Here is a 141,368-nt window from a genome sequence, read left to right on the forward strand (position 1 = left end):
CGATTTTACGGCGAGTTTTCAATTCTGGTGTGTTGCGCGCGCACGACTTTAGATAGAAAAAACCTGCACGGCCCTTAACTTAAAAGATCGTGTCAACTGAATGAATCAAATCTCTATCATTTCGCATATATTCTTGGGAACAGCAAAAGTAGCCTAGAACAAACATTCTTAGTATAGTGTTCATTCCGTGCAATGGGGCATACATAAAAGGTTCTTGTAGAAAAGATATCTTATTTTATGCCACTGATGACAAGCAAAAAGGTCATATGGGTACCCCGGTTAAAAATATATTGATAACTCTATTAATTAATACCATTTCTAATTTAAAGGAAAATATTATGAAAAAAAAAAATAAAAGTTGTCTGTACCACGGAGCATGCCTTCACTGTTTAGATTGGGAGTCCTAAAGCTTTTTAAGCATGTATTCGAATATCTTATGACGATAAGCCCTCCACTCACCCTCACTCAGCGGCTGGTCAGCGGTTACATTTATGAGGTAAACATGGCGATCGCTTCCTGATCACCGTTCTTGTCGATCCGAAAATCAAAATACCAGCGTGATATTGCCTCGAAGATGAAGCAGTTATGTTATTTAATTCGTACTTGACATTGGAGTCGAAGCCTGGGTGGTACAGATAATTTCTTATGGTGGAATCGACGAGGGGAATTCGAACACTAGTTGTAGTGTTTGAATTGTTGGAAGAAATGGTCGCATGGGGATGTAGGAATGGTAAGTTTAACGAACAATTTCAAATTTTGCCGCTTGAATTGAAAGTAAATGTAATTTGAATTGCTTTCGTATGTATTTCTGATGGTTTTAGATTTTCCTGCTTGATTTATATCTGCTACGTTTCATGTTGACAAGCCCCTTAAAATGGCGGCCAAACTTAGAGATTGCCGAAAATTAAGTAAGTTCACGTAGTTATAAAGTTTTCGTAAAGATCGGGCGGCAAAGTTTTTCTCTGTAGTTACCTTTTCTATGGCACCTACTTCCTAGCTATGTTCAGTTAAGAACGCCTCACTTTTTCAAAACTTTACTTTGCATTTGATCGGTTTTCGCGTGTGTGACTTAAGTGAATCGATAAGGTGTCATTCAAGTCTTCCTGTTTCTTTAATTGAAACGTGATGTTCACGAAAGTCACCTCGATGGATAAGATAGAGTTAGTCTACATGGCTGTGGTATTTTTTTCCCTGAGTTTCCTAGGTACATGAATGTCTTACAACACACAAGAAATAAGCGAAATCCGTGTCTCAAGGAAAATCGACCGGACCGCTCTTACAGAGACACTCTCTTAAGATAGAAAAAAAATATTAACTCCTTCAAGTAGGTTAGTCGCCTACATTGTGTGGTAATATGTGGGACAAAGACGACGCGTCTACGGCTTGGCTTGGCATATTTCATCTCATTGAGGATTTAACATACATTTAATAAAGAACTCAGTTCATATATCCTTGTGTGAACTGCTTCTGAAAGTATACACTATGTGAAAATCATCCTCTAGAGAAGGGCAGCTCAGAGAGATCATGTTTAGAAATTTAGGCTTGATTGATTATGTAGTGTTTATTTGACTGTGGATTTAATTGGGTCATTAACAGCATATGGGGAATCCTTAGCTCTGATTAAAGCAACAGATGTCCTATACCCGTATCTTTTTTCCTTTAAAAACCAGAAAACTGATCCAAGGGCAAGCATTCATCTTTGACCGTGCAGTGATCTTCCCTCGTACAGTGAAATATGTGCCGTAGGGTCTTCTGAACGACTTTCCGAAAGTTCTTCGCCAAATTAACTCTGCTGAGCCAGATCTTCCTTCCTAGACAATGAAAACTCTATTGTAGAATGTTCTCTTAATCGCCAACAACAAGGTGAGGTAGAAGTCTCTATAAAAATCTATGTTTGTTTTATTTTCATTTGAAATGATCCACTCTCCTTCCAGAAGTGCGCCGAGCCTCTGTCACCAAATTGATCGAACTTGATCTTTCCGGTTAGTCCGTCAAGCCTGACTCTCTGAAGAAGCCTCTGCATGCCAAAACTATTTACTATAGGCGATTTGTCCCGATTACTTGTATTGCTTGAGATAAAATTTCCAGTTGATAGATCTGTTGCGTGGGCCAGTGCATATACGGCATCGAGAGTGTATGGAATAAAGGAACTATAGATTTCTTTAATCAAGTCGTTAGAGCAACGCTCGATTTGGTCATGAACGCACTTCTTGCTCTTCAAAATCTTCCATATTTAGCTTTTACTGTAGCTCTATTCATGGAAACTGCTATTGTCTCTCTCCCTGACCAATATATTTTTTAAATATTCCTTGAAGCCAGAGTCGTTGAGTTCATGGTGTACAAATCCTAAAGAGCTCTCGAGAGTATCTTTTACCGGCGGTGTGGAAATTAAATGAGCCTGGCTCAAAATCCACACACGTCCAGTTAGGTTTTGCCTCTGAACTTCAGCCAAAAAAAAATTCGTTCGTTAATTGTTGTATTACCGCAAGATCACAACTTTGACATTGTTCATCTGTTTAAGCTTTCTAACTAAGTTTGGAATACTCAGATGCTGACTTTCGAGGCGTACTAACTCCGTTAAAGCAGTACAGAACGAGTTTCTTTTTTGATGTACTTTCGCTAACTACTGCTTATGCTCCATACGAATCATATAAACGACAGCAACATAACTCCAATTGAAGTGTGTAACCAAGTCAACCATTACTTTTCCAAGAAACTCGTCCGAGGGCACTGTTCGATATAAATGTTTATAGGTAAGGGAGCTAAGTTCAGCACTAGTAGCTGATCCACTTATGCTCGAAACATTGAGCATCCGAAGAAATCCACCGATGAATAGAGCTGTGCTAGATTCGTCTGGGCCTATTAAAGAAATGATAACTTTCTTTCTTAGGGCATTTTAGCCTAAATTGACACAGGAATTAACGGTCAGAAGTTTGTAAACAAGTTTTACAGCTTTTGAGAGGTTTCCATTGTAATCCCTTATGTCATATCCAAGGGAAATGTTAGAAAGAAGACTTGTGTTATTAATTATTCGTTCGATTGCGAAGATCATGGCCTGCATGCGACCAAGTCCTCTCAAATGTATCTCTCCACATCGGCTCCCTAAGTGGCCCGGCTCCTGGCGCACGCCGAAAAGTCCTCGCAATACGATATCGCCATCTCTGTATGAAGCCTGAACAGCAACATAGAAGCACAAGAAAATAAACAACTGGTAGTGCAACGAGCTCATAGCAATACTCGTCTTTTCTCCGCTTACTTGTTGGTGAATCCAGCGGATAGACATTAATTATTTGTACGTAGGTGTATTTTGCGGATATAGTGGTGATCAGTAACTTTTTATGTTAATTTCAATTCAAAATCAAATTTTACGCTATAAACAGCAGCCAATTGTTATCATTTGTGAGCTTCTAGCTCGCTGCACTAATTCATAAACTTTAAATTCATGGTGACCATATGTTGGGAGTGTTTGAATTTAAAACGATCTCGGACTTTGTAACTTCACAAATTAAAACCATCGCTCTTAATTTTTCATTTTCTTTAGTTTTTTTTTCTCTCTCTCTCAATTTTTTTAAAAAGTCACCATATTGGAAAGAGCGAAAGAAAAACAGAATCATGGCTTTATTTGCTTTTCTAGCCTTACAGTTTGACGCAGTTGTTAAATGGAGCTGTTGCGTGGCGAATAAAGAGAAAAAAGATAATGTATCTCTATAGAACGTACTTCTTCAATAGCCTAGTTTCGAACTGTTTGTGCGAGAAAGTCTGCTAACTAGCTTTTAGCATCAAGTCGAGACTGACGGGAATAGGAGTCGTCTCAACATGGCAGCAAATGGTGCCTTCACAAATATGAAAGTTCCAGAGCTACGGAAATTTTTAAAGGAAAGGGAAATTCATATTTCCGTAAACGGTAAAAGTAGGCAAGGGGTAGAACTGCTTGAGCTTTGCAAGAACGCGGCTGAAATAATAGGCCCAAAACTTGAAAAGGAAACAGTGCAACGCGACGAGTTGATAAATTCCAAGATAACATTGGCAGGAGGAAAATTACTTCCCCATCCACTTTCGCTTAAGTTTTGGACTCATGACTTCACCGGTATTCCAGACCTCAAGTTTCTCGATATTAACCATTGTCTGGTTGGAAAAGATGGCTTCGATGAAGACTTTGTACGGTCGTATAAAAGTCTTGAGGGTTCTCGCTTGTTTATTGACGGGCATGTGGATGACCTGAAGTACCACGGCATAACTCATGATGGCATTAGACTGGCCAAAGTTGGAAATGCCGTGAAGAATTTCATCGATTCGTCATTTTTCAGTACATCATCCATGAAAAGTTTCCGTTTCAATACTGGCTTGTTATTGAATTCGTTTTGAATTGCTTTGTTAGCAGCACTTTTTTCATATTATCCACTTTTTGAAGGTCAATGTCTGTTTGACAAGAAACAGTCACTTTGAACTTTGTTTTCCTTAAGGAAGCAGTCATGGTCTTTCAGAGAAATATCAGTAGAAACGCGGAAATTTTGGTGGCAAGTTCGTCTATGCTGTTATCGCTTGCGTCTTGTTTTCTCCCCTCATTCGACCTTTTTCGCGTTGATTTGGACTTCTTCGGACTGTTTGCTGATTAAATATTGTTGGAACCGTGCCACGTGCCGGCCTTTTAATTCCAGAAAGTGTCTTCAGGATTTGTTTAGTCTCATAGTGTTTGGAGCATACATCCAAGTTCTTGATGGACGTGAACTCCTTATCAGCGCGACAACCGAAGGCACTCCATTTCTTACTTAGTCTCTCTTCGCCTGGAAAGTAGAAAAAGTTGAGGTCCAGCCTTGGTTAAAGTTATTTTTGCGCACAAGGATGACACAAAACTTCATATTCGACTTACAGTTACTCCGATCTTGCTCTAATTTCAAAATAAGCGCATATTTCCCTCTGCCTCGGCTTAGTGCTGATAATTAGTTACCAGACTATCTCGCACAGACAATTCGAAACTAGCCTATTACAACGCAATTTTTTACAGATAATCACGCTTTATAAATTTCTAAATGCAAATACCACTCCAACTAAGTAGAACTTCGCTTTCTGAACTTGACAATAATTTGCATATTAATTCAAACGTACCTTCCTACCAAGAGGGTCTCAATTGGGTACCCGTTAGCCGTAAAACGGCCAAACAATTTAGCCGTCAGGCGTAAAAACTGGCAAATTCTTATTGTTAGTTGAAAAAAGGTTTACTGTAAAAAATATGTCTGGTGGAAACAATGAAAAAGTGTTAACTGTTAGCCATAAATTTGCCAAAATTTTAACCGTCAGCCGTAAAGCATCACCCCATTAAGACCCTATACCAACAGGGTAAAAGTAACTTCCGTTAAAATAAATAAATATTTCACTTACTTATAAGACAGGAAGTTAATCAGAAATCATTCTGCCCAGATGTGACTTTCTGTTTTTCGAAAAAATGTTTTCATATTTTGCCATCGGAGAGGCTAGCTAGACCTCTACTGAACAAGGTGATAGTTACTTCTTAGCTTGTATGAGGGAAGTGAAATTGTCTAACGCAGTTTCTGAAGACTTCCTGGTATGTTGTCATAGAGGAAGATTAAAAATACAAAGAGTCACTGATTCGCTCCTTTGATTGAATTGGCTACTTTAATTTGAAGTAAACTTTTATTTTCAGTTGAACTGATTTTCGCGCAAATGGAATTTATTTTGCACTCGTAATAGAAGTAGTCAACTGAAAAATAAACTAATATTACAAAGAAGGTTATTACACATGTCAATTTCAGTTGAAGCGACGGGCAATTACCCAACGGGTACAAATCAATGTACGATCGGTGGTGACACTTTTGAAATGAAAGTTGCGTAACGGACTTCTCGGTTTTTAAATAACTAGTCGCCCGATCTATTTTTGGCAAGTTGCGCTAAAATAATTAAATATTCACAAAAAAAAATGACAAACGGCTTGATAAATGCAAATTAGTCACTCCATTACTCAGCGCACACTGGTCATTTGTCTTCCGCAACCGCAATGCTTCTAAGCCATTGGGGAAGCAAAACCTCCTACCAAATGAGCCATCCTGCCAACATAACAAGGAACGATCCATACTAGTATTTCCTGGTGATTTTTATCAAAAGTCAAGTAACAAATGTATTTGCAAGATAGTGTCAGTTAATAAAATGAATTTTCCTCCACCATAGATTCCACTTTTTATTTACGTGCATGTAAAAGTCTTTCATACACTCAAAATAACAAAATTATTTTAAAAAAGCTCATTGTAAGATTCAGCTTCCTGATTAGAACTATCAAAAGCAGGGTTTACGCGTGCACAAATTGAATGAACTAAACGAGAGCTGAGTGACTTCTTGTCTGATACTATTCGCATCGTTCATCTCCTTCCCAAATCATGCACATAAAGTCTTCCTTTTTTTCTTTTTTTTTTCAGACTTTACTTTCGTTTCTGCCTGTAAGTAGCCAGTGTTCATAGCAGCGAAGATCGCTCTCGTCTCATACAGTTTAATTATCTAAGCATCTGCCCAAAGGCTTTGCTAAACTTGGAAACATCATTGCAGAGATAAAGTGTTTCCTAATTAGTCATGCAAGAAGCATACGTTGCGGAAATAAGTTTTGCTGCTAAGAAAAACGACACAGCTTTTGCCTCAGGTCACAAATTCTCTTTACTTCCAGTCCCGAAATAGGAAAGGAAATGGATGGACGAGGGTATTAAAAGACTCTTTGCCTTGTGTGAGGGCAGGGCTAATATGTGGAAAGGAGTCCATGAATAGGGATAACAAAGAATAGGCTTAAAGTCCAATCCCAGCACAGATGCCTAAGAAATAGTCAATCATGAGGGAAGATTAAAGATGCAAAATGTCAGTTTATTATTCCGCGCTTTGGTTGCCCTTTGTTTTCTTAAATAGTGCTTCCTTCCTTGCCATCAAGGAAACAAATTTAAAATCCCCGATAACTAAGCCATCCTAAAACATAAAAAGAAACAATCCATGGCAACTTTGAGTGTTTTTATGTCTTGAAGCCTATATTTGTAATGCAGTGCTAATTATTGGATTCAAATTTCATTTACTTAGAGGTCTATGGTACACTTGAACAAAATTAATTACCGATCTTAAGAAAGCTCATTGTACAATTCGGCTCGCTAAATTGAACTATCAAAAGCAGGGTTTACGCGTACACAACCTGAACTAAACGAGAACTGAGTGACTTCTTGTCTTATGCCATTCACATCGTTCATCTCCTGCCTAAAGAACAGAATATACATTTTGGGCAAAAATAGACAACAAAGGAAACCGTACGCGCTCAACAGAGTTGTTACACAGTCCACAACCGTTACATACCATCCATTCAAGGACAATTCTACCGGGTGATAACAAAGCAACGAGAACAAAAATATGTACATGGAAAAGGCGATTCGTTTGGCCTCACTGAAATTTTCAGGAACTTTCCTAATCTTAAAGGCACAGACCGAGGACACCAGCATTTGGAAGAAGATATAAAAGCATGTTGCCAGGAATAGAGACTTTCCAACTGAGCTAGAGTATGCCTTGCATTCGTTAAAGGTGTAACGTTTCGGATAGATATGTTGAAAGTTGAAGGGTGGATCCAAAAGTAACCATGGCATCAGCACTGACAACAGTGGAGCTAGAAATGCTATAACAATCCCAACCTGTACTTTGTTTGGAAGAGAAGTGAGTTCCAAACTGGTCATAATGGGAACCCGAAAAGCACAGGAAATAAGCAACACCTTTACCAATAATGTGGAGAGACAGATGTTATAGGTCAAATAACGTAACGGGTACATGATCATGCAAATTGTATTTGTGGTTTTAAAGACATCAATATATACCAGAGAGAATGATGCGAGAATTGTAAATAAAAGGGAAAGGCTAAGCTCCCTATTAGATGCCTTGACGATGGGACTATTCCAGAATTTGCAGAGGGCAGCCAGACAAAACAATGTGACAACTACTCCGAGGGTGCCAAACGTTAGAATCACAATTCCGGTTATATTCGTATAGCTTATGTTGGCAGAGGGTAAGGCGACACACTCTGTATTCGCTGGGTTAGATATTGTTCCGTTGGGACATTCTCTGCAGCTTTCAGAACCAGCAGATGAGCTGATGGTTTCGCCAAGGCACGGAAGGCACCGCCAACAACAAGGTGAGGTAGAAGATTTCCTTGTTCCAGCGGGACACTGTTCTGAACATTCCGATTTCGGAGGGCGACCAGATTTAGTCGTCCAATTCAGGGCTTCATGAAAAATCAAGCGAGTTTCGTTCCTCTTTGAATTTTTCCATTCTCCTATCAGCACCATTTTTACGCTCTCGACATCTCCATTGGGTACATTTTTAAAGCTGAAAATGTCGTAATACGCCAAGCTCCTGTCGCCAAATCGATCAAACTTGATTTTTCCAGTTAGTCCGTCAAAACTGACGCGGCCAAGAAGCTTCTGCACGTCAAAACTTTTGGCTATCTGCAATTTCGCCCGATCTTTGGTCTCGTCATAGCTAAAATTTCGATTGAAAATATCTAGTGCGTGTGCCACTGCATATACGGCGTCAATGATGTACGGAACATAGGGGCTGTAGACTTCTTTAATCAACTCGTTAGAGCACTGCTCAATTTGGCGATGAACACACTTCATGTTCTTCAAGAACTTCCATTTTTCGCTTGTAATGTGGTTCCATTCAGAAAAACTTCTATCGTCTTTCTCCTTGACCAATATGTCTTTTAAATATTCCTTGAAGCCAGAGTCGCTGAATTTATGGAATTGAAATCCTAAAGAGCTCTCGAGAATACCTTTTACTGGCAGTTTAGAAGTTAAATGAATCTCACTCAAAATCCACACACGTCCAGTTAGGTTTTGCCTCTGAACCTCTGCCAAAAACTTCGTTTGGTAATTCTCGTATAACCATAAGATCACAACTTTGACATTATCCATCTGTTTAAGCTTTTTAACTATGTTCCGAACACTCAGATGCAGACTTTCGAGGCGTATAAACTCCGTAAAAGCAATACAGAACGAGCTCTTCCTTGACGAACTTTCGCTAACCACTGCCCATGCTCCGCTTCTTCCATACGAATCATCTTGTCCAACCACAGCAACATAGCCCCAGTTGAAGTGCGTAATTAAGTCAACCATCGCTTTTGCAAGAAACTTGTCCGGAGGCACCGTTCGATATAAATGTTTATAGGTAAAAGAGCTAAGCTCCGTACTGGTTGCTGTTCCAGTTATGCTCGAAACATTGAGCATCCGAAGAAATCCACCAATGAATAGCGCTGTTCTTGATTCGTTTGGGCCTATTAAAGAAATGATGGCTTTCTTTCTTGGGGCATTTTGGCTTAAATTGACGCAAGAATCAACGGTCAGAAGTTGATAAATGAGTCCCGCAGCTTTTGAGAGGTTTCCACCGTAATCCCTTATGTCATATCCTAGGGAAATGTTCGAAAGAAGACTTGTGTCATTGTTTATTCGTTCGATTGCGAAGATCATGGCTTGCATGCGACCAAGTCCTCTCAAATATATCTCTTCAAATCGCGACCCTGGCCGGTATGGCACCTGGTGCACGCTAAAAAGTCCGCCCAACATGATATCGCCTTCTCTGTATTGAGCCTGAACGGCAGCATAGAAGCACAGGAACAGAAACAAATGGTAGTGCAACGAACTCATAGCAATACTCTTCTTTTCTCCGTTTACTTGTGGGTGAACCAAACACGGAAACGTTAGTTATTTGTTCGTAGGTGTATTTTGCAGATATGATAGTGATAAGTTTGACAGTTTGACGCAATTGTTAAATGCAGCTGTTGCGTGGCGAATAAAAAGAAAAAACAATAATATATCTATATTAAACGTTCTTCTTCAATAAAACGCAAATTTTTACAGATTAACACGCATTAAAAACTTTCAAATGCAATTACCACTTCAACTAAGTAGTACTTGTTTTTCTGACCTTGACAATAATTTGCATATAATTTAAAACGTGTCTTCTTATCAATAGTCTACAAATAACTTCTAATAGAATTGACATTTCACTAAATTATAAGATAAGAAGTTAATAAGAGTATTGTTCTTCCCAGATGTGAACTTATGTTTTTGGAAACAATGTTTTTCGAAACAATGTCTTTCTTAATTTGCCATCGGAAAAGCTATCTAAACCTTCCGCTGATCAAACCATCCCGGAAACATAAAAAAAAAACCAATCCATAGCACGTTAGACGAATGAATTTTCCTCAATAATAGATTAAATTTTGTTTAAACACGTAGAAATTAGCAATATTAACCGACGTTTCGGAGTTTTCATGATGCCATTGCCAAGGTAAATGTTAGGATAATGAATTCTGTGGGTATTATTAACCACAATGAAGTTACATGATAAAGAATGTGAGATTACATTGTAGAAATATTTTAACACGGATCGAGGCGGATTGTAGGTTCAGAGTTAGTTTTAGTTCTCTGATGAATAATATCTCGTGCAAGGAGCAATCGAATTTATTTTCCCATTTTTATAGAACATCGAAGCTCCTCAGTAGGTCTTCATGGATCTTGTCATGTTTGTCTTTGTAGTGTTTATATAAAGAAGATGACCGTTGTTTATGTTCGTCCACACGTACGTGTAAGTGTCCGCGCGTATAGCCCACACGAAGTACTCCACTACAAAGGACTGCGATGATGCTGGGAACGAAAAATACAAAAAAAAAAATTTCTTGTTATCATAACATCTCGGAATCAATGCAATAAACATCATACGAGAGACTTTCAGATCTTGACGCAGGCAATCGTTTTTCCGGCAGAATCGACTAGACCAATCTACTCAGGGTTATTCTACTGTTATTGCGATATATGGCACTGTGGTCCAAATTGCACTGTGCCTTATATTGTACCATGTTTGCATTGTGCTACCTTTCAAAGGCACACTGTGATGCACAAACGCTTAAAATTACGAGGACCTTATTTTCTTTGCAAAATGCCATCTACTTTATCAGTATGGTTGTATTTTAAAGGCTTTTTTTTTTAATTACGTTGGGGGATAGTTAGAGAAAGAGAGATTTGTAGCCAACACCTAGGAAAAAAATCTTTTACCACGAGATCACACAACTGAAGGATAACTGAATTCGCCTTATCATATCCATTTCCCTTTTATTAAGATCGTACGTGACGACTCAATCTGTTTGATCGGATCTCTTTATTTTTCAGAGTTTTACGGAAATTAAATTTCACTCGAACAAAGGCTTGTCGTGACACTTTTTACGACTCTAATTTAAGACAACTTTGGAGGACAATTTACAAAAAACTACGGAATTGAGCAAAAAACAAATACTACAGCCATGTAGATTAACTCTATCTTATCCATCGAGGTGACTTTCGTGAACATGACATTTCAATCAAGTAAACAAGAAGACTTGAATGACAAGTTATCGGTTCACCTAAGTCAAATACGCGAAAACCGATCAAATGCAAGGTAAATTTTTGAAAAAGTGAGGCGTTCTTAACTGATCTAACTACCATAGCTGGGAAGTAGGTGCCATAGAAAAGGTAACTATGGAAGAAACTTTGCCGCCCGATCTTTACGAAAACTTTATAACTCCGTGAACTTACTTAATTTTCGGCAATCTCCAAGTTTGGCCGCCATTTTGAGGGACTTTTCAACATGAAGCGTAGCAGATAACCATCAGAAATACATACGAAAGCAATTCAAATGAACCTTTATTTCCAATTCAAGCGGCAAAATTTGAAATTGTTCGTTAAACTTACCATTCCTACATCCCCATGCGACCATTTCTTCCAACAATTCAAACACTACAACTAGTGTTCGAATTCCTCTTGTCGATTCCACCGTAAGAAATAATCTGTGCCACCCAAGCTTCGACTCCAATGTTAAGTACGAATCAAATGACATAACTGTTTCATCTTCGAGCCAATATCACACTGGTATTTTGATTTTCGGATCGATAAGAACGGTGATCAGGAAGCGATCGCCATGTTTACCTCATAAACGTAACCGCTGACCAGCCGCTGAGTGAAGACAGTCTAGCGCGGGGTGGGGTGAGTGGCAGGCTTATCGTCATAGGATATTCGAATATATGCTTAAAAAGCTTTAGGACTCCCAGTCTAAACAGTGAAGGCAGGCTTCGTGGTACAGACAACTTTTATCATTTTTTTTCATAATATTATCCTGTAAATTAGAACTGGTATTAATTAATAGAGTTATCAATATATTTTTAACCGGGGTACCCATATGACCTTTTTGCTTGTCATCAGGGGTATAAAATAAGATATCTTTTCTACAAGAACCTTTTATGCATGCCCCATTGCACGGAATGAACACCATACTAAAAGCAAGTGTTTAATTTGTTCTGGGTTATTTTTGCTGTTCCCAAGAATATATGCGAAATGATAGAGATTTGATTCATTCAGCTGACACGTTCTTTTAAGTTAAGGCCCGTGCAGGTTTTTTCTATCTAAAGTCGTGCGCGCGCAACACACCGGAATTGAAAACTCGCCGTAAGATCGCACGAACCTTAGAATGAGTGTAGGCAACTTTGACTTCTGGCGAGATGAAGTGGATGGTTCAAAGGACCCCCTAAAATTTTTTCAGGACTATAACTGAGATTTGTTTATAACCATGATAATCGTCATTATTAGCGGACTGTGCTTTTTACCCATTGTTGTCATCACTATCGTTATCACGCCGGAAGAAGTATAAATCCGGCACGTTGCCTTACCCAACTACACAGAAAATTATTCTCTCTTTGTTCCCCTTGGATCCTGGAAACTGTAACTATTAAGATAATCAACAAGAAAGCCTTAATAATTACGAAAATTTTTGATTAACAGAATATAAGAAAAAATCGGTGGGGAGAGTAATTCGCATATCTTATAATCTGAACAATAGTTTTCAATAAAACAAATACCACTGAATTCAATTTACCTTAGTTGTCTCTTGTTTAAAAGTGGTGTTTCTGGGGACCGTAGATTCTTCTCTGATCCTTCTTGTCTCAGCCAAGGCTCACTTTAACTTTTTTCTTGTGCTTCTTACGGGATGGGACACAGAGAACTGAGGTAAGCGATTGCAAATTTCTCAGTGAAAGTGAAGCCCAGTAGCATCCATCAAGAATTGAAAACCGACATGCACTGTTTACTTGTATTATTCTTAATCAAATAAGGGGTGTTTTGGTCTGCAAATTTAATCGGACTGGTTAATGAGAATCATACAAACAGAGGAAAACTGACCGTAAATAATTGTGAACCGTACGCATGAATAAGTGTATTGCGTTGTCAGGTGATTTGATCTTCTACAAAAACATCATTGATTATCAACCAAGAAACCTTGTAAATATTTCCATCTGCAATTAAAAGCACTTACACCTATGTTTTTTCAATGTGATGCGTACTAAAGTACCGTTAATCTAATATAGAGTTTCTTCTCTTTTCAAGCAGAAATGTCACGAGTTAAAAATAGATAACAGAAAATGTTATTGAAGACTACCTGATTCAACTGGAATAATAACTCCAAACAGCTTTTGAATGCCCTGAGACATATGCAACGTAATTACATCTTTGCCTTGGATACGCTTCCTGACACCATCATAATAGGATACTGACATGTTACCTTTGCACTTCTCCAAAACTTCCCTAAAGTGTGGCGATGCCCATAGCAAATTCAAATGTTTTGTTTATCCTCCTGAGCGAGGTGAAATAGGCCAGTCCTTGCCAAGATTAGCTCATTTTCACTTAAGACCTCTTTAGACAGGTGGCAGCTTATCAAATGATGTTTTACTTTATCATTGCATTCAAACAGTCGTACCAAACCACTTAAGCCATGCGATGAACCAAAGTTTTTTTCCATCTTTGTTATTTAAAAAGCAGTCCTGAGAAATAATAAACGTCTCGTTAGCGAACGACGTCTTCCTATACTTGTAATTGTTTCTAACGCGATACAAGTTCGGGAGATCTAAAGGAACTCACTCAACTTTGTATACTCGATACGATTTCATTTTCCAGGCCAAAGGAGAAGCCTACTGTAATTCGTGAGTTGTCAGTGGTTACGCTGGTGAGGTAAAGAATGAGTTTGTGACTTTTTCACCTAATTGAAAAGACTCGCGTCACTCTTATGAAATGGTTGAACGGAATATAGACTCCGAGCAGTCTCTTATTTTTCTTAAAGATAGTGGGGTCACGCGTATCCTGTGAGCATAGAGAAGCCGCTCCACGCGAGACTCGTGTCTCGCTTTTTTTGCCACTCCACGCTCTCAGAGTTGGGCAAAGACAAGACACGTTACTTCTGATGCAATACAAGAGGTTCAGTGGATATCTCGATTATCTAAACACATTTATTTACGTGGTAAAGATTTGTTCATAAATCTATGAATTGATGCCAGTCCTATTTGGAACGAAATGTACTTGAAAAAAGTTGTCTGCAGCACGAAGCATGGCTTCGCATTAAGACTGAGAGCCCTAATGCTTATACTGATAATTTAATGCATATGTTCGAATGTTCCCAAAAATCTTCTGATAATCTGCCATCTCTGTATGGAGCCTGAACAGCAACATAGAAGCACAAGAAAATAAACAACTGGTAGTGCAACGAGCTCATAGCAATACTCGTCTTTTCTCCGCTTACTTGTTGGTGAATCCAGCGGATAGACATTAATTATTTGTACGTAGGTGTATTTTGCGGATATGGTGGTGATCAGTAACTTTTTATGTTAATTTTAATTCAAAATCAAATTTTACGCTATAAACAGCAGCCAATTGTTATCACTTGTGAGCTTCTAGCTCGCTGGACTAATTCATAAACTTTAAATTCATGGTGACCATATGTTGGGAGTGTTTGAATTTAAAACGATCTCGGACTTTGTAATGCAAGCTTTATGGCAAACAAATTAAAACCATCTGTCTTAATTTTTCATTTTCTCTTGTTTTTTTTTCTCTATCTCTCTCTCAATTTCTTTAACAAGTCATCATATTGGAAAGAGCGAAAGAAAAACAGAATCATGGCTTTACATGCTTTTCTAGCCTTACAGTTTGACGCAGTTGTTAAATGGAGCTGTTGCGTGGTGAATAAAGAGTAAAAAGATAATGTATCTCTATAGAACGTACTTCTTCAATAGCGTAGTTTCGAACTGTTTGTGCGAGAAAGTCTGCTAACTAGCTTTTAGCATCAAGTCGAGACTGAGGGGAATAGGAGTCGTCTCAACATGGCAGTAAATGGTGCCTCCACAAATATGAAACTTCCAGAGCTACGGAAATTTTTAAAGGAAAGGGATATTCATATTTCCGTAAACGGTAAAAGTAGGCAAGGGGCAGAACTGCTTGAGCTTTGCAAGAACGCGGCTGAAAAAGTAGGCCTAAAACTTGAAAAGGAAACAGTGCAACGCGACGAGTTGATAAATTCCAAGATAACGTTGGCAGGAGGAAAGTTACTTCCCCATCCACTTTCGCTTAAGTTTTAAACTCATGACTTCACCGGTATTCCAGATCTCAGGTTTCCCGAGATTAACCATTGTCTGGTTGGAAAAGATGGCTACGATGAAGACTGTTTACGGTCGTATAAAAGTCTTGAGGGTTCTCGCTTGTTTACTGACGGGCATGCGGATGATCTGAAGTACCACGGCATAACTGATGATGGCATTAGACTGGCCAAAGTTGGAAATGTCGTGAAGAATTTCATCGATTCGTCATTTTTCAGTACATCATCCATGAAAAGTTTCCGTTTCAATACTGGCTTGTTATTAAATTCGTTTCGAATTGCTTTGTTAGCAGCACTTTTTTCATATTATCCACTTTTTGAAGGTCAATGTCTGTTTGACAAGAAACAGTCACTTTGAACTTTGTTTTCCTTAAGGAAGCAGTCATGGTCTTTCAGAGAAATATCAGTAGAAACGCGGAAAATTTTGGTGGCAAGTTCGTCTATGCTGTCATCGCTTGCGTCTTGTTTTCTCCCCTCATTCGACCTTTTTCGCGTTGATTTGGACTTCTTCGGACTGTTTGCTGATTAAATATTGTTGGAACCGTGCCACGTGCTGGCCTTTTAATTACAGAAAGTGTCTTCAGGATTTGTTTAGTCTCGTAGTGTTTGGATCATACATCCAAGTTCTTGATGGACGTGAACTCTTATCAGCGCGACGACCGAAGGCACTTCATTTCTTTCTTAGTCTCTCTTCGCCTGGAAACTAGAAAAAGTTGAGGTCCGGCCTTGTTTAGAGTTATTTTTGCGCACAGGGATGACACAAAACTTCATATTCGACTTACAGTTACTCCGATCTTGCTTTAATTTCAAGATAAGCGCATATTCCCCTCGGCCTCGACTTGGTGCTGATAATTAGTTACCAGACTATCTTGCACAGACAATTCGAAACTAGCCTATTACAACGCAATTTTTTACAGATAATCACGCTTTAAAAATTTTCAAATGCAAATACCACTCCAACTGAGTAGAACGTCTCTTTCTGAATTTGACAATAACTTGCGTATTAATTCAAACGTACCTTCTTACCAAGAGGGTCTCAATTGGGTTACCCGTTAGCTGTAAAACGGCCAAAAATTTAGCGGCCGGGCGTAAAAACTGGCAAATTGAATAAGGAGATAGTTACTTCTTAGCTTCTCTGAGGGAAGAGGAATTTTCTAACGCTGTGTCTGAAGACTTTCTGGTATGTTCTCATAGAGGAAGATTAAAAATACAAAGAGTCACTGATTCGCTCCTTTGATTGAATTGGCTACTTTAATTTGAAGTTAATTTTTATTTTCAGTTGAACTGATTTTCGCGCACATGGAATTTATTTTGCACTTGTAACAGAAGTAGTCAACTGAAAAATAAACTAATATTACAAAGGTTATTACACATGTCAATTTCAGTTGAAGCGACGGGCCAATATTATACTTACTATTTGTATTCCATATGCGGCTAGTAAGCTTCGATGTACGATCGGTGGTGACACTTTTGAAATGTAAGTTGCGTAACGAACTTCTCGATTATTAAATAACTAGTCGCCTGATCTATATTTGGCAAGTTGCGCTAAAATAATTAAATATTCACACAAAAAAATGACAAACGGCTTGAAAAATGCAAATCAGTCACTCTATTATTCAGCGCACACTGGCCATTTGTCTTCCGCAACTGCAATGCTTCCTTTCTTAGCCATCGGGGAAGCAGAACCTCCTATTAAATGAGCCATCCTGCAAACATAACAAGGGACGATCCATACTAGTATTTTCTGGTGATTTTTATCAAAAGTCAAGTAATAAACATATTTGCAATACAGTGTCAGTTAATAACATGAATTTTCCTCCTTCATAGGTTCCATTTTTTTTATTTACGTGCATGTAGAAGTCTCACACACTCAAAATAACACAATTATTTTAAGAAGGCTAATTGTAAGATTCAGCTTCCTGATTAGAGCTATCAAAAGCAGGGTTTACGCGTACACAAATTGAATGAACTAAACGAGAACTGAGTGACTTCTTGTCTGATGCTATTCGCATCCTTCATCTCCCTCGCAAATCATGCACAAAAAGTCTTCCTTTTTTTCCTTTTTTTTTTCAGACTTTATTTTCGTTTCTGCTTAAGTAGCCAGTGTTCATAGCAGCGAAGATCGCTCTCGTCTTATGCAGTTTAATTATCTAAGCATCTGCCCAAAGGCTTGGCTAAACTTGGAAACATCATGGCGGAGATAAAGTGTTTCCTAATTAGTCATGCAAGAAGCATACCTTGCGGAAATAAGTTTTGCTGTTAAGAAACAAGACACGGCTTTTGCCTCAGGTCACAAATTCTCTTTGCTTCCAGTCCCGAAATAGGAAAGGAAATGGATGGACGAGGGTATTAAAAGACTCTGCCTTGTGTGAGGGCAGGGCTAATATGTGGAAAGGAGTCCATGAATAGGGATAACAAAGAATAGGCTTAAAGTCCAATCCCAGCACAGATGTCAGAGAGATAGTCAATCATGAGGGAAGATTAAAAATGCAAAATATCAGTTTATTATCCTGCGCTTTCGTTGCCCTTTGTTTTCTTAAATAATATTTCCTTCCTTGCCATCAAGAAAGAAAATTTAAAATTCCCGACACCTAAGCCATCCTAAAACATAAAAAGAAACAATCCATGGCAACTTTAAGTGTTTTTATGGCTTGAAGCTTATATTTGTAATGCATTGCTAATTAAAAGTTAAAATTTTCTTCAATATTGGATTCAAATTTCATTTACTTTGAGGTCTATGGCACACTTGAATAAAATTACCGATCTTAAAAAAGCTTATTGTACAATTCAGCTCGCTAATTTGAACTATCAAAAGCAGGGTTTACGCGTACACAACCTGAACTAAAGGAGAACTGAGTGACTTCTTGTCTTATGCCATTCGCATCGTTCATCTCCTGCCTAAAGAACAGAATATACATTTTGGGCAAAAATAGACAACAAAGGAAACCGTACGCGCTCAAAAGAGTTGTTACACAGTCCACAACCGTTACATACCATCCATCCAAGGACAATTCTACCGGGTGATAACAAAGCAACGAGAACAAAAATATGTACATGGAAAAGGCGATTCGTTTGGCCTCGCTGAAATTTTCAGGAATCTTCCTAACCTTAAAGGCACAGACCGAGGACACCAGCATTTGGAAGAAGATATAAAAGCATGTTGCCAGGAATAGAGACTTTCCAACTGAGCTGGAGTATGCCTTGCATTCGTTAAAGGTGTAACGTTTCGGATAGATATGTTGGAAGTTGAAGGGTGGATCCAAAAACAACCATGACATCAGCACCGACAACAGTGGAGCTAGAAATGCTATAACAATCCCAACCTGCGCTTTGTTTGGAAGAGAAGTGAGTTCCAAACTGGTCATAATGGGAACCCGAAAAGCACAGGAAATAAGCAACACCTTTAACAATAATGTGGAGAGACAGATGTTATAGGTCAGATAACGTAACGGGTATATGATCATGCAAATTGTATTTGTGGTTTTAAAGACATTAATATATACCAGAGAGAATGATGCAAGAATTGTAAATAAAAGGGAAAGGCTAAGCTCCCTATTAGATGCCTTGACGATGGGACTATTCCAGAATTTGCAGAGGGCAGCCAGACAAAACAATGTGACAACTACTCCGAGGGTGCCAAACGTTAGAATCACAATTCCGGTTATATTCGTATAGCTTATGTTGGCAGAGGGTAAGGCGACACACTCTGTATTCGCTGGGTTAGATATTGTTCCGTTGGGACATTCTCTGCAGCTTTCAGAACCAGCAGATGAGCTGATGGTTTCGCCAAGGCACGGAAGGCACTGCCAACAACAAGGTGAGGTAGAAGATTTCCTTGTTCCAGCGGGACACTGTTCTGAACATTCCGATTTCGGAGGGCGACCAGATTTAGTGGTCCAATTCCGGGCTTCATGAAAAATCAAGCGAGTTTTGTTCCTCTTTGAATTTTTCCATTCTCCTATCAGCACCATTTTTACGCTCTCGACATCTCCATTGGGTACATTTCTAAAGCTGAAAATGTCGTAATACGCCAAGCTCCTGTCGCCAAATCGATCAAACTTGATTTTTCCAGTTAGTCCGTCAAAACTGACACGGCCAAGAAGCTTCTGCACGTCAAAACTATTGGCTATCTGCAATTTCGCCCGATCTTTGGTCTCGTCATAGCTAAAATTTCGATTGAAAATATCTAGTGCGTGTGCCACTGCATATACGGCGTCAATGATGTACGGAACATAGGGGCTATAGACTTCTTTAATCAACTCGTTAGAGCACTGCTCAATTTGGCGATGAACACACTTCATGTTCTTCAAGAACTTCCATTTTTCGCTTGTAATGTGGTTCCATTCAGAAAAACTTCTATCGTCTTTCTCCTTGACCAATATTTCTTTTAAATATTCCTTGAAGCCAGAGTCGCTGAATTTATGGAATTGAAATCCTAAAGAGCTCTCCAGAATACCTTTTACTGGCAGTTTAGAAGTTAAATGAATCTCACTCAAAATCCACACACGTTCAGTTAGGTTTTGCCTCTGAACCTCTGCCAAAAACTTCGTTTGGTAATTCTCGTATAACCATAAGATCACAACTTTGACATTATCCATCTGTTTAAGCTTTTTAACTATGTTCCGAACACTCAGATGCAGACTTTCGAGGCGTATAAACTCCGTAAAAGCAATACAGAACGAGCTCTTCCTTGACGAACTTTCGCTAACCACTGCCCATGCTCCACTTCTTCCATACGAATCATCTTGTCCAACCACAGCAACATAGCCCCAGTTGAAGTGCGTAATTAAGTCAACCATCGCTTTTGCAAGAAACTTGTCCGAAGGCACCGTTCGATATAAATGTTTATAGGTAAAAGAGCTAAGCTCCGTACTGGTTGCTGTTCCAGTTATGCTCGAAACATTGAGCATCCGAAGAAATCCACCAATGAATAGCGCTGTTCTAGATTCGTTTGGGCCTATTAAAGAAATGATGGCTTTCTTTCTTGAGGCATTTTGGCTTAAATTGACGCAAGAATCAACGGTCAGTAGTTGATAAATGAGTCCCGCAGCTTTTGAGAGGTTTCCACCGTAATCCCTTATGTCATATCCTAGGGAAATGTTCGAAAGAAGACTTGTGTCATTGTTTATTCGTTCGATTGCGAAGATCATGGCTTGCATGCGACCAAGTCCTCTCAAATATCTCTTCAAATCGCGACCCTGGCCGGTATGGCACCTGGTGCACGCTAAAAAGTCCGCCCAACATGATATCGCCTTCTCTGTATTGAGCCTGAACGGCAGCATAGAAGCACAGGAACAGAAACAAATGGTAGTGCAACGAACTCATAGCAATACTCTTCTTTTCTCCGTTTACTTGTTGGTGAACCAAACGCGGAAACGTTAGTTATTTGTTCGTAGGTGTATTTTGCAGATATGATAGTGATAAGTTTGACAGTTTGACGCAATTGTTAAATGCAGCTGTTACGTGGCGAATAAAAAGAAAAAATAATAATATATCTATATAGAACGTTCTTCTTCAAAACAACGCAAATTTTTGCAGATTAACAAGCATTAAAAACTTTCAAATGCAATTACCACTTCAACTAAGTAGTACTTATTTTTCTGACCTTGACAATAATTTGCATATAATTTAAAACGTATCTCCTTATCAATAGTCTACAAATAACTTCTAATAGAATTGACATTTCACTAAATTATGAGATAAGAAGTTAATAAGAGTATTGTTCTTCCCAGATGTGAACTTATGTTTTTCGAAACAATGTCTTTCTTAATTTGCCATCGGAAAAGCTATTTAAACCTTCCACTGATCAAGCCATCCCGGAAACATAAAAAAAAAAACCAATCCATAGCACGTTAGACGAATGAATTTTCCTCAATAATAGATTAAATTTTGTTTAAACACGTAGAAATTAGCAATATTAACTGACGCTTCGGAGCTTTCATGATGCCATTGCCAAGGTAAATGTTAGGATAATGAATTCTGTGAGTATTATTAACCACAATGAAGGTACATGATGATGAATGTGAGATTACATTGCAGAAATATTTTAACACGGATCGAGGCGGATTGTACGTTCAGAGTTAGTTTTAGTTCTCTGATAAATAACATCTCATGCAAGAAGCAATCGAATTTATTTTCCCATTTTTATAGAACATCGAAGCTCCTCAGTAGGTCTTCATGGATCTTGTCATGTTTGTCTTTGTAGTGTTTATATAAAGAAGTTGACCGTTGTTTATGTTCGTCCACACGTACGTTTAAGTGTCCGCGCGTATAGCCCACACGAAGTACTCCACTACAAAGGACTGCGATGATGCTGGGAGCGAAAAATACAAAAAAAAATTTCTTGTTATCATAACATCTCGGAATCAATGCAATAAACATCATACCAGAGACTTTCAGATCTTGACGCAGTCAATCGTTTTTCCGGCAGAATCGACTAGACCAATCTACTCAGGGTTATTCTACTGTTATTGCGATATTTGGTACTGTGGTCCATATTGCACTGTGCCTTATATTGTACCATGTTTGCATTGTGCTACCTTTCAAAGGCACACTGTGATGCACAAACGCTTAAAATTACGAGGACCTTATTTTCTTTGCAAAATGCCATCTATTTTATCAGTATGGTTGTATTTTAAAGGTTTTTTTTAATTACGTTCGGGGATAGTTAGAGAAAGAGGGATTTGTAGCCAACACCTACGAAAAAAATCTTTTACCACGAGATCACACAACTGAAGGATAACTGAATTCGCCTTATCATATCCATTTCCCTTTTATTAAGATCGTACGTGACGACTCAATCCGTTTGATCGGATCTCTTTGTTTTTCAGAGTTTTACGGAAATTAAATTTCACTCGAACAAAGGCTTGTCGTGACACTTTTTACGACTCTAATTTGAGACAACTTTGGAGGACAATTTACAAAAAACTACGGAATTGAGCAAAAACCAAATACCACAGCCATGTAGATTAACTCTATCTTATCCATCGAGGTGACTTTCGTGAACATCACATTTCAATCAAGTAAACAGGAAGACTTGAATGACACCTTATCGGTTCACCTAAGTCAAACACGCGAAAACCGATCAAATGCAAGGTAAATTTTTGAAAAAGTGAGGCGTTCTTAACAAATCTAACTAACATAGCTAGGAAGTAGGTGCCATAGAAAAGTTTAACTATGGAAAAACTTTGCCGCCCGATCTTTACGAAAACTTTATAACTCCGTGAACTTACTTAATTTTCGGCAATCTCCAAGTTTGGCCGCCATTTTGAGGGACTTTTCAACATGAAGCGTAGCAGATATAAATCAAGCAGGTAGATCTAAAACCATCAGAAATACGTACGAAAGCAATTCAAATGAACTTTACTTTCAATTCAAGCGGCAAAATTTGAAATTGCTCGTTAAACTTATCATTCCTACATCCCCATGCGACCATTTCTTCCAACAATTCAAACACTACAACTAGTGTTCGAATTCCCCTTGTCGATTCCACCGTAAGAAATAATCTGTGCCACCCAAGCTTCGACTCCAATGTTAAGTACGAATCAAATAGCATAACTGCTTCATCTTCGAGGCAATATCACACTGGTATTTTGATTTTCGGATCGATAAGAACGGTGATCAAGAAGCAATCGCCATGTTTACCTCATAAACGTGACCGCTGACCAGTTACTGTTTGAAAACAGTACGGTTCGGTAGTGAGGGGCGGGCTGTGGGATGGGTGTGGGCAGATTATCAGAAGATTTTTGGGAACATTCGAACATTACCTTTTCTATGGCACCTACTTCCTAGGTATGTTAGTTAGATTAGCTAAGAACGCCTCACTTTTTCAAAAATTTACCTTGCATTTGATCGGTTTTTGTGTGTGTGACTAAAGCGAATCGATAAGGTGTCATTCAAGTCTTCCTGTTTCTTTGATTGAAACGTGATGCTCACGAAAGTCACCTTGATGGATAAGAGAGAGTTAATCTACATGGCTGTGGTATTTGCTCTCTGATCTTCCCTCGTGCAGTGAAAGATGTGCTGCAGGGTCTTCTGAACAACTTTCCGAAAGTTCTTCGCCAAATTAACTCTGCTGAGCCAGATCTTCCTTCCTAGACAATGAAAACTCTACTGTAGAATGTTCTCTTAATTGAATCAAGTATCTTGAGGCTTGCGGCAATTCATCTCAATTTGTAATTGCAATGTCTCGAGAACACTGTTGTATAAATGCCTGGTAAATCACGACGCTGTGACGCATAGGATTTTTGAAGAACGGATTGCGCATCAGAATTCCCCAAAGGAATATTAAGAGAGGACTTAAGAAACTTGAAATTCACGGTGAAAGAGCAAGGACCTTTTGAATAATTTAGAACCTTGTTGAGAGATCAGGTAAATTTTACGGTGACACAACCAAACTACTTCAAGACGATGAAAAATAATATCCGACCTTGAGGCTAATACAGTTCAATTATCTACGCATCTACCCTGAAGCCCAATTAAAGAAAATGTCTTAATTAGCTAGGCGAGAAACATATGTTGCGGAAACAAGTTTAACTGCTAAGTAACAAGACGACGCTTTTTCCTTGCATGACGCAGATTAAGCTTTATAAGAATGTTTTTCGTGGCTTTGCCACTACGGAATAAACGTTGACTAGTTTCCATCGCTGCTCATCAGAAGTGTTTCTTAAGAACTGGGACTGTCAACAATGGCAGGCGGCAAAGTCGAAAAAGAAGAGACTTAAGAAGGTCCCAAAAAAAGAGAGGGAAAAAAAAAAAAGAGAGGCAATTTATTGGACTAGGAGATAAAGTTATTTCTTAGCTTTTTTGAGGCCAGGAAAGTTTGTTTAATGCAGTTTTTGGAGACTACCTGGTGTATTGTCATCAAGGAAGATTAAAAATGCACATGAAAAATGCAAAGAGTCACTTTATTATTCAGAGCACACGTGGCCTTTTGTCTTCTACAACCGCAATGCTTCCCTGCTTAGCCATCGGGGAAGCAAAACCTCCTACCAAATAAGCCATCCTGCAAACATAACAAGGATCGATCCATAGCAGTATTTCCTTATGATTTTAATCTTTGTGGAAAGCCTTTTAAGTTATAGATATTTTTGCAATACAGTGTCAGTTAATAACACGAATATTCCTCGAACATGGAGGAATAGCTTATGTTGACAGAGGGTAAGGCGACACACTCTGTATTCGCTGGGTTAGACATTGTTTCGATGGGATATTCACTGCAGCTTTCAATACCAACAGATGAGCTGATGGTTCCACCAAGACACGGAAGGCACCGGCAACAACAAGGTGAGAGGAGGAGGACACTGTTCCGAGCATTCAGAATTCGGTGGGCGAACAGATGGAGTCTTCCAATGAAGTCTCTATAAAGATCTATGTATTACCGCAAGATCACAACTTTGACATTGTTCATCTGTTTAAGCTTTCTAACTAAGTTTGGAATACTCAGATGCTGACTTTCGAGGCGTACAAACTCCGTCAAAGCAGTACAGAACAAGTTTCTTTTTTGACGTACTTTCGCTAACTACTGCCCATGCTCCATACGAATCATATAGTGCAACGACAGCAACATAACTCCAATTGAAGTGTGTAACCAAGTCAACCATTACTTTTCCAAGAAACTCGTCCGAGGGCACTGTTCGATATAAATGTTTATAGGTAAGGGGGGTTAAGTTCAGCACTAGTAGCTGATCCACTTATGCTCGAAACATTGAGCATCCGAAGAAATCCACCGATGAATAGAGCTGTGCTAGATTCGTCTGGGCTTATTAAAGAAATGATAACTTTCTTTCTTAGGGCATTTTGGCTTAAATTGACACAGGAATCAACGGTCAGAAGTTTGTAAACAAGTTTTGCAGCTTTTGAGAGGTTTCCACTATAATCCCTTATGTCATATCCAAGGGAAATGTTATAAAGAAGACTTGTGTTATTAATTATTCGTTCGATTGCGAACATCATGGCCTGCATGCAACCAAGTTCTCTCAAATGTATCTCTCCACATCGGCTCCCTAAGTGGTCCGGCTGCTGGTGCACGCCGAAAAGTCCTCGCAATACGATATCGCCATCTCTGTATGAAGCCTGAACAGCAACATAGAAGCACAAGAAAATAAACAACTGGTAGTGCAACGAGCTCATAGCAATACTCGTCTTTTCTCCGCTTACTTGTTGGTGAATCCAGCGGATAGACATTAATTATTTGTACGTAGGTGTATTTTGCGGATATAGTGGTGATCAGTAACTTTTTATGTTAATTTCAATTCAAAATCAAATTTTACGCTATAAACAGCAGCCAATTGTTATCATTTGTGAGCTTCTAGCTCGCTGCACTAATTCATAAACTTTAAATTCATGGTGACCATATGTTGGGAGTGTTTGAATTTAAAACGATCTCGGACTTTGTAACTTCACAAATTAAAACCATCGCTCTTAATTTTTCATTTTCTTTAGTTTTTTTTTCTCTCTCTCTCAATTTTTTTAAAAAGTCACCATATTGGAAAGAGCGAAAGAAAAACAGAATCATGGCTTTATTTGCTTTTCTAGCCTTACAGTTTGACGCAGTTGTTAAATGGAGCTGTTGCGTGGCGAATAAAGAGAAAAAAGATAATGTATCTCTATAGAACGTACTTCTTCAATAGCCTAGTTTCGAACTGTTTGTGCGAGAAAGTCTGCTAACTAGCTTTTAGCATCAAGTCGAGACTGAGGGGAATAGGAGTCGTCTCAACATGGCAGCAAATGGTGCCTTCACAAATATGAAAGTTCCAGAGCTACGGAAATTTTTAAAGGAAAGGGATATTCATATTTCCGTAAACGGTAAAAGTAGGCAAGGGGTAGAACTGCTTGAGCTTTGCAAGAACGCGGCTGAAATAGTAGGCCCAAAACTTGAAAAGGAAACAGTGCAACGCGACGAGTTGATAAATTCCAAGATAACGTTGGCAGGAGGAAAGTTACTTCCCCATCCACTTTCGCTTAAGTTTTGGACTCATGACTTCACCGGTATTCCAGACCTCAAGTTTCTCGATATTAACCATTGTCTGGTTGGAAAAGATGGCTTCGATGAAGACTTTGTACGGTCGTATAAAAGTCATGAGGGTTCTCGCTTGTTTACTGACGGGCATGTGGATGACCTGAAGTACCACGGCATAACTGATGATGGCATTAGACTGGCCAAAGTTGGAAATGCCGTGAAGAATTTCATCGATTCGTCATTTTTCAGTACATCATCCATGCCGGAAAAGTTTCCGTTTCAATACTGGCTTGTTATTGAATTCGTTTCGAATTGCTTTGTTAGCAGCACTTTTTTCATATCATCCACTTTTTGAAGGTCAATGTCTGTTTGACAAGAAACAGTCACTTTGAACTTTGTTTTCCTTAAGGAAGCAGTCGTGGTCTTTCAGAGAAATATCAGTAGAAACGCGGAAATTTTGGTGGCAAGTTCGTCTATGCTGTCATCGCTAGAGTCTTGTTTTCTCCCCTCATTCGACCTTTTTCGCGTTGATTTGGACTTCTTCGGACTGTTTGCTGATTAAATATTGTTGGAACCGTGCCACGTGCCGGCCTTTTAATTCCAGAAAGTGTCTTTAGGATTTGTTTAGTCTCGTAGTGTTTGGATCATACATCCAAGTTCTTGATGGACGTGAACTCTTATCGGCGCGACGACCGAAGGCACTTCATTTCTTTCTTAGTCTCTCTTCGCCTGGAAACTAGAAAAAGTTGAGGTCCGGCCTTGTTTAGAGTTATTTTTGCGCACAAGGATGACACAAAACTTCATATTCGACTTACAGTTACTCCGATCTTGCTTTAATTTCAAGATAAGCGCATATTTCCCTCGGCCTCGACTTGGTGCTGATAATTAGTTACCAGACTATCTTGCACAGACAATTCAAAACTAGCCTATTACAACGCAATTTTTTACAGATAATCACGCTTTAAAAATTTTCAAATGCAAATACCACTCCAACTGAGTAGAACGTCTCTTTCTGAACTTGACAATAACTTGCGTATTAATTCAAACGTACCTTCTTACCAAGAGGGTCTCAATTGGGTTACCCGTTAGCTGTAAAACGGCCAAAAATTTAGCGGCCGGGCGTAAAAACTGGCAAATTGAATAAGGAGATAGTTACTTCTTAGCTTCTATGAGGGAAGAGGAATTTTCTAACGCTGTGTCTGAAGACTTCCTGGTATGTTCTCATAGAGGAAGATTAAAAATACAAAGAGTCACTGATTCGCTCCTTTAATTGAATTGGCTACTTTAATTTGAAGTTAATTTTTATTTTCAGTTGAACTGATTTTCGCGCACATGGAATTTATTTTGCACTTGTAACAGAAGTAGTCAACTGAAAAATAAACTAATATTACAAAGAAGGTTATTACACATGTCAATTTCAGTTGAAGCGACGGGCCAATATTATACTTACTATTTGTATTCCATATGCGGCTATTAAGCTTCGATGTACGATCGGTGGTGACACTTTTGAAATGTAAGTTGCGTAACGAACTTCTCGATTATTAAATAACTAGTCGCCTGATCTATATTTGGCAAGTTGCGCTAAAATAATTAGATATTCACACAAAAAAATGACAAACGGCTTGAAAAATGCAAATCAGTCACTCTATTATTCAGCGCACACTGGCCATTTGTCTTCCGCAACTGCAATGCTTCCTTTCTTAGCCATCGGGGAAGCAAAACCTCCTATTAAATGAGCCATCCTGCAAACATAACAAGGGACGATCCATACTAGTATTTTCTGGTGATTTTTATCAAAAGTCAAGTAATAAACATATTTGCAATACAGTGTCAGTTAATAACATGAATTTTCCTCCTTCATAGGTTCCATTTTTTTTTATTTACGTGCATGTAGAAGTCTCACACACTCAAAATAACACAATTATTTTAAGAAGGCTAATTGTAAGATTCAGCTTCCTGATTAGAGCTATCAAAAGCAGGGTTTACGCGTACACAAATTGAATGAACTAAACGAGAACTGAGTGACTTCTTGTCTGATGCTATTCGCATCCTTCATCTCCCTCGCAAATCATGCACAAAAAGTCTTCCTTTTTTTCCTTTTTTTTTTTCAGACTTTATTTTCGTTTCTGCTTAAGTAGCCAGTGTTCATAGCAGCGAAGATCGCTCTCGTCTTATGCAGTTTAATTATCTAAGCATCTGCCCAAAGGCTGGCTACACTTGGAAACATCATGGCGGAGATAAAGTGTTTCCTAATTAGTCATGCAAGAAGCATACCTTGCGGAAATAAGTTTTGCTGCTAAGAAACAAGACACGGCTTTTGCCTCAGGTCACAAATTCTCTTTGCTTCCAGTCCCGAAATAGGAAAGGAAATGGATGGACGAAGGTATTAAAAGACTCTTTGCCTTGTGTGAGGGCAGGGTTAATATGTGGAAAGGAGTCCATGAATAGGGATAACAAAGAATAGGCTTAAAGTCCAATCCCAGCACAGATGCCAGAGAGATAGTCAATCATGAGGGAAGATTAAAAATGCAAAATGTCAGTTTATTATTCCGCGCTTTCGTTGCCCTTTGCTTTCTTAAATAATGTTTCCTTCCTTGCCATCAAGAAAGAAAATTTAAAATTCCCGATACCTAAGCCATCCTAAAACATAAAAAGAAGCAATCCATGGCAACTTTAAGTGTTTCTATGGCTTGAAGCCTATATTTGTAATGCAGTGCTAATTAAAAGTTAAAATTTTCTTCAATATTGGATTCAAATTTCATTTACTTAGAGGTCTATGGCACACTTGAACAAAATTACCGATCTTAAGAAAGCTTATTGAACAATTCAGCTCGCTAATTTGAACTATCAAAAGCAGGGTTTACGCGTACACAACCTGAACTAAACGAGAACTGAGTGACTTCTTGTCTTATGCCATTCGCATCGTTCATCTCCTGCCTGAAGAACAGAATATACATTTTGGGCAAAAATAGACAACAAAGGAAACCGTACGCGCTCAAAAGAGTTGTTACACAGTCCACAACCGTTACATACCATCCATCCAAGGACAATTCTACCGGGTGATAACAAAGCAACGAGAACAAAAATATGTACATGGAAAAGGCGATTCGTTTGGCCTCGCTGAAATTTTCAGGAATCTTCCTAACCTTAAAGGCACAGACCGAGGACACCAGCATTTGGAAGAAGATATAAAAGCATGTTGCCAGGAAAAGAGACTTTCCAACTGAGCTAGAGTATGCCTTGCATTCGTTAAAGGTGTAACGTTTCGGATAGATATGTTGGAAGTTGAAGGGTGGATCCAAAAACAACCATGACATCAGCACCGACAACAGTGGAGCTAGAAATACTATGACAATCCCAACCTGCGCTTTGTTTGGAAGAGAAGTGAGTTCCAAACTGGTCATAATGGGAACCCGAAAAGCACAGGAAATAAGCAACACCTTTACCAATAATGTGGAGAGACAGATGTTATAGGTCAGATAACGTAACGGGTATATGATCATGCAAATTGTATTTGTGGTTTTAAAGACATTAATATATACCAGAGAGAATGATGCAAGAATTGTAAATAAAAGGGAAAGGCTAAGCTCCCTATTAGATGCCTTGACGATAGGACTATTCCAGAATTTGCAGAGGGCAGCCAGACAAAACAATGTGACAACTACTCCGAGGGTGCCAAACGTTAGAATCACAATTCCGGTTATATTCGTATAGCTTATGTTGGCAGAGGGTAAGGCGACACACTCTGTATTCGCTGGGTTAGATATTGTTCCGTTGGGACATTCTCTGCAGCTTTCAGAACCAGCAGATGAGCTGATGGTTTCGCCAAGGCACGGAAGGCACCGCCAACAACAAGGTGAGGTAGAAGATTTCCTTGTTCCAGCGGGACACTGTTCTGAACATTCCGATTTCGGAGGGCGACCAGATTTAGTGGTCCAATTCAGGGCTTCATGAAAAATCAAGCGAGTTTCGTTCCTCTTTGAATTTTTCCATTCTCCTATCAGCACCATTTTTACGCTCTCGACATCTCCATTGGGTACATTTTTAAAGGTGAAAATGTCATAAAACGCCGAGCTCCTGTCGCCAAATCGATCAAACTTGATTTTTCCAGTTAGTCCGTCAAAACTGACGCGGCCAAGAAGCTTCTGCACGTCAAAACTATTGGCTATCTGCAATTTCGCCCGATCTTTGGTCACGTCATAGCTAAAATTTCGATTGAAAATATCTAGTGCGTGTGCCACTGCATATACGGCGTCAATGATGTACGGAACATAGGGGCTGTAGACTTCTTTAATCAACTCGCTAGAGCACTGCTCAATTTGGGGATCAACACACTTCATGTTCTTCAAAAACTTCCATTTTTCGCTTGTAATGTGGTTCCATTCAGAAAAACTTCTATCGTCTTTCTCCTTGACCAATATTTCTTTTAAATATTCCTTGAAGCCAGAGTCGCTGAATTTATGGAATTGAAATCCTAAAGAGCTCTCGAGAATACCTTTTACTGGCAGTGTAGAAGTTAAATGAATCTCGCTCAAAATCCACACACGTTCAGTTAGGTTTTGCCTCTGAACCTCTGCCAAAAACTTCGTTTGGTAATTCTCGTATAACCATAAGATCACAACTTTGACATTGTCCATCTGTTTAAGCTTTTTAACTATGTTCCGAACACTCAGATGCGGACTTTCGAGGCGTATAAACTCCGCCAAAGCAATACAGAACGAGCTCTTCTTTGACGAACTTTCGCTAACCACTGCCCATGCTCCACTTCTTCCATACGAATCATCTTGTCCTACCACAGCAACATAGCCCCAGTTAAAGTGCGTAATTAAGTCAACCATCGCTTTTGCAAGAAACTTGTCCGAAGGCACCGTTCGATATAAATGTTTATAGGTAAAAGAGCTAAGCTCCGTACTGGTTGCTGTTCCAGTTATGCTCGAAACATTGAGCATCTGAAGAAATCCACCAATGAATAGCGCTGTCCTAGATTCGTTTGGGCCGATTAAAGAAATGATGGCTTTCTTTCTTGAGGCATTTTGGCTTAAATTGACGCAAGAATCAACGGTCAGTAGTTGATAAATGAGTCCCGCAGCTTTTGAGAGGTTTCCACCGTAATCCCTTATGTCATATCCTAGGGAAATGTTCGAAAGAAGACTCGTGTCATTGTTTACTCGTTCGATTGCGAAGATCATGGCCTGCATGCGACCAAGTCCTCTCAAATATATCTCTTCAAATGGCGACCTTGGCCAGTCTGGCGCCTGGTGCACGCTAAAAAGTCCGCCCAACATAATATCGCCTTCTCTGTATGGAGCCTGAACAGCAGCATAGAAGCAGAAGAAAAGAAACAACTGGTAGTGCAACGAACTCATAGCAATACTCTTCTTTTCTCCGTTTACTTGTTGGTGAACCAAACGCGGAAACATTAGTTATTTGTACGTACGTGTATTTCGCAGATATGATAGTGATAAGTTTGACAGTTTGACGCAATTGTTAAATGCAGCTGTTGCGTGGCGAATAAAAAGAAAAAACAATAATATATCTATATAAAACGTTCTTCTTCAATACAACGCAAATTTTTACAGATTAACACGCATTAAAAACTTTCAAATGCAATTACCACTTCAACTAAGTAGTACTTAGAAAAGAAACAATTGGTAGTGCAACGAACTCATAGCAGTACACGTCTTTTCCTTTTTTACTTGTTAGTGAACCCAACGCATGAACATTTGTACGTTGATGTATTTTGCACATATGATAGTGAACAGTAACTTTTTATGTTGATTTCAATTCAGAAACCAAATTTTACTCCACAATGGTGACCATATGTAGGAAGTGTTTAAATTTAAAACATCTCGGACATTGTAATGCTAGCTTTGACAGTTTGACGCAGTTGTTCAATGAAGCTTTTGCGTAGGGAATAAAAGGAGAAAATTCTAATATATCTATAGAACTTACTTCTTCAATTACAACGCGATTTTTTACAGATTAACACGCATTGAAAACTTTCAAATGTAAATACTACTCCAACTAGTTAGAACGTATTTTTATGTACTTGAGAATAATTGCATATTAATTCAAATGTACCTTCTTACCAACAGTGTTCAAATAACTTCCAGTAGAATATACATTTCTCTAAATTATACCACAGGAAGTTAATTGGAGTATTACTCTGCCCAGATGAGACCATATGTTTTTCGAAACAATGTTTTCTAATTTTATCGGAGAAGCTAGCTAGACCTTCCGCTGATCAAACCATTCCGTCCCGTTGGACGAATGAATTTTCCTCGATAACAGATTAAATTTTATTTAAACACAACAGCGACAGCGGCAATCCTCTTGATTGACAGCTACTGATATTCCTAAATGTGAATAAAAGATCTAGAAAAATATGTAAATTATCCATGAAACAAAAAGAGAGTCAGTGTCAGTATCCATCAGACTTCTCCCCTTGACATATCCATTTACCTTTTTACTAAGATCGCACATTACGAATTGGCATTTGCTAACTTATATAATGATCGCAATCTTCAAGCGTTTAACGAAGTCGACACCATTTCTTTGTGCAACGCAACGCAATCCCAAAAAAGGCCGTGACCTACACAAGGTAAAATCAGATACTAAGAGGAAAAGAAAAACTGACTCCTTCAAGTTGGTTAGTCGCCTTCATTTTAAGGTAATATGTGGGACACAGATGACGCCTCTACGGCTTGGCTTGGCACATTTCAAGTCATTGAGAATTTAACATACATTTAATAAAAAAACTCAATTCATATCCTTGTGTCAACTGCTGCTGACAGTTAACTGCTAACTGTCACGGACTGGATGAGCAGTGCGTTGTTCGGCTTCTTCCTGAACAGTGACTGTGTACGAATAAAGTACTCCACTACAAAGGACTGCGATGATGCTGGGAACGAAAAATACCATAAAAAATTTCTTGTTATTATAATATCTCAGAATCAATGCGATAAACATCATGCGGGGGACTTTCAGATCTTGACGCAGTCAATCATCTTTCCGGCAGAATTGACTGACCAGACCGATCTACTCGGGGTTATTCTACTGTTATTGCGATATATGGCACTGTGGTCCATATTGCACTGTGCCTCACATTGTACCGTGCTTGCATTGTGCTACCTTTCAAGGGCATACTGTGGTGCACAAACGCTTAAAATTACGAGGACCTTAATTTTTTTTGCAGGATGCTATCTATTTTATCAGTATGGTTGTAATTTTAAAAGTTCTGTTTTTGAAAAAATTACGTCTAGGCGAAAAAATTAGAGAAAGAGGCATTCGTTGCCTACAAGCACTTAAAAAAAACGTTTTAACTCGAGATCACTGAGGCCAGCATTTTTTTGCCGAATGTCGTTCGGCTTTGTTATGAAAAAAAGTGTTCCTTTTGAAATTAAATTACAATACTCTCGTTTGGTTCCTGTGGCAAAAACGTCAAAGCGTACTTCCTGTTCCTGCAAAACGTGGCGTGAACCGAAGCCATGAACATGTCACTCACAGGTACCGTTGTAAGGATTTAATACATAACTTCAACCAGCCGCGTCTCAAAGACGAGCTTTAAAACCTGTTTACACTAGTCCTAATCTCAAAACACTTCCTTAGCTACACGGCTTTACTAATTAATGATAAATACTAGATCAGAAAAAATACATAAACAAAAATGAAAAGGAATCATCCATTTTACCTCACAGCCATGTTACTGTCAAGGGTGACATCGAAAATAAACAGTGACAGAAACGATATGGCAACCTGCGGAGTAGTAGAGTTATCCAAGTCCTAACTATCATCGATCAATTGTTTCAACGAAACAATCGTGCACCGATCAATTCTGAAGGTTCAACATCCACCCCCCGGGCGATCTACGGGCATTTGACTATTGTCTTTACCCGTGGGGTGGGGAATTTAAACCTTGCCCGGCTGGGGTGGAGAATTTGAACCGGAAGTGTTAAGTCTTCCCAGCGGGATACAAGTGTTTTATCTTTAAATAAGGAGGTGATTAAAGGTATAAATTCACCTTCGTGAGCGAATGGCTCGGCAGAAGAAAAGGTCTACAGGGTCTAGGTTTTAAGGATTGGTCCGTGCGTAGAAAGCCATGATTTCTGAGTTTGCCTATTTCAAAAAAAAATGAACATCACATCCAGCTCCTGGAGAGGTTGGGGCAAGAATTGCACAGACCAGCCTTCAAAAGTTCAAATGCCCATGCAGGTTGTCTGGGAGGAGGGGCGGGGGATGGGGGTTGAAGTTTCAAATTTTATTGACAAATTTCTTTTAACAAATTATTCATAGGCGTTTTCTAGAGGGAAGGGGTGAGGAGCAGAATTAATCGTATTGGGGGAGGGGGAGGGATGTATCCGCTTAACTTGGATCAGTATACTTAGTTCCAAGTCCACAGAGAAGAGTGGCAAGTGGCGAAACCCAAAAGATTCTGAAAATACTTTCAGTTATTCCTCAAACGATAACCAACCCTTGTACCGAAGTAATACGAAATTCGTAACGCTGCTTGGATTTTCCTGTTGGTGCATGAAAAGCAAAGAGGTCACGAACAAAAACTTCAAGCCACTTCTGCTCTGAAGTCAAAATATTTGCACTCACGCGAACAAAATGAAGACTTTTTTCCCTCTACCTCCCTAGATCGTTATTTGAAGTTTATCCGAAAAATCATTAAAAACAGTTTATCTTCCTGTTTTCTGTTTACCTCTATCATCACGCTCACAATAATTTTTTTGGCTCAAACGCTAAACCAGGACTAGGTAAAGAATGCCTAGGTATTGGAATCTAAATTGTACTACTGACCTTATTAAGGCTATCAATTATTCCCAATGAATAGGAAACTTCTGTATCTAACAGAGACACTCTTATCAGCCCAAGTGCTGCTCCAAATATACCACTGAAATAAAATAGACGAAGAGGAGAGCTGCAACAGTTATTTTGTTTCAAAAGTGACACTTTAACCCTCTAACTCTCATGAGTGACCAAAACAGAATATCTCCTTACAATATCAATACAATATCAAGCAGACAAGTGATGAGAATGAAAAAATATATATTAAGTTAAGGATTATTAGTTAATCCAATACCAAATTCTCCAAACTAAAATCGCAAGAACTATAATAGCAGACAGTAAAGAGAAAATGGTCTTTCAGAGAAATATCAGTAGAAACGCGGAAAATTTTGGTGGCAAGTTCGTCTATGCTGTCATCGCTTGCGTCTTGTTTTCTCCCCTCATTCGACCTTTTTCGCGTTGATTTGGACTTCTTCGGACTGTTCGCTGATTAAATATTGTTGGAACCGTGCCACGTGCTGGCCTTTTAATTACAGAAAGTGTCTTCAGGATTTGTTTAGTCTCGTAGTGTTTGGATCATACATCCAAGTTCTTGATGGACGTGAACTCCTTATCAGCGCGACAACCGAAGGCACTCCATTTCTTTATTAGTCTCTCTTCGCCTGGAAACAAGAAAAAGTTGAGGTCCGGCCTTGTTTAGAGTTATTTTTGCGCACATGGATGACACAAAACTTCATATTCGACCTACAGTTACTCCGATCTTGCTTTAATTTCAAAATAAGCGCATATTCCCCTCTGCCTCGGCTTGGTGGTGATAATTAGTTACCAGACTATCTCGCACAGACAATTCGAAACTAGCCTATTACGACGCAATTTTTTACAGATAATCACGCTTTAAATATTTTCAAATGCAAATACCACTCCAACTGAGTGGAACGTCTCTTTCTGAACTTGACAATAATTTGCATATTAATTCAAACGTACCTTCCTACCAAGAGGGTCTCAATTGGGTACCCGTTATTCGTAAAACGGCCAAAAAATTTAGCCGTCAGGCGTAAAAACTGGCAAATTCTTACTGTTAGTCGAAAAAAAGTTTACTGTAAAAAATATGTCTAGTGGAAACAATGAAAAAGTGTTAACTGTTAGCCATAAATTTGCCAAAACTATAACCGTCAGCCGTAAAGCATCACCCCATTGAGACCCTATACCAACAGGGTAAAAGTAACTTCCGATAAAATAAATAAAATATTTCACTTACTTATATGACAGGAAGTTAATCAGAAATCATTCTGCCCAGATGTGACTTTATGTTTTTCGAAACAATGTTTTCATATTTTGTCATCGGAGAAGCTAGCTAGACTTCTATTGAACAAGGAGATAGTTACTTCTTAGCTTGTATGAGAGAAGTGAAATTGTTTAACGCAGTTTCTGAAGACTTCCTGGTATGTTGTCATAGAGGAAGATTAAAAATACAAAGAGTCACTGATTCGCTCCTTTGATTGAATTGGCATTTATTTTGCACTCGTAACAGAAGTAGTCAACTGAAAAATAAACTAATATTACAAAGGTTATTACACATGTCAATTTCAGTTGAAGCGACGGGCAAATATTATACTTACAATTTGTGTTCCATATGCGGCTAATAAGCTTCAATGTGCGATCGGTGGTGACACTTTTGAAATGTAAGTTGCGTAACGGACTTCTCGGTTTTTAAATAACTAGTCGCCTGATCTATTTTTGGCAAGTTGCGCTAAAATAATTAAATATTCACAAAAAAAAATGACAAACGGCTTGAAAAATGCAAATTAGTCACTCCATTACTCAGCGCACACTGGCCCTTTGTCTTCCGCAACTGCAATGCTTCCTTTCTTAGCCATCGGGGAAGCAAAACCTCCTACCAAATGAGCCATCCTGCCAATATAACAAGGAACGATCCATACTAGTATTTCCTGGTGATTTTTATCAAAAGTCAAGTAATAAACATATTTGCAATACAGTGTCAGTTAATAACATGAATTTTCCTCCTTCATAGGTTCCATTTTTTTTATCTACGTGCATGTAGAAGTCTTTCACACACTCAAAATAACACAATTATTTTAAGAAAGCTAATTGTAAGATTCAGCTTCCTGATTCGAACTACCAAAAGCAGGGTTTATGCGTACACAAATTGAATGAACTAAACGAGAGCTGATTGACTTCTTGTCTGATGCTATTCGCATCGTTCATCTCCTTCTCAAATCATGCACAAAATGTCTTCCTTTTTAACTCATGAATTGCGCGCATGCGCAAGAGCGAGTTATAGATACGATGTGAGGAATGGCATTCGCTCGCTCGCTCGCTCGATTGGTCGATTCCTGTAAACTTTTTTTAGATTTTAGGCTTTTGAGTGCATTTGATAGTTTTTGGCGAGCAATAAACATACGAAATGGCGACCTTTGTTGCTAAGAATAGTGGTGGGGTGAAAAAGAAGCCAATAATAATCTTAAGAGTTTTTTTTTTTCGTTTTAGTTTCAACAAGCGGCGCCAGCGACTGGCAGGCATGCAAGGATTCACACTGAAATAACAGAACAACCTTCGTTTTTTCATAAAATTGTAATTTACAATCCTTGAGCTTGAAAACAATTCGAAGATTTATTGAAAATATCACTTTCTACGAAGCGCTCGGAGTTTACAGATGTTCAAAAGCTTTCTCTGTTATGGCGTGAGATTGAGGACAAAATTGATCATTACGTTTCGTCGCGTGAGTTTTTCCTGTGTGAAGCAACAGAAGATGCCGGCGACTGACGAAATAACAAGTTAACACGAAAATCAAATAACACCTAAACAAACAATTTTAGCTGCCGATTTTCAGTGAATTTTTAAAGAACAATTTTCTTTTAAGTTTCAAGACAATTTGAAGATTCAACATACATAAAACGTACTAAAGTGCGAAAGTTACACACCACAAAATTGATAAATAGGCCTGAAATGAAATTCTATCTTGTTATTGATTATACGTTGCCTAGCACGTGACTTAAATCTACCCAGGCGGAGATCCAAAATGACGGTGGCAGGCTTGGCTTAGTTATATCACTTAAAACTCGTTCCCGTTTGTCTCATTTGATAAAGAGGGAATCGTTAATGTTTTCATTAAGACAGTATTGCCTTGATTTTCTAATATTTACCACGAAAGACAGTAAATTTCGCTTTTCACCCACATTTACTTCCAACCTTTTCTTTTGCACCAGAAAAAAAAATGATAGACGTTTCAAACACATGACATCATCCACCTTGTCAAATGTAATAGCGTGATCATTTCAATTGTAATGCCTTCTTATCCCAACGTTGCTTTGTTTCTTCACTACATAAGCGAACACTGAACTACTGCTCGTACTCTAACTATGACAATCAACCACTAAATTCCCTAAACCAGATAACATTAAACATAATCTAAAAAAATCATGTGTCAATTCACGAGTTTGCTCACAGAGCACTTTAATTTTTCCCTTTTTTTTCCAGACTTTATTTTCGTTACTGCTTTAAGTAGCTAGTGTTCATAGCAGCGAAGATCACTCTCATCTCATGCCGTTTAATTATCTAAGCAACTGCCCAAAGGTTTGGCTAAACTTGGAAACGTCATTGCGGAGACAAAGTGTTTCCTAATTAGCCATGCAAGAAGCATATGTTGCGGAAATACGTTTTTGCTGCTAAGAAAAAAGACAAGGCTTTTGCCTCAGGTCATAAATGCTCTTTGCTTCCAGTTCCGAAGTAGGAAAGGAAATGGATGGACGAGGATATAAAAGAACTCTTTGCTTTGTTTGAGGGCAGGGCTAATATGTGGAAAGGAGTCCATGAATAGGGATAACAAAGAATAGGCTTAATGTCCAATCCAAGCTCAGATGGCAAAGAAATATTCAACCATGAGGGAAGATTAAAAATGCAAATGAAAAATGCAAAATGTCGGTTTAATATTCCGCGCTTTCGAAGCCATTTGTTTTCTTAAATAATGTTTTCTTCCTTGCCATCAAGGAAGTAAATATAAACTTCCCGATAACTAAGTCATCTTGAAAACATAAAAAGAAACAATCCATGGCAACTGTAGGTGCTTTTATGGCTTGAAGCCTATATTTGAAATGCAGTGCTAATTAAAAGCTTAAATTTTCTTCAATAATAGATTCACATTTCATTTTCTTAGAGGTCTATGGCAGACTCGAACAAAATTACCGATCCTAGGAAAGCTTATTGTACAATTCAGCTCGCTAATTTGAACTATCAAAAGCACGGTTTACGCGTACACAACCTGAACTAAACGAGAACTGAGCGACTTCTTGTTTGACGCCATTCGCATCGTTCATCTCCTGCCTAAAGAACAGAATATACATTTTGGGCAAAAATAGACAACAAAGGAAACCATACGAGCTCAACAGAGTTGTTACACAATCCACAACAGTTACATACCATCCATCTATGGACAATTCTACAGGGTGATAACAAAGCAACGAGAACAAAAATATGTACATGGAAAAGGCGATTCGTTTGGCCTCGCTGAAATTTTCAGGAACTTTCCTAATCTTAAAGGCACAGAATGACGACAGAAGCATTTGGAAGAAAATATAAAAGCATGTTGCCAAGAATAGAGACTTTCCAACTGAGCTGGAGTATGCCTTGCATTCGTCAAAGGTGTAACGTTTCGGATAGGTATGTTGCATGTTGAAGGGTGGATCCAGAAGCAACCATGGCATCAACACCGACAACAGTGGAACTAGAGATGCTATAACAATCCGAACTTGTGCCTTGTTAGAAAGAGAAGCGAATTCCAAACTGGTCATAATGGGAACCTGAAAAGCACTGGAAATAAGCAATACCTTAACCAATAAGATGGAGAGACAGAAGTTATAGGTCAGATAACGTAACGGGTATATGATCTTGCAAATTACATTCGTGGATAAAAAGACATTTATAAATGCCAAAGACAATAAGGACAGAATTGCGAGTAAAAGAACAACGCTAAGTTCTCGATTGGAAGCCTTGACAATGGGACTATTCCAGAATTTATAGAGGGCTGCCAGACAAAGCAATGTAACCACTACACCGAGCGTAGCAAAGGTAAGAATTAAAATTCCACTCGCACTACCATAACTTATGTTGGCGGAGGGTAAAGCGACACACTCTGTCTTAGCCTGGTTAGACTTTGTTCCGATGGGGCATTCACTGCAGCTTTCAGAACCAGCAGATGGGCTGATGGTTCCACCAAGACACGGAAGGCACTGCCAACAACAAGGTGAGGTAAAAGATTTTCTTGTTCCTGGAGGACACTGTTCCGAGCAGTCAGATTTCGGAGGGCGACCAGAACTAGTCGTCCAATTCAAGGCCTCATGAAATATCAAGCGAGTTTCGTTCCTCTTTGAAATTTTCCATTCTCCTATCGGCACCGTTTTTACGCTCTCGACATCTCCATTGGGTACTTTTTTAAAGCTGAAAATGTCGTAATACGCCCAACCCCTGTCACCAAATCGATCAAACTTGATTTTTCCAGATAGTCCGTCAAAATTTACTCTGCCAAGAAGCTTCTGCACGTCAGAACTACGGGCTATCTGCAATTTCACCCGATCTTTGGTCTCGCTAAAGCTAAAATTTCGACTGAAAATATCTAGTGCATGTGCCGTGGCATATACGGCGTCGATGATGCACGGAACATAGTAGCTGTAGCTTTCCATAATCAAGTCGTTAGAGCACTGCTCAATTTGGCGATGAACACACTTCTTGTTCTTCAAACGCTTCCATATTTCGCTTGTACTGAAGCTCCTTTCAGGAAAACTTTTATTGTCTCCCAGCTTGACAAATATATCTTTTAAATGTTCCTTAAAGCCAGAGTCGCTGAATGCATGGAATGCGAATCCTAAAGCGCTCTCGAGAATACCTTCTACTAGCTGTGTGGAAGTTGAAGGAGCATCGCTCAAAATCCACACACGTCCAGTCAGGTTTTGCCTTTGAATCTCTGCCAAAAACTTTGTTAAGTAAATTTTGGTTAACCATAAGATCACAACTTTGACATTGTCCATCTGTTTAAGCTTTCTAACTATGTTCGAAATACTTAGATTCAGACTTTCGTGGCGTACAAACTCCGTCAAAGCAATACAGAACGAGTTTTTTCTTGACCTACTTTCGCTAACTACTGCCCATGCTCCATTTCGTCCATACGAATCATCTAGTCCAACGACAGCAACATAACTCCAATTGAAGTGTGTAACCAAGTCAACCATCGCCTTTGCAAGAAAAGTATCCGAAGGCACTGTTCGAAAGAAATGGTCATAGGTAAGGGAGCTAAGTTCAGCACTAGTAGCTGATCCACTTATGCTTGAAACATTGAGCATTCGAAGAAATCCACCGATGAATAGCGCTGTGCTAGATTCGCTCGGGCCTATTAACGAAATGATGGCTTTCTTTCTTGTAGCATTTTGGCTTAAATTGACGCAAGAATCAACAGTGAAAAGTTTGTAAACAAGTTCTGCAGCTTTTGAGAGGTTTCCACAGTAATCCCTTACGTCATATCCTAGGGAAATATTAGAAAGAAGACTTGTGTCGTTGTTTATTCGTTCGATTGCGAAGATCATGGCCTGCATGAGACCAAGTCCTCTCAAATTTATCTCTCCGCATTGGCTCCCTGGCTGGTCTGCCGGCTGGTGCACGTTGAAAAGTCCACCCAACATAATATCGCCGTCTCTGTATGGAGCCTGAACAGCAGTATAGAAGCAGAAGAAAAGAAACAGCTGGTAGTGCAACGAACTCATAGTAGTACACGTCTTTTCCTTTTTTACTTGTTGGTGAACCCAACGCATAAACATTTGTACGTTGATGTATTTTGCACATATGGTAGTGATCAGTAACTTTTTATGTTGATTTCAATTCAGAAACCAAATTTTACTCCACAATGGTGACCATATGTAGGAAGTGTTTAAATTTAAAACATCTCGGACATTGTAATGTTAGCTTTATGACAGTTCGACGCAGTTGTTCAATGGAGCTGTTGCGTAAGGAATAAAAAGATAAAATTCTAATATATCTATAGAACTTACTTCTTCAATTACAACGCAATTTTTTTACAGATTAACACGCATTGAAAACTTTCAAATGTAAATACCCAGAATAATTGCATATTAATCCAAATGTACCTTCTTACCAACAGTGTTCAAATAACTTCCAGTAGAATATACATTTCTCTAAATTATACCACAGGAAGTTAATTGGAGTATTACTCTGCCCAGATGAGACCATATGTTTTTCGAAACAATGTTTTCTAATTTTATCGGAGAAGCTAGCTAGACCTTCCGCTGATCAAACCATCCCAGAAACATAACAAAAAAACAATCCGTAGCACGTTGGACGAATGAATTTTCCTCAATAACAGATTAAATTTTATTTCAACACAACAGCGACAGCGGCAATCCTCTTGATTGCCAGCTACTGATATTCCTAAATGTGAATAAAAGATCTAGAAAAATATGTAAATTATCCATGAAACAAACAGAGAGTCAGTGTCAGTATCCATCAGACTTCTCACCTTAACATATCCATTTACCTTTTTACTAAGATCACACGTTACGAATCGGCATTTGCTAACTTATATAATGATCGCTATCTTCAAGCGTTTAACGCAGTCGACACCATTTCTTTGTGCAACGCAACGCAATCCCAAAAAGGCCGTGACCTACACGCGGTGAAATCAGATACTAAGAGAAAAAGAAAAACTGACTCCTTCAAGTTGGTTAGCCGCCTACATTTTAAGGTAATATGTGGGACACAGATGACGCCTCTACGGCTTGGCTTGGCACATTTCAAGTCATTGAGAATTTAACATACATTTAATAAAAAACTCAATTCATATCCTTGTGTCAACTGCTGCTGACAGTTAACTGTTAACTGTCACGGACTGGATGAGCAGTGCGTTGTTCGGCTTCTTCCTGAACAGTGACTGTGTGCGAATAAAGTACTCTACTACAAAGGACTGCGATGATGCTGGGAACGAAAAATACCATAAAAAATTTCTTGTTATTATAATATCTCAGAATCAATGCGATAAACATCATGCGAGAGACTTTCACATCTTGACGCAGTCAATCATCTTTCCGGCAGAATTGACCGACCAGACCGATCTACTAGAGGTTATTCTACTGTTATTGCGATATATGGCACTGTGGTCCATATTGCACTGTGCCTCATATTGTACCGTGCTTGCATTGTGCTACCTTTCAAGGACATACTGTGGTGCACAAACGCTTAAAACTACGAGGACCTTAATTTTTTTTGCAGGATGCCATCTATTTTATCAGTATGGTTGTAATTTTAAAAGTTCTGTTTTTGAAAAAATTACGTCTAGGCGGAAAAATTAGAGAAAGAGGCATTCGTCGCCTACAAGCACTTAAAAAAAAAACGTTTTAACTCGAGATCACTGAGGCCAGCATTTTTTTGCCGAATGTCGTTCGGCTTTGTTATGAAAAAAAGTGTTCCTTTTGAAATTAAATTACAATACTCTCGTTTGGTTCCTGTGGCAAAAACGTCAAAGCGTGCTTCCTGTTCCTGCAAAACGTGGCGTGAACCGAAGCCATGAACATGTCACTCACAGGTACCGTTGTAAGGATTTAATACATAAGTTCAACCAGCTGCGTCTCAAAGACGAGCTTTAAAACCTGTTTACACTAGTCCTAATCTCAAAACACTTCCTTAGCTACACGGCTTTACTAATTAATGATAAATACTAGATCAGAAAAAATACATAATAAAATGAAAAGGAATCATCCATTTTACCTCACAGCCATGTTACTGTCAAGGGTGACATCGAAAATAAACAGTGACAGAAACGATATGGCAACCTGTGGAGTAGTAGAGTTATCCAAGTCCTAACTATCATCGATCAATTGTTTCAACGAAACAATCGTGCACCGATCAATTCTGAAGGTTCAACATCCACCCCCCGGGCGATCTACGGGTATTTGACTATTGTCTTTACCCGTGGGGTGGGGAATTTAAACCTTGCCCGGCTGGGGTGGAGAATTTGAACCGGAAGTGTTAAGTCTTCCCAGCGGGATACAAGTGTTTTATCTTTAAATAAGGAGGTGATTAAAGGTATAAATTCACCTTCGTGAGCAAATGGCTCGGCAGAAGAAAAGGTCTACAGGGTCTAGGTTTTAAGGATTGGTCCGTGCGTAGAAAGCCATGATTTCTGAGTTTGCCTATTACAAAAAAAATGAACATCACATCCAGCTCCTGGAGAGGTTGGGGCAAGAATTGCACAGACCAGCCTTCAAAAGTTCAAATGCCCATGCAGGTTGCCTGGGAGGAGAGGCGGGGGATGGGTGTTGAAGTTTCAAATTTTATTGACAAATTTCTTTTAACAAATTATTCATAGGCGTTTTCTAGAAGGAAGGGGTGAGGAGCAGAATTAATCGTATTGGGGGAGGGGGAGGGATGTATCCGCTTAACTTGGATCAGTATACTTAGTTCCAAGTCCACAGAGAAGAGTGAGAGTGGCAAGTGGCGAAACCCAAAAGATTCTGAAAATACTTTCAGTTATTCCTCAAACGATAACCAACCCTTGTACCGAAGTAATACGAAATTCGTGACGCTGCTTGGATTTTTCTGTTGGTGCATGAAAAGCAAAGAGGTCACGAACAAAAACTTCAAGCCACTTCTGCTCTGAAGTCAAAATATTTGCACTCACGCGAACAAAATGAAGACTTTTTTCCCTCTACCTCCCTAGATCGTTATTTGAAGTTTATCCGAAAAATCATTAAAAACAGTTTATCTTCTTGTTTTCTGTTTACCTCTATCATCACGCTCACAATAATTTTTTTGGCTCAGACGCTAAACCAGGACTAAGTAAAGAATGCCTAGGTATTGGAATCTAAATTGTACTACTGACCTTATTGAGGCTATCAATTATTCCCCATGAATAGGAAACTTCTGTATCTAACAGAGACACTCTTATCAGCCCAAGTGCTGCTCCAAATATACCACTGAAATAAAATAGACGAAGAGGAGAGCTGCAACAGTTATTTTGTTTCAAAAGTGACACTTTAACCCTCTAACTCCCATGAGTGACCAAAACAGAATATCTCCTTACAATATCAATACAATATCAAGCAGACAAGTGATGAGAATGAAAAAATATATATTAAGTTAAGGATTATTAGTTAATCCAATACCAAATTCTCCAAACTAAAATCGCAAGAACTATAATAGCAGACAGTAAAGAGAAAATGGTCTTTCAGAGAAATATCAGTAGAAACGCGGAAAATTTTGGTGGCAAGTTCGTCTATGCTGTCATCGCTAGCGTCTTGTTTTCTCCCCTCATTCGACCTTTTTCGCGTTGATTTGGACTTCTTCGGACTGTTTGCTGATTAAATTTTGTTGGAACCGTGCCACGTGCTGGCCTTTTAATTACAGAAAGTGTCTTCACGATTTGTTCAGTCTCGTAGTGTTTGGATCATACATCCAAGTTCTTGATGGACGTGAACTCCTTATCAGCGCGACAACCGAAGGCACTCCATTTCTTTCTTAGTCCCTCTTCGCCTGGAAACTAGAAAAAGTTGAGGTCCGGCCTTGTTTAGAGTTATTTTTGCGCACAGGGATGGCACAAAACTTCACATTCGACTTACAGTCACTCCGATCTTGCTTTCAAAATAAGCGCATATTACCCTCGGCCTCGGCTTGGTGCTGATAATTAGTTACCAGACTATCTCGCACAAAAAATTCGAAACTAGCCTTTTACAACGCAATTTTTTACAGATAATCACGCTTTAAAAATTTTCAAATGCAAATACCACTCCAACTAAGCAGAACTTATCTTTCTGAACTTAACAATAACTTGCATATTAATTCAAACGTACCTTCTTACCAAGAGGGTCTCAATTGGGTTAACCGTTAGCCGTAAATGGCCAAAAATGCAAAGGGTCACTGATTCGCTCCTGTCATTGAAGCGGCTACTTTAATTTGAAGTAAATTTTTATTTTCAGTTGAACTGATTTTTGCGTACATGGAATTTATTTTGCACTCGTAATAGAAGAAGTAGTCAACTGAACAAATAAACTAATATTACAAAGAAGGTTATTACACATGTCAATTTCAGTTGAAGCGACGGGCCAATATTATACTTAAAATTTGTGTTCCATATGCGGCTAGTAAGCTTCGATGTACGATCGGTGGTGACACTTTTGAAATGTAGTTGCGTAAAGAACTTCTCGGTTTTTAAATAACTAGTCGCCTGATCTATATTTGGCATGTTGCGCTAAAAAAATTAAATATTCACACAAAAAAATGACAAACGGCTTGAAAAATGCAAATCAGTCACTCTATTATTCAGCGCACACGTGACCATTTGTCTTCCTCAACCGCAATGCTTCCTTTCTTAGCCATCGGGGAAGCAAAACCTCCTACCAAATAAGGCATCCTGCCAACATAACAAGGAACGATCCATACTAGTATTTCCTGGTGATTTTTAACAAAAGTTAAGTAATAAATGTATTTGCAAAATAGTGTCAGTTAATAAAATGAATTTTCCTCCACCATAGATTCCATTTTTAATTTACGTGCACGAAAAAGTCTTTCACACACTCAAAATAACAAAATTATTTTAAGGAAGCTCATTTTAAGATTCAGCTTCTTGATTAGAATTAGCAAAAGCAGGGTTTACGCGTACACAAATTGAATGAACTAAACGAGAGCTGATTGACTTCTTGTCTGATGCTATTTGCATCCTTCATCTCCCTCGCAAATCATGCACAAAATGTCTTCCTTTTTTTTCCTTTTTTTTTTTTTTAGACCTTATTTTCGTTTCTGCTTAGGTAGCTAGTGTTCATTGCAGCGAAGATCGCTCTCATCTCATGCAGTTTAATTATCTAAGCATCTGCCCAGAGGCTTGGCTAAACTTGGAAACATCATTGCGGAGACAAAGTGTTTCCTAATTAGCCATGCAAGAAGCATACGTTGCGGAAATAAGTTTTGCTGCTACGAAAAAAGACACGGCTTTTGCCTCAGGTCACAAATTCTCTTTGCTTCCAGTCCCGAAATAAGAAATGAAATGGATGGACGAGGGTATTAAAAGACTCTTTGCCTTGTATGAGGGCAGGGCTAATATGTGGAAAGGAGTCCATGAATAGGGATAACAAAGAATAGGCTTAAAGTCCAATCCCAGCACAGATGCCAGAGAGATACTCAATCATGAGGGAAGATTAAAAATGCAAAACGTCAGTTTATTATTCCGCGCTTTCGTTGCTCTTTGTTTTCTTAAATAATGTTTCCTTCCTTGCCATTAAGGAAGGAAATTTAAAATTCCCGACACCTAAGCCATCCTAAAACATAAAAAGAAACAATCCATGGCAACTTTAAATGTTTTTATGGCTTGAAGCTTATATTTGTAATGCAGTGCTAATTAAAAGTTAAAATTTTCTTCAATATTGGATTCAAATTTCATTTACTTTGAGGTCTATGGCACACTTGAATAAAATTACCGATCTTAAAAAGGCTTATTGTACAATTCAGCTCGCTAATTTGAACTATCAAAAGTACGGTTTACACGTACACAACCTGAAGTAAACGAGAACTGAGTGACTTCTTGTCTTATGCCATTCACATCGTTCATCTCTTGCCTGAAGAACAGAATATACATTTTGGGCAAAAATAGACAACAAAGGAAGCCATAGGCGCTCAACAGAGTTGTTACACAGTCCACAACCGTTACATACCATCCATTCAAGGACAGTTCTACCGGGTGATAACAAAGCAACGAGAACAAAAATATGTACATGGAAAAGGCGATTCGTTTGGCCTCGCTGAAATTTTCAGGAATCTTCCTAATCTTAAAGGCAAAGACCGAGGACACCAGCATTTGGAAGAAGATATAAAAGCATGTTGCCAGGAATAGAGATTTTCCAACTGAGCTGGAGTATGCCTTGCATTCGTTAAAGGTGTAACGTTTCGGATAGATATGTTGAAAGTTGAAGGGTGGATCCAAAAGCAACCATGGCATCAGCACTAACAACAGTGGAGCTAGAAATGCTATAACAATCCCAACCTGTGCTTTGTTTGTAAGAGAAGTGAGTTCCAAACTGGTCATAATGGGAACCTGAAAAGCACAGGAAATAAGCAACACCTTTACCAATAATGTGGAGAGACAGATGTTATAGGTCAAATAACGTAACGGGTATATGATCATGCAAATTGTATTTGTGGTTTTAAAGACATCAATATATACCAGAGAGAATAATGCAAGAATTGTAAGTAAAAGGGAAAGGCTAAGCTCCCTATTAGATGCTTTGACGATGGGACTATTCCAGAATTTGCAGAGGGCAGCCAGACAAAACAATGTGACAACAACTCCGAGGGTGCCAAACGTTAGAATCACAATTCCGGTTATATTCGTATAGCTTATGTTGGCAGAGGGTAAGGCGACACACTCTGTGTTCGCTTGGTTAGTTATTGTACCGTTGGGACATTCTCTGCAGCTTTCAGAACCAGCAGATGAGCTGATAGTTTCACCAAGGCACGGAAGGCACTGCCAACAACAAGGTGAGGTAGAAGATTTCCTTGTTCCAGGAGGACACTGTTCCGAACATTCCGATTTCGGAGGGCGACCAGATTTAGTCGTCCAATTCAGGGCTTCATGAAAAATCAAGCGAGTTTCGTTTTTCTGTGAATTTTTCCATTCTCCTATCAGCACCATTTTAACACTCTCCACATCTCCATTGGGTACATTTTTAAAGCTGAAAATGTCATAATACGCTGAGCTCCTGTCGCCAAATCGATCGAACTTGATTTTTCCAGTTAGTCCGTCAAAACTGACGCGGCCAAGAAGTTTCTGCACGTCAAAACTATTGGTTATCTGCAGTTTCGCCCGATCTTTGGTCTCGTCATAGCTAAAATTTCGATTGAAAATATCTAGTGCGTGTGCCACGGCATATACGGCGTCAATGATGTACGGAACATAGGAGCTGTAGATTTCTTTAATCAACTCGTTAGAGCACTGCTCAATTTGGCGATGAACACACTTCATGTTCTTCAAGAACTTCCATTTTTCGCTTGTAATGTGGTTCCATTCAGAAAAACTTCTATCGTCTCTCTCCTTGACCAATATTTCTTTTAAATATTCCTTGAAGCCAGAGTCGCTGAATTTATGGAATTGAAATCCTAAAGAGCTCTCCAGAATACCTTTTACTGGCAGTGTAGAAGTTAAATGAATCTCGCTCAAAATCCACACACGTCCAGTTAGGTTTTGCCTCTGAACCTCTGCCAAAAACTTCGTTTGGTAATTCTCGTATAACCATAAGATCACAACTTTGACATTGTCCATCTGTTTAAGCTTTTTAACTATGTTCCCAACACTCAGATGCGGACTTTCGAGGCGTATAAACTCCGTCAAAGCAATACAGAACGAGCTCTTCCTTGACGAACTTTCGCTAACCACTTCCCATGCTCCACTTCTTCCATACGAATCATCTTGTCCAACCACAGCAACATAACCCCAGTTAAAGTGCGTAATTAAGTCAACCATCGCTTTTGCAAGAAACTTGTCCGAAGGCACTGTTCGATATAAATGTTTATAGGTAAAAGAGCTAAGCTCCGTACTGGTTGCTGTTCCAGTTATGCTCGAAACATTGAGCATCCGAAGAAATCCACCAACGAATAGCGCTGTTCTTGATTCGTTTGGGCCTATTAAAGAAATGATGGCTTTCTTTCTTGGGGCAATTTGGCTTAAATTGACGCAAGAATCAACGGTCAGTAGTTGATAAATGAGTCCCGCAGCTTTTGAGAGGTTTCCACCGTAATCCCTTATGTCATATCCTAGGGAAATGTTCGAAAGAAGACTTGTGTCATTGTTTATTCGTTCGATTGCGAAGATCATTGCCTGCATGCGACCAAGTCCTCTCAAATATACTTCTTCAAATCGCGACCCTGGCCAGTATGGCACCTGGTGCACGCTAAAAAGTCCGCCCAACATGATATCGCCTTCTCTGTATTGAGCCTGAACAGCAGCATAGAAGCACAGGAATAGAAACAAATGGTAGTGCAACGAACTCATAGCCATACTCTTCTTTTCTCCGTTTACTTGTTGGTGAACCAAACGCGGAAACATTAGTTATTTGTACGTAAGTGTATTTTGCAGATATGATAGTGATAAGTTTGACAGTTTGACGCAATTGTTAAATGCAGCTGTTGTGTGGCGAATAAAAAGAAAAAACAATAATATATATATATATATATATATATATATATATAGAACGTTCTTCTTCAATACAACGCAAATTTTTACAGATTAACACGCATTAAATACTTTCAAGTGCAATTACCACTTCAACTAAGTAGTACTTATTTTTCTGACCTTGACAATAATTTGCATATAATTTAAAACGTATCTTCTTATCAATAGTCTACAAAAAACTTCCAATAGAATTAACATTTCACTAAATTATAAGATAAGAAGTAAATAAGTGCATTGTTCTTCCCAGATGTGAACATATGTTTTTCGAAACAATGTTTTTCGAAACAATGTCTTTCTTAATTTGCCATCGGAAAAGCTATCTAGACCTTCCGTTGATCAAACCATCCCGGAAACATAAAAAAAATAAACCAATCCATAGCACGTTAGACGAATGAATTTTCCTCAATAATAGATTAAATTTTGTTTAAACACGTAGAAATTAGCAATATTAACCGACGTTTCGGAGTTTTCATGATGCCATTGCCAAGGTAAATGTTAGGATAATGAATTCTGTGAGTATTATTAACCACAATGAAGTTACATGATGAAGAATGTGAGATTATATTGCAGAAATATTTTAACACGGATCGAGGCGGATTGTAGGTTCAGAGTTAGTTTTAGTTCTCTGATGAATAACATCTCGTACAAGAAGCAATCGAATTTATTTTCCCATTTTTATAGAACATCGAAGCTCCTCAGTAGGTCTTCATAGACCTTGTCATGTTTGTCTTTTTAGTGTTTATATAAAGAAGATGACCGTTGTTTATGTTCGTCCACACGTACGTGTAAGTGTCCGCGCGTATAGCCCACACGAAGTACTCCACTACAAAGGACTGCGATGATGCTGGGAACGAAAAATACAAAAAAAAATTGTTGTTATTATAATATCTCGGAATCAATGCAATGAACATCATACCAGAGACTTTCAGATCTTGACGCAGCCAATCTTTTTTCCGGCAGAATCGACTAGACCAATCTACTCAGGGTTATTCTACTGTTATTGCGATATATGGCACTATGGTCCATATTGCACTGTGCCTTATATTGTACCATGTTTGCATTGTGCTACCTTTCAAAGGCACACTGTGATGCACAAACGCTTAAAATTACGAGGACCTTATTTTCTTTGCAAAATGCCATCTATTTTATCAATATGGTTGTATTTTAAAGGTTTTTTTTAATTACGTTGGGGGATAGTAAGAAAAAGAGGGATTTGTAGCCAACACCTACGAAAAAAATCTTTTACCACGAGATCACACAACTGAAGGATAACTGAATTCGCCTTATCATATCCATATCCCTTTTATTAAGATCGTACGTGACGACTCAATCCGTTTGATCGGATCTCTTTATTTTTCAGAGTTTTACGGAAATTAAATTTCACTCGAACAAAGGCTTGTCGTGACACTTTTTACGACTCTAATTTAAGACAACTTTGGAGGACAATTTACAAAAAACTACGGAATTGAGCAAAAAACAAATACCACAGCCATGTAGATTAACTCTATCTTATCCATCGAGGTGACTTTCGTGAACATCACATTTCAATCAAGTAAACAGGAAGACTTGAATGACACCTTATCGGTTCACCTAAGTCAAACACGCGAAAACCGATCAAATGCAAGGTAAAGTTTTGAAAAAGTGAGGCGTTCTTAACTGATCTAACTAACATAGCTAGGAAGTAGGTGCCATAGAAAAGTTTAACTATGAAAAAAACTTTGCCGCCCGATCTTTACGAAAACTTTATAACTCCGTGAACTTACTTAATTTTCGGCAATCTCCAAGTTTGGCCGCCATTTTGAGGGACTTTTCAACATGAAGCGTAGCAGATATAAATCAAGCAGGTAGATCTAAAACCATCAGAAATACGTACGAAAGCAATTCAAATGAACCTTACTTTCAATTCAAGCGGCAAAATTTGAAATTGTTCGTTGAACTTATCATTCCTACATCCCCATGCGACCATTTCTTCCAACAATTCAAACACTACAACTAGTGTTAGAAATTCCCCTTGTCGATTCCACCGTAAGAAATGATCTGTGCCACCCAAGCTTCGACTCCAATGTTAAGTACGAATCAAATAGCATAACTGCTTCATCTTCGAAACAATATCACACTGGTATTTTGATTTTCGGATCGATAAGAACAGTGATCAGAAAGCGATCGCCATGCTTACCTCATAAACGTAACCGCTGACCAGCCACTGTAAAACAGTACAGTCCGGTGGTGAGGGGCGGTGTGTGGAGTGGGTGTGGGCAGATTATCAGAAGATTTTTGGGAACATTCGAACATATGCATTAAATTATCATAACAAGCATTAGGGCTCTCAGTCTTAATGCGAAGTCAAGCTTCGCGTTGCAGACAACTTTTGTTTTGCTAAGTATTCTTTTTTTCTTTCAAGTATATATCGTTCCAAATAGGACTGGCATCAATTCATAGATTTATGAACAAATCTTTACTACGTAAATAAATGTGTTTAGATAATCGAGATATCCACTGAACCTCTTGTATCGCATCAGAAGTAACGTGTCTTGTCTTTGCCCAACTCTGAGAGCGTGGAGTGGCAAAGAAGCGAGACATGAGTCTCGCGTGGAGCGGCTTCTCTATGCTTACAGGATACGCGTGACCCCATTATCTTAAAGAAAAATAAGAGAATGCTCGGAGTCTGTATTCCGTTCAACCATTTCATAAGAGTTACGCGAGTCTTTTCAATTGAGTGAAAAAGTCACAAACCCATTCTTTACCTCACCAGCGTAACCACTGACAACTCACGAATTACAGTAGGCTTCTCCTTTGGCCTGGAAAATGAAATCGTATCGAGTATACGAAGTTTAGTGAGTTGCTTTAGATCTCCCGAACTTGTATCGCGTTAGAAACAATTACAAGTACGTTCATTATGTCTCAGGACTGCTTTTTAAGTAGCAAAGATGGAAAAAACTTTGGTTCATCGCAGGGCTTAAGTGGTTTGGTACGACTGTTTGAATGCAATGATAAAGTAAAACATCATTTGATAAGCTGCCACCTGTCTACAGAGGTCTTAAGTGAAAATGAGCTTATCTTGGCAAGGACTGGCCTATTTTACCTCGCTCAGGAGGATAAACAAAAAATGTGAATTTGCTATAGGCATCGCCACACCTTAGGGAAGTTTTGGAGAAGTGCAAGGATAACATGTCAGTATCCTATCATGATGGTGTCAGGAAGCGTATCCAAGGCAGAGATGTAATTACGTTGCATATGTCTCAGGGCATTCAAAAGCTGTTTGGAGTTATTATTCCAGTTGAATCAGGTAGTCTTCAGTAACATTTTCTGTTATCTATTTTTATCTCGTGACATTTCTGCTTGAAAAGAGAAGAGACTCTATATTGATTAACGGTACTTAAGTACAAATCACATTGAAAAAACATAGGTGTAAGTGCTTTTAATTACAGATGCAAATATGTACAAGGTTGCTTGGTTGATAATCAATAATGTTTTTGTAGAAGATCAAATCACCTGACAACGCAATACACTTATTCATGCGTACGGTTCACAATTATTTACGGTCAGTTTTCCTCTGTTTATGTGATTCTTATTGACCAGTATGATTAACTTTGCAGACCAAAACACCCCTTATTTGATTAAGAATAATACAAGTAAACAGTGCATGTCAGTTTTCAATTCTTGATGGATGCTACAGTGCCTCATTTTCACTGAGAAATTTGCAATCGCTTACCTCAGTTCTCTGTGTCCCATCCCGTAAGAAGCACAAGAAAAAAGTGAAAGTGAGTCTTGGCTGAGACAAGAAGGATCATAGAAGAATCTACGGTCCCCAGAAACGCCACTTTAAACAAGAGACAACTAAGGTAAATTGAATTCAGTGATATTTGTTTTATTGAAAACTGTTGTTCAGATATAAGATATGCGAATTACTCTCCCCACCGATTTTTTCTTACATTCTGTTAATCAAAAATTTTCGTAATTATTAAGACCTTCTTGTTGATCATCTTAATAGTTACAGTTTCCAGGATCCAAGGGGAGCAAGGAGAGAATAATTTACTGTGTAGTTAAGTAAGGCAAGGTGCCGGATTTATACTTCTTCCGGCGTGATAACGATAGTGATGACAACAATGGGTAAAAAGCACAGTCCGCTAATAATGACGATTATCATAGTTATAAACAAATCTCAGTTATAGTCCTGAAAAAAATCTTAGGGGGTCCTTTGAACCATCCACTTCATCTCGCCAGAAGTCAAAGTTGCCTACACTCATTCTAAGGTTCGTGCGATTTTACGGCGAGTTTTCAATTCTGGTGTGTTGCGCGCGCACGACTTTAGATAGAAAAAACCTGCACGGGCCTTAACTTAAAAGAACGTGTCAGCTGAATGAATCAAATCTCTATCATTTCGCATATATTCTTGGGAACAGCAAACATAGCTTAGAACAAACATTCTTAGTATAGTGTTCATTCCGTGCATTGGGGCATACATAAAAGGTTCTTGTAGAAAAGATATCTTATTTTATACCACTGATGACAAGCAAAAAGGTCATATGGGTACCCCGGTTAAAAATATATTGATAACTCTATTAATTAATACCATTTCTAATTTAAAGGAAAATATTATGAAAAAAAATAATAAAAGTTGTCTGTACCACGGAGCATGCCTTCACTGTTTAGACTGGGAGTCCTAAAGCTTTTTAAGCATGTATTCGAATATCTTATGACGATAAGCCCTCCACTCACCCTCACTCAGCGGCTGGTCAGCGGTTACATTTATGAGGTAAACATAGCGATCGCTTCCTGATCACCGTTCTTGTCGATCCGAAAATCAAAATACCAGCGTGATATTGCCTCGAAGATGAAGCAGATATGTTATTTGATTCGTACTTCACATTGGAGTCGAAGCCTGGGTGGCACAGATAATTTCTTACGGTGGAATCGACGAGGGGAATTCGAACACTAGTTGTAGTGTTTGAATTGTTGGAAGAAATGGTCGCATGGGGATGTAGTAATGGTAAGTTTAACGAACAATTTCAAATTTTGCCGCTTGAATTGAAAGTAAATTTAATTTGAATTGCTTTCGTATGTATTTCTGATGGTTTTAGATTTACCCGCTTGATTTATATCTGCTACGTTTCATGTTGACAAGCCCCTTAAAATGGCGGCCAAACTTAGAGATTGCCGAAAATTAAGTAAGTTCACGTAAATATATAGAGTTTTCGTAAAGATCGGGCAGCAAAGTTTTTCTCTGTAGTTACCTTTTCTATGGCACCTACTTCCTAGCTATGTTCAGTTAAGAACGCCTCACTTTTTCAAAACTTTACCTTGCATTTGATCGGTTTTCGCGTGTGTGACTTAAGTGAATCGATAAGGTGTCATTCAAGTCTTCCTGTTTCTTTAATTGAAACGTGATGTTCACGAAAGTCACCTCGATGGATAAGATAGAGTTAATCTATATGGCTGTGGTATTTTTTTTCCCTGAGTTTCCTAGGTACATGAATGTCTTACAACACACAAGAAATAAGCGAAATCCGTGTCTCAAGGAAAATCGACCGGACCGCTCTTACAGAGACACTCTCTTAAGATAGAAAAAAAAATATTAACTCCTTCAAGTAGGTTAGTCGCCTACATTGTGTGGTAATATGTGGGACAAAGACGACGCGTCTACGGCTTGGCTTGGCATGTTTCATCTCATTGAGGATTTAACATACATTTAATAAAGAACTCAGTTCATATCCTTGTGTGAACTGCTTCTGAAAGTAGTCACTATATGAAAATCATCCTCTAGAGAAGGGCAGCTCAGAGAGATTATGTTTAGAAATTTAGGCTTGATTGATTATGTAGTGTTCATTTGACTGTGGATTTAATTGGGTCATTAACAGCATATGGGGAATCCTTAGCTCTGATTAAAGCAACAGATGTCCTATACCCGTATCTTTTATCCTTTAAAAACCAGAAAACTGATCCAAGAGCAAGCGTTCATCCTTGACCATGTAGTGATCTTCCCTCGTGCAGTGAAATATGTGCCGTAGGATCTTCTGAACAACTTTCCGAAAGATCTTCGCCAAATTAACTCTGCTGAGCCAGATCGTCCTTCCTAGACAATGAAAACTATATTGTAGAATGTTCTCTTAATCGCCAACAACAAGGTGAGGTAGAAGATTTCCTTGTTCCAGGAGGACACTGTTCCGAGCATTCAGATTTCGGGGGGCAGACAGATAGAGTCTTCCAATGAAGTCTCTATAAAAATCTATGTTTGTTTTATTTTCATTTGAAATGATCCACTCTCCTCTGTCACCAAATTGATCGAACTTGATCTTTCCGGTTAGTCCGTCAAGCCTGACTCTCTGAAGGAGCCTCTGCATGCCAAAACTATTTACTATAGGCGATTTGTCCCGATTACTTGTATTGCTTGAGATAAAATTTCCAGTTGATAGATCTGTTGCATGGGCCAGTGCATATACGGCATCGAGAGTGTATGCAATAAAGGAACTATAGATTGCTTTAATCAAGTCGTTACAGCAACGCTCGATTTGGTCATGAACGCACTTCTTGCTCTTCAAAAGCTTCCATACTTAGCTTCTACTGTAGCTCCATTCATGGAAACTACCATTGTCTCTCTCCCTGACCAATATATCTTTTAAATATTCCTTGAAGCCAGAGTCGTTGAGTTCATGGTGTACAAATCCTAAAGAGCTCTCGAGAGTATCTTTTACCGGCGGTGTGGAAATTAAATGAGCCTGGCTCAAAATCCACACACGTCCAGTTAGGTTTTGCCTCTGAACTTCAGCCAAAAAAAATTCGTTCGTTAATTGTTGTATTACCGCAAGATCACAACTTTGACATTGTTCATCTGTTTAAGCTTTCTAACTAAGTTTGGAATACTCAGATGTTGACTTTCGAGGCGTACTAACTCCGTTAAAGCAGTACAGAACGAGTTTCTTTTTTGATGTACTTTCGCTAACTACTGCTTATGCTCCATACGAATCATATAGTGCAACGACAGCAACATAACTCCAATTGAAGTGTGTAACCAAGTCAACCATCACTTTTGCAAGAAACTCGTCCGAGGGCACTGTTCGATATAAATGTTTATAGGTAAGGGAGCTAAGTTCAGCACTAGTAGCTGATCCACTTATGCTCGAAACATTGAGCATCCGAAGAAATCCACCGATGAATAGAGCTGTGCTGGACTCGTCTGGGCCTATTAAAAAAATGATAACTTTCTTTCTTAGGGCATTTTAGCCTAAATTGACACAGGAATTAACGGTCAGAAGTTTGTAAACAAGTTTTGCAGCTTTTGAGAGGTTTCCATTGTAATCCCTTATGTCATATCCAAGGGAAATGTTAGAAAGAAGACTTGTGTTATTAATTATTCGTTCGATTGCGAAGATCATGGCCTGCATGCGACCAAGTCCTCTCAAATGTATCTCTCCACATCGGCTCCCTAAGTGGCCCGGCTGCTGGTGCACGCCGAAAAGTCCTCGCAATACGATATCGCCATCTCTGCATGAAGCCTGAACAGCAACATAGAAGCACAAGAAAAGAAACAACTGGTAGTGCAACGAGCTCATAGCAATACTAGTCTTTCTCCGCTTACTTGTTGGTGAATCCAGCGGATAGACATTAATTATTTGTACGTAGGTGTATTTTGCGGATATGGTGATGATCAGTAACTTGTTATGTTAATTTCAATTCAAAATCAAATTTTACGCTATAAACAGCAGCCAATTGTTATCACTTGTGAGCTTCTAGCTCGCTGGACTAATTCATAAACTTTAAATTAATGGTGACCATATGTTGGGAGTGTTTGAATTTAAAACGATCTCGGACTTTGTTATGCAAGCTTTATGGCAAACAAATTAAAACCATCGCTCTTAATTTTTCATTTTCTCTTGGTTTTTTTTCTCTCTCTCTCAATTTTTTTAAAAAGTCACCATATTGGAAAGAGCGAAAGAAAAACAGAATCATGGCTTTATTTGCTTTTCTAGCCTTACAGTTTGACGCAGTTGTTAAATGGAACTGTTGCGTGGCGAATAAAGAGAAAAAAGATAATGTATCTCTATAGAACGTACTTCTTCAATAGCGTAGTTTCGAACTGTTTATGCGAGAAAGTCTGCTAACTAGTTTTTTAGCATCAAGTCGGGACTGAGAGGAATAGGAGTCGTCTCAACATGGCAGCAAATGGTGCCTTCACAAATATGAAAGTTCCAGAGCTACGGAAATTTTTAAAAAAAAGGGATATTCATATTTCCGTACACGGTAAAAGTAGGCAAGGGGCAGAACTGCTTGAGCTTTGCAAGAACGCGGCTGAAATAGTAGGCCCAAAACTTGAAAAGGAAACAGTGCAACGCGACGGGTTGATAAATTCCAAGATAACATTGGCAGGAGGAAAATTACTTCCCCATCCACTTTCGCTTAAGTTTTAAACTCATGACTTCACCGGTATTCCAGATCTCAGGTTTCTCGATATTAACCATTGTCTGGTTGGAAAAGATGGCTACGATGAAAACTGTTTACGGTCGTATAAAAGTCTTGAGGGTTCTCGCTTATTTACTGACGGGCATGCAGATGACCTGAAGTACCACGGCACAATTGATGATGGCATTATACTGGCCAAAGTTGGAAATGCCGTGAAGAATATCATCGATTCGTCATTTTTCAGTACATCATCCATGAAAAGTTTCCGTTTCAATACTGGCTTTTTATTGAATTCGTTTCGAATTGCTTTGTTGGCAGCACTTTTTTCATATCATCCACTTGTTGAAGGTCAATGTCTGTTTGACAAGAAGCAGTCACTTTGAACTTTGTTTTCCTTAAGGAGGTAGTCGTGGTCTTTCAGAGAAATATCAGTAGAAACGCGAAAAATTTTGGTGGCAAGTTCGTCTATGCTGTCATCGCTAGCGTCTTGTTTTCTCCCCTCATTCGACCTTTTTCGCGTTGATTTGGACTTCTTCGGACTGTTTGCTGATTAAATATTTTTGGAACCGTGCCACGTGCTAGTCTTTTAATTCCAGAAAGTGTCTTCAGGATTTGTTTAGTCTCGTAGTGTTTGGAGCATACATCCAAGTTATTGATGGACGTGAACTCCTTATCAGCGCGACGACCGAAGGCACTCCATTTCTTTCTTAGTCTCTCTTCGCCTGGAAACTAGAAAAAGTTGAGGTCCGGCCTTGTTTAGAGTTATTTTTGCGCACAGGGATGACACAAAACTTCATATTCGACTTACAGTTACTCCGATCTTGCTTTAATTTCAAGATAAGCGCATATTTCCCTCTGCCTCGGCTTGGTGCTGATAATTAGTTACCAGACTATCTTGCACAGATAATTCGAAACTAGCCTCGATTTTTAAATAACTAGTCGCCTGATCTATATTTGGCAAGTTGCGCTAAAATAATTAAATATTCACACAAAAAAATGACAAACGGCTTGAAAAATGCAAATCAGTCACTCTATTATTCAGCGCACACCGGCCATTTGTCTTCCGCAACTGCAATGCTTCCTTTCTTAGCCATCGAGGAAGCAAAACTTCCTATTAAATAAGCCATCCTGCAAACATAACAAGGGACGATCCATACTAGTATTTCCTGGTGATTTTTATCAAAAGTCAAGTAATAAACATATTTGCAATACAGTGTCAGTTAATAACATGAATTTTCCTCCTTCATAGGTTCCATTTTTTTTTATTTACGTGCATGTAGAAGTCTTTCACACACTTAAAATAACACAATTATTTTAAGAAAGCTAATTGTAAGATTCGGCTTCCTGATTAGAACTATCAAAAGCAGGGTTTATGCGTACACAAATTGAATGAACTAAACGAGAACTGAGTGACTTCTTGTCTGATGCTATTCGCATCGTTCATCTGCTTCTCAAATCATGCACAAAAAGTCTTCCTTTTTTTTTCCAGACTTTATTTTCGTTACTGCTTAAGTAGCTAGTGTTCATAGCAGCGAAGATCACTCTCATCTCATGCAGTTTAATTATCTAAGCATCTGCCCAAAGGCTTGGCTAAACTTGGAAACATCATTGCGGAGACAAAGTGTTTCCTAATTAGCCATGCAAAAAGCATATGTTGCGGAAATACGTTTTTGCTGCTAAGAAAAAAGACAAGGCTTTTGCCTCAGGTCATAAAAGCTCTTTGCTTCCAGTTCCGAAATAGGAAAGGAAATGGATGGACGAGGATATAAAAGGACTCTTTGCCTTGTTTAAGGGCAGGGCTAATATGTGGAAAGGAGTCCGTGAATAGGGATAACAAAGAATAGGCTTAATGTCCAATCCAAGCTCAGATGGCAAAGAAATATTCAACCATGAGGGAAGATTAAAAATGCAAATGAAAAATGCAAAATGTCAGTTTAATATTCTGCGCTTTCGAAGCCATTTGTTTTCTTAAATAATGTTTCCTTCCTTGCCATCAAGGAAGTAAATATAAACTTCCCAATAACTAAGCCATCCTAAAACATAAAAAGAAACAATCCATGGCAACTTTAAGTGTTTTTATGGTTTGAAGCCTATATTTGAAATGCAGTGCTAATTAAAAGCTTAAATTTTCTTCAATAATAGATTCACATTTCATTTTCTTAGAGGTCTATGGCAGACTCGAACAAAATTACCGATCTTAAGAAAGCTTATTGTACAATTCAGCTCGCTAATTTGAACTATCAAAAGCAGGGTTTACGCGTACACAACCTGAACTAAACGAGAACTGAGCGACTTCTTGTTTGATGCCATTCGCATCGTTCATCTCCTGCCTAAAGAACAGAATATACATTTTGGGCAAAAATAGACAACAAAGGAAGCCATACGAGCTCAACAGAGTTGTTACACAGTCCACAACAGTTACATACCATCCATCTATGGACAATTCTACCGGGTGATAACAAAGCAACGAGAACAAAAATATGTACATGGAAAAGGCGATTCGTTTGGCCTCGCTGAAATTTTCAGGAACTTTCCTAATCTTAAAGGCACAGAATGACGACAGAAGCATTAGGAAGAAGATATAAACGCATGTTGCCAGGAATAGAGATTTTCCAACTGAGCCGGAGTATGCCTTGCATTCGTCAAAGGTGTAACGTTTCGGATAGATATGTTGAAAGTTGAAGGGTGGATCCAAAAGCAACCATGGCATCAACACCGACAACAGTGGAGCTAGAAATGCTATAACAATCCCAACCTGTGCTTTGTTCGGAAGAGAAGTGAGTTCCAAACTGGTCATAATGGGAACCCGAAAAGCACAGGAAATAAGCAACACCTTTACCAATAATGTGGAGAGACAGATGTTATAGGTCAAATAACGTAACGGGTATATGATCATGCAAATTGTATTTGTGGTTTTAAAGACATCAATATATACCAGAGAGAATAATGCAAGAATTGTAAGTAAAAAGGAAAGGCTAAGCTCCCTATTAGATGCCTTGACGATGGGACTATTCCAGAATTTGCAGAGGGCAGCCAGACAAAACAATGTGACAACTACTCCGAGGCTGCCAAACGTTAGAATCACAATTCCGGTTATATTCGTATAGCTTATGTTGGCAGAGGGTAAGGCGACACACTCTGTCTTAGCCTGGTTAGACATTGTTCCGATGGGGCATTCACTGCAGCTTTTAGAACCAGTAGATGGGCTGATGGTTCCACCAAGACACGGAAGGCACTGCCAACAACAAGGTGAGGTAAAAGATTTCCTTGTTCCTGGAGGACACTGTTCCGAGCAGTCAGATTTCGGAGGGCGACCAGAAGCAGTCGTCCAATTCAGGGCTTCATGAAAAATCAAGCGAGTTTTGTTCATCTTTGAATTTTTCCATTCTCCTATCAGCACCATTTTTACGCTCTCGACATCTCCATTGGGTACATTTTTAAAGCTGAAAATGTCGTAATACGCCGAGCTCCTGTCGCCAAATCGATCGAACTTGATTTTTCCAGTTAGTCCGTCAAAACTGACGCGGCCAAGAAGCTCCTGCACGTCAAAACTGTTGGCTATCTGCAATTTCGCCCGATCTTTGGTCTCGTCATAGCTAAAATTTCGATTGAAAATATCTAGTGCGTGTGCCACGGCATATACGGCGTCAATGATGTACGGAACATAGGAGCTGTAGATTTCTTTAATCAACTCGTTAGAGCACTGCTCAATTTGGCGATGAACACACTTCATGTTCTTCAAGAACTTCCATTTTTCGCTTGTAATGTGGTTCCATTCAGAAAAACTTCTATCGTCTTTCTCCTTGACCAATATATCTTTTAAATATTCCTTGAAGCCAGAGTCGCTGAATTTATGGAATTGAAATCCTAAAGAGCTCTCGAGAATACCTTTTACTGGCAGTGTAGAAGTTAAATGAATCTCGCTCAAAATCCACACACGTCCAGTTAGGTTTTGCCTCTGAACCTCTGCCAAAAACTTCGTTTGGTAATTCTCGTATAACCATAAGATCACAACTTTGACATTGTCCATCTGCTTAAGCTTTTTAACTATATTCCGAACACTCAGATGCGGACTTTCGAGGCGTATAAACTCCGTCAAAGCAATACAGAACGAGCTCTTCCTTGACGAACTTTCGTTAACCACTGCCCATGCTCCACTTCTCCCATACGAATCATCTTGTCCAACGACAGCAACATAGCCCCAGTTAAAGTGCGTAATTAAGTCAACCATCGCTTTTGCAAGAAACTTGTCCGAAGGCACCGTTCGATGTAAATGTTTATAGGTAAAAGAGCTAAGCTCCGTACTGGTTGCTGTTCCAGTTATGCTCGAAACATTGAGCATCCGAAGAAATCCACCAATGAATAGCGCTGTTCTAGATTCGTTTGGGCCTATTAAAGAAATGATGGCTTTCTTTCTTGGGGCAATTTGGCTTAAACTGACGCAAGAATCAACGGTCAGTAGTTGGTAAATGAGTCCCGCAGCTTTTGAGAGGTTTCCACCGTAATCCCTTATGTCATATCCTAGGGAAATGTTCGAAAGAAGACTTGTGTCATTGTTTACTCGTTCGATTGCGAAGATCATGGCCTGCATGCGACCAAGTCCTCTCAAATATATCTCTTCAAATCGCGACCCTGGCCAGTCTGGCGCCTGGTGCACGCTAAAAAGTCCGCCCAACATGATATCGCCTTCTCTGTATGGAGCCTGAACAGCAGCATAGAAGCACAGGAATAGAAACAAATGATAGTGCAACGAACTCATAGCAATACTCTTCTTTTCTCCGTTTACTTGTTGGTGAACCAAACGCAGAAACATTAGTTATTTGTATGTTGGTGTATTTTGCACATATGATTGTGATAAGTTTGACAGTTTGACGCAATTGTTAAATGCAGCTGTTGCGTGGCGAATAAAAAGAAAAAACAATAATATATATATATATATATATATATATAGAACGTTCTTCTTCAATACAACGCAAATTTTTGCAGATTAACACGCATTAAAAACTTTCAAGTGCAATTACCACTTCAACTAAGTAGTACTTATTTTTTCTGACCTTGACAATAATTTGCATATAATTTAAAACGTATCTTCTTATCAATAGTCTACAAATAACTTCCAATAGAATTAACATTTCACTAAATTATAAGATAAGAAGTAAATAAGTGCATTGTTCTTCCCAGATGTGAACTTATGTTTTTCGAAACAATGTTTTTCGAAACAATGTCTTTCTTAATTTGCCATCGGAAAAGCTATCTAAACCTTCCGCTGATCAAACCATCTCGGAAACATAAAAAAAAAACCAATCCATAGCACGTTAGAAGAATGAATTTTCCTCAATAATAGATTAAATTTTGTTTAAACACGTAGAAATTAGCAATATTAACTGACGTTTCGGAGCTTTCATGACGCCATTGCCAAGGTAAATGTTAGGATTATGAATTCTGTGAGTATTATTAACCACAATAAAGGTACATGATGAAGAATGTGAGATTACATTGCAGAAATATTTTAACACGGATCGAGGCGGATTGTACGTTCAGAGTTAGTTTTAGTTCTCTGATAAATAACATCTCATGCAAGAAGCAATCGAATTTATTCTCCCATTTTTATAGAACATCGAAGCTCCTCAGTAGGTCTTCATGGACCTTGTCATGTTTGTGTTTGTAGTGTTTATATAAAGAAGATGACCGTTGTTTATGTTCGTCCACACGTACGTGTAAGTGTCCGCGCGTATAGCCCACACGAAGTACTCCACTACAAAGGACTGCGATGATGCTGGGAACGAAAAATACAAAAAAAATTTCTTGTTATCATAGTATCTCGGAATCAATGCAATAAACATCATACGAGAGACTTTCAGATCTTGACGCAGCCAATCGTTTTTCCGGCAGAATCGACTAGACTAATCTACTCAGGGTTATTCTACTGTTATTGCGATATATGGTACTGTGGTCCATATTGCACTGTGCCTTATATTGTACCAGGTTTGCATTGTGCTTTCAAAGGCAGACTGTGATACACAAACGCTTAAAATTACGAGGACCTTATTTTCTTTGCAAAATACCATCTACTTTATCAGTATGGTTGTATTTTAAAGGTTTTTTTTTAATTACGTTCGGGGATAGTTAGAGAAAGAGGGATTTGTAGCCAACAACTACGAAAAAAATATTTCACCACGAGATCACACAACTGAAGGATAACTGAATTCGCCTTATCATATCCATTTCCCTTTTATTAAGATCGTACGTGACGACTCAATCCGTTTGATCGGATCTCTTTATTTTTCAGAGTTTTACGGAAATTAAATTTCACTCGAACAAAGGCTTGTCGTGACACTTTTTACGACTCTAATTTAAGACAACTTTGGAGGACAATTTACAAAAACTTCGGAATTGAGCAAAAAACAAATACTACAGCCATGTAGATTAACTCTATCTTATCCATCGAGGTGACTTTCGTGAACATCGCATTTCAATCAAGTAAACAGGAAGACTTGAATGACACCTTATCGGTTTAGTGGGCAGATTATCAGAAGATTTTTGGGAACATTCGAACATATGCATTAAATTAGCATAATAAGCATTAGGGCTCTCAGTCTTAATGCGAAGCCATGCTTCGTGTTGTAGACAACTTTTTTCAAGTACATTTCGTTCCAAATAGGACTGGCATCAATTCATAGATTTATGAACAAATCTTTACCACGTAAATAAATGTGTTTAGATAATCGAGATATCCACTGAACCTCTTGTATCGCATCAGAAGTAACGTGTCTTGTCTTTGCCCAACTCTGAGAGCGTGGAGTGGCAAAGAAGCGAGACACGAGTCTCGCGTGGAGCGGCTTCTCTATGCTCACAGGATACGCGTGACCCCACTATCTTTAAGAAAAATAAGAGACTGCTCGGAGTCTGTATTCCGTTCAACCATTTCATAAGAGTGACGCGACTCACGAACTACAGTAGGCTTCTTCTTTGGCCTGGAAAATGAGATCGTATCGAGTATACAAAGTTTAGTGAGTTCCTTTAGATCTCCCGAACTTGTATCGCGTTAGAAACAATTACAAGTACAGGAAGACGTCGTTCGCTAGCGAGACGTTCATTATGTCTCAGGACTGCTTTTTAAATAGCAAAGATGGAAAAAACTTTGGTTCATCGCATGGCTTAATTGTGGTTTGGTACGACTGTTTGAATGCAATGATGAAGTAAAACATCACTTGATAAGCCGCCACTTGTCTAAAGAGGTCTTAAGTGAAAATGAGCTAATCTTAGCAAGGACTGGCCTATCTCACCTCGCTCAGGAGGATAAACAAAACACGTGAATTTGCTATAGGCATCGCCACACTTTAGGGAAGTTTTGGAGAAGTGCAAAGGTAACATGTCAGTATCCTATCATGATGGTGTCAGGAAGCGTATCCAAGGCAAAGATGTAATTACGTTGCATATGTCTCAGGGCATTCAAAAGCTGTTTGGAGTTATTATTCCAGTTGAATCAGGTAGTCTTCAGTAACATTTTCTGTTATCTATTTTTATCTCGTGACATTTCTGCTTGAAAAGAGAAGAAACTCTATATTAGATTAACGGTACTTAAGTACACATCACATTGGAAAAACATAGGTGACAACTGACAACGCAATACACTTATTCATGCGTACGGTTCACAATTATTTACGGTCAGTTTTCCTCTGTTTATATGATCCTCATTAACCAGTATGATTAAATTTGCAGACCAAAACACCCCTTATTTGATTAAGAATAATACAAGTAAACAGTGCTACTGGGCTTCACTTTCACTTAGAAATTTGCAATGGCTTACCTCAGTTCTCTGTGTCCCATGCCGTAAGAAGCACAAGAAAAAGTTAAAGTGAGTCTTGGCTGAGAATAGAAGGATCAGAGAAGAATCTACGGTCCCCAGAAACGCCACTTTTAAACAAGAGACAACTAAGGTAAATTGAATTCAGTGGTATTTGTTTCATTGAAAACTATCGTTCAGATTATAAGATATGCGAATTACTCTCCCCACCGATTTTTTCTTATATTCTGTTAATCAAAAATTTTCGTAATTATTAAGGCCTTCTTGTTGATCATCTTAATAGTTACAGTTTCCAGGATCCAAGGGGAGCAAAGAGAGAATAATTTTCTGTGTAGTTAGGTTAGGCAACGTTCCGGATTTATACTTCTTCCGGCGTGATAACGGTAGTGATGATAACATTAGATAAAAAGCACAGTCCGCTAATAATGACGATTATCATAGTTATAAACAAATCTCAGTTATAGTCCTGAAAAAAATCTTAGGGGGTCCTTTGAACCATCCACTTCATCTCGCCAGAAGTCAAAGTTGCCTACACTCATTCTAAGGTTCGTGCGATTTTACGGCGAGTTTTCAATTCCGGTGTGTTGCGCGCGCACGACTTTAGATAGAAAAAACCTGCACGGGCCTTAACTTAAAAGAACGTGTCAGCTGAATGAATCAAATCTCTATCATTTCGCATATATTCTTGGGAACAGCAAAAATAACCTAAAACAAACATTCTAAGTATAGTGTTCATTCCATGCAATGGGGCATACATAAAAGGTTCTTGTAGAAAAGATATCTTATTTTATACCACTGATGACAAGCAAAAAGGTCATACGGGTACCCCGGTTAAAAATATATTGATAACTCTATTAATTAATACCAGTTCTAATTTAAAGGAGAATATTATGAAAAAAAACAATAAAAGTTTTCTGTACCACGAAGCATACCTTCACTGTTTAGACTGGGAGTCCTAAAGCTTTTTAAGTATGTATACGAATATCTTATGACGATAAGCCCGCCACTCACCCCACCCCGCGCTATACTGTTTCACTCAGCGGCTGGTCAGCGGTTACGTTTATGAGGTAAACATGGCGATCGTTTCCTGATCACCGTTCTTATCGATCCGAAAATCAAAATACAAGCGTGATAATGCGTCGAAGATGAAGCAGTTATGTTATTTGATTCGTACTTCACATTGGAGTCGAAGCTTGGGTGGCACAGATTATTTCTTACGGTGGAATCGACGAGGGGAATTCGAACACTAGTTGTAGTGTTTGAATTGTTGGAAGAAATGGTCGCATGGGGATGTAGTAATGGTAAGTTTAACGAACAATTTCAAATTTTGCCGCTTGAATTGGAAATAAAGGTTCATTTGAATTGCTTTCGTATGTATTTCTGATGGTTTTAGATTTGCCTGCTTTATTTATATCTGCTACGCTTCATGTTGACAAGTCCCTCAAAATGGCGGCCAAACTTAGAGATTGCCGAAAATTAAGTAAGTTCACGGAGTTATAAAGTTTTCGTAAAGGTCGGGCCGCAAAGTCTTTCTCTGTAGTTACCTTTTCTATGGCACCTACTTCCTAGCTATGTTAGTTAGATCAGTTAAGAATGCATCACTTTTTCAAAAATTTTCCTTGCATTTGATCGGTTTTCGCGGCGTGTGTGACTTAAATGAATCGATAAGGTGTCATTCAAGTCCTCCTGTTTCTTTGATTGAAACGAGATGTTCACGAAAGTCACCTCGATGGATAAGATAGAGTTAATCTACATGGCTGTGGTATTTTTTTTCCTGAGTTTCCTAGGTACATGAATGTCTTACAACACACAAGAAATAAGCGAAATCCGTGTCTCAAGCAAAATCGACCGGACCGCTCTTACAGAGACACTCTCTAAAGATAGAAAAAATATTAACTCCTTTAAGTTGGTTAGTCGCCTACATTGTATGATAATATGTGGGACAAAGACGACGCGTCTACGGCTTGGCTGGGCATATTTCATCTCATTGAGGATTTAAGAGCCATTTTCCGAGAAAATCGAAAATCGCATGACACTCGTGAAAAAAACGAATTTTTTTTCCTCTCGCCAAAACATCCCTTTTAGTAACCTCATTGAAGAAAAAATAATTTTGGGTTCAAGCGATTCATTATACGGGAGAAATTACAAAAAGTTTGAAAAATCGATTTTTTGCTGGTTTTTCGTACTCAAAAGAACAAAATCCGACCGCAACTTCGAGAAAACGGTGAACACATAAGAAACAATCCCTAACATCGAAACTTCAGCCGAGTATTATTTCGTACTTACTCTTTAATTTCCTGAAAGAAATTTGAAGAAAGAAGTTTTTAACATTTACAATCGACAAGTTTAAAAAGGTCAAATTTGTATCCCTGGAAATGTTAATAAATGAAGGCGAACTTTAACTGTTGTAAAAGGCCACTGGTATATGCCGCTTCCTAGTAAAACCCATATAGAATAAAACCTTGGCTATTGAAATAAATTACTGGAAAGTTTTAGCTCTGGAAATCCAATATAGTCCTCACACTAAAGTAAGCAATTTGAGTATCTGAGTAAATAAAATTTATGCAAATTAGACGGCCCGCTGAATGAATTCATATTTTTAACGCAAAGTTTTGTTGAACGAACAACTTACCATTGCTTGTTGCGATAGAAGTTAAATCCATCTCTCAATCTGTTTTTCCTGTGAAGTGGCAACTCATCCATACCTGATTTTGACCAAAATGTGTCCAGCAACTTCAGCGCTTGAGCTATCTAAACACTTCCCACGCAGCGCTTATTACGCATTATCAGACGCTTTAATAATAATGAAACCCGATTATGTTTTGGTCCGAAAATAACATACAATGATGAAAATTAACCACTGCTCAAACCACACAGTTAACAAGGTGAGTATTATTATTATTGAGCGAACAAATCAGATACTAGACGGGATAACAAGATCATGTGATGTTTAGCAAACGTGCAGAGATTGGTCACGCTAGCTTGTCGCATATGACGGTACGTGCTATACTTCGTACACAATGTAAACAGACAAAGAAGCAATTACAGCAGTCCCAATGAAAAAATGTACAACCGTACGTCTGTTTATAGATCATCAGTGTAGAAATATTCGACTCTAGGAACAATATTAATAAAACATTTCCAGGTCAAATGCTCCTGGAATAAAATTTATATATTGTCACGAACTGTTTCGCCACTTACTATTGCACGTGCCTCTACGATATTATTTTTAATTGAATTATTCCCGTCTAGTATTACGAATACCGAAACAGCGTTAGTGGAGTTTGTCAGCGATTATCCAGGCCAAGTTGAAGTTTTCGCTTTAAGAAATTGTACAAGGGACATTTCGAGGCACTGCAAGCTGTATGGATTAAAAGCAGATACAGCACTTGTCACTGAATGGAAACTGCTGTTAGCAAGAGCAGGTAAATCTTATGTACTGTCTTACCGTCTTACGTAGCGGCTAATAGTGGTGTACATTTCCATCATCTCTTTATCACAGACCTCACGATGGTCATGTTATTCTAAGAAAATCTTCAGGTGCTTTCCATTCAGCCCAAAATTCCGCAAGTTTCGGTTAGAAATCAAATGGAATGGACCATTTTGGTTCGGTCCTACCAGAATATTTGGGAACGCCTTTGAAGCTGGTCCAATTTGACCGGTCAGGTTATTTCGGTCGATCGAACCGAAATGTCCCCTTCCATTTGACAAAATTATTGTCCCCAGTACTTGCCTACCGCTCTTTTGTATCCTTCTTGCAAGAACAATAAGCAAGCGAGTTCATCTCTTTAAAAATCGCAGGCTTTTATCCGCGGCGCTAATATTTTGCAAACCAAATATTAACGCTTACGATAGCAAAAAAGATCTTTATTCACCACCCCCACCCTCCCCCCCCCCCCCCACTCCGCCACCCACGCCCACACACCTGTCACTGATACACAGACTTTAAAGACTTTTTTATGAAAAAGGGGACCTCGAGATCTCCTAGCACACGAGCCTCTCAACTCGCTCTTGATGTATGCAATGGGTAATTTTCCCTTTACCTTTGTTTAGGGGTATTTGCAGTGGAAGAGTCCCACTTGTCATTGACAATATGCCCTCACCACAGAGCGGAATTTGGTATGCGCTGGAGATCCTCAAAAGTGAAGCGAAGCATTCCACTAGAAATAGCTGCTCACAAAACAGCCTCGGTCAAAGGCGATCGGCATTTGGACAGCGTTCTATCTGCATTTATTTTAAACACTGAAGGAATACTTATTCAAGTTGGATCGCGTAAGTTTATCGTAACACATTTGTAGCTAAAGTATACGCTTTAATTTTAAACGAGCGAGGGCGTAAAGCAACATATGCGCAAGCGTTACAATACCCTTTATTCTCCTGTTCCCCTCCCCCCAAAGAAGAAAATGGCTTTGAAGAATAGTAAAGAAATCGGCGATGGCCTTTTAACAAGGTTAACATTTATTTTTGCTACAGCTCTTTGCAGAATGTGCAAGCAACATTTCGCGGAGACAAACCAACAACAGAAAGTGACACCCGCACCAATGATTGAAGTTACTCCATGCGTAGAACTAGAGACTTCAGAAGCAAATGTAAGTAAGTAAACGGTAACCTTGGATACAGACTGTTATTCCAACATAACAAATGCCAAAATTCCGAAAGGGCTGGGTAACTGTGAATAACTGTAAACTTTGAAAATGACTCTGAAAATGATTTTAAGACGAATAGGTCACTGTTCGTTTCTTTAAATTCCTTTCGGTCTGGCTGGAGCGGGAGTATTTATAATGATAGCGGTATGCATGTAAATTCATATTTTCTTTTTTTAAAATGATGTATAACTTAAGTTTCGAACTATAATAAAAAAAATAATGCCTAAAGACAAAATAAACAGAAATATTGAAGTAACATTGATGTCTAATCGTCTTTTTTGTATGTTACAGAACAGCTCAAACTCATCTCCAGGACAAAGTGATGCTGGTCAATCTGTTGAAGAGTTCGCAGAAAGCCTTGGACGTCTAACAATCGCTGATGACACCTTTCTGTCACCAGACACAATAAGCAGAGCTTCCACTAAGAGTGACGAGCCCACACCTGTGATCTTACATGAGCCGCGCGAAAAGCTGAGTGAGTTCCTGGCAGCATGCAAACTTGAACCGCTTCGAAAGCCATGGCTTTCTTGAAGTGATTCCTCTGAGCGAACAAGACAACGTCAAACAAGGACAGCCACAGAAATAGTAGCAACTGTGCTAAAGAGCGTCACCCCTGATAATGCTGGTGAACTCTGGCGACGTTTAGCCTCTTCTACGGCTATGAACAAGGCCCTAGGTGTAAGTGAGTTGTCACATTCAGAGCATTTGTATTTAGAGGCCCTAGCAGAAGTGTACCAGAATGCAACCAGCTGGGATACCCGTAGACAAGTGCTTTCGATTATGGCAGGGGTTGGAACTTTCAACGACACTTCCAGTTATATCCCGGGGTTGACAAGATACCGATACTCCATGGCTAATCTTCATCGATCACAGTTTGGCCGAGGCGCTCAAGTTCCACAACAGCCTACCACACGAATACGAGTAGACTTGAGGCAGCTTGACCACTTTCTTGGTTTCATCACGAGCCCGCATCTTGTTCAGGACCTTCCATTTGGGGAAAAACATCTGAAGCTTTCGTCTAGTGAGGTTATTCAAGTACCTAACGTAATCCGTATGATGATACCCGAGCGAGTGATACAACAGTACACTCAGTACTGTTTGGAGATCAACTTCAAACCATTCAGCGAAACTACTATGAGACGGGTACTCTTTGAGTGCAGTGCCTCTGTAAGAAAATCACTGCAGGGCTTAGATTATTTTGCAGCTGAAGGTGCTCGCGCATTTGATGATCTCGTGGCCCTCGCACGCCAAATAGGGGGATTAGGTTCCGGCAAGGAGTGGGAGACTACAGTTGTGCAAGCTCTTATGACAAGCAAGCAGTATTTGAAGGGGGACTATAAGGTAATGTGAATTCTGACTCCAGAAAGACAGCTTGAATAAAACTAAAAGTAAGTACTTATTTTACCTCGTCAACAAAATCATTCCGTAGAACAAATATATATTTTGTAACCTTTTTCTTCACTAAATGGTGCACGTGTAACTAGCTCACATAAATTCTCGAGATTAACAATGCGCGCACGAGGATAGTTTTTTTTTCTATGGTTAAGGTTAAAAGTTATTCGCCCCCTTTCGATAATAATATACGTTAGATTAAAAAATCATTTGATTAACTATTATATTGAAGTATAAGCACAGACAAACAGTAATCTCAGTTTTGTCTTATCAACAGGTTCATGTCACAAGCCCCTCTAACGTAGCAGACCATTGTGTGTTGTTTACTCTTAGCGAAAGTAGTGATGCAGATTACCAGCAACAATGCAGTCACCAACACACTGATCTTTGTGACCGTTGTCAAAGTCTTCAGGAAACTCTGGCAAAGATTGAACGGGTCCTTGGCGAGACGACCTTTCCGACTCAGGACGCGAAAGACGAAGCGCTATTTATATTCCAGACAGCCCAGCTGGCCATAATGTCCTGGAAATGCCACATCCTTAGATCAGCTAACCAAGACCAAGCGAGAATAGATGCACTGGAGAAACTTGACGACAACACTGTCTTGATAATTAACGACTGGGCCATGAAATTCCTGCCACAGAAATACAGAGAGTCCCAAACCGACTGGTTTGGTAAGCGAGGTATCTCCTGGCACGTTTCTGTCGTCTACCGTCGTGTGAGCGGGGTACTCCAGTGGCAGGGCTTTCTGCACATAGTCCAGTCGTGCAATCAAGGCAGTGCTGCAGTGGTTAAAATCATGCAGGATGTCCTGAATACCATCAAGCTGGAGCACAGTGAGATTAACAAGGCGTTCTTTCGCCAAGATAACGCAGGATGTTATCATTCGTCGTCCACCGTATTCTCATGCCCAGTGATATCCTCCTCCACCGGCATCGAAATCAAGCGCATTGACTTGTAGTCTAGTTTGGCAAGGTCTAACAAAGACCGTTTCTCTAAATACTTGGTGCATTTCTTTAAAGATAGGTGTTTTTCGAGAGAAGATAGCCTTTGAAAGACCTTAACACACCCATCCTGAGGGCAGGTAAACACGGATCCAGGTTCAAGGAGGGCACGACCAGTCAAGTTATTTCGTTTGCGTCTTTTAGGGATACAAGAGAGGCTACATCCGGCGAAGTAGAGGTAAAAGAAGGATGGGCGCTAAAGCCGAGCGAAAAAGCATATCGCTTTAACCAAAACCAGAGGGATTATCTAAATGCGAAGTTTACAATTGGTCAAACCAGCGGCAGAAAACTGGACGGTGATATCGTATTACGTTAGATGAGACGTGCACAAGGACCTGATGATGTTCGTTTGTTCAAAGTATCTACGTCTTGCAGCGAAGGTCCGACGGCAAACATCCGACGATGCTGAAATCCAAGCTGTAGTAGAAGAGGAAAACTTTACCATGGCAAGAGAAACAATCCTATCCATCACGCTACAGCACCCCATCACTTACGATCAGTACGATCTCTGTGCCATGGCCAAGGGAGGATCTCTGGAGCGACTTAAACTTGGAATGCTTCAAAACATTTGTCAGCAACTAGAATTAGAAGTACCTCCCAAGCCTGTTCGCCGCAAAGCACTCTACGTTGACCTGCTGAAAAAAGCCGTCATTAATTGCACTTGCCAGCTCCGTGGGAAAAATATGTAGAAACAGAAAGTACTACCCTGCTCACAGACGTTTTTCTGTTTTGGGAATTTGGTGCGCGCACAAGATAAGCGATTGCTCGTGACAGAGGGCGGAACGCGCTTTTTTTTATACGTGCACTCGACGATATCTAAAAATGAAGAGAGTCTGTGAACAGGCTAGTAAAGTACACAAATTGTAGAGTTTTGCCTAAACGGTGTTCTCACTTCTCCTCAGAGGCTTGCTTCCAGGAGTGAATCATTCACCATTTGTTCTCGCCGGAATAACTAAGTCAAGAAAAAATCTATTTTGTTGATTGTTTTGCTTCCTTTACTTATTTTTGAAGTTTGTTTATGTTTAAAAGAGCGTTCCTTTTCGGAAAGTGAGATCATTTCTTGTTTGTCAGGGTGAGTCCTTGTTACAAATCAGTCAGTTACCTTTCAGCTTGTGACTATTTGCACGTTATAAATGTCTCTTCCCGCTCTGACAAATCAATGACACCTTATCTTATAAGTGTGAAGAGGCATTTTAGCCTGCATAACAGCCGCTTTATGAGCCAAGCGAGGCGAACACGGTATTTGCTCGAAGCACGAAACGAGTGCGAAGCGCGAGACGAGGGATGGAGAAAAATAAAGCTTTATTTTTCTCCTCCCCTCGTCGCTTCTCGCGCTTCGTGCAAAATGCCACTTTCGCCTCGCTTGGCTCTTTAATGCAGGCTGGAGGTATTTCTGCAAGCTTTTTGAGTTAACCAAAGATAACTTTGTTTATCTTCGCTAAACAACACTTCTAGAGGTCTCTAGAGAAAGCGTTACGCGCGAGAATGTGGAATTTTATAACACTCCACATCGCGTATTCAGCCCTGCGGAGTGGTTCTCCTTTTCTCGCGCTCGCGGCGTGAATTGGTCATAGTTAACTCAAAGATTATTATTAGCCTCAATAGGCTTTTCAACAATTTTGAAGAGGTCTGGAAGGTTTTAAGGATGCGATAAGCACACGCAAGTTTGAAGTTGTGTTGTGGACAAGCTCTAAATGAAACTGAGAATTTCTAGTTACCTGGCTAGGGTTTCCTGGTTTCGAGGAAAAATTATAAAAAAAAAATCCAAAACAAAACTAAAGCAAGCTATAAAGTTGACTTTTATGCTTTTTTTTTTTTCTTTTTTTGCTGTAGGGACTATTGCAAGGTGGGAATTTCGGGAATAACGAACTTATTAAGGAAACATTTGTGTTTGAAATATTTTGGGAAATATTATACCACTCTGAATCAAAAACTGTGATGAATGTCTTTCACAGCCGGTCAGCATATGCATGTGTCCAGACCAATACAAATATATAAATCAAATAATGCAAGAAGGTCGGTTCTGTAAAAAGTTTATATATTTTTTTCTACCAAAACAAAGGCCGAAAACAGAAGCTATTGAGTATTTCGTGACAGTTTGCCAACGTGACTTTGGCATGTAACCGATTTCTGGGTGAGTAGAGGTCATAAGACCTTGTGGTGGCTTGAAATCTTAACTAAACGAATTCAAAATCGAAGTCAACGGTCTCGAATGCATTTTAATTCTGCTTTTTGCCCCTGAAGAAAACTATTTTAAAATTGTGGTAACGGAGTTTCGTCAAGCGATGACAGCTTCAGTTCGAAGTTGCGATCTCAATGATTTCGCTGGTAGCAAAGTAGCTAAACAAACGTTTTTCAGTCGTCATATAAAAAGTTATTTACGGCTCTTACCAACACAGCTGAAAGCTAGAAATAACATATTCACTGTAAAAACATATTACAAGCAACAGTAAGTAGTCCTTTTACACTAAACTTTGCATTTAGTATGAATTCATTCAGCGGGCCGTCTAATTTGCATAAAGTTTATTAACTTAAATTCTCAAATTGCTTACTCCAGTGTCAGGGCTGTATTTAATTTCCAGAGCTAAAACGTTCCTGTAATTTACTTCAATAGCCAAGGCTTTATTCTATATGGGTTTTACTAGAAAGCGGCATATACCAGAGGGCTTTTACAACGGTTAAAGTTCGCTTTCATTTTCTAACATTTCAAGAGACACAAATACGACCTTTTTAAACTTGTCGATTGTAAATGTTAAAAACTTCTTTCTTCAAATTTTCTTTTAGGATTTTAAATATTAAGAACGAAATAATACTCGGCTGAAGTCTCGATGTTAGGGATTGTTTCTTATGCGTTCACCGTTTTCTCGAAGTTGCGGTCGGATTCAATTGTTTTTAAGCGCAAAAAGACTGCAATAAAACGGTTTTTCAAACTATTTGTTATTTCTCCCGTACAATGAAACGCGTGAACCCAAAACTATTTTTTCTTGAATAAGGTCACTAAAAGGGATGTTTTGGCAAAAGAAAAAAAAATTCAATTTTTTTTACGAGTGTCTTGCGATTTTCGATTTTCTCGGAAAATGGCTCTTAACATACATTTAATAAAGAACTCAGTTCATATCCTTGTGTGAACTGCTTCTGAAAGTATGCACTATGTGAAAATCATCCTCTAGAGAAGGGCAACTAAGAGAGATCATGTTTAGAAATTTAGGCTTTTTTGATTATGTAGTGTTCATTTGACTGTGGATTTAATTGGGTCATTAACTGCATATGGGGTTTTACTTTTGAAGTTGCAGTACAAATACCTAATTTTCATGAAGCTGAAATATTTAGTACCTAACTATGGGATGGCAACCAGAATCCTTAGCTCTGATTAAAGCAACAGATGTTCCATACCCGTATCTTTTATCCTTTAAAAACCAGAAAATTGATTCAAGGGTAAGCGTTCATCCTTGACCATGTAGTGATCTTCCCTCGTGCAGTGAAATATGTGCCGTAGGGTCTTCTGAACAACTTTCCGAAAGTTCTTCGCCAAATTAACTCTGCTGAGCCAGATCGTCCTTCCTAGACAATGAAAACTCTATTGTAAAATGTTCTCTTAATTGAATCAGGTATCTTGAAACTTGCGGCAATTCATCTCAATTTGTAATTGCAATGTCTCAAGAACACCGTTGTATAAATGCCTGGTAAATCACGACGCTATGACGCAAAGGATTTTTGAAGAACGGATTGCGCATCAGAATTCCCCAACAGAATATTAAGAGAGGACTAAAGAAACTTGAAATTCACGGTGAAAGAGCAAGGACCTCTTGAATAATGTAGAACCTTGTCGAGAGATCAGGTAAATTTTACAGTGACACAACAAAACTACTTCAAGACGATGATAAATAATATTCGACCTTGAGGCTAATACAGTTCAATTATTTACGCATCTACCCAAAAGCCTGATTAAATAAATGTCTTAATTAGCCAGGCGAGAAACATGTGTTGCGGAAACAAGTTCAACTGCTAAGTAACAAGACGACGCTTTTTCCTAGCATGACGCAGATTAAGCTTTCTAAAAATGTTTTTCGTGGCTTTGCCACAACGGAATAAATGTTGACTAGTTTCCATCGCTGCTCATCAGAAATGTTTCTTAAGAACTTGGACCGTCAACAATGGCCGGTGGCAAAGTCGAAAAAGAAGAGACTTAAGAAGGTCCCAAAAAAGGAGAGGGAAAAAAAGAGAGGGAATTTATTGGACTAGGAGATAAAGTTATTTCTTAGCTTTTTTGAGGCCAGGAAAGTTTGTCTAATGCAGTTTTTGGAGACTACCTGGTGTATTGTCATCAAGGAAGATTAAAAATGCACATGAAAAATGCAAAGAGTCACTTTATTATTCAGCGCATACGTGGCCATTTGTCTTCTGCAACCGCAATGCTTCTCTGCTTAGCCATCGGGGAAGGAAAACCTCCTACCAAATAAGCCATCCTGCAAACATAACAAGGATCGATCCATAGCAGTATTTCCTTATGATTTTAATCTTTGTTGAAAGCCTTTTACGTTATAGATATTTTTGCAATATACTGTCAGTTAATAACATGAATATTCCTCGAACATGAAGGAATAGCTTATGTTGACAGAGGGTAAGGCGACACACCCTGTTTTCGCTGGGTTAGACATTGTTTCAATGGGACATTCACTGCAGCTTTCAGAACCGACAGATGAGCTGATGGTTCCACCAAACACGGAATGCGCCACCAACAACAAGGTGAGGTAGAAGATTTCCTTGTTCCAGGAGGACACTGTTCCGAGCATTCAGATTTCGGAGGGCGAACAGATAGAGTCTTCCAATGAAGTCTCTATAAAAATCTATGTTTGTTTTATTTTTATTCGAAATGATCCACTCTCCTTCCAGAACCCTTTTAACGCTCTTAATATCTCCCACAGGTCCTTCTCTAAAGCTGGCAATGTCATAGTGCGCCGAGCCTCTGTCACCAAATTGATCAAACTTGATCTTTTCGGTTAGTCCGTCAAAACTGACTCTCTGAAGGAGCCTCTGCATGCCAAAACTATTTACTATAGGCGATTTGTCCCGATTACTTGTATTGCTTGAGATAAAATTTCCAGTTGATATATCTGTTGCATGGGCCAGTGCATATACGGCGTCGAGAGTGTATGGAATAAAGGAACTATAGATTTCTTTAATCAAGTCGTTAGAGCAATGCTCGATTTGGTCATGAACGCACTTCTTGCTCTTCAAAAGCTTCCATACTTAGCTTTTACTGTAGCTCCATTCATGGAAACTACTACTGTCTCTCTCCCTGACCAATATATCTTTTAAATATTCCTTGAAGCCAGAGTCGTTGAGTTCATGGTGTACAAATCCTAAAGAGCTCTCGAGAGTATCTTTTACTGGCGGTGTGGAAATTGAATGAGCCTGGCTCAAAATCCACACACGTCCAGTTAGGTTTTGCCTCTGAACTTCAGCCAAAAAAAATTCGTTCGTTAATTGTTGTATTACCGCAAGATCACAACTTTGACATTGTTCATCTGTTTAAGCTTTCTAACTAAGTTTGGAATACTCAGATGCTGACTTTCGAGGCGTACTAACTCCGTCAAAGTAGTACAGAACGAGTTATTTTTTTTGACGACTTTCGCTAACTACTGCCCATGCTCCATACGAATCATATAATGCAACGACAGCAACATAACTCCAATTGAAGTGTGTAACCAAGTCAACCATCGCTTTTGCAAGAAACTCGTCCGAAGGCACTGTTCGATATAAATGTTTATAGGTAAGGGAGCTAAGTTCAGCACTAGTAGCTGATCCACTTATGCTCGAGCGTCCGAAGAAATCCACCGATGAATAGAGCTGAGCTAGATTCGTCTGGGCCTATTAAAGAAATGATAACTTTCTTTCTTAGGGCATTTTGACTTAAATCAACTGTCAGAAGTTTGTAAACAAGTTTTGCAGCTTTTGAGAGGTTTCCATTGTAATCCCTTATGTCATATCCAAGGGAAATGTTAGAAAGAAGACTTGTGTCATTGTTTATTCGTTCGATTGCGAAGATCATGGCCTGCATGCGACCAAGTCCTCTCAAATGTATCTCTCCACATCGGCTCCCTTAGTGGTCCGGCTGCTGGTGCACGCCGAAAAGTCCTCGCAACAGGATATCGCCATCTCTGTATGGAGCCTGAACAGCAACATAGAAGCACAAGAAAATAAACAACTGGTAGTGCAACGAACTCATAGGAATGCTTGTCTTTTCTCCGCTTACTTGTTGGTGAATCCAGCGGATAGACATTTGTTATTTGTACGTAGGTGTATTTTGCAGATATGGTAGTCATTAGTAACTTTTTATGTTAATTTCAATTCAAAATCAAATTTTACTCTATAAACAGCAGCCAATTATTATCACTTGTGAACTTCTAGCTCGCTAGATTAATTCATAAACTTTAAATTCATGGTGACCATATGTTGGGAGTGTTTGAATTTAAAACGATCTCGGACTTTGTAATGCAAGCTTTATGGCAAACAAATTAAAACCATTGCTCTTAATTTTTCATTTTCTCTTGTTTTTTTTTCTCTCTATCTCTCTCTCAATTTCTTTAACAAGTCACCATATTGGAAAGAGCGAAAGAAAAACAGAATCATGGCTTTGTTTGTTTTTCTAGCCTAAATGGAGCTGTTGCGTGGCGAATAAAGAGAAAAAAGATAATGTATCTCTATAAAACGTACTTCTTCAATTGCCTAGTTTCGAACTGTTTGTGCGAGAAAGTCTGCTAACTAGTTTTTAGCATCAAGTTGAGACTGAGGGGAATAGGAGTCGTCTCAACATGGCAGCAAATGGTGCCTTCACAAATATGAAAGTTGCAGAGCTACGGAAATTTTTAAAGGAAAGGGATATTCATATTTCCGTAAACGGTAAAAGTAGGCAAGGGCTAGAACTGCTTGAGCTTTGCAAGAACGCGGCTGAAATAGTAGGCCCAAAACTTGAAAAGGAAACAGTGCAACGCGACGAGTTGATAAATTCCGAGATAACATTGGCAGGAGGAAAATTACTTCCCCATCCACTTTCGCTTAAGTTTTGGACTCATGACTTCACCGGTATTCCAGACCTCAGGTTTCCCGATGTTAACCATTGTCTGGTTGGAAAAGATGGCTACGATGAAGACTTTTTACGGTCGTATAAAAGTCTTGAGGGTTCTCGCTTGTTTACTGACGGGCATGCGGATGACCTGAAGTACCACGGCATAATTGATGATGGTATTAGACTGGCCAAAGTTGGAAATGCTGTGAAGAATTTCATCGATTCGTCATTTTTCAGTACATCATCCATGAAAAGTTTCCATTTCAATACTGGCTTATTATTAAATTCGTTTCGAATTGCTTTGTTAGCAGCACTTTTTTCATATCATCCACTTGTTGAAGGTCAATGTCTGTTTGTATAGGTAATCACATGAGGCCAAGTACTATTAAGGATTAATTGCACGAGAGTTTTCGAAATTTTCCAAAATTGCCCGAGTCGCGAAGCGACGAGGGCAATTTGGAAAATTTTGAAAACTCAAGTGCAATTAATCCTTAATAGTACGAGGTCTCATGGGATAACTTGTTTATCAATAAAGGGCAAAATTTATACGAAGGAAAATCACGCGCGCAGTCTATTTTTATCTGGGAAGCAACGGATTAGCAATGCAACGGATTAGCCAATCATTAACAGGTAATCATGCCCTCTCTCGATTACTAAAAATGCCCTCGATTAAGAAAACAATGCCCTCTCTCTCAACCAATCAGCGCTCAGTAATTTTTCCCTTTATTGATAAGACAAGAAACAGTCACTTTAAACTTTGTTTTCCTTAAGGAAGTAGTCGTGGTCTTTCAGAGAAATATCAGTAGAAACGTGGAAAATTTTGGTGGCAAGTTCGTCTATGCTGTCATCGCTAGCGTCTTGTTTTCTCCCCTCATTCGACCTTTTTCGCGTTGATTTGGACTTCTTCGGACTGTATGTTGATTAAATATTGTTGGAACCGTGCCACGTGCTGGCCTTTTAATTCCAGAAAGTGTCTTCAGGATTTGTTTAGTCTCGTAGTGTTTGGAGCATACATCCAAGTTCTTGATGGACGTGAACTCCTTATCAGCGCGACAACCGAAGGCACTCCATTTCTTACTTAGTCTCTCTTCGCCTGGAAACTAGAAAAAGTTGAGGTCCGGCCTTGTTTAGAGTTATTTTTGCGCACAGGGATGACACAAAACTTCATATTCGACTTACAGTTACTCCGATCTTGCTTTAATTTCAAGATAAGCGCATATTCCCCTCGGCCTCGGCTTGGTGTTGATAATTAGTTACCAGACTATCTTGCACAGACAATTCGAAACTAGCCTATTACAACGCAATTTTTTACAGATAATCACGCTTTAAAAATTTTCAAATGTAAATACCACTCCAACTGAGTAGAACTTCTCTTTCTGAACTTGACAATAACTTGCATATTAATTTAAACGTACCTTCTTACCAAGAGGGTCTCCATTGGGTCACCCGTTAGTCGTAAAACGGCCAAAAATTTAGCCGTCAGGCGTAAAAACTGGCAAATTGAATGAGATAGTTACTTCTTAGCTTCTATGAGGGAAGAGGAATTTTCTAACGCAGTTTCTGAAGACTTCCTGGTCATAGAGGAAGATTAAAAATACAAAGAGTCACTGATTCGCTCCTTTGATTGAATTGGCTACTTTAATTTGAAGTTAATTTTTATTTTCAGTTGAACTGATTTTCGCGCACATGGAATTTATTTTGCACTCGTAACAGAAGTAGTCAACTGAAAAATAAACTAATATTACAAAGAAGGTTATTACACATGTCAATTTCAGTTGAAGCGACGGGCCAATATTATACTTACTATTTGTATTCCATATGCGGCTAGTAAGCTTCGATGTACGATCGGTGGTGACACTTTTGAAATGTAAGTTGCGTAACGAACTTCTCGATTATTAAATAACTAGTCGCCTGATCTATATTTGGCAAGTTGCGCTAAAATAATTAAATATTCACACAAAAAAATGACAAACGGCTTGAAAAATGCAAATCAGTCACTCTATTATTCAGCGCACACTGGCCATTTGTCTTCCGCAACTGCAATGCTTCCTTTCTTAGCCATCGGGGAAGCAAAACCTCCTATTAAATAAGCCATCCTGCAAACATAACAAGGGACGATCCATACTAGTATTTCCTGGTGATTTTTATCAAAAGTCAAGTAATAAACATATTTGCAATACAGTGTCAGTTAATAACATGAATTTTCCTCCTTCATAGGTTCCATTTTTTTTATTTACGTGCATGTAGAAGTCTTTCACACACTCAAAATAACACAATTATTTTAAGAAGGCTAATTGTAAGATTCAGCTTCCTGATTAGAGCTATCAAAAGCAGGGTTTACGCGTACACAAATTGAATGAACCAAACGAGAACTGAGTGACTTCTTGTCTGATGCTATTCGCATCCTTCATCTCCCTCGCAAATCATGCACAAAAAGTCTTCCTTTTTTTCCTTTTTTTTTTTCAGACTTTATTTTCGTTTCTGCTTAAGTAGCCAGTGTTCATAGCAGCGAAGATCGCTCTCGTCTTATGCAGTTTAATTATCTAAGCATCTGCCCAAAGGCTTGGCTAAACTTGGAAACATCATGGCGGAGATAAAGTGTTTCCTAATTAAGGGGTAAGTTTCTAAAGAAACTGTGGTGCTGCGTCGGTGGGAGAGTATAGCAGGTAATTTAGTGTTAACAACTGGGTTGAAAACGTAAATTAGCCACCGTAAAGAGTAAAAAAGCTGACGTTTCGAGCGTTAGCCCTTCGTCAGAGCGATAGACGAAGGGCTAACGCTCGAAACGTCAGCTTTTTTACTCTTTACGGTGGCTAATTTACGTTTTCAACCCAGTTGTTAACACTAAATTACCTGTTTCCTAATTAGTCATGCAAGAAGCATACGTTGCGGAAATAAGTTTTGCTCCTAAGAAAAAAGACACGGCTTTTGCCTCAGGTCACAAATTCTCTTTGCTTCCAGTCCCGAAATAGGAAAGGAAATGGATGGACGAAGGTATTAAAAGACTCTTTGCCTTGTGTGAGGGCAGGGCTAATATGTGGAAAGGAGTCCATGAATAGGGATAACAAAGAATAGGCTTAAAGTCCAATCCCAGCACAGATGCCAAAGAAATAGTCAATCATGAGGGAAGATTAAAGATGCAAAATGTCGTTTTATTATTCCGCGCTTTCGTTGCTCTTTGTTTTCTTAAATAATGTTTCCTTCCTTGCCATTATGGAAGCAAATTTAAAATTCCCGACACCTAAGCCATCCTAAAACATAAAAAGAAACAATCCATGGAAACTTTAAGTGTTTTTATGGCTTGAAGCTTATATTTGTAATGCAGTGCTAATTAAAAGTTAAAATTTTCTTCAATATTGGATTCAAATTTCATTTACTTTGAGGTCTATGGCACACTTGAATAAAATTACCGATCTTAAAAAAGCTTATTGTACAATTCAGCTCGCTAATTTGAACTATCAAAAGTACGGTTTACACGTACACAACCTGAAGTAAACGAGAACTGAGTGACTTCTTGTCTTATGCCATTCACATCGTTCATCTCCTGCCTGAAGAACAGAATATACATTTTGGGCAAAAATAGACAACAAAGGAAACCGTACGCGCTCAAAAGAGTTGTTACACAGTCCACAACCGTTACATACCATCCATCCAAGGACAATTCCACCGGGTGATAACAAAGCGACGAGAACAAAAATATGTACATGGAAAAGGCGATTCGTTTGGCCTCGCTGAAATTTTCAGGAATCTTTCTAACCTTAAAGGCACAGACAGAGGACACCAGCATTTGGAAGAAGATATAAAAGCATGTTGCCAGGAATAGAGACTTTCCAACTGAGCTGGAGTATGCCTTGCATTCGTTAAAGGTGTAACGTTTCGGATAGATATGTTGAAAGTTGAAGGGTGGATCCAAAAGCAACCATGGCATCAACGCCGACAACAGTGGAGCTAGAAATGCTATAACAATCCCAACCTGTGCTTTGTTTGGAAGAGAAGTGAATTCCAAACTGGTCATAATGGGAACCCGAAAAGCACAGGAAATAAGCAACACCTTTACCAATAATGTGGAGAGACAGATGTTATAGGTCAAATAACGTAACGGGTATATGATCATGCAAATTGTATTTGTGGTTTTTAAGACATCAATATATACCAGAGAGAATAATGCAAGAATTGTAAGTAAAAGGGAAAGGCTAAGCTCCCTATTAGATGCCTTGACGATGGGACTATTCCAGAATTTGCAGAGGGCAGCCAGACAAAAAAATGTGACAACAACTCCGAGGGTGCCAAACGTTAGAATCACAATTCCGGTTATATTCGTATAGCTTATGTTGGCAGAGGGTAAGGCGACACACTGTGTCCTAGCCTGGTTGGACATTGTTCCGATGGGGCATTCACTGCAGCTTTTAGAAACAGCAGATGGGCTGATGGTTCCACCAAGGCACGGAAGGCACTGCCAACAACAAGGTGAGGTAGAAGATTTCCTTGTTCCAGGAGGACACTGTTCCGAACATTCCGATTTCGGAGGGCGACCAGATTTAGTCGTCCAATTCAGGGCTTCATGAAAAATCAAGCGAGTTTCGTTTTTCTGCGAATTTTTCCATTCTCCTATCAGCACCATTTTTACACTCTCCACATCTCCATTGGGTACATTTTTAAAGCTGAAAATGTCATAATACGCTGAGCTCCTGTCGCCAAATCGATCGAACTTGATTTTTCCAGTTAGTCCGTCAAAACTGACGCGGCCGAGAAGTTTCTGCACGTCAAAACTATTGATTATCTGCAGTTTCGCCCGATCTTTGGTCTCGTCATAGCTAAAATTTCGATTGAAAATACCTAGTGTGTGTGCCACGGCATATACGGCGTCAATGATGTACGGAACATAGGAGCTGTAGATTTCTTTAATCAACTCGTTAGAGCACTGCTCAATTTGGCGATGAACACACTTCATGTTCTTCAAGAACTTCCATTGTTCGCTTGTAATGTGGTTCCATTCAGAAAAACTTCTATCGTCTTTCTCCTTGACCAATATATCTTTTAAATATTCCTTGAAGCCAGAGTCGCTGAATTTATGGAATTGAAATCCTAAAGAGCTCTCGAGAATACCTTTTACTGGCAGTATAGAAGTTAAATGAATCTCGCTCAAAATCCACACACGTCCAGTTAGGTTTTGCCTCTGAACCTCTGCCAAAAACTTCGTTTAGTAATTCTCGTATAACCATAAGATCACAACTTTGACATTGTCCATCTGTTTAAGCTTTCTAACTATGTTCGAAATACTTAGATTCAGACTTTCGTGGCGTATAAACTCCGTTAAAGCAATACAGAACGAGTTTTTTCTTGACCTACTTTCGCTAACTACTGCCCATGCTCCATTTCGTCCATACGAATCATCTAGTCCAACGACAGCAACATAACTCCAATTGAAGTGTGTAACCAAGTCAACCATCGCCTTTGCAAGAAAAGTATCCGAAGGCACTGTTCGAAAGAAATGGTCATAGGTAAGGGAGCTAAGTTCAGCACTACTAGCTGATCCACTTATGCTCGAAACATTGAGCATTCGAAGAAATCCACCGATGAATAGCGCTGTGCTAGATTCGGTTGGGCCTATTAACGAAATGATGGCTTTCTTTCTTGTAGCATTTTGGCTTAAATTGACGCAAGAATCAACAGTGAAAAAATTGTAAACAAGTCCTGCAGCTTTTGAGAGGTTTCCACAGTAATCCCTTATGTCATATCCTAGGGAAATGTTAGAAAGAAGACTTGTGTCGTTGTTTATTCGTTCGATTGCGAAGATCATGGCCTGCATGTGACCAAGTCCTCTCAAATTTATCTCTCCGCATTGGCTCCCTAGCTGGTCTGCCGACTGGTGCATGTAGAAAAGTCCGCCCAACATAATATCGCCTTCTCTGTATGGAGCCTGAACAGCAGCATAGAAGCAGAAGAAAAGAAACAACTGGTAGTGCAACGAACTCATAGCAATACTCTTCTTTTCTCCGTTTACTTGTTGGTGAACCAAACGCGGAAACATTAGTTATTTGTACGTAGGTGTATTTTGCAGATATGATAGTGATAAGTTTGACAGTTTGACGCAATTGTTAAATGCAGCTGTTGCGTGGCGAATAAAAAGAAAAAACAATAATATATCTATATAAAACGTTCTTCTTCAATACAACGCAAATTTTTACAGATTAACACGCATTAAAAACTTTCAAATGCAATTACCACTTCAACTAAGTAGTACTTAGAAAAGAAACAATTGGTAGTGCAACGAACTCATAGCAGTACACGTCTTTTCCTTTTTTACTTGTTAGTGAACCCAACGCATGAACATTTGTACGTTGATGTATTTTGCACATATGGTAGTGATCAGTAACTTTTTATGTTGATTTCAATTCAGAAACCAAATTTTACTCCACAATGGTGACCATATGTAGGAAGTGTTTAAATTTAAAACATCTCGGACAGGAATAAAAAGAGAAAATTCTAATATATCTATAGTACTTACTTCTTCAATTACAACGCAATTTTTTACAGATTAACACGCATTGAAAACTTTCAAATGTAAATACCCAGAATAATTGCATATTAATCCAAATGTACCTTCTTACCAACAGTGTTCAAATAACTTCCAGTAGAATATACATTTTTCTAAATTATACCACAGGAAGTTAATTGGAGTATTACTCTGCCCAGATGTGACCATATGTTTTTCGAAACAATGTTTTCTAATTTTATCGGAGAGGCTAGCTAGACCTTCTGCTGATCAAACCATCCCAGAAACATAACAAAAAAACAATCCGTAGCACGTTGGACGAACGAATTTTCCTCAATAACAGATTAAATTTTATTTAAACACAACAGCGACAGCGGCAATCCTCTTGATTGCCAGCTACTGATATTCCTAAATGTGAATAAAAGATCTAGAAAAATATGTAAATTATCCATGAAACAAACAGAGTCAGTGTCAGTATCCATCAGACTTCTCCCCTTAAAATATCCATTTACCTTTTTACTAAGATCACACGTTACGAATCGGCATTTGCTAACTTATATAATGATCGCAATCTTCAAGCGTTTAACGCAGTCGACACCATTTCTTTGTGCAACGCAACGCAATCCCAAAAAGGCCGTGACCTACACGCGGTGAAATCAGATACTAAGAGAAAAAGAAAAACTGACTCCTTCAAGTTGGTTAGCCGCCTACATTTTAAGGTAATATGTGGGACACAGATGACGCCTCTACGGCTTGGCCTGGCCATTTCAAGTCATTGAGAATTTAACATACATTTAATAAAAAACTCAATTCATATCCTTGTGTCAACTGCTGCTGACAGTTAACTGCTAACTGTCACGGACTGGATGAGCAGTGCGTTGTTCGACTTCTTCCTGAACAGTGACTGTGTACGAATAAAGTACTCCACTACAAAGGACTGCGATGATGCTGGGAACGAAAAATACCATAAAAAATTTCTTGTTATTATAATATCTCAGAATCAATGCGATAAACATCATGCGAGAGACTTTCACATCTTGACGCAGTCAATCATCTTTCCGGCAGAATTGACTGACCAGACCGATCTACTCGGGGTTATTCTACTGTTATTGCGATATATGGCATTGTGGTCCATATTGCGCTGTGCCTCATATTGTACCGTGCTTGCATTGTGCTACCTTTCAAGGGCATACTGTGGTGCACAAACGCTTAAAATTACGAGGACCTTGATTTTTTTGCAGGATGCCATCTATTTTATCAGTATGGTTGTAATTTTAAAAGTTCTGTTTTTGAAAAAATTACGTCTAGGCGGAAAAATTAGAGAAAGAGGCATTCGTTGCCTACAAGCACTTAAAAAAAACGTTTTAACTCGAGATCACTGAGGCCAGCATTTTTTTGCCGAATGTCGTTCGGCTTTGTTATGAAAAAAAGTGTTCCTTTTGAAATTAAATTACAATACTCTCGTTTGGTTCCTGTGGCAAAAACGTCAAAGCGTACTTCCTGTTCCTGCAAAACGTGGCGTGAACCGAAGCCATGAACATGTCACTCACAGGTACCGTTGTAAGGATTTAATACATAACTTCAACCAGCCGCGTCTCAAAGACGAGCTTTAAAACCTGTTTACACTAGTCCTAATCTCAAAACACTTCCTTAGCTACACGGCTTTACTAATTAATGATAAATACTAAATCAGAAAAAATACATAACAAAATAAAAAGGAATCTTCCATTTTACCTCACAGCCATGTTACTGTCAAGGGTGACATCGAAAATAAACAGTGACAGAAACGATATGGCAACCTGTGGAGTAGTAGAGTTATCCAAGTCCTAACTATCATCGATCAATTGTTTCAACGAAACAATCGTGCACCGATCAATTCTGAAGGTTCAACATCCACCCCCTGGGATGGCTCGGCAGAAGAAAAGGTCTACAAGGTCTAGGTTTTAGAGATTGGTCCGTGCGTAGAAAGCCATGATTTCTGAGTTTGCCTATTACAAAAAAAGTGAACATCACATCCAGCTCCTGGAGAGGTTGGGGCAAGGATTGCACAGACCAGCCTTCAAAAGTTCAAATGCCCATGCAGGTTGTCTGGGAGGAGGGGCGGGGGATAGGTGTTGAAGTTTCAAATTTTATTGACAAATTTCTTCTAACAAATTATTCATAGGCGTTTTCTAGAAGGAAGGGGTGAGGAGCAGAATTAATCGTACTGGGGGAGGGGGGATGTATCCGCTTAACTTGGATCAGTATACTTAGTTCCAAGTCCACAGAGAAGAGTGGCAAGTGGCGAAACCCAAAAGATTCTGAAAATACTTTCAGTTATTCCTCAAACGATAACCAACCCTTCCGAAGTAATGCGAAATTCGTGACGCTGCTTGGATTTTCCTGTTGGTGCATGAAAAGCAAAGAGGTCACGAACAAAAACTTCAAGCCACTTCTGCTCTGAAGTCAAAATATTTGCACTCACGCGAACAAAATGAAGACTTTTTTCCCTCTACCTCCCTAGATCGTTATTTGAAGTTTATCCGAAAAATCATTAAAAACAGTTTATCTTCCTGTTTTCTGTTTACCTCTATCATCACGCTCACAATAATTTTTTTGGCTCAGACGCTAAACCAGGACTAAGTAAAGAATGTCTAGGTATTGGAATCTAAATTGTACTACTGACCTTATTAAGGCTATCAATAATTCCCAATGAATAGGAAACTTCTGTATCTAACAGAGACACTCTTATCAGCCCAAGTGCTGCTCCAAATATACCACTGAAATAAAATAGACGAAGGGGAGAGCTGCAACAGTTATTTTGTTTCAAAAGTGACACTTTAACCCTCTAACTCTCATGAGTGACCAAAACAGAATATCTCCTTACAATATCAATACAATATCAAGCAGACAAGTGATGAGAATGAAAAAATATATATTAAGTTAAGGATTATTAGTTAATCCAATACCAAATTCTCCAAACTAACATCGCAAGAACTATATAGTAGACAGTAAAGAGAATTACTAATGAGATCTTGGGAGTTAAATGGTTAAAAAGTATTAGCTTTCACTTAGATTTTGATAATAATTATAGTCTGATGATCAACACTGTAGCTACAACTACCTGCATTGCATTTAGGGACTCTATACAAAAGACTGCTTACCTTCCCATGCACCCAAGGTGAAAGTGTGTGGAATATAGGAAAGGAAACTCAATTATTTTGTAAAGTTCACCTGCACAAAACAAACAAAACAAAACAAAGTCAACTAAAATTTAAAAAAACCCATAAGCTTACCTCATGTTTCTATAATATCCTTGTCATTATTGTTTTCTGGGTGTTCTGAACAATCTATTTTATTGTGTTACTTGGGAACAGCTCTATAATCAATCAATTGACAGAGGGATGCACTGGCTACATGCAGAGGGTTATGGTGAAATGTGGAGGCAGGGAGCCACAAAGGCTGCAGGACACAAGTATCATCTACAGAAATCTACAGAACTCCACTCAGAGAAGTACAAATGAAGATATCACATTTAGCATTACGTCAAACTTGTCTATAGGTTTCAAAGTGAGGCCAGACAAAAGACAATTCCACCATCCAAAAAAGTGTAGTAGGTATGTGACATGTAGCATGTATATACCTGGTAAGCCTGTGAGAATGCTCTCATTAGTGTCAGGAAATGAGCATCAAGGTCCCTAGGTTTTGAGCCAATAAAAAATGGGGAGCCAGTGTGAGAAGTCCACTCCCCCAATAATTAAGCTCCCTCTGCTTAATGCTTTGAATCTTTGGGGGTAAGTTTCTGAAGAAACTGTAATGTTGCGTCAGTGGGAAAATATAACAGGGTAATTTAGATTTGTCAAAGAGTTGATAATGTAAATTGGCCATCATAAAGAGTTTCAAAGCTGAAAATTTGAGTATTAGCCCTTTGTCGGGCTACTACCCTAACAGATTTGAATGGTTTGCTCAAAGTTATATTCAAAAAGAGTTTCTCTTCTTACCTGTTAAAACACTGATTCCCATCAAAACAATTACACTGTGAAAAAACCACAGAAGAAAAATATTAATTCAATACTATATCTCAATTGAATACCAGCCCAAGACACAACATCAACAATAACAAGAAAAGTGACAACAACACCAAACTCAAGGTGCATAATTACTGTAGAAGCTTTATTTCCTGAAAATCATCAGATACACTCTGATCTGCAGATATATAGATGCTAATGCAAGTCCATTACCAGTCACAAATGTAGAACATGACAACATAAAGAGACCATGATACACTGGAAAAGTCGCCTTAGACTGTATAGACTGTCAATCATTTTCACAGATCAAAGAAAAATTAGGAAGAACAAGACAAAAGAAACAGGAGCCAAAATAACAACAAAGAACAAAAGCATCAAAAGCATCGATGAAACTTATTAATAAGAATCAATATTTTCACTGCATAGAGAAAAACAATCAGCAAAAGACAATAATTAGACAAACCTCACAATAGCATTGTAGAATAATTTATCCAAGTCATTTAATGAATTCTTATTTTGGGATTTTCCATAATATACATAAATGGCTGGAATGAAAGACAGAGAGACATGAAATGGTCACCAAACAAGACAGTTGTAATTTTATTACTATTTATATAAATTACAAAACCATCTGGTAAGTTAATAGAATACTCTTAATATCTTACAAACTTGGAAATTGGCTATACTAAATAAATCTATGAAAACAAACTAGATATATTCACTGACTACATGAAAAAAAATACAGACCCTTGTTTCAACCAAATCAATAATTTGAAACACACATCCCAAATAAAAAAGGATTAATCTCCACAAAACTTCAATGTAAAAATGTTGGAAAACAGAAAAGCCTGCCCTAAAGTAAACCCTTTAATTCCCATGGGTGATCAATACAGAATTTCTCTTTACAATATCAATACAACATCAAGCAGACAAGCAATGAAAATATAGAAAACTATCAACTTGGGAATAATTATTTGATCCAATACCAGATTCTCCAAACTAACATTACAAGAACTGTATATAGACAGGAAGGAGAATCATTTATGAGACCTTGGGAGTTAAAGGGTCCATCTAGCCAGGGCTTATTCCAGTTTTTGTGGCATGAGGTGACTTAGAGTACTGCCACTCCCACTTGGATTATGCCAGTCCATTGCAGGTTACTCACAGCCCCATCCTCTGCCATTTCATCAGGGTTTTCCAACAGCTCTCTAGTACTCATTATAAACCTAAATTTCTCATCAATACTTGCCTGAAAGTCCACAGTGAATCATAAGCCATTTGTATCCCATCTGATCAAACTAACATGAAGTGAAATACAATGAATGAATAAACCCTTGTCTAGGATACGCAAACATTTAAGTTCCACACATGTAACTAATTAATGTTTTTATACACATATTTACAAGGGAAAGAAGAAAATACACTCAGGTATATAAAATTACCTGCACATCAGTTCCTGCAACAGATACTGTTGCAATAGCTGTAAATATCAAACTGTAAAGGAAATAAAATCCAATTTAGAAACAGCAGAATTCTTATCAAAAGTCTTATTCCCCCTGCAACCCCCCTAGCAGCATTTGAAGTAAAAAAGATTGATTTGTTCAAATTCCTGCCCCAAGGCAAAAATTACTTATAATAGTAAACTATTTACTTTTATACACCTCCAGATTTAACCATAAATCACTTGTATTCCACAGAAAATACTTGACACTCTGTGTAAATTCTTCATCCCAGCCAGACATAGGTTCAAATTCCCCAACCCTGTTCATGGACAAAGGTCAAATATGCCAGGGTTGCCCAAGAAGGGGGGAATGTTGAAGCTTTCACATTTTCAGGATAAATATTTCAAAAATGCAATAAAATATTTCAGACAGAAGCAATGTATTATTGTATGGATCTGTTTGAAAAGTGGGTCAATGAGGGCCTGAAAGACAAAATTAATTATGATCATAACCCCACCTGAATTGTGAATTTGTTGATGGCTCCTAAAGAAAAAAAAGGTTTTGATTTCTTATCAATAAATTTTCTGTTTCAAGCCTAAAATACTTAATGTATACACAAAAAGTATTTGGTTCTCTAGAGCCAAGAAGTTCATTAAAGCAGGAAAGGACTCCCTCTCCCCACTCCCCACCCTCCCCCCACCCGAATAAGATACTACTCCACTGTAGCAGGTTATCACCTCTCAGTATTTGATCGGGATTAGCAATTTTCTGGTACTTCTTTAGTCTGCTGGGTAAAAGAGACAAAGGGAGAGTCATGAGTCTTGCTCTAAAACACAACACAACGACTCTTCCAAGGCTTGGGCATCTCCCATACCAAACTGGGACTGATTACCAAATGATCAAATATACCCTACAGTGATTAATTATAGCCTGCCCAGGACTTTTGCCATGACCTCTTGATCCAAAGGAGCACAAAGAGCCACTACATCTCCAGAGTGGTTCAGGAGTTTGGATTTTGGAAGAGTTTGGATTTTATTATTTAGTACATTAAGTGATCCCTACTTTAAGTCCTCCCCCTGCCACTTTCAGGGAATTTTTTTGCAGTGTAACTCTTTCAACATATACCCCACTAGTGCTTCACCTGTCAAGAGGGAATTTCATCAACCAATTTTTTTGCATGGAAGAATATTAATTTTGTTTCCCTCTTTGTTTGTTTTCTTTTTGTTCAATGGTGTGGTATGAACATTCATGTGTGAAGTGATCATTATTTTCAATGTTAACATCCATGTGTATTTCATTTTAGGTAACTGTTGGTGAGCTATTATTAATAGTGAAAACAGCTGGCAAGTTGGTTTGGGTTGGCTTGCAACAAGTTGCTCTCCTAGTGATCACAAACAGTTACCATTACCTAATAACAAATTGATGAATAATGTTGCTTCCAACTTAAAGACAAGAGCTGCATTGTACATTTCATAGTCCAAGCACTCACCTTTTTAAATATGAATGATTCTAATAATGCCACCAACAATGTCTTTAAGTAACACATGGCACAGAAAACTGGAACTGGCTGTTTTAGGAAAAGAAAGATGAGAAAAAAGAAAGTTTCCCATGTTTGACCACAAAAACGTCTACATAGGAAAGATTTGAGATATGCATGTAACCATTAACTCTAAAGGTGTCTTCTTGCAACCCTTAGGACCCTAACATCATTATGCATATTCTCCATACTGTTCTCCAGACATTTCCTCAGATGCCAACATGGAGAATTTTTCAAAAATCAAGAGCTTCTTTAGTCAGTGATCAGCTACTTGGGGTGATATGGTAAGGAGAAATTAGATGCCACTCACTCTTAGCGGTAAAAGGGTTAAGACTCCCATTTAACACTGACAGCAGAAGAAACAAGTCTTGAGAAGGGAAGTCCCTGTGAACTGACACCTACACAGGTGACAGGTAAGAAAGAAATTGCACAAAACAAAGCCTGATACAGCATCAGCCTCATTGAAGTGCAAACTAAGCTTCCCAAATATTAGATAAATTTTAAGTTAGAGACTAGGGATAGGGTCAAGACTGGCTGAAAATAAAAAAAAGTTTTAGGGGGAAATTTTTTAAGGCTTCTAGGAGGAATCTGATCAGTTTATAATTATTTGAGAGGATCAGTTCAATATTTGTTATTGACAGATCAATATGTGATCATCTCATTTATTTCTGACAAAAACTTTGAACACTGACCAGTCTTGACAGAGCAACTGATCCTGAATAAATTATTCCACTATACAGCACTGAAGCAGGCAGCCATGATGCAAGAGTGGTGCTAAAATAATGGAAAAAAGAGTAAATTTAAGAAGGAAAGTGATAAAAATTTTTACAAGTGCATGTGCAAAAAACACAGCTTTATACCAAAATGCTAAGGGGATGTGTGAATATATAAATGTAGTAACACAAATAACACCAGTTATTATCAAAATTAACTACAACTCCTCAGATGTACCTTGTGACAGGTAAAAAGGTGATTTCAATGTATCCCAGAGCATTCAAAGAAAGTAGCACCATGGCAACAGTTCCAGTCTGCCAGCTAAAAAAAAAAAGACAAACCACATTTATTTGTAGTATGTAATATTATTGATTGTCTCTCAGTGGAATCACATATGATGTGAATTATACATCACTGGAGAGGAGGGTGAGAGGCCAGAAACAAGACTATTTCACTGTGAAAATGATTTTTTTTTTAATCAGTCTTCCTCTTCTAAATAAGATGATCATTTCAATTTCCTTAGACTATTTATACTAGGGGTAAGGAAATCATCAGCCACAGGAAGTTACTGGTTATGATTCTCATAAGTGACCAACAAAGAAATATATGTTCAGAGAGTTACTTCTCACTCCAAGATCTCATTAGTAACTCTTCTTACTGGCTGACATAAATAGGAATTATTTTGATGGCATAATTAGATCATTTAGTATTGGATCAATTACTGATCCCCTCGTTGATAATTTTCTTTATTCTTATCCCTTGCTAGCTTGATTTTGTGTTAATGTTGTAGGGAGACATTGTAACCTGGTCTCTCTTTGGAGTTAAAAGGTACAGTACGTACATGACATGTATGTGATGAGGGTTTTTAAGGCTCACCTTTGAAAAACTGTTGGATAAGTAAACCTCAGGTCCGATAAAACGTGCTGCAGATTACAAACGGACGGAAAAGTGTCAATACGGTTTAGCTGATTTTATTCTGTGATCGATCCTTTGTTGACGAATCTTTAGGGAAAAAGCGAAGACAACCAGCCCTAAGTGCATGTAGCACTGACGTTTTACTTGAAACATTGAGATAACAATCGAACATAAAATACATTCCAAACAACAAAAATCGGTAACCTTGTTCACTAAAGTGGTTATGATTGAAAAAACACAAAGTCCAACTATAAGACTTTGTTTCCGCCATATTATTGCCATCATTTTGGAGAGTATCCGCTGCTCAAAAATATCAGAGAAGATCTCGCATAATTTTCCCGGCGATGAAATCCATAGCATATACGATAATATTTCTTAAAGATTCCTTTAAAAACAAATTTATTTGGCATACGTGATAAGAGGGTAAGCATTAGATTCCATCCACCAAAACCACCTTGGTCGAGAGGGACTGAGATGGAATGATGGAAAAAAATTACGAAGCTACGACAACATGCCGACTTATCCCGATGACCCAAGTATACTATTTGTTTGGGAAATTGCGTCAAAACTTTTTACTAAAGAAATGGTAAGTATTAATTTATTGTTCGATTGTAGTATTATAAAACATTTTACGCAATTTTATGCAGATATTTCACGTATTCAAAAGGTGCTTAGATGTTACGTAGTTTTGGTGGATGTCATTAGGGAACATCCACCAAAACTTTGACCAAAACCATCAACAATATATTTTTTAAATTTTATCTATAGCCATTGTTAGATGTTCAGGGAGACAAAAGATTTATACCACTAATTAGCAGTTAGTGCTCTGGCTAATTATTTTTTATGGTGCACAATTGCTGACCGACCAAACGTTCATAATGATTATCATAACTCTTAACACATAGAATAAAGTGGTTCTGCTACTTCCTTACAGAAGACTGATGTAACCTGCTATTTGGAGTACATAACCACAATCTATTTCTTTGTATGTAGAGATATTTTGGAAAGTTCTTGAGTCAGCACCTTTCATTATTGAAACCATAATCATAACATGGTGCATAATATAGAATACAAAAGGTTCTGGTGTGGTAATCATGTAATCTTGAAACAGGAGAGTTTTTAACTGACTTAAACTGATTTAAACAAACATTTGCAACAAAATTCCAGGTCCAGAAATTTCTTCCACTATTTCCGCCAAAATCATAACCTTTAAGTACAACAAATCAGCACATTAGTAATTGTTATCAGGGGTCTGAAAATCCTATAAATCTTTCACATTTATTTCAAGTAACCTTTAATTTCACATGGATGAATAAGTATACACTCAACATGCAGAATGTCTTACAGTTTACAAACTATTTCCCTTTTTATGGATAGACAGTGAAAGGCCTCTGCCACATTGGTGAATCAAACCATTGTATACCATGCATTTTGTGATAATTGTTTGTTTTTGCTCACAATACCCAGAAAAATGGAGGGGATAAATTTAAATAGCAAATTCTATGGTTAAAATTAAATAACATTGGAAGATCAAATTAACTTTGTACTGTTTAAAATTCAGTTTTGGTTTCTTGCTTATTCCAGCCTCTTGATATTCAAAAGCATTCCTTGTCATTTTTTGTGTTCTTCTGTGTACATAACTTGAAAAATAAACACAGAGAAAGGAAACCACAAATGATTAAATTTGAAGCTAAAGCAAAGTTTAAGTTGAGCCATAGCTGATCCAAATACTGAGCACTTTGTATTGTAACCCATTTAGCTGTAAAGTTTATCTATATGTCTGCCAGCTTGTCACAAGTCTTACCCCTCTCCTTCAAAAGTCTCTATAAATAAATTTTTCTTTGTGGTCCCTAATTGATGATTAGTATATTACAGCTCCTCAATTTTCCTCTCTCAAGTCAAGGTTACTCTAAATTTAACAAAGTAATGGACTTGATAAAACTCAAACTATAACTCAGCTGGCTGCTACTTGCAACCTTAATTTCTAGATATCAGTATACAATAATCAATATGTTATAAATAAGAACCCTAATGCTTAATTTTGCAGTGATCACCTTCCTCCTTTTCATTTGCAGACCAGACTGGAACCTCTACAGGTGTGTTTGCTTGTTTTGAGTGGGGATGGAAGAAAAGGAGTCATGCCGCATATCTGATTTATTAAATCGCATTTGTTCTGTTTATACATGAGTAGAACTACCTTGTTCTCTGAAAAAAGTAAAATTTCTCGCATTTTTATCTGTGCTTCGCAGTCAAACTTCCTTGTGTCTTGGACAAGAAATCTTGTTTTCTTGAAAACAAAATCTTTGTTTCCAGCCTTCTGTAATAGGTAAATATAACAGTGTAAGATGAGTGACAGTGTATTTCTCAAGTTATTTTTTGGAATGTGACAAAACGGAAGTGTCATAGTGTGATAAGGAGCAAACATATGATTGCTTGATAGAATGCAAAAAATGCAGAATTGCATATATTTTCTCCTTTGTCAGCAGCATATGTTAGTGAAAAGTTCTTACAATTGTTAACTTCTAAACCATCTTCAATTTAGCCAAGATTGAACTGTTATCACGTTTGTCATAAAAGTATTCTGAGATCAATGTCATATGACCCATTCATGTATTTGACCTTTCAAATTAGGTTGAACAAACACAAAGGTTGAGGATAAAAAGAAATTATTATATACAGTACTTCTTCTGTATCTTTTCGTTTCCTTTTCTCTCCAGCTGTTCAGTCTATGCCGTGCTGGCAATTGAACACTTTCCTTCCCAAAATTAGGAAAGGCACACTAGTAAAAAACGAATTTTTGCTCCTTAAATATCTCATGCATCTTCCCCCAGTATTTTGTGACTTCTGTCCGAGGAAGGAGGTGTAAGCATTAAATTAACCCGAATGATTCCACGAGTGTGGTATCATCTAAGCCATGCCAGAGGACTTGAACTAGACAAACTAGTGAGAATGCACAATAGCGATAGCAAAGCTTTGTAATGCTAAAGAGCTATATCAAATATATATAAATATATGTTCCCGAAACCTTTGACAGATTTAAAGAAAGAAAACTTCGTCGTCAATCCTGTTTCAAATTCCGCAATAAGTTTAAGCGCCTCATCAACAGAATTTACGTATCCTAAATTATCTGCATGTTTACCATCAATGGTTCGCGACTTAAAATTCTCGCTATGCTGTTTCTGTTTGTTCCTCAAGAATCATGGGATTTACAGCTTCGGATGTTCGGCTACATCACTTGCGGATTTCCGAGAATCTTCGGTTATGTTTTGCAAGTTATTAAATATTCCATCTCAGTCCCTCTCGACCGAGGTGGTTTTGGTGGATGGAATCTAATGCTGACCTGATAAGAGGTGGGTAGTTGTAAACAGGAACTTGTGTGACGTATTCTAGACACCAGTACTAATCGAGCTGCTGAACAGGAAGCTAGAGGTTATTGAAGTGTTACATCGGTCGACTTTTGCTGAAGCATCAAAATGAAACACGTAACAAGAACAACTGTACGTTAACTATCAGGTAAGATGTTATGAACAATGTTGCACATTGTGCATGCTTTTTACGAAACGAATTGAGAAGCACAGTCTTGCGATATTGACGCGGCAGTGAAGAGAATCGAGCTTTGATAGACAATTGCGTCTGTCACTGACACCAGAAGTGGTATGCTAATTCACCGAGTCTTAAACCTTCTGTTCCTCTGTATACTTTCAGATGGGAGTACTTTCCTATTTCAATGTCAGTCATCAACTTTTACGTTCTCGTAACCAACTGTTGTCCGTCAAACACGTCGCAGTTGTTAAAATGTTGGCGAGTGGTTGAAATGTTTACTTATATTGCTGCTTGACAAATAGCTCAGCCGCCAATCGAAGCAATCTTTGTATATTCTGATGGTAATCAAGACTTTCTTTCACGGCGAGGTTTTCGCGATAGGATTCGAAGCTAACGTAATGCTGCGCTTTTCGAAGTGTTGATCGTTCTTCAGTTGACGAAGCGCATCATCACGAAAGTTATAAATATCGTGCTTCGGAATGTTTAAACACAATGACGGTGAAGGACTTAATTAGCTTGAATTACATTTTTTAAAAAAAGAATTAAACCGAAAGACGATCCACAAAGAGACGAATTACTTAGATTCTAAATCAAATGGAGGTCGAAATGAATTTAGTCTGTCTTCCTTCTAAAGCTACGTGTAGAATGGATATGTATGTCTGTGTTACGGTTGACTGATCATTTGCTTTTAATCCCAAATGCGGAGCTACAAAGAGATAACATTATTTTAGGATCTGTCAATGGCGCCCCCTCACATCTGCTTTTTTTCGCTCAACGAGCTTAAGTGCCATTTACCCGAGGGGGATCACATGGTTTTCAGGTGGGATGGAGGGGGCATCAGCTGTCGACAATCGAGTGTGAAATAACTCTTTAACTCCCAAGATCTGATTGTTAATTCTCCTCTCTAGCAGCCAAACATTTCCTTGTAAATTAGTTACGAGAATTCAATGTTAAATGAAGATAACAACCTCTACCTGATAAGTTAGAGTTTTCTCAATGCCTGTAGGTAGGATAATGTATGGGTATCATAAGGAGAAGTTCCATGTTGATCACTTCTTGGAGTAAAAGGGTTAAGGAAGGACTAAAGAAAATTGACTTCTAATCTGCCAAAGAGGGGGGTGGAATAATAAAAATTTTATAAAACAGGTGATTAAATGTGACACAGACAAAATCCTTCCATAATTATTTCTTATGGTGCTGTATTTGTAATTTGGAGGCAGAAAGTAGCAGGCGAGGGAGACTGCAAGAGAGATCAATCAGGAAAGGTTTTCGTGAATGTACAGCAAATATGCGGAAGGATGAATGCATATCCACTATTTTTAGGAAGACACCAGTCCTCCCCTCCCCTCCCCTCCCCTCCCCTCCCCTCCCTTCCCTCCTACTTGCTTGCATAGCTGGTGGTTTTGTGTACGCTTCACGGTTTTCCGCAAAGCGATGAGCAGCGAATCCACAAGAGGAAAAAACTATCTTCGGTGCCAAGCCTCATTGCGTACAGTGTAAGCGCACACAAAACCGCTAGCTGCACCACAGGCGGCTTGACCTCCAGCTGTGAGATGATCATCTTGCAAAGTAACAGCCATGGCGAAATTATAAGAGTTTGTGTGGGAATATTTACGACCGCTCTATGCGGGGAATAATAAAATGAGTCAATTTCTCAATAAAAATACCTCACTGTACTTCCACAGTACATCGCTTGTTATCTGACCGCTTACTACGTTGAAAGGAACCCATTTCAGCGAGTTCTCCATTTTGAGGTTTTCTACGCAATAAGAAAAGCCCGCTTATTCCTTAGAGTGGTCGTAAATATTCCCATACAAACTCTTATAATTCCGCCATGACTGTTATTTCGCAAGATGATCATCTCACAGCTGGAGCTTAGGCTTCCTGTGGCTGCACAAGTTACTCATCCCCATTGCCCCGTGTCTTTCATTATGTGTTCTGTGATTTCAACTCTTTTTCTACCGAACTTTAATTTGAAACCATTGTTAAAGATTAATTAGGAAATTAATTGTGTTTTAAACCCGCCCAGTGTTTCCTTCTCAACACAGACGTAAAGTGCAGCGCGGTAATCTTTTACAAAGATGAAGTCACGGATAGCGGGAATCGTTTGCCTGTTTCTCCTGGAGATTGGTTTCCTGACTAATGCGCAAGGTACAGTACACCGCTTCGTCAGACAAAAGCAGCAAAACAAGACAAAAACAACAAGAAAATAATATTCAAAAAGAAAAAAGCCACAAAAACTACAATCAAAACAATAGGAAAAAAACAAGCAAAACAATCACATCAACAACCATGAAACAAATGAACAAGCAGACTCCAAGCGTTTAGTTTGGGTTGCCTGTTGTCCAATGTTTAGTCATCGACAGTAGTTCTTTGATTCACAATGACTTTGGTTTTCTTGGATCACTGATCTTCGTCCATCATTTAGAAGAGTCGCGCACTCCCTTACATGGTCTATAAGTTAAATGGAGATTATTCCATGAAAAGTGCGCGCGAGCGATTTTTATCCATGAGTTCCGATGTATCGGAAAAAAAAGGAACGAGTGGATGGTACCTCTCAGTGTAAATCTCAGTGTGTTCTCCAAGCCTCGTTTGTATTAAATGTTCTTGAATCTTTGTCACTTCCTAGTTATTTTTTGTGAGGTTTCTTGTTTGTGTTTTAGATTTCAGTGTTTTTGGGAATACTCTCATTAAAATTCACTAGTCTTCATCATGTAAGCGAGGCCCGAAGTTGAAAATTTGGTATTCTGACGTAAGCATGCATGAGACCTTTCGCCACGAATCTGTGAGGATCATTTTATCAAAAACACTAAATTAACTTGATTTATTCTTTTGCAGGGGTTCCTGGTTTGACGGCCCACTTCATAAATGAAACCGCCGTTAATGTGAGTTGGAATGCTCCCTCTAGCAATGAAAAGATCGCCAGCTATAAAGTCATTATTTTAGAGGGAAATGCTGAGCTGAACAATATAACTGTGGACAATAGCACACTTTCTGTTATTATTTCTTCTCTGGATTATTGTAAATCATACACGGTGCAAGTGGTCGGAATCTTGAAGAACGGGTCAGTGATAACAACTCCAGCACCCGGGAACGTTACCACTTATCAATATAACACTCGTTGCGGTAAGAATGAGTTTACTTTTTATTCATTTCTGGGGGAGGGAAATGAGATCACATGGTTTTATTTCAGGGCGAGCGGAGAGGAAATCAGTCGTCGCTAATAGAGTATAAAGCGGGGGATTATAGAGAATTGACTGCTAATAAAGGAGGGAGGGGGTCGTTAGTATACTTCAGGGCCTTAGGGGGATCAGGTAAATTTTATTGTGATACAACCAAACCCTTCCGCTCCCCTTTCCCCGGCGGCAAATAATGACCATAATGACCAGTCCCCCACTAATTTTTGGTCTAAGTCAGTAAACTAGCGTATCAGAGTGTCTCAATAGAAACATGCATTGTGTTACGTATTTCCAAGGAAGATCTTATCCCGAGTGGAGTCCCGACTTGGTGTGTTAACTATTTGTTTTGATGAAACAACGCAATTGAAACTAAGGTCATCTATTCAATCGACGAGAAACTCTTCTCACGCAGAGTCTAAGTCTCTTCTGAGTCGGCAAAGGGGCCATCAACCTTCATTACTAACTTATGTTCTCGACCCACGTACTCACAGTTCCAAGGTACAGTGGGTAAGGTCATTGATCCATAAAGTTTGTGTAATATCCATTGATTGGTAATATTCGCTTATTTTCTCTTCGTAGCCGCACCCTCTATAGCGCCCAAGACGCAGAAGGTGTACGTGCGCCGTGGCGATCCAGTAACTTTGAAATGCAACTACTCAGGGATTCCAACACCGTCTCTATATTGGAGAGTGGATGGCCCTAGTGCGAATAAAGATGTCAGGCAGGGAAATCCAGTGTATTTAATCAACCATAATGATCTCAAGGGGTCAGAAGGTCAGACGCTGACTGTAAAAAACGGAAACTTGCAAATCTCAAACGTTGACGATCTGGACAAAGAGAGAGCTTATAAGTGCGTGGTTGAGAATCGTCTGGGAAAAGCCTCAAGCAATGTTACGTTAACTTTGGTCGGAGGTATGGGGTTTACTTCCAGCACAGTTTTATATATATATATATATATCTTAAAGGACTAACACCTTAAGTAATAAATTATCAACTTGGCTGTGGAATGTTAGCGGTCAACGTGATAATGACCCATAGTCGTTTTCAGACAATAATTGTTTGGATTGACTGTCTTCATTTTGACAACAACAACAACAAAACCAACAATTATGAAGACAAGTTCTGGATGTGGAAGGTACTTTGAAGTCCCTACATCTTCCTGAACTGAAAATACTCATCAATATGGACTGATCGGTTTTTTCGACAAAGTATTGTAAGTAAAACCATAAAAACACTGATAAAGGGGTAAGTGTCTAAGGAGACTGTGGTGCTGCGTCGGTGGAAGAGTATAACAGGGTAATGTAGTATTATGAACTGAGTTGATAACGTAGATTAGCCTCCGTGAAGAGTTTCGAAGCAGACGTTTCGAGAGTTAGCCCTTCGCCATTCGCTCAGACGAAGGGCTAACACTCGAAACGTCAGCTTCGAAACTCTTTACGGTGGCCAATTTACGTGATCAATTCGGTTGATCCTACTAAATTACCCAGGCAACAGCCAACCATAGAGCGCGTACAGTAGATTTTAATTCATTCCACACTTCCTATAAATTATGTTAACAGACTACCCTGAGCGGTACTACATTAACTATCAGTTGCTCAGTACTCGCTGAATCCTGACGTCGCTTGGTTTTCTCGCTAAAAATTAATCGGTTGCTTTCTTCGATTCATGTGAGCGTGTTATTTAAATGTTGGGCTAATATTCACGCTTTGTATTACTTTATCGGCAGTTTATGAGACGGTACAAATTGACATTAAAGTGGAATGGACCTCAGAAGTCCGAAAGCATTACCCAAACAATGATACGCTCATCAGCTTCCTTGGTCAGCAGATTAAATCAGAGGTTAGATCTTATCTAGATGGTAAACATTGCAATATGTTCTAAATTGTGAGTGATGAGATGATTCTCAGATGAGAAATATAAACACCTTATTCGATGGACATTTTGCGAGCTGCCCATTATTTTTCCGAGCCTTGTAGGGGCGAGGAAAAATATGAGCAATGAGCTCGTACTGTATGTTAAACCATCAAATAAGGGATTTATTATTCCACTATTGTTTCAGTTTTTACTGTCTTTATTTTTCTTTAGTATGCGAAATACATTGTACGGCCTTATCTCTGCATCGTATCGATTGCATAAGGAGTACGTGAGAGACGAAAACAACACGAACAAAACCATTACAGTGTTCTTAGTTACCAACGAAAAAAATCTCTCGTGCTTTTAAGTCCCTTTCTTTAAAAGTGGAGCCTAAAAAATGAATTAAAAATCAAAATTTAGATCGCTCAGTGCAGCCATTTTGTTGCTCCGGATTTTTGGTCTGTTCTACAGTGTAATACCGCCGCATATTTTGCGCGTTCTCAAGACCTTATTTGGTAAAATTATATTGAAATGAAGTGATGAATATTTATATGTGATATTCTTGTAGGTGGCAAACTTTTCCTCAAAACTACAGGATATGAGAGTGTCAGTTATTCGCACAGTTTGGGAAGTGGACGTTGAGTGAGTATTCAAGAGATTTTTGGTGAATTGAATGTACATTTACTACTTTTTTTTACATACACTCTCGCCGTTCGGGTTAGAAGATTTTCTTTTGCCCGAACCGACGCAAGGGACTGAATCAGTCAAAATAATTTGGTTTTATTAACTGAGTTGATAATGTAACTTGACCACCGTAGAGAGATTTTAAGGCTGACATTTCCAGCACTATTATAATTGTTTTTAATATTGTTATTAGTAATATCATTGTTATCATTATTATTTATTACTAAGTTAAACCCGTTGTCATAGAAAACTAGAGGACCGTGGTTCGCTCTGACGAAAGGTCAACTTTAAATTCGAAGCGTTAGCTTTAAAATCTCTCTATGGTGGCCAATTCAGTTTATGAAACCAAATCATCTTGTTCTACCCCCACTGACCTGACACGAAAATTTGTTTAGACACTTACCCCCTTAATTCATTATTATTTAGTCAGTCTGGTAAGCATAAATTTGGCTAAGGTCGTCGATACGTCATTCAATTCCATTAACAAGAAACCCTTCTACTCTCAACTGTAAGATTACAATACAAGATCCTTCAACTGTTACTTCTAAATTTAAACTATCAAATTTATCTTTGATTTGCTATTCAATAATTTCAAACTCGGCCAATGTAGTACACTTACCACGCCATCCATGGCACCTATGGAAACAACTCAATATTAATTGCGCTTTCGTTCTTTAGGGTCATTATGAATCTTTTTATCAATGCGACGACGACAGAAGGAGATCCGTCAGATGAAATAGAAAAAGGAATCCTGAGGATGGCAGACTCAAAAAAGTTTGGTGTGCTTCCTATTAAAAGCGTCACTATTTTAGGTATGCCTTTTACTTCCTCTTTTTACAGTGATATCATGAACATGGAATACAAAGTTTCTTCACGCCTCTCGCACAAATCACCTAGGGCCGGTTATTTAAACAGATTTTAGCTGTTGTTTACCAAAACCGCGTTCCAAGCCATCTTCAATTTAACCCAACCATTTATCTGAACATTGATTTTTGTGAACAGAGTCAACCCTCTAATATTGAATCTCTGAGGATTTGGGTTACGCTGGGTTACGCCTTGTGTAAATAACCGGCCCTTATAGTTTGATGATGAGGTCAAAGAAGTAAAGTCTGCACCCTGACGAAACTGCCCTTCTACCTGGAACTTATCCTGGTTTCTGTTGCGGGAAGAGACTAGATAGAATGCAAGTCCATTACAGCCCCCCCCCCCCCCCTCCCTTCCCCAGTCCACCGTCAGGACTCCTTGAAAGTTTGCTGATACCCATCTATACTCCTGGGTGGAGAGAAGCATGGTGAAGAGTAAAGTGTCTTGCCTTACAATACAAAACGATAAGACGGCCGGGACTTGAACCCGAATTTCCCAACTCAGACTTCAGCACCCAAACCGTCAATCCAGCGCGGATTGCGAAGTCTAACAGGCAGATAAAATGACAAAACTATTTCTAATTATGCCGCAGATTTACCTCCGCCACCCCCGACAAACTTGAGACTTGATGACATCCAAGCTAAAGAAGCCACCATCACGTGGCAGCCACCACACCACCCTGAAGTGTACGAAGTCAGTGGGTTCACTGTGCAGATGAAAAAGGTTCTAGGTGGAACTGGATATGTCACTGAAATGTCTGTGGGCGCTGATCTCACCAAAGCGCAACTGACTAAGCTCGAACCTGATACCGAGTACCTGGTACGAGTTACGGCACATAGGGATAAAAGTGGAAAAATCGGGTTGTCGCAGCCATTAGAAATGACTACCGAGAAAGGTGCGTAGTTAAGGGTTTGTATCGAGCTTTTAATTTAACATTGTTAATCGTTTGTTACTGTTGTTATTGTTGTGGTCGTTCTTCTACGAGTTTTTTTTTCTTACACTTAGCCATACTGCTGCCACACTTCTAATCCCCTTTCTGAAACATTCTTAGCTCAGTTACTGGGTTCCCACAGTGTCAGGAGTATTTTTCTTTCAATAAATGCAATTAATACTTCACTGTCTCTCTTTTGAGGTGCTTCTTGAAACAATTTCATAGATCAGTTAATGCCCTGTTTAATTCTTTTTTGACCCTACTGCTTTGCTCGCCTTGCAGGCACACAAGTTGTTGCCATAGTCGTTGGTATACTTGCAGCAGTTCTTGTACTAGTCGCGGTGGTGGTTGCTGTTGTGTTTTACCGTAAACGTCAATTTCCCCCTCGAGACGAAGAAAGAAGGTTTACCTTAGATGAGGTTTGTGTGCCTCTATTTTTAACGTCTGTAATCCTTGTATTCCTTGCGTCTAAATCTGCAAATCTTGTATTAAGCCTTTGACGAGAAATTTCTTTCGACGTGACGGTTGATTTTCCATCGCCGTTTGAGACATTGGTTAATTGCATGAAATTGGACAATTGTTTCCAATAAAGTAAAATCTACGGAAACTCAAAACGTTAACTCTACAGAAACATCTCAAAAAGCTTCTGGGATGTCATTTTCGTTCTTTGTTTGTGTGTGTGTGTGTGTCTTTTCTCTTTTGGTCATACTCCTTTATTTGCCTTGATTTCATGAGTCTGACATAGTCACTATAGTCCCTGCTCTGTTAATAATGTTTTTAACTTGTTTAGTTACAACTAAGGCAAGGGAGAAGAACCTACGGTCCTGCTGGTGACACAAACCCTTACGAGTTTAATGCGCAACACCTCCAGTTGGCTCAAGTTCCAGAGAACTTCCATCGAAATTGGCCTGAAATCCCGCGGGATTACCTCAAGATTGGGGACGAACTTGGCGCTGGGGCTTTTGGTGTCGTAAAGAAAGGATTCCTAATGCGAAACAATAAAGTCATTGAATGCGCTGTAAAGATGTTAAAAAGTAAGTTCTTTATATAAGGTTACGTCTACAATATAAGGCTTTTTGTAAATATGTGACTTTGACTACTGCGTGAACAAAAAAATGGCCGCGTGTAAGCTGATGTGAAATCATTTTTTACACATTTTTAATGAAAATGCTTTTCTATTTACGCAAAAACAAAAACAGTAAAGTCTGGATTGTTTCTCCTAAAACTTGCTGAAGAGAAATTCTTTTCAAAGCTATTTTGATGTCGAACTCCCCATACTAAAATAAACCCTTCTCTCCCAAGATCTCATCAGCAATTCTCCTTACTATCTGTCATACAATTCTTATGATGTTAGTTCTGAGAATTTGATATTGGATCAGCTAATTGATGTTTCTCTTTTTTTCTTACTTTTTGTCTGCTTGATATTATATTGGCACTGCGAGGAGAAATTCTGTCTTGGTCACTCGCGGTAGTTAAAGGGTTAACTTTTTTTAATTATTCCGCCAGAACACGGAACTGAACTAGAGTTACGAGATTTGTTCAACGAGCTTAACATCATGGCTTCTGTCGGAAATCATCCGAACGTGGTGAGCTTGATTGGAGCATGCTCAGACGATGGTAAGAATCATCGCTTCGCAAGATTACATCACCTACCCCTCCCCTAACTCAACAACAGTTAATTGACAACAAGTTAAGGTTAATGTTGGGTTAGGGGAGGGGTAGGTGGGCAGTTGCCCAGATACTGATATTGATCCACGCGTCCAGGGTTTAATGTGGTATGCTCCAGAAAGAATTTTACTATGAGCTGTATTATACACACATTTTGATTCGTTATTATTTAACATCTAGTGGAGGGCAGACGAATAGATGTTGTCACCATTAACAACATTTTGTTTTTTTTATCATATTAAACAAATAGATTTCACTTTACCTTGAGTCTGCGCAGTAAAAGATCACAGAAGACATTAAAATGAGGCAAGAACATCAGTGACACACACAGCTGCACCACATGTGCCCCTTTTTTTGTTCTAACCACATTTTGACACCATCTGTGATCTTTTACCTAACAACATGGAATTTGATTGTCAGGTAACGCCCCCACCGACACTTGTAGTCAAATAATATACCAAAGTGCCTGAATAGTGGTAGTAGATCCTAATATGGTGCTTATATAACGACAACATTTCGGTGTACATACCAGCGAAAAGACAATGAGATTCTATTTCAATGCTCCCTGACGCCATCATCCTGTCGTTTGGCTGTGGTTCGCTATATATGGAAGCAAAGAGAGAAAGTAGGTTTGTGATGGAAGCTTCTTTAAGACAAAAAAAAGCCGTTGGGTAGAACCTTTTTTGCGCAATCGGTCAAGGGGTAAACGTAATCCTCACGTCCCGATCTCGCATCGTTTGTTTCTTCCACAGGTCCTCTGTGGGTAATAGTTAAGTTTGCTGAAAACGGCTGCTTGTTGGATTACCTTCGGAAGCACAGAGAAGAGAACTTCAAAGACCCTAATTACGTCAACGTAAAAAACAAGGATACTGAGCAGGAGGAGTCCAAAGGAATAACCAATGCTGAAAAAACTCGCTTCGCGTACGGCATTGCGAAGGGAATGAATCACTTGGCAAAAATGAAGGTAGGGAAACCACCATGATAAGATTCGTAAGCATTCCATTTGAGTCACAAAGTTTTTATCAGTTGGTAATTTACTGGTGTATTTTTGAAGCCTTTTTTAAGAGGGAGAGGCGAATTTAAGAGCGGTCTGGCAATTTCTCTTTTCTATACCCCTCCTGTAGATTTTTTAAGGTTTTTCTCTTGCTACAATAAAATTCTGCTACAGAAACGACAACATAGATTCAAGGAAGAAAAGAATGCAAATAGATACGGGTCCACCATGGATTCCTAACGTTTTTTCAATATAGATTCAAGGAAGAAAAGAATGCAAATAGATACGGGTCCACCATGGATTCCTAACGTTTTTTCTGCAAAAAAAAAATTTTCCCCAAACAAATGTCCTCAATGTAACCTCTTCGAGTCAACCGCTCTGAGGAATTGCGGTAATAGGTTAATCACTCTTCGTAAAACAAGTGATAAAGGCGTCCTAGCTTCAAAACCAAGGCTCGTTAAAGTTGAAATTATGAAGTTGTATGTTGAACCTGTTAGTCTTTCAGGATTCCTCTTTCTACATTTTCTGGTACAAAGAGTGTCATCTTCTCGGGGCTCAATGAAAATAAAACTCGAAAATTTTCGTAGATAAAAGATATCCTTTGAATTTTCTCTTTAGTGTGTACATCGGGACCTTGCCTGCAGAAACGTGCTTTTAGGAAAGAACCGCATACCGATGGTGGCAGACTTCGGACTCGCTCGTGATATCTACGAAAGTGGGGCGTACGAAACTACAACCGGGGTAAGACCCGATGTTCATTCATCTCCAAATATGGCCTCTATACATCTTGCTTACTAAACTGATGTTGTCTAATCTTGCAGTCGTGTTTTACAATATACACTTAATATATGGTCCCGAGGGAAACGGTTAGTTTTGTTTTCCCGATACAAAATAAAAATAACATATAATAACAGAACATAAATAACTAGTTAGTTTCCCGAGAGACCATACCTTAAGTGCTTTGTTATATATTTAGACTTTCCCTCAAACAATCATATGGCAAAAACATGCTGTTGTATTCGGCGCGCGGGCAACAACTGCGCAATTTTATTGGGATACTATTATTATTAGGGATACCTTTGATCAGGGGCACGTGACCAATAATCAATCGAACGCAGTGCTCGTTTTGTTGAGTGAAAGTCTAGGCACATAACAATATGTGATAAAAGTGTATGAATTTATGAACTGGTTTGATTTGTAGACCTTGGCATGTAACTGTTGCGAGTTAACTCCGCACACAGGTATTCTGTGTCCTAAAAGAGTTGAATGTTATTTTAGAATTATCTTTTACCTGATGCAGGGTAAACTTCCGGTCCGGTGGATGGCTTTGGAATCACTGCAGGACTACTCCTATACTTCTGAGAGTGATGTGTAAGTGTTTTATGGCTAAAAGCTTTCCAGACTGCTTTCTTCCTGAGAAGTAAAATTGCGTTAATTTTTTTCACAAGCGAGGCACAGAAAAAAATATGATTCTGCTAAGAGGCATAGAATATCACACTTTCGGATTTCGCAATGCAGTATTCTACCACTGAATACTGTATTGAATACACGCAGCAATTCCATATGTAACACTGATCGACAATAATTTCGCTCAGTCGTGTTTGTGTAAATCAATAACAACGTTTGATAAACTATTTATTTGTTTTTTTTTCTTAAACCAGATGGGCATACGGTGTTGTTTTGTGGGAGATTGAAACTGGTGGTGAGTTGCATTGGCTTCTTGTCTATGGCTAACCCTTTACACCATAATATCAGTATGCATATTCTCCACACTGTTCCTTATACATTTCCTGAGATGCTGACAAGGAGAATTTGTTTGCCAATCAAAAGGTTCCTTCCTTAGTGACCATTTCCTCTGTTCTCATGACTGTAATGTGTGATTCAGAAGTGAAATTGTAGGGAGAAATTAGATGCTGGTCACTCTTAGGGTTTAAAGGGTTAATATTTGTATCCGTTTTTTCAAGCCCAAGGATGAAAAACATTTTGAGATTACAATAAAGGGAAACGAAAAAGTAATTCTTAGCGCTGTGGAATGGTTTAAAGGAACACATTTTATCTGTTTATTTTTTATTTATTTACAATCTGTACTTATTTATTTATTCTTTTCTGTTTATTGTCCATCTTTTTCTTGTCAATTGTTGCATTGGCTTTCTAAGTTTTTATGTTTTTTTGTTTTGATTTTGTTTTGTTTTTTATTTGTTGGTTTGTTTTAAATATCAGTCTCTCAAATTTACTCTCAGTCCTTATGAAGACACATCAAAACAAATTTAAAATCTTTTTTTTTTTTTTGCCTTTTGTCCGTCTCTTTTGAAGCCAATGTCCCGTATGCTGCTTTGGGAGGACAGGAGATTGTTGAAGCTTTGAGAAGAGGAGAAAGGTTGTCAAGACCTGAGAGATGCACTGATGAAATGTACGTGAAATAACATTTAAGAGGAATTCTGCTGTTTTCTTTTAACTCACTCCAATATAAACTGGAATCGCTGAAAACTTGGGCTTAATAGTTAAATAACTAAAGGACGCAAAGGTGTCATCATCTGTGGTGACCGCTGGATGGTTAGTCTGCCTCCAGCCTCTTATTAGCGCTGCGGTACGCGCGGCTAAGCCAGCCAGAATTGATTGGGTGAGCGAAACGAGTGTACGGTGAGTCTGATAGCAGTCTGGCACTAAAATTGAGTATAAGACTCTCACGCGTTCGCATCTTTTGCCAGTTCGTTCCTGCGTGCTTCACAGCTTCTGTCCCAGGCCCATTTAGAGTCTGGTTGCAGGCTCCTTGCCGGTCAGCTAGCTGGCTGACTGAGTAGACTACCAAGACTAAGAGAGATTTTTTCGTCTCGTCAGACTTCGTCAGCCTGGCTCTCCATGGCTGCTAACTGCTAACTTAATGGGCCAGTTAACACTTATTCTTAGAGGAGGCTAGCGACTTGAGAGCATGCTTTTTGCTGTAATATTCCTGGGTAGCTGACGTCACCTTTCCTGCAATCGTTAAATCTTAATAGTAGGAATATTAAAGAAAATTATATTTGCATAATAATGGGAGAGTTTTAATGGTTCATTTTCTCCCGGCTAGTCTCAAACTCTTGATGTAACTGAGTGTTATTAAGTTATTTGGCACAATTTGAGGCTGTGATTGGCATCTCTGGCGTGACTGTCACAAAATCGAATGAAGATCGATTCTGTTTTTTTCAAGCTTACATCTATGCTTTTCGTTCATTTTAAAATAAGTTGAACTTATTTCAATCGCTTTTCAGATATGAAATCATGACAAATTGCTGGCACGCTGACCCAAAGGAAAGGCCAACTTTCGAGGATATTGTTAAGCTCACCGAAAGAATGTTATTGGAGGATAGTGTAAGTCATAATTATAGAGCATGCGCACGTATGAGCGTATGAACCTGAAAAGTTACTCAATTTATGAGCAACATTTTAAGTAAACATCTTTGACCTTGATTTTGAGATTACTTCATTAATAGCTGAAGTGTGGCAGCGGTAAACTTAAGGATTAATTGTTATGAGTACTTATCCCATTTCAATATCCGCGCTATTTCATCGATTTGGTTTTTTTTGAGTAACAGTTAATTATCGTATCATAGCTTATCGTTCTACTTCTTCTCAGTGTTCCCTTGTAGATTCACGTCTTTTCCTTTTCCTCGACTCCCGTCCAAAAACCATTTTGTGTTACTGCGTTTTTTTGTTGTTGTTGGTTTTTTTTTTCGTTTGTAGTACGTTGCCTGTTAAACACCTCATTGCCTGTTGTTATTGTTTCGTAGGACTACTTGGAGCTCGAAGGCGAAATGGCAGAGGAAGGAGACGAAGAAGAAGACGATACTCCTTATGACGAAACATCCTTCCGTCGAATACCAGAAGAATTTTTGTCCGATCCTGAGACAGCAACGCAGAGCTCACAACCAGTCCTGGAGCCCGCGAGTCCCGTCCAGTTTGACGGACAACTTCCTTTAGACAATGACCAAGAAGGGAAGGATGAAGGAAAAGGAGATAAAAATACACATTTTTAATCTAATCACGCATGGCTTGATAGCACAGTGTGGGGGTTAACATCCTAACTCCCTGGACTCATTATCACATTAGTTGTCATAACAATAGAAATGTATTATCTAGCCAGAAGTTTGCGAGAATTGGCAATCTAATAAGTTCAGTAGATGGTGTTTCCTTTATAAAACACCTTATTCATTATTTATAACAAATCTCTAAGGAAGTCTGTAACAACCAGGAGAGAAAACTAAGGACTAGGTCAAGGAAGTGTAAGGCTAAGATTTATCGTCACATGACCCGCAAGGGCCCGCATACGTTCCATGTAAAAACACAATGTAAACATCCCCGTATGAGAGCCGAAGGTGATGGCGCGAGCAAGAGCAGGAAAACCTTCCCACCCTGTGTATCCAAATCTTAGGAAGGTGGACCAAGGGGAAGATATGGAAAAATGCTTATTGACTGATTCAGGTCGGGCCGGACAGGAAAATATCTGGTTCCAAGGTTCTCCTTTGCGATGATAGGACTTTCGTTTTGACAATATGGGCTTCTATGATGACCTTCTTTCACGCACTCGAAACATCGAATACCGCAACGACAACAGTCCCTTTTGAGGACTACTTTCACATGGACGATCAGCCAACACGTCCAAAGCACTGTTATCGAGAGAGAAATTACCAGATCATTTTCAACCCGATGGTTTAAATGTTGTAAAAGGGTTAATATTCCCTCTGTTACGCTTCAGCGCGTTGATAATTTTGTTTTCAGGAAACATTTCTTTCTCATCAGCTTCCTCACAACTTTCAATGTTTAGCTTAAATTGCCGCCGAAGTCTTAACCAGTTTTTAATAGTAAAATCCAATACTGAAAAATCGCGGAGAAATTTTTTTTCTCGAAGGATTTGTTTGCTGACGTCATGAACGTGCATAATAGGAATTTATATAATAAGCTCGGTTATGCACGCATTCTGATTGGTTCTCACCCATGATCTATTGGAGGACAGACGCATACATGACGTCATCATTAACACTTTTTTTAATTCTTTATTATATAAAGCAAATAGATTCCAAGTTGCCGTGCGCCTGTTCAGTAATAGATCACAGAGGACGTCAAAATGTGGTAAGAACATCAGTATATCATATACATCATCGGCAAATTGGAATCTGTTAAATGAAGCACGCTCACGCAATTGAATTTGATTAGACAAATCTACGCACTGTGTTATAAATAACAATATGATTTTAATAAAGCTTATTGTACGATTCAGCTGCCTAATTAGTACCGTCAAAAGCACGGTTTACACGTACTCAACTCAAACTAAACGTGAGCTGAGGGACTTCTTGTCTGATACTACTTGCACCGTAAAATACGCAACAAAGGAAACTATACACACCCAATAGAGTAGTTGAGTTTGTCCTCGTTCGCCCTTAATTGGTCTTTTCTCTTTCGAAACAGCGAAATTAATCAGAATCATGTCTCGTTTGCTTTTCTGATCAAAATATAAGCTTGCTGTTTGATGCAGGCTTTTTAATTTCAGCTATTGCGTAGCAAAAAAGTCATTTCGTAAAAAAATTAATAGTTCCAGTCTGCCAGCTAAAAAAAAAGAAAAAGAAGCAATATTCACTGTAGTGAAATACAAGAATATCTAATGTGTATTGATTGTCTCACAATGGAATCACATCTGCTTTGTGAATTAAACATCACTGAAGAGGTGAGTAAAAGGGTACGGACAAGACTCATTTCATGATGGAAATGATTACCTTTGGAATTAGTCTTTCTCTCGCAAGTGAGATCATTATCTCAATTTCCTTACACTGGTGATACCAAAAGTAAGGAACATATCAACTACAGTAAGTCATTGTTTATGATTCAGAACAAGCTTCTCATAACTAAACTGACAAAGAGACGTATGTTAGGAAAGTTAGCTTTAACCTTTTCACACCAAGATCTCAGTAGTAATTCTCCTTAATGGCTGACTTACAATGTAATTCTTGTGATGGTATAATTAGTTTAGAGAATTTGGTATTAGATCAACTAATAATTCCTTATTGATAATCTCTTTTTCCTTACGCCTTGCCTGCTTGTTACTGTTTAAATGTTGTAGAGAGAAATTGTGTCTTGGTCACCCTCAGGAGTTAAGGGTACAGAAGATGTACAACATGTATTTGGTGGGGATTTTAAGGCTCGCCTTTGAAAAACTGTTGGATGAGTAAACCTCCCTTCCCCCACGCAGACGTTAAATATTCATTCGTCTCTGAGACTATATGGTACTGTCTTTGTAATCTGGACACAAAAAGTAACAGGCGAGGGAGAGTGCAAGGAAGATCAATTTGGAAGGGTTTTCGTGAATGTACAGCAAATACGCGGAAGAATGAATGCATATCCACTATTTCTAGAAAGAACACCCCCGTGCATCGCTTGCTATCTGACGTTTACTACTTTGAAGAGAACCCACGTTAGCGAGTTATCCTTTACGAGGTTTTCTACGTACATAAGAGAGCCCTTTAGAAAGCTTCGAAATTGATAACTCGCTAACATGGGTTCCCTTCAACGTAGTAAGTAGTCAGATAACAAGCGATGCACTGATTTTCGTCCATTTTTTAGAAGAAACGTGCACTCGCCCATATAGTTTATAGGTTAAATGGAGATTTATGCCATGAAAAGTGGGTGCGAGCGATTTTTATCCATGATTTTATACACAATATTTATTTGGATTGACTGTCTCCATTTTGACAACGACAACAACAAAAAAAAACCAACAATTGTGAAGACAAAATTGAACTTGTAGGGTTCTGAAGTCCCTACATCTTCCCGGACTAAAAATAACCATCAGTATGGACTGATCGGTTTTTTCGACACAGTATATTAACTAAAACCATAAAAACATTTATAAAGGGGTAAGTTTCCAAGGAAACTGTGGTGCTGCGTCAATAAGAGAGAATAAGAGCGTAAGTTAGTATGATCAACCGAGTTGTTAACGTAAATTGGCCACCGTAAAGAGTTTCGAAGCAGACGTTTCGAGCGTTAGCCCTTGGCCATTCGCTCTAACGAAGGGCTAACGCTCGAAACGTCAGCCTCCAAACTCATTACGGTGGCCAATTTACGTCATCTACTCGGTTGATCATACTAAATTATACATAAAAACACTGACCTATGCGTACATTTGTTCCAGTTTACGTATTTCTCAAGTATTTTCAATGTAAGTATCAAAAACAGTTTCGCCTGCTTCTTCCAATCTGCCAATCTTGTGTTAAGCCTTAAACTTCTTTTAAAGAGACGGTTGATTTTCCATCGCCGTTTAAGACATGAAATTGACAATTATTTCCAGTGAAGTGCAATCTACGGAAATTCAAAACGTCGACTTCACAAAAACATCTGCTTTGTGTGTGTGTGAGACTTGTAAATAAACGAAAGTTAAATTATTATTGAGGAAAATTCATTTTTCTAACGGATACTACATTGCAAATATATTTAAAGCTAAACCGTTGAAACCTTTGAGTAAGAATCGAGGTCTCAAAACACTAGATAGTGCTACGGATTGTTTTTTGTTATGTTTCTGAGAAGGTTGGACCAGCGGAAGGTCTAGATAGCTTCTCCGATGGCAAAATAAGAAAACGTTGTTTTGAAAAACATATGGTGACATCCGGGCAGAGTGATGTTCTAATTAACTTCCTGTCTTCTAATTTAGTGAAATATTTATTTATTTTATTGGAAGTTATTTTAACACTGTTGGTAAGAAGGTGCGTTTGAATTAATATGCAAATTAGTGTCAAGTTCAGAAAAATTAATCTGTAAAAAAATTGCGTCGTAATTTAGAAAGTAGGTTCTAGATAGTTATATTATTATTTTTGTCTCTTTATTCGCCGCGCAACAGCTCCATTTAACAACTGCGTCAAACTGTTAGGCTAGTTTTTAATTAGAAAAGCAAACAAAGGTATGCTTCTTTCCAATGTGGTAACTTCTTAAAAAAATTGAGAGGGAGAAAGCGAAAAAAAACAAGACAAAATGAAAAGTTAGGAGCGATGGTTTTAATTTGTTTTGCATAAAGCCAGCATTACAATCTCCGAGATCGTTTTCATTTTTAACCACCCCCTACATGTGGTTACCATTGATTTATTATATATAGATAAACCAGCAAGCTAGACGCTCACAAGTGATAACAATTGGCTGTTGTTTGTAGAGTAAAACTTCAGGTTTCTGAATTGAAATTAACATAAAAAGTCACTGATCACTACCTCATGTTCAAAATACACCTACGTACAAATAATTAATGTCTATGCGTTGGGTTCACTAACAAGTAAAAAAGGAAAAGACGTGTATTGCTATGAGTTCGTTGCACTACCAGTTGTTTCTTTTCTTCTGCTTCTATGTTGCTGTTCAGGCTCCATACAGAGACGGCGATATCATGTTGGGCGGACTTTTCAACGTACACCAGCCACCAGACCAGCCAGGGAGACAATGTGGAGAGATATATTTGGCAGGACTTGGTGGCATGCAGGCTATGATCTTCGCAATCGAACGAATAAACAGCGACACAAGTCTTCTTTCGAATATTTCCCTAGGATATGACATAAGGGATTACTGTGGAAACCTCTCAAAAGCTGTGGGACTTGTTTACAAACTTTTAACTGTTAATTCTTGCGTCAATTCAAGCCAAAATGCCACAAGAAAGAAAGCCATCATTTCTTTAATAGGTCCAAAGGAATCTAGCATAGCGCTAGTCATTGCTGGATTTCTACGGATGCTCAATGTTTCGAGCATAAGTGGATCAGCTACTAGTGCTGAACTTAGCTCACTTACCTATGACCATTTATTTCGAACAGTGCCTTCGGATACTTTTCTTGCAAAGGCGATGGTTGACTTGGTTACACACTTCAATTGGAGTTATGTTGCTGTCGTTGCACTAGATGATTCGTATGGACGAAATGGAGCATGGGCAGTAGTTAGCGAAAGTACGTCAAGAAAAAGCTCGTTCTGCATTGCTTTGACACAGTTTGTACGCCACGAAAGTCTGAATCGGAGTATTTCGAATATAGTTAGACAGCTTAAACAGATGGACAATGTCAAAGTTGTGATCTTATGGCTATACGGAAATTACCAATCGAAGTTTTTGGCAGAGGTTAAGAGGCAAAATCTAACTAGACGTGTATGGATTTTGAGCGAAGCTCCTTTAACTTCCACACTGACAGTAGAAGGTATTCTCGAGAACTCTTTGGGATTTCTATTCCATGAATTCAGCGACTCTGGCTTCAAGGAATATTTAAAAGATATATTGGTCAAGGAGAGAGACAATAGAAGTTTTTCTGAATGGAACTACAGTACAAGCGAAATATGGAAGCTTTTGAAGAGCAAGAAGTGTGTTCATCGCCAAATTGAGCAATGCTCTAACAACTTGATTAAAGAAATCTACAGCCCCTTTGTTCCGTACATCATCGACGCCGTATATGCCGTGGCACATGCGGTAAATATTTTCAATCGAAACTTTAGCAATAACGAGACCAAAGATCGGGCGAAATTGCAGATAGCCAATAGTTTTGAGGTGCAGAAGCTTCTTGGCAGAGTAAATTTTGACGGACTGACTGGAAAAATCAAGTTCGATCGATTTGGTAACAGGGGTTCGGCGTATTACGACATTTTCAGCTTTAAAAAAGTACCCAATGGAGATGTCGAGAGCGTAAAAATGGTGCTGATAGGAGAATGGAAAAATTCAAAGAGGAATGAAACTCGCTTGATTTTTCATGAAGCCTTGGATTGGACGACTACATCCGGTCGCCCTCCTAAATCTGAATGCTCGGAACAGTGTCCTCCTGGAACAAGGAAATCTTTTACTTCTCCTTGTTGTTGGCAGTGCCTTCCGTGTCTTGGTGGAACCATCAGCCCATCTGCTGGTTCTGAAAGCTGCAGTGAATGCCCCATCGGAAAAATTTCTAACCAGGCTAAAACAGAGTGTGTCGCCTTACCCTCCGCTAATATAAGTTATGGTGGTGCAAGTGGAATTTTAATTCTTACCTTTGCTACGCTCGGTGTAGTTGTTACATTGCTTTGTCTGGCAGCCCTCTATAAATTCTGGAATAGTCCCATTGTCAAGGCTTCCAATCGAGAACTAAACCTTGTTCTTTTACTCACAATTCTTTCCTTATTGTCTTTAGTATTCATTAATATCTTTATATCCACGAATCCAAATTGCATGATCATATACCCGTTACGTTATCTGACCTATAACTTCTGCCTCTCAGTCTTATTGGTTAAGGTATAGCGTATTTCCAGTGCTTTTCAGGTTCCAATTATGACCAGTTTGGAATTCACTTCTCTTCCAAACAAAGCTCAAGTTGGGATTGTTATAGTATCTCTAGCTCCACTGTTGTCGGTGTTGATGCCATGGTTGCTTTTGGATCCACCCTTTAACATACAACATATCTATCCAAAACGTTACACCTTTAACGAATGCAAGGCATACTCCAGCTCACTTGGAAAATCTCTATTCTTAGTAACATGTTTTTACATTTTCTTCCAAATGCTTTTGTCCACATTCTGTGCCTTTAAGATTAGGAACATTCCTGAAAATTTCAGCGAGGCCAAACGAATCGCCTTTTCCATGTACATCTTTTTGTTCTCATTGCTTTGTTATCACCCGGTAGAATTTTCCTTGGATGGATGGTATGTAACTGTTGTGGACTGTGTAACAACTCTGTTGAGCGCCTATGGTTTCCTTTGTTGTCTATTTTTGCCCAAAATGTATATTCTGTTCTTTAGGCAGGAGATGAACGATGCGAATGGCATAAGACAAGAAGTCACTCAGTTCTCGTTTAGTTCAGGTTGTGAACGCGTAAACCGTGCTTTTGATAGTTCTAATTAGGAAGCTGAATCGTACTATAACCTTTCTTAAGATCAGTAATTTTGTTCCAGTGTGCCATAGACTTCTTAGCAAGTGAAATGTAAATCCATCCTTAAAGAAAATCTAATTAGCACTGTATTACAAATATAGGCTTCAAGGCATAAAAACACTTAATATTGCCATGGATTTTTTCTTCTTATTATCCAGGATGGCTTAATTCTCTTCAACTGACTTCGCCATCAACTATTGTTGAGCCTTCGCCGTTCAAATACGACACATTATTGATTAACAACGCTGGAAACTAGTCTACGTTGCTTTCATTTTGGCTAACCCGGGTAAAATTTTTTTACGAGACTGTAATTTGTGGCTTGGAAGCAAAAACCATTTATGACCTGAGGCAAAAGCCTTGTCTTATTTCTTAGCAGCAAAACTTATATCCACAACGTATGCTTCTTGCGTAGCTAATTAGGAAACATTTTGCCTCTGCAATGATGTTTCCAAGGTTAGCCAGGCCTTTAGGCAGATGCTTAGATCATTAAACTGTATGGGGATGAGAGCGATATTCGCTGCTATAAACACTACTTGAGCAGTAACGAAAATAAGACTTTCTGATCATGAATTGGGAAGGAGATAAACCGGCGATGCTAATGGCATTAGACAAGAAGTCAATCAGTTCCCGTTTAGTTCATTCAAGTTGTGTTCGCGTAAAGCCTGCTTTTGATAATTCCAATTAGGAAGCTGAGTCGTATAATAGGCTTTCATAAGATTATTTTGTTATCTTGAGTGTGTCAGAGACTTCTACATGTTCGTAAATAAAAAAAATTGAATCTATGATTGAGGAAGATTCATGTTATTAATTGACACTATATTGCAAAAGTATCTATAACTTGACCTTTGAGTAGGCATGTAATAATGGTTAAGCAAGGAAGAATTGCACTTCCGGAAGACAAATAGCCAGGCGTGCGTTGAATAATAGGGTGACTCTACATTTTCATTTGTATTTTTAATCTTCCTTTACGACATCATACCAGGAACTCCTCAAAAACTGCATCAGACAAACTTTTCTACCTTCACACAAGCTAAGAAGTAATTTTATCACCTCGTCCAATAAACTCCCTCTCCTATTATAGGACCTGCTTAAGTCTCTTCTATTTTGAGTTTGCCGTCGGCCATTGTTGACGGTGCCAGTTCTTAAGACACATTGATCAGGAGCGACGGAGACTAGTCAACATTTATTTCATAGTGGCAAAGCCGTAAAAAAAATTTTCAGGAGGCTTAATTTGCGTCATGCAAGGAAAAGCATTGTCAAGTTTCTTAGCAGCTAAACTTGTTTCCGCAGCATATGTTTCTGGCCTGGCTAATTAAAAGACATGGGCTTTTGGGAAGATGCGTAGATAGTTGAACTGTATAAGCCTTAGTGGAGGGGGAGTTTGAAGTAGTTTGGTTGTGTCGTTAAAAAATATACTTGATCTCTCCACAAGGTTCTTCGTTATTCGAAGCGTCCTTGCTCTTTCACCGTGAATTTATACAGCGGTGTTCTTGAGACGTGGCATTTACAAATTGTGATGAATTTGCCGCCAGCCTTAAGATACCTGATCCAATTAAGAGAACATTCTGCTCAGCAGAGTTAATTTGGCGAATAACTTTCGGAAAGTTGTCCACAAGACTATGCGGCATATATTTTACTACATGAGGGAAGATAACTACATGGTCAAGGATACACAATTGCCATAGGACCAGTTTTCTGGTTTCTTAAGGATAAAACATGTAAGTATGGAACATCTCTCGTTTACATCAGAGCGAAGTATTCTGGTTTCCATTCTATATTATTCAAAAATAAAACCTCTTATGCTGTTAATGACCCAATTAAATCCACAGTCAAATGAACACTACATAATAAATTGAGCCTAAATGTCTAAACATGAACTCTTTTGGTTGCCCTTCGAAATTCTCTAGAGGATGATTTTCACACAATGCATACTTTCAGCAGCAGTTGGCACAAGGATATGAATTGAGTTTTTTATTAACTGTATCTTAAATCCTCAATGACATGAAATGTGCCAGGCCAAGCCGTAGACGCGTCGTCTTTGTCCCACATATTACCTTACAGTGTAGGCGACCAACCAACTTGAATGGGCTACTTTATATCTTTTATCTTAATATTGTATTTTATCCTGGGTAGGTGGCGTTTTTTGGGGGGATTGCGTTACAAAAAGAAATGGTGTCGAGTGCGTGAAATGCTTGAAGATTACAATCACATTATATAAGTTAGGAGATACCAACTCGTCACGTGTGATCTTAATAAAAGGGAAATGGATATGTTAAGACGAGAAGTCTGATGGACACTAACACTGATTCTCTGTGTGTTTGGTGGATTACATATATTTTTCTCGATCTTTTTTTCACATTCAGAAATATCAGCAGTTGGCAATCTAGAGCATTTGCTCCTATTGCTGCTCTTCGTTATCAAAGAATACTACTAATTCTTATTTATTGATATGTATTATATCATGTAAATTATTTCTATGATCATTTTGCGTTACTAGCCTGAATAGCGTAGGATACAACGAAGATGGAAATGAACTGAAAATTCTCATGGGAACACGTCGTGTTTTTAAAATTTCTGCTTCCAGGTGTGCTTCACGTTTGTGGTTTAGTTCGATATTGCTTTTAAACATAAGATCAGTTGATTCCTGTAACCCTGTAGCCCTGCCTGGTGGTTTTACGTGTCTTGTTTTTGAATGTTGGTTCGCTTTTTTAGTCCATATTTGTCTCGTTTCGTTTGCGTTGTTTTGTTTATGGACGAAATGGAATATGGATTTCAGTTAACAAGACTACGTCAAGAAAAAGTTAATTCTGTATTGCTATGACGGAGCTCATACTCCGTGGAAGTCTACATCACAGCAATTCCAAAGTGGTTATAAAACTAAAGCAGATGCACAAAATCAAAGTTGTAATGTCGTGGTGCTACGCGCATTACCAAACGAAGTTTTTTGAAGAGGTGCACAGGCAAAACCTAACTGTCTGTGTGTGTTTGTGTGTCATTTTCTAACGGACACTTAATTGCAAATATATTTATAACTAAACCGTTGAAACCTTCGAATAGGAATCGAGGTCTTAAAACACTAGATAGTGCAACGGATTGTTTTTGTTATGTTTCTGGGATGGTTTGACCAGCGGAAGGTCTAGTTAGCTTGTCCGATGGCAAAATAAGAAAAAATAGTTTTGAAAAACATATGGTGACATCCGGACGGAGTGATGTTCTTATTAACTTCCTGTGTTATAATTTAGTGAAATGTTTAATTATTTTATTGAAGTTATTTTAACACTGTTGATAAGAAGTTACCAGTCAATTAACATGCAAATTATTATCAAGTTCAGAAAAATTAATCTATAAAAAAATTGCGTTGTAATTGAAGAAGTAGGTCCATTTAACAACTGCGTCAAACTGTTAAGCTATTTTTTTGTTAGAAAGGCAGACAAAGGCATGGTTTTGTTTTTCTCTCGCTATTTTCAATATATATGGTAACTTGTTAAAAAAATCGAGAGGGAGAGAGAGAAAAAAATAACAAGAGAAATAAGAAATTAAGAGAGATGTTTTTAATTTGTCTTGTCATAGAGCTGGCGTTACAAAGTCCGAGATCGTTTTAAATTTAAACTCTCCCAGCGTATGGTCACCATTAATTTATAACATATAGATAAAACCAGAGAGCTAGAGGCTCACAAGTGATAACAAATGGCTGTTGTTTGTAGAGTAAAACTTCAGGTTTCTGAATTGAAATTAACATAAAAAGTCACTGATCACTAACATATGTGCGAAATACACGTAAAAACAAAAAACTACTGTCTATGCGTTGGGTTCACCAACAAGGAAAAAGAAGAAAGAAGAGTATTGCTATGAGTTCGTTGCACTACAAGTTGTTTCTTTTCTTCTACTTCTATGCTGCTGTTCAGGCTCCATACAGAGAAGGCGATATTATGCTGGGTGGACTTTTCAGCGTGCACCAGCCGGGGAGCAGATTTGAAGAGGTACATTTGAGAGGAATTGGTCGCATGCAGGCCATGATCTTCGCAATCGAACGAATAAACAACGACACAAGTATTCTTTCGAATATTTCCCTCGGATACGACATAAGGGATTACTGTGGAAACCTATCAAAAGCTGCAGGACTTGTTTACAAACTTTTAACTGTTGATTCTTGCGTCAATTTAAGCCAAAATACCACAAGAAAGAAAGCCATCGTTTCTTTAATAGGCCCGTACGAATCTAGTACAGCGCTATTCATTGGTGGATTTCTCCGGATGCTCAATGTTTCGATCATAAGTGGATCAGCTACTAGTGCTGAACTTAGCTCACTTACCTATGACCATTTATTTCGAACAGTGCCTTCGCATACTTTTCTTGCAGAGGCGATGGTTGACTTGGTTACACACTTCAATTGGAGTTATGTTGCTGTCGTTGGACTAGATGATTCGTATGGAAAAAATGGAGCATGGGCAGTAGTTAGCGAAAGTACGTGGAGAAAAAGCTCGTTCTGTATTGCTTTGACGGAGTTTATACGCCTTGAAAGTCTGAATCTGAGTATTCGGAACATAGTTAAAAAGCTTAAACAGATGGACAATGTCAAAGTTGTGATCCTATGGTTATACGAGTATTACCAAACGAAGTTTTTCGCAGAGGTTCAGAGGCAAAACCTAACTGGACGTGTGTGGATTTTGAGCGAGGCCCATTTAACTTCCACACTGCCAATAAAAGGTATTCTCGAGAGCTCTTTGGGATTTCAGTTGCATGAATTCAGCGACTCTGGCTTCAAGGAATATTTAAAAGATATATTGATCCAGGAAAGAGACAATAGAAGTTTTCTTGAATGGAACGACAGTACAAGCGAGATATGGAAACTTTTGAGGAGCAAGAAGTGTGTTCATCGTCAAATTGAGCAGTGCTCTAAAGACTTGATTAAAGAAATCTATAGTTCCGTTATTCCATACACCATCGACGCCGTATATGCCCTGGCCCATGCAATAGATATATCATCTCGAGATTTTACCTCAAGCAATACAGGTACTCTAGACAAATCGCCCATCGCAAATAGTTTGGGCATGCAGAAGCTACTTCAGAGAGTCAGTTTTGACGGACTAACAGGAAAGATCAAGTTCGATCAATTTGGTGACAGAGGCTCGGCACATTATGACATTTTCAGCTTTAAAGAAGGACCTGTGGGAGATATTGAGAGCATTGAAAAGGTGCTGGTAGGAGAGTGGATAATTTCAAATGAAAATAAAACAAAGTTAGATTTTCATGGAGACTTTCATTGGAAGACTCCGTTTGGTCGCCCTCCAAAATCTGAATGCTCGGAACAGTGTCCTCCTGGAACAAGGAAATCTTCTACCTCACCTTGTTGTTGGCAGTGCCTTCCGTGTCTTGGTGGGACTATCAGCTCATCTGTTGGTTCTAAAAGCTGCAGTGAATGTCCCATCGAAACAATGTCTAACCCAGCGAATACAGAGTGTGTCGCCTTACCCTCTGCCAACATAAGCTATGCAAATGTAACCGGAATTGTGATTCTAACGTTTAGCACGTTCGGAGTAGTTATTACATTGTTTTGTCTGACTGCCCTCTGCAAATTCTGGAATAGTCCCCTTATCAAGGCATCTAACAGGGTGCTTAGCCTTTCTCTTTTACTTACAATTCTTGCATCATTCTCTCTAGTATATATTGATGTCCTTAAAACCACAGATGCAATTTGCATGATCATATACCCGTTACGTTATCTGACCTATAACTTCTGTCTCTCCATCTTATTGGTTAAGGTGTTGCTTATTTCCAGCGCTTTTCAGGTTCCCATTGTGACCAGTTTGGAATTCACTTCTTTTCCAAACAAAGCTCAAGTTGGGATTGTTACAGTATCTCTAGCTCCACTGTTGTCGGTGTTGATGCCATGGTTGCTTTTGGATCCACCCTTTAACATGCAACATATCTATCCAAAACAATACACCTTTGACGAATGCAAGGCATACTCCAGCTCAGTTGGAAAATCTCTATTCTTGACAACATGCTTTTATATCTTCTTCCAAATGCTGGTGTCCTCGGTCTGTGCCTTTAAGATTAGGAAGATTCCTGAAAATTTCAGCGAGGCCAAACGAATCGCTTTTTCCATGTACATATTTTTTTTCTCATTGCTTTGTTATCACCCGGTAGAATTGTCTTTGGATGGATGGTATGTAACTGTTGTGGACTGTGTAACAACTCTGTTGAGCGCCTATGGCTTCCTTTGTTGTCTATTTTTGCCCAAAATGTATATTCTGTTCTTTAGGCAGGAGATAAACGATATGAATGGCATTAGACAAGAAGTAACTCAGTTCTCGTTTAGTTCAGGTTGTGTACACGTAAACCGTGCTTTTGATAGTTCTAATTAGGAAGCTGAATCGTACTTTAAGCTTTCTTAAGATCAGTAATTTTGTTCAAGTGTACCGTAGACCACTAAGTAGGCTTTTAATTAGCACTTCATTAGAAATAAAGGCTTCAAGGCATAAAAACACTTAATATTGCCATGGATTGTTTCTTCTTATGTTTCAGGATGGCTTTATTCTTTTCAACTGATTACGCCATCAACCATTGTTGAGCCTTTGCCGTTGGAATACGACACTGAAGAGCTTGAACCACTTTTCCGGTTTTTAAAGGATAAAAAATTCGAGTATGGAAGATCTTTCGCTTACATTAGAGCTACTGATTCTGGTTTCCATCCCATATTTATGTACCAAATGTTTCAGTTTCATGAAAATTAGGTATTTGTATTGCAACTTCAAAAGTATAAACCCCTTATGCTGTTAATGACCCAATTAAATCCACAGTCAAATGAATATTACATAATCAATGACGCCTAATTGTCTAAACATGAACTCTCTTAGTTGCCCTTCTCTAGAGGATGATTTTCACATAGTGCAAACTTTCAGCAGCAGTTCACACAAGGATATGAATTGAGTTAGTTATTAATGTTTGTTAAATTCTCAATGACATTAAATGTGCCAAGCCAAGCCGTAGGCGCGTCGTCTATGTCCCACATATTTCTTACAATATAGGCGACCAACCAACTTGAAGGAGTTATTTTTTTTCTATCTTAATATCTTATTTTAGGGGTAGGTGTCAGCTTTTTCTGGGATTGCGTTGCAGAAAGAAATGGTGTCGAATGCGTGAAATGCTTGTAGATTACAATCACATTATACAAGTTAGAAGATGCCGAGTCGTCATGTGTGATCTTCGTAAAAGGGAAATGGCTATGTTAAGGCGAGAAGTATGATGGATACTGACACTGACTCTCAGTTTGTTTGATGGATAATTTATTGCTTTTTCTCGATCTTTTATTCACATCTAGGAATATCAGCAACAAGCAATCTCGAGGATTGCCACTGTTTCTGCACTTTGTTATCAATGAATACTACTAATTCTTATTTATTGATATCCATGTAAAATATTTCTATGATCATTTTTTGTTACTAGCCTAAATAGCGTAGGATACAACGAAGATGGAAATGTACTGAAATATTCTCATCGGAGCACGTCTTGTTTTTAAAATTCCTGTTTCCAGGTGTGCTTCATGTTTGTGGTTCAGTTCGATATTGCTTTTTGAGCATAAGAACGGTTGATTCCTGTAACCCTACATCCTGCTTGGTGGTTTTGTGTGTCTTGTTTTTGAATGGTGGTTCGCTTTTTAGTCCATTTTTGTCTTGTTTCGTTTTGTGTTGTTTTCTTTAGAGACGAAATGAGATATGGGCGATACTTAACCAGACTACGTCAAGAAAAGATTTATACTGTATTGCTATGACGGAGCTCATACTCCGTGGAAGTTTGCATCGCAGCATTTCTAAAGTGGTTATAAAACTAAAGCAACGTGCATGGCCAAACGAAGGTTTTTTTGAAGAGGTACACAAGCAAAACCTAACTGCTTATGTGTGTGTGCGTGTGTGCGTATGTGTGTTTGTCAGAGACTTGTGAATAAACTAAAGTTAATCTATTATTGAGGAAGATTCATTCTTCTAACGGACACTAAATATATTTATAGCTAAACCGTTGAAACCTTTGAGTAGGAAAAGAGGTCTTAAAACACTGTCGTGATAATCTTGTAAGCGTATCGAGTGACACTTTATTTTCTAATTCAGTAATTAAGTTAAGGGTTTGATGACAGTTGGATTATTGAAGATTTAGGTGTATAATTGAGCGTAGCACGGTAATGGCAGACTTGTAGTAAGAATGCTGGTGCTATAGAAAATCAATGATGGTCTGAAATAATTAGATAAGGAATTGCTTAGGATAATTGTGCGTGCACGTTTGCGTTAAAACATCCTGTGACGTTGCGTGATGTGTCATTCGTGCAGCAAACAGTGCGTGCGTGCGTTTGTAAATTACAGAAGTATTGATCGGCGTATAATGGAAACAGCTTTTAAAATCAAATTGACAGGAAATAGCTTGGGATTTTAGTAAATCACGAGTAAATAATGTCAGTCCTGGTTTTACGAAGTTTAGGCATGTATTTCCGTTGTAATAGCAGATTAATAGAAGTGCTATCTTGTAACAGAAGACTTGAGAATTGAGATCGTTTGAATGTAGAAAATTCGGATATCTCGGGGTTGGAAGCTGAATGATGGGACCTCGATTATTCGTTACTCATTATTCTTCGGATTTTTTTCGAATTATTCATTATTGTTTTTTAAATTTTGTTTGGTATTCATTCTTCCCTATTCCTTGAACGTAAGCAAGATTTCTCCATGTTAGACTCGAAATACATACATTTGATTAGAAGTATCCCTCTGTCGCACCATAGTACACGGTACTGCCACACGGTGCTACACATGGTGACCTTTTTGTCAAACTAAGCTGGTGTTGTATTTTTCGATGCTATGGTTGTTATTATTATCACGATGTATTTTTCGCTTTAACGGCAACTAGTCTTTTCCGCAGGCAACTCCATCGTCGCGCATACCTTTCTTGCTCCAGTTATTGGTGACAAACCTATACAAACATAACCTGAATAATGTTTGGAAAAACCACAATATAGGCAAAAGCTAAAAACCATCTGTATGGAGCTTTTACATGATGAAGTGGGACTTGGTAGGTAAAAAAATAAAAGACTTGTCTCGATCAACAAGCATAATGCTTGCATTTGTGTTCACTCGTTTATAGCTCAAGCTGATACTAAAGTTAAAGGAAAACTGTTTATTACAAGATATCAAATAAATTTTCTCTTTCTTAAATTCTTGATGAAACTATGTAGCTCCAAATGGATTGCCACTGGCTGTTTTGCAAACTTAGGTTGAGCTCAAACTTGCAAGCACGTAAATTGCAAAATCTGTCAAAAGACGACAAAAAATAACTATGATGCCTATCTTGACAGGTAAAATGGGCTGTCACACAATTCGAAGTAATGTAACAGTACAGTAAATGGTTTGAACCTGGGGGTAACACTTAATAGTGTGGCTTGATCGTCCGGGTGAGTGTAGTCGGACTGTTGTCGGTAATGGTGACTGACGTTTCGACAACCTGAGCGGAAGTCATCATCAGAGTCAAGTGAAAGGTTGTTGTCAGTCGAATGTACTTAGTCCGGTTTGTATAAACTGATTGGTCAATTTTGCCGCGATGTTATTGGCTGTAAGACTCAAGTGGCGTAGGTCAGTCGTCATTGGTCGGTTTGGATCCGTTAGTGAAGGTAGGTCGTTCTGTTCGGTTCGACTACACTCACCCGGACGATCAAACTACACTGTTTATATAACAATCACGCGCAGGTCACAAAATAACTTGAAACATTTCAACAACAGCTCAAAAGGTCAAAAGAACGTCAGAAAAAAAAGGTAAAAGCCGAAAAAAAAAAAGGAGATCAAAGCGGACTATTATCGAAGATAAACCTAACGAACACTGGACCAATGTTAGTCATGTTGGTATCAATTAGTACGATCATGAAATTTACAAAGCTTTAAAGCCTGATTTCGGCAATGTGATTGCTACATTGCCAGTTGCATTTTAAGAGTTCATAATTACTGATAGGAAATACGTGACCCGGCCCGTTTATCCGGTCTACCCATTTTGAATTAGAAAAGAGTATCCTCAACATGTCTGGTTATAAATCAAAACAGCTGTAAGTGTGTTGCTGAACGCCCCGACCTGGTGCTGACAAACATACATTTAGGAGGTTCAGACGCATCCTCATCGGACAATTTTTCAGGTTGGACGAGTTCGTCGTCACAGTCAATGTCACTGTTATCGCCACCTCTCAACAGTCATTCGATTCTATTCGCTTCCTCTTGAGGAAGCTTGTAAGATCTTAATCCGGAAGCATCAGTAATGATCTCGTCAATACGCACACGGTCTATAATGGTGTACGGTGAGTTCCTATCGTCTCCGTAAGCCTCAGAGAAAACGAACTTGTCGCCAGTGTCACTGTTGTCGAGCCACAAAACGTGCTTGACGTTGTCAGTAAACATTAGTTCATTTCCTCTTCTCTCCTCAACGAGGAGATCCTTTAAAAGCAGGGCGAGCAAAAACCCCTACTGTTTGGCATAAAGAAGATGGCAAGTGTCTTCTTTGCCCTTGTCCCTTACAGAATGTTGTCTAACACTTCTCCCTGGAGATGTTGCAAAGCCCCTCCTCTCTCTTGTTTCTTCAAGGGTCATTCTCGCTATTCCTTCTTCAATCAACGTTACAGGTGGCTTGGGAGGAGGAGAGGAATCCACGACTTTGTTCGGGTAATAGCTCTAAGGGCCGTTCTCTTCTAAACTTTTGGAGCTAATTTTGAAAAAAAGATCCTTGAAAATCAATTTCTTCAAATGTCTTTTACTATTATCTGATCATAATCGATCTACATGGGAACTGCTTCGCAGCGTTTGTAATCGATAACTTGATCTGGACGTAGTAGTTTCCCAATGAAGATGCACGCCACTTTATGATCATGATGCGAGGAAATGTCTTACTGGAATTCTCCGATTATTTCGTCGAAATACGCACATAGCATAGAAATCCGTACGTCAATTTATCCTTCCGGCGTCTTTTCGGCGATCGCGATCTGGATAGGGAGAAAGAAAAAAGAAGGAATGATCAAAAAAATTTTGTGCTCATGTCATGAAGAAGTTTATTTGAAGTTTCTGATTGACTATTCATTATCGTCATCATCGTATCACAAATCGATCTCTCGATCTGCTGGTTGACCGCCTTGAACGGTGCCGTCTTTCAGGTGAGCAGGAACGTTTGCTGAGGGAAAAATGTTTATCATATCCAAAGCATAAAAAAGATAGATTCTAAAAGACTTGAAATCGGCGCATGTTTGAAACAAACAAAATAGATATAAAAATTGCCTTACCGTTGGTCGTGACTTCCTTTTTTCTCGTTGTTGCTTTTACCCATTATTCCCCTTGCGAAACTGACCCGACACGACCTCCACAAAGATAATCACCAAGCAACTTCCACGCGAATCAAACAGAAAACCTGTCAAGCTGTCAAACTGTCAAGCTGTGAAGTTGTCTTACAACTCGAAACACATCCGGCCGCGGCCGGAAGTTTCGCTAGCTGGGAGACTTTTTGCGTCTCTTGTAGTTTTACTTTGCACATTATTGATTTCACTTTTAAAAAAAACTTCTCAAGATACATCAGAAAATACATAACCAAGAGAATCGAATAAGAAAGCGGTATTTATTTTTCCATTGGCACGACTACGTTATTCATTATTCCGAGGTTTCCAAACCTAATAATTCATTATTTACTTTTAACTTAAACCCGTTATTCATTATTCATTATTCAGCATCCACTCATAAGGATATTGTATGGATCGTACAATAAACGCAAGAAAGCTGAAAGATACAGTCCTATTGATTGTCGAAGCAGCGCTCCGCAGAGATCGGATTGTTTTTTGTTATGTTTCTGCGATGGTTTGATCAGCGGAAGGTCTAGCTAACTTCTCCGATAGCAATATAAGAAAATAGAGTTTCGAAAAACATATGGTCACATCTGGGCAGAGTGATGTTCTTTTAATTTATTGAAATATTTAATTATTTTATTAGAAGTTGTTTTTACATTGTTGGTAAGAAGGTAAGTTTGAATTGATATGCAAATTATTGTGGAATTCAGAAAAATAAGTCCTATTTAGTTGGGGTGGTATTTGCATTTGAAAATTTTTAATGCGAGTTAATCTTTAAAAAATTGCGTTGTAATTAAAGAAGTTTTATACAGATATATTATTGTTTTTTCTCTTTATTCACCACGCAACAGCTCCATTTAACAACTGCGTCAAACTATCAGGTTAGTTTTCAATTATAAAAGCAGACAAAGGCATGGTTCTGTTTTTTTTGTTTTTTTTTTTTTTTTCGCTCATTCCATTATAAATGGTAACTTGTTTGAAAAATTGAGAGGGAGAGAGAGAAAAAAAGAAGAGAAAATCAAAACTTAAGAGCGATGGTTTTAATTTGTTTTAGGATAAAGCTAGCATTACAATGTCCGAGATCGTTTTAAACTCATACACTCGTAACATATGGTCACCATCTATTTATAGTTTATAAATTAAACCAGCGAGCTAGAGGCTCACAAGTCATAATAATTGGCTGTTTTTTGTGGAGTAAAATTTGGTTTCTGAATTGAAATGAACATTAAAGGTACCGATCACTACCTTATGTGCAAAACACACTTACGCACAAATAACTGATGTCTATCCGCTGGATTCACCAACAAGTAAACGGAGAAAAGACGAGTATTGCTATGAGTTCGTTGTACTACCAGTTGTTTCTTTTCTTCTGCTTCTATGCTGCTGTTCAGGCTCCATACAAAGAAGGCAATATCATGTTGGGCGGACTTTTCAGCGTGCTCAAGCCGCCAGACAACCCAGGGAGCCGATGTGGAGAGTTACATTTGAGAGAACTTGGTCGCATGCAGGCCATGATCTTCGCAATCGAACGAATAAATAATGATACAAGTCTTCTCTCGAACATTTCCCTGGGATATGACATAAGGGATTACTGTGGAAACCTCTCAAAAGCTGCAAGACTTGTTTACAAACTTTTAACTGTTGATACTTGTGTAAATGTAAGTCAAAATGCTACAAGAAAGAAAGCCATCATTTCTTTAATAGGCCCGTACGAATCTAGCACAGCGCTATTCATTGGTGGAATTCTTCGGATGCTCAATTTTTTCGAGCATTAGCGGATCAGCTACTAGTGCTGAACTTAGCTCACTTGCCTATGACCATATATTTCGAACAGCACCCTCGGACCAGTTTCTTGCAAAAGCGATGGTTGACTTGGTTACACACTTCAATTGGAGTTATGTTGCTGTCGTTGGACTAGATAATTCGTATGGACGAAATGGAGCATGGGCAGTAGTTAGCGAAAGTACGTCAAGAAAAAGCTCGTTCTGCATTGCTTTGACACGGTTTGTACGCCACGAAAGTCTGAATCGGAGTATTTCGAATATAGTTAGACAGCTTAAACAGATGGACAATGTCAAAGTTGTGATCTTATGGTTATACGGAAATTACCAATCGAAGTTTTTGGCAGAGGTTAAGAAGCAAAATGTAACTGGACGTGTATGGATTTTGAGCGAAGCTCCTATAACTTCCACACTGACAGTAGAAGGTATTCTCGAGAACTCTTTAGGATTCGCACTCCATGAATTCAGCGACTCCGGCTTCAAGGAATATTTAAAAGATAGATTGGTCAAGGAGAAAGACAATAGAAGTTTTCCTGAATGGAACGACAGTACAAGCGAAATATGGAAGCTTTTGAGGAGCAAGAAGTGTGTTCATCGCCAAATTAAGCAGTGCTCTTACGACTTAATTAAAAAAATCTACAACGCCAATGTTCCGTGCATCATCGACGCCGTATATGCCGTGGCACATGCACTAGATATTTTCTATCGAAATTTTAGCCATAACGAGACCAAAGATCGGAGGAAATTGCAGATAGCCTATAGTTCTGACGTGCAGAAGCTTCTTGGCAGAGTTAGTTTTCACGGACTAACTGGAAAAATCAAGTTCGATCGATTTGGTGACAGGGCCTCGGCGTATTATGACATTTTCAGCTTTGAAAAAGTATCTAATGGAGATGTTGAGAGCATAAAAATGGTGCGAAAAGGAGAATGGAACAATTCAAAGAGGAACGAAACTAGCTTGATATTTCATGAAGCTCTGAATTGGACGACTACATCTGGTCGCCCCCCGAAATCTGAATGCTCGGAGCGGTGTCCTCCTGGAACAAGGAAATCTTTTACCTCTCCTTGTTGTTGGCAGTGCCTTCCGTGTCTTGGTGGAACCATCAGCCCATCCGCTGGTTCTGAAAGCTGCATTGAATGCCCTTCCGGAACAATGTCCAACCAGGCTAAAACAGAGTGTGTCGCTTTACCCTCCGCCAACATAAGTTATAGTAGTGCGAGTGGAATTGTAATTCTTACCTTTGCTACGCTCGGTGTAGTTGTTACCTTGCTTTGTCTGGCTGCCCTCCATAAATTCTGGAATAGTCCCATCGTCAAGGCTTCAAATCGAGGACTAAGCCTTGTTCTTCTACTCGCAATTCTGTCCTTATTGTCTTTGGCATTCATAGATGTCTCTGTCTCCACAAATACAATTTGCATGATCATATACCCGCTACGTTATCTGACCTATAACTTCTGTCTCTCCATCTTACTGGTAAAGGCGTTGCTTATTTCCAGTGCTTTTCAGGTTCCCATTTTGACCAGTTTGGAATTCACATCTCTTCCAAACAAAGCACAAGTTGGGATCGTTATAGCATCTCTAACTCCACTGTTGTTGGTGTTGCTACCGTGGATGCTTTTGGATCCACCTTCTAAAAAGGAACACATCCATCCAAAAGGTTACACCTTTAATGAATGCAAGGCATACTCCAGCTCAGTTGGAAAGTCTCTATTCTTGGTAACATGCTTTTATATTTTCTTCCAAATGCTTCTGTCCTCGTTCTGCGCCTTTAAGATTAGGAACGTTCCTGAAAATTTCAGTGAGGCCAAACGAATCGCTTTTTCCACCTACATATTTTTGTTCTCATTGCTTTGTTATCACCCAGTAGAATTGTGCTTGGATGGATGGTATGTAACGGTTGTGGATTGTGTAGCAACTCTGTTGAGCGCGTATGGCTTCCTTTGTTGTCTGTTTTTGCCCAAAATGTATATTCTGTTCTTTAGGCAGGAGATGAACGATGTGATTGCCATCAGACAAGAAGTAACTCAGTTCTCGGTTAGATCAGGTTTTGTACGTGCAAACCGTGCTTTTGATAGTTTTAATTAGCGAGCTAAATCGTACAATAAGCTTTCTTAAGATCGGTGATTTTGTACCAGTGTGCCATATACTTCTTAATAAACAAAATTTGAATCCATTATTGAAGAAAATATAAGCTTTTAATGAGCACTGCATTACAAATATAGGCTTCAAGGCATAAAAACACTTATGGTTGCCATGGATTGTTTCTTTTTATGTTCTCAGGATGGCTTAGTTATCGGGAATTTTAAATTTGTTTCCCTGATGGCATGGAAGGAAATATTATTCAAGAATACAAATGGCTACGAAAGCACGAAATAATAAACAGACATTTTGCATTTTTCATTTGCATTTTTAATCTTCTCTCTTGATTGAATATTTCTTTGGCATCTGTGCTTGGATTCGACTTTAAGCCTATTACTTATTTATGGGCTAATTTCCACATATTAGCCCTTCCCTCACACAAGGTAAAGAGTCCTTTTATATCCTCGTCCATCCATTTCCTTTTCCTATTTCGGGACTGAAGGAAAAAGCATCTATGACCTGAGCCAAAAGCCTTGTCTTGTTTTTTAGCAGCAAAACTTATTTCCGCAACATATGCTGCTTGCATGACTAATTAGGAGACACTTTGCCTCACAATGATGTTTCCAAGTTTAGCCAAGCCTTTGGGCAGATGCTTAGATAATTAAACTGCATGAGGATGAGAGTGATATTCGCTGCTATGAACACTAGCTACTTAAGCAGTAACTAAATAAATTGTGAAAAAAAAAAAAAGGAAAAAAAAGAGATGACTTTCTGTGCATGAATTGGGAAGGAAATGAACGATGCGAATAGCATCAGACAAGAAGTCACTCAGTTCTCGTTGAGTTCATTTAAGTTGTGTAGGCGTAAACCCTGCTTTTGATAGCTCTAATTAGGAAGCTGAATCGTACAATTTGCTTTCTTAAAATCATTTTGTTATTTTGAGTTGTGTCAATGGAGGAAAATTCATTTTATTAACTAACACTGTATTGTAAATATATATATTACTTGACTTTTGATAAAAATCACCAGAAATACTAGTAAAGATCGTTCCTTGTTATGTTTGCAGGATGCCTTATTTGGTCGGAGGTTTTGCTTCCCCGATGGCTAAGAAAGGAAGCATTGCGGTTGAGGAAGACAAATGGTCACGTGTGCGCTGAGTAATGGAGTGACTCTGCATTTTTAATCTTCCTTTATGACAACATACCAGGGAGTCTTCAGAAACTGCATTAGACAAATTTTTCTTCCCTTATACAAGCTAACAAGTAACTATCTCCTCTTTCAATAAAGGTCTAGCTAGCTTCTCCGATGGCAAAATATGAAAACATTGTTTTCAAAAACATAAGGTCGCATCTGGGCAGAATGATGTTTCTATTAACTTTCTGTCTTACAATTATGTGAAATATTTATTCATTTTATTGGAAGATATTTATACACTGTTGGTACAGGGTCTCAGTGGGGTGATGGCTTTTACGGCTACCGGTTAAAATTTTGGCCAATTTACAGTAAACGGTTAACACCTGTCCATTGTTTCCACCATACATATTTTTTACAGTTAACTTTTTTTACGACTAATATTTAAAATTTGTCATTTTTTTGGCTGTATTACGGTTGACGATTAACCCAGTGGAGACCCTCTTGGTAAGAAGGTACGTTTGAAAATTATTGTCAAGTTCAGAAAAATAATTTCTAATTAGTTGGAGTGGTATTTGCATTCGAAAATTTTTAATGCGTGATAATCTGTAAAAAGTTGCTTTGCGCTAGTCTAGTTTCGAATTGCTTGTGCGAGATAGTCTGGTAACTAGTTATCAGCACCAAGCCGAGGCTGAGTGGAATACGCGCTTATTTTGAAAGCAAGATTGGAGTGATTGTAAGTCGAATATGAAGATTTTGTCCGATCCTGAAACAGCAACACAAGGCTCACAACCAGTCCTGGAGCCCGCGAGTCCATTCCAGTTTGACGGACAACTTGCTGTAGACAATGAATGGGAAGGGAAGGATGAAGGAAAAGGAGATAAAAATACACATTTTTAATCTTATCATGTATGGCTTGATAGCAAAGTGTGGGGGTTAACATCCTAACTCCCTGGAAACATTATCACATTAGTTGTTATAACAATAGAAATATCTTATCCAGCCAGCAGTTCGCGAGAATTGACAATCTAATAAGCTCAGTAGATGGTGTTTCCTTCATAAAACACATTATTCTCTTCACAAATCTCCGAGGAAGTCTGTAACAGCTAGGAGAGAAAATTAAGGAATAGGTCAAGGAAGTGTAAGGCTAAGAGATATCGTCATATGATATTATCGAGAGAGAAATTACCAGATCACCATCGAGGTTAACGAAATTTTGGTAGAATACACTTTGGCCTGGTCAGTTTTATGATGCTGCACATGTAGTTTGTAAAGGAGAGTTACATGAATGTTTCTTTTCAATAACCTTCCTTTTAATACGAGTCTCTGGAATATTCTCAATATTTTACTTTTAGAATGAATTAAACGTTTCATAAACTCCACCAGTTCTCACAATTACAATGAACCTTTGTGGGCGCACTAAGCGGATCCTTTCACTAAGAAAAGTAGTCTCCACAATAGGCCATTTCCGAATTACCTTTTGCCTCTTTTTCAAAACGAAGCCTGGTGCTCAACTATTCGCATGAAAAAGACATCAATTTGTCTGTGAATGAAAACTTAAAATCATATGAAAGGATGAGCACCAGGTCTCGCTTTGAAAATGAGGCCGACGGTGATTCGGAAATGGCCTATTACATTTTTTACATTTGAAGTGTTCCCCTCGCTTGTAATTTGGTGAGGACATATGCATTGTGTTTTTTACTTCGTTAAATAATATGACATTTATTTACCAACTGACAGTGCCCTTGAAGTAAGAGAAGCGCATCCGACCAGGCAAATTTGAGGATTTATGCTGCTGAGGATCGAAGAAAAGGAAAGGCAAAAAACTCGCGCAAGAGATTTACCAATGATGTTTCTATAACAGTAAGATAATTACATTTCCTTCTCTCGTTTAACAAGATGTTAAGTTATTCTGATTTTCTAATGCAAATAGTGAAGTCTTTTTGGCAGGTGTAAAGGCTTTTGCAACTCCTAGATAAGGGCTGTGAAAACTGAAAACTTTCTTACACCAATCAACCGGAATGCTCGATAAAAATTGATAGAAAAATTTCACATTCAGTGGGATAGTAATAAAAAATGAAGAAGCTAAGGAGATTTTCTTTCGATTTTATCAGTTTTTTTTTGCTGACACACGGCTTCGATCTACCTTAACCAAACTTCCGAGATAAATCCGGTAGTCGTCCTTAATTGGTTTTTAAAGCCTGGGGTTTTCATGTTCTCGTTTTGATGTTTTGTTAGCAGATCAACTTCAAAGGTAGCTGTCAAAATTAATTGATGTCATTCACTCTAAAATTAAGGATAGCCGTAGCCTGGAGAAGTAACAATAAAGAAGAAAAAATTCTTAAAACTATCCTAAACACCTATCTGGCGTAGTCTTTTTATCATCGCAATGGGAAATTACTTCTCGAACTTGACCAATTTTTTGGTCATTAATTTGACGGATAAAATTACCTTAAAACCAGATCGGCGCTCAGCATGACATAAAGTGCTAAATTAGATGAGTTCTCATTTATTATCATATTTCTTGATTTACTTTTCTTTGCAAAGGAAATCCTTAAAAAATTTACTCACAAATGAATCAACAGCTAAAGGTTGCGTCAAAAGGGGACAGTGTTATGTGTGTTCTTTCTAGTTGGTTACAAATCTGTCTGTGTTAACGTCGCTCGCTGAATAAATACGAAAGATTCGCCGGCTTTCAAATTAAAAGATTTACTGTCTATATTTGCTTAGTGACGATCAAAATTGACGATGAGGTGAAGTGAGCCGTAAAGCCGTAAGCCATTCTTTAATTAGTGCTTCAATTCTAACAATATTACATGGGCAGTTTGTATGATGACACTTTTGTCAAAATGACTCTTTTGTCATCTCGTTTTCGCTTTGCAAGAGGACATGCTGTCAAACCTTCATAGAGCTTTTCGCCAGCACCTGCGTCTTAGACATACAGAGAGGAAAAACTACAAGGGAATCAGCAGTTGCGCGCACGAACTGGCAAAGTTTGCTTAAAATTCTTACTTGGAAGAACAGCATTCACACCAAATATGGTACCTTTCCGCGGCAGAAACGCAAAGTAGTAACGAAATTTTAAAATCAAGAAAAGTTTTCACCCGAGAAGACTGAATCCAAATCTTCTTGACGAGAAAGGTTACAGCACTTATCTTCTCTCTCAGGCCGGCTGAAGCACTGACAAAACCCAAAAGCTGTAATCGTTCAGTTGTTGTAGATCAGAAGCATGAGCGTCGCATATAGAAAGAACAACATGGAAAATGACACAAAGTCCGAAATGGCTGATCTTGGCCCTGCAGTTACAATTGTCGAAACCTGCGTTTGTCTTCTTTTGAACATCATATCACTGAACGGGAACTTTTTGGTGTGTTTAGCCGTTTATAAAAACTCGCGCTTGCGAACTACGACCAACATTTACATTATCGGACTGGCGTTAACCGACTTACTTTCAGCTACGTTTGTGATGCCATTCACTTCTGGTGTCCTTATAACCCGAAAATGGCCGTATGGAAATCTCTACTGCAACATACAAGCGTTTCTGGTCAACTTTGGACTATTCACCTCTACTTCGATCATGGGACTCACAGCCTTCAACAGATACGTAAGAATTGTTCATACAAACAGATACAATACTATATTTTCGAGATTTAAATCTCGTATTACACTAGCGTCGTTGTGCGTGATCATAGCCTCGTACATCGCAATACCAGGCTTGACTGGATTGCAAAATTTTGAATTTGTTCCTGAGTATGCCACCTGCCATATAACACATGCAAGTGAAGAAGTCATGATAGTTCATTACTGCGTTGTCGTATTTTTCTTTCTGGTTTTTCCTTTCAGTTTGGCAACATTCTGTTACGTCAAAGTGTTTAGGACTATTAAGCAGCATAATCTCGAAGTGGCACCAAATTTACAATCGAGAATTCGCGACGCTCAGATCACTACCCAAGAGATAAAAATTTCAAAATCTCTTTTCGTGGTAGTGTTAGGATTCGGAATGTGTTGGATACCCGCATGGATTCTAGCTTTGATAATGCGCTTTAGCGCTTTTCCATCTTTGCCTAGAGAATTTTTTCTCATTCACACCGCCCTAGTTTTCCTAAGCAGCTCTACTAATGTATTCATTTATGCAGGAATGAACAACTCGTTCAAAGCAGAATTTCGACGTTTGTTATCTTGTGAAATTCGTGTCAAATTATCTGCCAAGGTTTCTCCGAATTTCGGTGGACGAAGACCCGTCGAACTACGCTTTCCGCGTAAATTCAGTGGATAACCCTGCGTTTGTGATTTAGTCAGTTGGGTGAGAATCGTATGATTTCAAGAAGGCTAGAAATTTAAAATTTGAAGCAGTGACACTAGTCAAACAGATGATATCTCCAGATATTTTGTGGCTAAATGAAGGTAGAAACTTAGTTGTCATGCTAATGACTAACGTAACTGGTGCCTTTATCGGCTCTGTTCACACAGTCAAATGAGAAAGGTCCTCAGGAACCATTTCATTATTAGAGTTTAAAAGATTTAAGTTATTAAGTCTGTTATAAATTTTATGATCTTATGTTTAA

General features: G+C 38.6%; 15 protein-coding genes, 2 long non-coding RNA genes and 5 pseudogenes across 24 annotated transcripts in view; 9 read left to right on the forward strand and 13 right to left on the reverse strand.

Annotated features, from left to right (window-relative positions):
- Positions 1-1,888: 1,888 nt before the first annotated feature.
- On the reverse strand, positions 1,889-3,283 carry LOC149053447 (metabotropic glutamate receptor 4-like; annotated as a pseudogene).
- A 3,579-nt stretch (positions 3,284-6,862) lies between these two features.
- Positions 6,863-14,918, reverse strand: LOC149053448 (extracellular calcium-sensing receptor-like). The gene is made up of 2 exons (XM_089208080.1): positions 14,520-14,918; positions 6,863-9,595 (listed from the first exon to the last, which is right to left on the reverse strand). Exons 1-2 carry the CDS (start codon positions 14,644-14,646, stop codon positions 7,137-7,139), a joined length of 2,586 nt encoding a protein of 861 aa, XP_089064206.1. The 5' UTR covers positions 14,647-14,918; the 3' UTR covers positions 6,863-7,136.
- A 3,232-nt stretch (positions 14,919-18,150) lies between these two features.
- Positions 18,151-25,653, reverse strand: LOC149053449 (extracellular calcium-sensing receptor-like). The gene is made up of 2 exons (XM_089182981.1): positions 25,249-25,653; positions 18,151-20,447 (listed from the first exon to the last, which is right to left on the reverse strand). Exons 1-2 carry the CDS (start codon positions 25,651-25,653, stop codon positions 18,264-18,266), a joined length of 2,589 nt encoding a protein of 862 aa, XP_089039107.1. The 3' UTR covers positions 18,151-18,263.
- A 3,014-nt stretch (positions 25,654-28,667) lies between these two features.
- LOC149053450 (extracellular calcium-sensing receptor-like) lies at positions 28,668-36,639 on the reverse strand. Of its 5 annotated transcripts, XM_089202390.1 has the most exons (4): positions 35,228-36,637; positions 34,449-34,543; positions 34,119-34,183; positions 28,668-33,329 (listed from the first exon to the last, which is right to left on the reverse strand). In XM_089202390.1, exon 4 carries the CDS (start codon positions 31,846-31,848, stop codon positions 29,263-29,265), a length of 2,586 nt encoding a protein of 861 aa, XP_089058516.1. In that variant the 5' UTR covers positions 31,849-33,329; positions 34,119-34,183; positions 34,449-34,543; positions 35,228-36,637; the 3' UTR covers positions 28,668-29,262. The 5 variants fall into 5 exon arrangements, with proteins under 5 accessions (XP_089058516.1, XP_089058521.1, XP_089058506.1 ...); XM_089202395.1 differs by lacking the exon at positions 34,119-34,183 and having other exon boundaries at positions 35,228-36,639; XM_089202380.1 differs by lacking the exon at positions 34,449-34,543 and having other exon boundaries at positions 35,228-36,635.
- A 2,510-nt stretch (positions 36,640-39,149) lies between these two features.
- LOC113670470 (extracellular calcium-sensing receptor) lies at positions 39,150-42,439 on the reverse strand. The gene has a single exon (XM_089202411.1). The coding sequence runs from the start codon at positions 42,037-42,039 to the stop codon at positions 39,454-39,456; it is 2,586 nt and encodes an 861-aa protein (XP_089058537.1). The 5' UTR covers positions 42,040-42,439; the 3' UTR covers positions 39,150-39,453.
- A 147-nt stretch (positions 42,440-42,586) lies between these two features.
- LOC149053451 (uncharacterized) lies at positions 42,587-46,639 on the reverse strand. Its single transcript, XM_089182987.1, has 4 exons — positions 46,566-46,639; positions 45,114-45,234; positions 44,000-44,064; positions 42,587-43,210 (listed from the first exon to the last, which is right to left on the reverse strand). The coding sequence occupies exons 1-4, from the start codon at positions 46,637-46,639 to the stop codon at positions 43,111-43,113; spliced, it is 360 nt and encodes a 119-aa protein (XP_089039113.1). The 3' UTR covers positions 42,587-43,110.
- Positions 46,640-46,880: 241 nt separating this feature from the next.
- LOC149053452 (extracellular calcium-sensing receptor-like) lies at positions 46,881-50,367 on the reverse strand. Its single transcript, XM_089201357.1, has one exon. It carries the CDS (start codon positions 50,319-50,321, stop codon positions 47,736-47,738), a length of 2,586 nt encoding a protein of 861 aa, XP_089057483.1. The 5' UTR covers positions 50,322-50,367; the 3' UTR covers positions 46,881-47,735.
- A 5,732-nt stretch (positions 50,368-56,099) lies between these two features.
- LOC149053453 (metabotropic glutamate receptor 4-like) lies at positions 56,100-58,050 on the reverse strand (annotated as a pseudogene).
- A 2,183-nt stretch (positions 58,051-60,233) lies between these two features.
- On the reverse strand, positions 60,234-63,657 carry LOC149053454 (extracellular calcium-sensing receptor-like). Its single transcript, XM_089202418.1, has one exon. It carries the CDS (start codon positions 63,655-63,657, stop codon positions 61,072-61,074), a length of 2,586 nt encoding a protein of 861 aa, XP_089058544.1. The 3' UTR covers positions 60,234-61,071.
- A 6,959-nt stretch (positions 63,658-70,616) lies between these two features.
- On the forward strand, positions 70,617-71,829 carry LOC149053455 (uncharacterized). Its single transcript, XM_089199507.1, has 3 exons — positions 70,617-70,923; positions 71,125-71,240; positions 71,589-71,829. Exons 1-3 carry the CDS (start codon positions 70,773-70,775, stop codon positions 71,826-71,828), a joined length of 507 nt encoding a protein of 168 aa, XP_089055633.1. The 5' UTR covers positions 70,617-70,772; the 3' UTR covers position 71,829.
- Positions 71,829-73,650, forward strand: LOC149053456 (uncharacterized). The gene is made up of 2 exons (XM_089182994.1): positions 71,829-72,638; positions 72,967-73,650. Exons 1-2 carry the CDS (start codon positions 71,958-71,960, stop codon positions 73,648-73,650), a joined length of 1,365 nt encoding a protein of 454 aa, XP_089039120.1. The 5' UTR covers positions 71,829-71,957.
- A 4,611-nt stretch (positions 73,651-78,261) lies between these two features.
- Positions 78,262-79,976, reverse strand: LOC149053457 (metabotropic glutamate receptor 4-like; annotated as a pseudogene).
- Positions 79,977-84,207: 4,231 nt separating this feature from the next.
- LOC149053458 (extracellular calcium-sensing receptor-like) lies at positions 84,208-85,713 on the reverse strand. The gene has a single exon (XM_089202432.1). It carries the CDS (start codon positions 85,711-85,713, stop codon positions 84,208-84,210), a length of 1,506 nt encoding a protein of 501 aa, XP_089058558.1.
- A 249-nt stretch (positions 85,714-85,962) lies between these two features.
- Positions 85,963-86,921, reverse strand: LOC149053459 (metabotropic glutamate receptor 4-like). Its single transcript, XM_089202450.1, has one exon. It carries the CDS (start codon positions 86,791-86,793, stop codon positions 85,963-85,965), a length of 831 nt encoding a protein of 276 aa, XP_089058576.1. The 5' UTR covers positions 86,794-86,921.
- A 664-nt stretch (positions 86,922-87,585) lies between these two features.
- Positions 87,586-99,352, reverse strand: LOC113685259 (UDP-N-acetylglucosamine transporter SLC35D4 homolog). Of its 3 annotated transcripts, XM_089202442.1 has the most exons (15): positions 99,215-99,352; positions 96,078-96,286; positions 95,835-95,881; positions 95,196-95,279; positions 94,937-95,018; positions 94,197-94,274; positions 93,225-93,250; positions 92,708-92,759; positions 92,515-92,563; positions 91,729-91,810; positions 91,239-91,273; positions 90,402-90,471; positions 89,924-90,017; positions 88,993-89,057; positions 87,586-88,206 (listed from the first exon to the last, which is right to left on the reverse strand). In XM_089202442.1, exons 2-15 carry the CDS (start codon positions 96,231-96,233, stop codon positions 88,107-88,109), a joined length of 1,020 nt encoding a protein of 339 aa, XP_089058568.1. In that variant the 5' UTR covers positions 96,234-96,286; positions 99,215-99,352; the 3' UTR covers positions 87,586-88,106. The 3 variants fall into 3 exon arrangements, with proteins under 3 accessions (XP_089058568.1, XP_027058549.2, XP_089058572.1); XM_027202748.2 differs by lacking the exon at positions 99,215-99,352 and having other exon boundaries at positions 96,078-96,330; XM_089202446.1 differs by lacking the exons at positions 87,586-88,206; positions 88,993-89,057; positions 99,215-99,352 and adding an exon at positions 89,156-89,246 and having other exon boundaries at positions 96,078-96,330.
- LOC149053460 (uncharacterized) lies at positions 90,606-91,973 on the forward strand. The gene is made up of 2 exons (XR_016185469.1): positions 90,606-90,854; positions 91,450-91,973. It is a non-coding gene; the product is annotated as an uncharacterized LOC149053460 (long non-coding RNA).
- LOC149053461 (uncharacterized) lies at positions 96,356-98,113 on the forward strand. Its single transcript, XR_016185466.1, has 2 exons — positions 96,356-96,459; positions 97,949-98,113. It is a non-coding gene; the product is annotated as an uncharacterized LOC149053461 (long non-coding RNA).
- Positions 99,216-114,843, forward strand: LOC113685258 (uncharacterized). Of its 2 annotated transcripts, none has more exons than XM_089202424.1 (18): positions 99,216-99,386; positions 101,465-101,567; positions 102,255-102,542; positions 103,175-103,507; positions 104,322-104,434; positions 105,018-105,091; positions 105,812-105,945; positions 106,590-106,892; positions 107,211-107,347; positions 107,719-107,962; positions 108,435-108,545; positions 109,349-109,560; positions 110,209-110,331; positions 110,891-110,961; positions 111,252-111,292; positions 111,904-112,000; positions 112,839-112,938; positions 113,358-114,843. In XM_089202424.1, the coding sequence occupies exons 2-18, from the start codon at positions 101,498-101,500 to the stop codon at positions 113,601-113,603; spliced, it is 2,697 nt and encodes an 898-aa protein (XP_089058550.1). In that variant the 5' UTR covers positions 99,216-99,386; positions 101,465-101,497; the 3' UTR covers positions 113,604-114,843. The 2 variants fall into 2 exon arrangements, with proteins under 2 accessions (XP_089058550.1, XP_027058547.2); XM_027202746.2 differs by having other exon boundaries at positions 99,250-99,386; positions 101,446-101,567.
- A 3,004-nt stretch (positions 114,844-117,847) lies between these two features.
- On the forward strand, positions 117,848-121,310 carry LOC149053462 (extracellular calcium-sensing receptor-like; annotated as a pseudogene).
- Positions 121,311-124,261: 2,951 nt separating this feature from the next.
- LOC113685261 (extracellular calcium-sensing receptor-like) lies at positions 124,262-126,829 on the forward strand. The gene has a single exon (XM_027202751.2). The coding sequence runs from the start codon at positions 124,262-124,264 to the stop codon at positions 126,827-126,829; it is 2,568 nt and encodes an 855-aa protein (XP_027058552.2).
- Positions 126,830-132,349: 5,520 nt separating this feature from the next.
- Positions 132,350-135,989, forward strand: LOC149053463 (extracellular calcium-sensing receptor-like; annotated as a pseudogene).
- A 2,753-nt stretch (positions 135,990-138,742) lies between these two features.
- LOC113670462 (melatonin receptor type 1A) overlaps positions 138,743-141,368 on the forward strand; it is a 3,732-nt gene continuing 1,106 nt past the window's right edge. The window contains exon 1 of the mRNA XM_089199606.1: positions 138,743-141,368. This exon is cut by the window's right edge and continues 1,106 nt beyond it. Coding sequence (XP_089055732.1) covers positions 140,033-141,079 — 1,047 coding nt within the window. The 5' untranslated portion in view covers positions 138,743-140,032 and the 3' untranslated portion in view covers positions 141,080-141,368.

The sequence above is a fragment of the Pocillopora damicornis genome, chromosome 1 (genome assembly GCF_964200805.1).
Source record: "Pocillopora damicornis chromosome 1, jaPocDami1.2, whole genome shotgun sequence".
Classification (NCBI taxonomy): Eukaryota; Metazoa; Cnidaria; class Anthozoa; order Scleractinia; family Pocilloporidae; genus Pocillopora; species Pocillopora damicornis.

Excerpts from the sequence above, each read along its gene's own strand:
- LOC149053459 (XM_089202450.1), bottom strand. The coding sequence starts at position 86,793 with ATGTTTCCGCGTTTGGTTCACCAACAAGTAAACGGAGAAAAGAAGAGT.
- LOC149053450 (XM_089202402.1), bottom strand. The coding sequence starts at position 31,848 with ATGTTTCCGCGTTTGGTTCACCAACAAGTAAACGGAGAAAAGAAGAGT.
- LOC149053456 (XM_089182994.1), top strand. The coding sequence starts at position 71,958 with ATGAACAAGGCCCTAGGTGTAAGTGAGTTGTCACATTCAGAGCATTTG. Across the intron at positions 72,639-72,966 it reads ATTTGAAGGGGGACTATAAG|GTTCATGTCACAAGCCCCTC; the intron begins GTAATGTGAATT and ends TCTTATCAACAG.
- LOC149053458 (XM_089202432.1), bottom strand. The coding sequence starts at position 85,713 with ATGAAGTGTGTTCATCGCCAAATTGAGCAGTGCTCTAACGAGTTGATT.
- LOC149053452 (XM_089201357.1), bottom strand. The coding sequence starts at position 50,321 with ATGTTTCCGCGTTTGGTTCACCAACAAGTAAACGGAGAAAAGAAGAGT.
- LOC149053448 (XM_089208080.1), bottom strand. The coding sequence starts at position 14,646 with ATGTCTATCCGCTGGATTCACCAACAAGTAAGCGGAGAAAAGACGAGT. Across the intron at positions 9,596-14,519 it reads TCAGGCTCCATACAGAGATG|GCGATATCATGTTGGGCGGA; the intron begins GCAGATTATCAG and ends AATACAGAGAAG.
- LOC113670470 (XM_089202411.1), bottom strand. The coding sequence starts at position 42,039 with ATGTTTATGCGTTGGGTTCACCAACAAGTAAAAAAGGAAAAGACGTGT.
- LOC149053451 (XM_089182987.1), bottom strand. The coding sequence starts at position 46,639 with ATGCCTTATTTGGTAGGAGGTTTTGCTTCCCCGATGGCTAAGAAAGGA. Across the intron at positions 45,235-46,565 it reads GCGGTTGAGGAAGACAAATG|CTCTCCTCTTCGTCTATTTT; the intron begins GTCACGTGTGCG and ends TAACTGTTGCAG. Across the intron at positions 43,211-43,999 it reads GACAGTAACATGGCTGTGAG|CATCATCGCAGTCCTTTGTA; the intron begins GTAAAATGGATG and ends TTTCGTTCCCAG.
- LOC113685258 (XM_089202424.1), top strand. The coding sequence starts at position 101,498 with ATGAAGTCACGGATAGCGGGAATCGTTTGCCTGTTTCTCCTGGAGATT. Across the intron at positions 104,435-105,017 it reads GTCAGCAGATTAAATCAGAG|GTGGCAAACTTTTCCTCAAA; the intron begins GTTAGATCTTAT and ends ATATTCTTGTAG. Across the intron at positions 105,092-105,811 it reads GTTTGGGAAGTGGACGTTGA|GGTCATTATGAATCTTTTTA; the intron begins GTGAGTATTCAA and ends TTCGTTCTTTAG.
- LOC149053455 (XM_089199507.1), top strand. The coding sequence starts at position 70,773 with ATGCGCTGGAGATCCTCAAAAGTGAAGCGAAGCATTCCACTAGAAATA. Across the intron at positions 70,924-71,124 it reads ACTTATTCAAGTTGGATCGC|CTCTTTGCAGAATGTGCAAG; the intron begins GTAAGTTTATCG and ends TTTTTGCTACAG. Across the intron at positions 71,241-71,588 it reads TAGAGACTTCAGAAGCAAAT|AACAGCTCAAACTCATCTCC; the intron begins GTAAGTAAGTAA and ends TGTATGTTACAG.
- LOC149053449 (XM_089182981.1), bottom strand. The coding sequence starts at position 25,653 with ATGTCTATCCGCTGGATTCACCAACAAGTAAGCGGAGAAAAGACGAGT. Across the intron at positions 20,448-25,248 it reads AAAATGCCCTAAGAAAGAAA|AAAGCCATCATTTCTTTAAT; the intron begins GTTATCATTTCT and ends GCCTCAAGAAAG.
- LOC113685261 (XM_027202751.2), top strand. The coding sequence starts at position 124,262 with ATGCGTTGGGTTCACCAACAAGGAAAAAGAAGAAAGAAGAGTATTGCT.
- LOC149053454 (XM_089202418.1), bottom strand. The coding sequence starts at position 63,657 with ATGTTTCTGCGTTTGGTTCACCAACAAGTAAACGGAGAAAAGAAGAGT.
- LOC113685259 (XM_089202442.1), bottom strand. The coding sequence starts at position 96,233 with ATGCTATGGATTTCATCGCCGGGAAAATTATGCGAGATCTTCTCTGAT. Across the intron at positions 93,251-94,196 it reads AATCATTCATATTTAAAAAG|GAGCCATCAACAAATTCACA; the intron begins GTGAGTGCTTGG and ends TTTTTTCTTTAG. Across the intron at positions 90,018-90,401 it reads CACCTTGGGTGCATGGGAAG|TGGTATATTTGGAGCAGCAC; the intron begins GTAAGCAGTCTT and ends ATTTTATTTCAG.